Source organism: Ranitomeya variabilis, chromosome 7, assembly GCF_051348905.1.
Source record: "Ranitomeya variabilis isolate aRanVar5 chromosome 7, aRanVar5.hap1, whole genome shotgun sequence".
NCBI lineage: Eukaryota > Metazoa > Chordata > Amphibia > Anura > Dendrobatidae > Ranitomeya > Ranitomeya variabilis.
The window spans coordinates 173,586,192-173,698,640 of record NC_135238.1 but is presented as its reverse complement, the minus strand read 5'-3'; the positions used below and the strand labels follow the sequence as shown (position 1 = coordinate 173,698,640).

General features: G+C 44.8%; 1 protein-coding gene across 1 annotated transcript; it reads right to left on the bottom strand.

Moving 5' to 3' along the window:
* Positions 1-70,014: 70,014 nt before the first annotated feature.
* LOC143785773 (putative methyltransferase DDB_G0268948) lies at positions 70,015-110,733 on the bottom strand. The gene is made up of 6 exons (XM_077274895.1): positions 110,583-110,733; positions 82,622-82,785; positions 82,320-82,533; positions 79,793-79,893; positions 75,172-75,309; positions 70,015-72,618 (listed from the first exon to the last, which is right to left on the bottom strand). Exons 1-6 carry the CDS (start codon positions 110,691-110,693, stop codon positions 72,531-72,533), a joined length of 816 nt encoding a protein of 271 aa, XP_077131010.1. The 5' UTR covers positions 110,694-110,733; the 3' UTR covers positions 70,015-72,530.
* Positions 110,734-112,449: the final 1,716 nt, after the last annotated feature.

Here is a 112,449-nt window from a genome sequence, read left to right as displayed (position 1 = left end):
AGTAGAGTTGAGCGAATTTGTTCGGATTCGGTTCCGAATACGATCGGCATCGAATATTGTTTTTGCAATATTCGTCAAACACAGCCGAATGTCATTAGAGTAAATGGGAGTAGAAATTATCGAATATTTTCGGAACCGATCATCAAACATGCATTCGGCACGAATAGTGTTCGAATATGGCACAAATACGTCAAAATCAGATTCAGGGACAAAAACCGAACAACCTTTGCTTCAATAGGTCCCTGCCCTGTCTTTTGTACTAGCCCAGACCAGCCTCTGTACCATAAGTCGGTGCTGGAACCAACGGCCTGCCTCACTTGCGCCTCCAGTTCACTGCGGGCGTTCACCCTCGAGCGGTGTCTACTCTCAGATCTTCAGATCTTGACCGATGGATTAGGTCTCTTGTACCCTGTGAGATGAGGGCTAGGTCTCTGTTCTTGAAGAGTGTAATCTTGACTCCAGGTCTTGACTGATGCATGTTGGGTTTTTGGAACTTGACCGGCGTCATCTGCAGTCTGGAACTTGCTTGCGGTAGATCGGGAGTAGAAATTATCGAATATTTTCGGAACCGATCATCAAACATGCATTCGGCACGAATAGTGTTTGAATATGACACAAATACGTCAAAATCAGATTCAGGGACAAAAACCGAACAAAGTCGCTCCTCTCTATTCACAAGTATTCACAGTGCCTTTAACTATTTTACAACTTTCCACATATAGGTAGGTCATAGATCGTCTACTCCCCTTTGATACGAGCTCCGGCACTGAGCCCACACTTTTCCTGGCATTTGATCAACTGTCATGTGCCTCTAACATCCACGGGTTGAATCGGGCTACACTTGACAGCAGCATGTAACTCAAGCACGCTAGAAGGGCATTATTGTTGTGTGATCATGGGGCGCCGATGTGTTGGTATGACAGCAGCAGGTTCAGCAGGAGGTGATGATTTTTTAGCTACAGATATCTGGGCTTAAGCCCTGCTATGTGTAGTGTGTAGCACAAGCAATCGGAAGATAGCAGCTTCAGGTCTCCTAAGGGGACTACTGAAACAAGTAAAAAGTTAAAAGAAAGTTTCAAAAAATATTAAAAAACTAAAAAAATTTAAGAAGTTCAAATCACACCCTTTTTACCCCATTCAAAATAAAACAATAACTAAATAAAAATTACACGTTTGATATCACTATGTTCAGGAATGTTCGATCTATCAAAATATAAAGTAAATTCAACCGATAGGTAAACCGCGCAACAAGGAAAAAAAAATGAAACACCAGAATTACTTTTTTTGCTCACTGCAACATTGCAATAAAATGCAATGAATATTAAAAAAAGGGAAACCAGCTCACTCCTCAATATAGCTCAATCTGCAAAGAAGCCCGCGATCCACGCCACTGCACGGCGTTAGACACAGGGGAGGAAGAAGTTGATCCAGCTTCTGATCCACAGTTCAAAAGAGACGTGGTTTAAAATCATGAAGTCTTTATTTCCAGAAGAGTTACAAATCTATAGAGAAATTCAAAAATACAAAAATAGGAAACCAAATCCTATATGATGGAGGAGTAATAGGGGTGACGCAAAAAACTTGAGACTATCAGATGCGTTTCGAATTCAAGTGTGTTCTTAGACTTGGTTTAGGCCACTGCATTCTTGTATAGTGGGTTGGGAAAGTATTTGCCCCTTTTGCCTTTCTACCTATTTTGTTACATTACAACTTGTGTTTAAATATTTTTGTAATTCAATTTATGTGTGATGCATCCATTCTGCACTAAATAGTCTAAGTTTGTGAAGTGAGAGAAATATAGGCATGAATGAAATTTTTGGGATCAAATAACTAAAAATTGGCATGTATATATGTATTCATTCCTTTTGTGATGAAGATCCTAAAAATTTCTTGTGCAAGCAATTACCTTCATAAGTCACATGCTTAGTGAAAATAAGTTCACCTGAGTGCAATCTAAGTGTCATTCGTTATTTGCTTCACAATACAAAGAAAACAAAATGTTCACAGATGTATGCATCTTCTTTACATAAACTGATGCAAACCCTCAAAATAAACAATGAAATTCCAGGATATGAGGTAGCAAAACACAAAAAATGCCAAGGAGAGAAGGGTGAATACTTTCGCAAGCCAATGTATATGTAAGCATTTGACTGAATGCAATGCACAGGCAAACACAAAGCGGAAGTAACCAGTTAAACTATTTATTTCCCTGATATGGCAGAAATTATGGTAAATATTTCAACAGCATGTAATGCCAAACAGGATGATTACAGCATGAAATATGCAATAACAAATGTACAAAGAAACCTCAGGCTCACTGTAGCTGCAATGGCAGTCTCTGGTTATACGTACATTCTTATAACTTCTGACAAAGGGGATAATGCCGGTACTAGAGAAAGTCACTGTATTATCGCTTCTTCTAACACAGGCCGTAGCAGGGGATCTCCAGTTCTTTCCTGCTAGGCTGAAAGTCGTCCTGACAAAATCTAACAAAGCTCGCTGGGCTACCTTTGCTTCAATAGGTCCCTGCCCTGTCTTTTGTACTAGCCCAGATCAGCCTCTGTACCATAAGTCGGTGCTGGAACCAATGGCCTGCCTCACTTGCGCCTCCAGTTCACTGCGGGCGTTCACCCTCGAGCGGTGTCTACTCTCAGATCTTCAGATCTTGACCGATGGATTAGGTCTCTTGTACCCTATGAGATGAGGGCTAGGTCTCTGTTCTTGAAGGGTGTAATCTTGACTCCAGGTCTTGACTGATGCATGTTGGGTTTTTGGAACTTGACCGGCGTCATCTGCAGTCTGGAACTTGCTTGAGGTAGATCGGGCCTTGACCATTGTTGTGTGGATTCCGGAACTCACTTGGCACCACCCAGTGGTGCCTCAAGCATTCTAATGCAGTCTGTCACCTCAGCCTCAGCTTGTTCCTGGATACACGTTCTGCCCATTCCTTTACTTTGCGCCAAATCTTCTTCCGCTTTGGCACACTGGCATTTTATATCAGGGAACTGGCTGGGTGCTCCATTAAAACTCTTCCTCTCTGAAGTTCTACCTCTTCTGGTTGGTTCCAGAGTGTCCCGCACCTTCTTACATTCTTCCTCCATTTTGCTTGCCAATTCTCAGGTGGGTAGAATCCCGAAATGCCTTGAGTTTACCTAAGGATAGTCCAATTTCTGTCAAAAGTTGGGCATACTCCTGGGTCTTCTGCTTAATGCCAGGGGGAATGCCAGTTCTCTACGGTTCCTCTTGTAAGAGTGTCTCCTGAACCTTCGGAGTTTCAATCGCTTGGTTATACTGATCATCCTCTGACCCATCCTTCAGCCCTTCTAAAGGCGATGCCACCATCTCTTCTAGCCTCACAGGCACAGTAGCCTAGTCTTTCTTATCACTGATAGCTCTTCCCTGGGTAGTATCATGCGGTTTCTCTAGGTGCCTCATCCCGCTTCAATTTCAGAAGACCATGAATGGATCATATTATGATCCAGTACTCAAATTAGAGTCTCTTCATTTTCACCAGGCCAAACTTTGTAGACTGGGTTATTAGGATGGACTCTCCTTACTACTCGATAGGGTACTGCCTCCCAGTGGTAGTCTAATTTGTTCTTGGGCCATTTGGCCCATACCATCCCACAGTCTCCAAGCCTGAGTAGTTATACATGTGTTGGGGACCTTTCCGAATGCTCCTCTTTTTGGAACTTGTGCTCATCAGCCACCTTAACTATTTCCCAGATAATTGCCTTACGGAGCCAATTCCAACAGTGTAATCTCTTGACCACTCTGAATGAACAGCAACATATATGGTTTATATCCAGTAGTGTGGATATACACCATATATGTTGCTGTTCATTCAGAGTGGTCAAGAGATTACACTGTTGGAATTGGCTCCGTAAGGCAATTATCTGTTGGACTCGATTGTTATACACCCTCACCAGCTCAAAGACCAAGTCAGGCCACCTCATTCTCTTGTCTTTCTCCAACGTTCGTAACATTTGCAACAAGGTCCGGTTGAAGAGTTCACAAAAGGGATGAGCGGACATGCTTAGTGATACTCGGATATCACTGTCGTATCTGGGTGCTCAGATGTGCTTGGAACTTGACGAGCATTGGCTGGTTCTTGGATTTGAAGCTTGTTACACAGCCAATAAACATGTGGGGATTGCCTGCCTCTCACTGTAATGCCGTAGCCATCTTAGGCTAGTGTCACATTAGCATTCGGCAGGGCTGTGGATGGCAGCCTTCTCCCTCTGTTAAGCCCCGCCCACTGCTGCACCTCTTACATCAGCTCTCTCTACATCTGCATGCATCCTGCGTAGCCTATCTTTGATATCGAGGATGCAGGCAATGTGGATGTATGCGGATGCCTCCGCATGCATCGTTTTTATGCTGAACCGACCACAAAAAAATGCAACATGTTGCGTTTGATGCAGTTCAGCACAGCCTGCATGCCCAATGTTAAAGATAGGGTTCACAGGACACATGCAGACGTAGGCGAAGCTGAAGGAAGAGGTGCGGCAGTGGGTGGGGCTTAATGGAGGAAGAAGGCTGCCATCCGCAGCTCTGCCAAATGCTAGTGTGGAACTAGCCTTAGTTGTGTTATTACTGTGATTGCCTGGCCACATTACCTCATCAGAAGTTATAAAAGGACAGGTGCTGTCACGCTCAGCAAACTCACATCATTGCACAACTCAGGGACAGTGGTGATTAAAGAGAGAGTGAGCAGTTATCCAGGCCTGTGTGTGCACAGTTTAACTAATCAGTCCACCAGTGTTGATACTGTTGAAGATGTTGAACAATCATAAAAATAGTCCTAAGGGCTAATCTTGTGCTTTGCTGTTTGTATCAGATACATTCTGCATTTAGCCTAGTGTCAGTTGTAGGAGCAGGGAGAGTGGCAGAGTTCAGCCTCTAGGCAGGCTTTAGGGCTTTACAGTCTGTTGCTAAACACACTACTCAAAAAAGGGAACACTTAAGCAACACAATGTAGCTCCAAGTCAATCACACTTCAGTGAAATAAAGCTGTTCAGTTATGAAGGAACACAGATTATGAATCAATTTCTCCTGCTGTTGTGCAAACGGAATAGACAACAGTTAGAAATGACAGTCAATTAGCAAGACAACCCCTAAAAAGGAATGGTTCTGCAGGGGATGACCACAGACTATTTCTCTGTTATCAGCCTTATTGCCTGTTGTTTTGATAAATTTAGCATTTTATCATTGCTCTCACCCCTACAGGTACTGTACAGTAGCATGAGGTGGTGTTTACATCCCGCAGAAGGTGCTCAGGTAGTGCAGCTCAGCCAGGATGGCACATCAATGCGAGTTGTGGTAAGAAGTGAAGTGAAGCTTCCCGAAGGAGAGACTGCTATGATAGACGCTGTGTGTGAGGCAGCTGAAAAAAAGCAAGGAGACTGGACTCAGTAAAGACTGTTTGCTGCCAATGTGTGTGTGAGGGTGTTAACTCCTTCAGCTTGGGAACCTGTGGTTCTGCTGTGGAACAAGGACAGAGCATTCTTGAGGGCTGTGTGCCTGTGGAGCTCTATGGAGTCCCTTTTGTGGTGTGCTGAGAAGCAGTAGAAAACATCCTGTGCATATTCAGGCGGTTTCCTCTCAGGAGAATTCGTGAGTGACTGCTGGAGGAAAGCCGGTATCCAGTACCATCCATATTGACAGGGACCCAGACAAGCACAGATGAAGTGCTATCCTGTACCGTATCCTGAGGCTACAGAACCGTAAGTCCCCAGCTTGTGGGCTTGGCATCGGCCAACAAGACGGGGAGCTTTGTTTTTCTATAGCTGATTTGGAGCCGAAGATCTTGGTACTGTCTGCAGCTGATGCAAGTTATATGCCTGAGTAGAGTCTTCCCTCAGGTTAATGGTACCATAATAATAGATACCAGGGTATCCCCAGATTATGTGTTTTAGAGCTCCTGTTATATCTATAGGTATTGTATTGTGGTTTTGATCGATTTATACTCAGTGTGCCATCCCAGGTGGTCCCATAATACCACCTCAGCTGATTTACACCGGTTTTCTTAGGTCTGATTTGACCTTTTGAACAGGTACATTTATTCTATATCCCAGTGTAACACATTTAGAAAGGGAACCTTTGGATTGGCATATTGATTTCAGCTCCAGCTGAGTGAGTGTATTCAATAAGGGGATTTTAGTCTGTTTCTTTCAAATACTAAATCTCACTCCTAATGTTGTTTTAGTAAAGACAATATTGGGATTTCTGCCTCAGTCTCGGTTTGTGACCCACTGGATCTTATTAGGACCTCTGGCCATTACATTCTTCACGGATAGGAGCAGGTTCATACTGAGAACATTTGACAAACATGACAGAGTCTGGAGACACCATGGAGAATATTCTGCTAACTGCAACATCCTCTAGCATGATTGGTTTGGCAGTGGGTTAGTAATGGTATGGGGAGGCATTTCTTCTGAGGGCCACACAACCCTTCATGTGCTGACCAGAAGTACCCTGACTGCCATTAGGTACCAGGATGAGATCCTCAGACCCATTATGAGACCATATGCAGGTTCAGTGGGCCCTGGGTTCTTTCTTATGCATGACAATGCTAGGCCTCATGTGGCTGAAGTGTTTCAGCAGTTCCTGCATGATGACGGCATTGATGCTATGGACTAGCCTGCCCGGTCGCCAGACCTGAATCCAATAAAGCACTTCTGGGACATCATGTCTCGTTTCATCCACCAATGCCATGCTGTACCACACACTGTCCAGGAGTTGACTGATGCTTTAATCCAGGTCTGGAGGAGATCCCTAAGGAGAACATCCGCCGCCTCATCAGGAGCATGTCCAGGCATTGTAGGGAGGCCATACAGGCAAGCAGAGGACACACACAATACTGAGCATCATTACATTGTCTTGAAACATTTCTACTGAAGTTGAATCAGCATGTAATTTGAGTTTCCACTTTGATTTTGAGTACCATTTCAAGTACCGACTTCCATGGGATAATAATTTTGTTTTACATTGATTATTTTTATGCTTTATTGTTATCAACACATTCCACTATGTAATGAATGAAGATTTTCAACTGTATTATTTCTAGAATGTGGTATTTTAGTGTTCCCTTTATTTTTTTGAGCAGATAATATATAGCTGCTGCACATGACCACATTCTTTTTTTTGGGGGTAAAAAAATTGACTATATTGTGACCCATATAGCTTAAAGGGCCACTGTCACCCCCTCCAGCCGTTATAAACTAAAAGAGCCATCTTGTGCAGCATTAATGCTGCAGTCTAACAAGGTGACTCTTTTAGTTTTTGATTCAGTTATTCCCTCAATAAAGCGTTTTAAAATTTGTACAAAATAACCTGTCCTTAGACCTGGAGGCGGTCCGAAGCTTCCTCTGTGAATCTCCCAACGGCCGTCACTCTTCTCTTCTGGGGATGTGGTCGCCGCCCCCTGAGCGCTGTTTCTTTTTAAATCCGGCGCCTGCGCTGTGCGTGCCTGCCTGTGACAGGCGCAGTCTTCATTGTCCGTCATAGGTCAGATGCAGGGTGCCTGACTGCGCCTGTGCCAGCAGTGCGGCCACCCTGTTGCTGAATCCCCGCCCCGCACTGTGTTATTCATTATGCACAGTGCGGGGCTGGGGTTCCTGGGCATGCGCACTGCGCTGTTCAGACGCTCCCCCGGTCCCCCGCCTTCCAGCGTTGCCGTAATATACAGGTTTCCTTGCCAGCGTTTGGAATGAAGCAGCCGCAAATAACAATGCTGGAAGGCGGGGGAGCTGGGGGAGCGTCTGAACAGCGCAGTGCGCATGCCCAGGAACCCCAGCCCCGCACTGTGCATAATGAATAACACAGTGCGGGGCGGGGATTCAGCAACAGGGTGGCCGCACTGCCCGCACAGGCGCAGTCAGGCACCCTGGATCTGACCTATGACGGACAATGAAGACTGCGCCTGTCCCAGGCAGGCACGCACAGCGCAGGCACCGGATTTAAGAAGAAACAGCGCGCAGGGGGCGGCGACCACATCCCCAGAAGAGAAGAGTGATGGCCGTTGGGAGATTCACAGAGGAAGCTTCGGACCGCCTCCAGGTCTAAGGACAGGTTACTGTGTACAAATTTTAAAACGCTTTATTGAGGGAATAACTGAATCAAAAACTAAAAGAGCCACCTTGTTAGACTGCAGCATTACTGCTGCACAAGGTGGCTCTTTTAGTTTATAACGGCTGGAGGGGGTGACAGTGGCCCTTTAACTTGCTTAGTATTATATTACGGTGGTATATAACACTCCAGAAAAGCGTTCAAAATTTTTCTGGATTTAATTTGTTATCCATAGAGTATTATGTGCTTTGTTTTACATTTCGATGGTATATAACACTCCAAAAAAGTATTAAAAAATGGTAGGGAACAGCAAATTTTGTCCAAGGAGGTAAATGATGATGAGACGCAGTTGCTGGTAAGTCAGGTTGTTGTTAGTTCACCAAGTAAGGAGGATAAGGGTGCACCGCTGGAAGACGAGGTGGTTGATGAAGTCATTGACCCAGCCTGGAAAGCTGTTATGAAGAGTGAGGCCAGCAGTGCTGAGGGGAGAGATGGACATCACCGAAACAGGCTGGAAGAGGCAGAAATTGACCAGAGGGAGAAGGCGGGCAACTGCTCCACAAAGCAACAATACTCCTGAATTTCTCTGTCTTTTTAAAGAGAGGTTTTTGACAAAAAAAATGGTCATTTGAAAACTGTGCTGTTGTGAATTCTGTTCTTGGGCTCCCTCCGATGGTTGTTTGAGATAGTGCAGTTGTCTCTGGGTTGTAATCCAGGGCAGGTGTTTCTGCTGATTGCAGCTCTATTCGGTATTTAGGTGTGCTGGATTCTTTAGTCAGTGCCAGTTGTCCATTGTTCTTGGAGGGTTTACATCCCTGTCTGGTTCCTTCTGCTCTGCTGCCAATTTCAGCCAAGATAAGTGTCTGGTTTATTTTCCTGCAGCACACATTCAGTGTGCTTTTCATTTCAGAACAATTCATTGTTTTGTCTTGTCCAGCTTAGACTTGTTTGGATTTTTTCAGTCATGCTGGATTCTCTGGAGATGCAGATATACTTTCTATGTCTTTAGTTAGATGTGGAATTTTTGTATTTTCTGCTGTGGATATTTTCAGAGTTTTAATACTGACCGCTTAGTACTCTGTCCTATCCTTTACTATTTAGCTAGAAGTGCCTCTTTTGCTAAATCCTGATTTCAGCCTGTGTGTGTCTTTACTCTTATATTCACTGTCAATATTTGTGGGGGGCTGCCTATCCTTTGGGGTTTCTGCTCTGAGGCAAGATAGAATTTCCATTTCCATCTATAGGGTTATTTAGTCCTCCGGCTGTGTCGAGTGTTGTGAACTCTGTTTTCAGGCTCCCTCCTGTGGTCACAGGTGGTATTGTGTGACTTTTGTTTTGGGCTCCCCCTGGTGGCTTTGTTTGTTATCCTGCAGGTCTGTGGCTGATCAGCTGCCTCGTTATTCACTTGGGAGTTTCCTATTTAGCTCTGTTTCACTTCCACTTGTTGCCGGCTGTCAATGTATTCAGTGCTATTCTGATTTCTTCTGACTACCTTGCTACCAGTCTCTTCAAGAGAAGCTAAGTTTCAGTTTTGTTCATTTTTTGATCATCTGTGTTCTATATGTTTCTTGTCCAGCTTGCTAATATGTGATTTCTCAGCTTGCTGGTAGCTCGAGGGAGCTAAGCATCGTGTGGTGGTCTTGACTGATCACAAGAATCTGATTTATCTCGAGTCGGCCAAGCGGCTGAATCCTAGCCAGGCTCGTTGGTCGTTGTTTTTCTCTCGTTTTGATTTCGTGGTCTCGTACCTGCCTGGTTCGAAGAATGTAAAGGCTGATGCTCTTTCTAGGAGTTTTGTGCCTGACTCTCCTGGAGATTAAGAGCCGGCTGGTATTCTCAGAGAAGGGGTGATTTTGTCTGCCATCTCCCCAGATTTGCGATGAGTGCTGCAGGAGTTTCAGGCGGATAGACCTGACCGTTGTCCACCGGAGAGACTGTTTGTCCCGGATAGATGGACCAGCAGAGTTATTTCCGAGGTTCATTCTTCGGTGTTGGCGGGCCATCCTGGAATATTTGGTACCAGAGATTTGGTGGCCAGGTCCTTTTGGTGGCCTTCCTTGTCGCGGGATGTGCGTTCCTTTGTGCAGTCTTGTGGAATTTGTGCTCGGGCTAAGCCTTGCTGTTCTCGTGCCAGTGGTTTGCTGTTACCTTTGCCTGTCCCGAAGAGGCCCTGGATGCACATTTCCATGGATTTTATTTCGGATCTCCCTGTCTCTCAGAAAATGTCTGTCATCTGGGTGGTGTGTGATCATTTTTCTAAGATGGTCCATTTGGTGCCCTTGCCTAAGTTGCCTTCCTCCTCCGAGTTGGTTCCGCTGTTTTTTCAAAATGTGGTTCGTTTGCATGGGATCCCTGAAAATATTGTTTCCGACAGAGGATCCCAGTTTGTGTCTAGATTTTGGCGGACCTTTTGCGCTAAGATGGGCATTGATTTGTCTTTTTTGTCGGCCTTCCATCCTCAGACGAATGGCCAAACCGAACGAACTAATCAGACCTTGGAAACCTATTTGAGATGTTTTGTTTCTGCTGATCAGGACGACTGGGTGACTTTTTTGCCATTGGCCGAGTTTGCCCTTAATAATCGGGCTAGTTCTGCTACCTTGGTTTCGCCTTTTTTCTGCAATTCTGGTTTTCATCCTCGTTTTTCCTCAGGTCAGGTTGAGCCTTCTGACTGTCCTGGGGTGGATTCTGTGGTGGATAGGTTGCAACAGATTTGGAATCATGTTGTGGACAATTTGAAGCTGTCACAAGAGAAGGCTCAGCGCTTTGCCAACCGCCGTCACTGTGTGGGTCCCCGACTTCGCGTTGGGGACTTGGTGTGGTTGTCTTCTCGCTTTGTTCCTATGAAGGTCTCCTCTCCTAAATTCAAGCCTCGGTTTATCGGTCCTTATAAGATTTTGGAAGTCCTTAACCCTGTGTCATTTTGTTTGGACCTCCCAGCATCGTTTACTATTCATAATGTGTTTCATCGGTCATTGTTGCAGAGGTATGTGGTGCCTGTGGGTCCTCCGGTTGAGCCTCCTGCCCCTGTGCTGGTTGAGGGAGAATTGGAATACGTGGTGGAGAAGATCTTGGATTCTCGTATTTCTAGACGGAGGCTTCAGTATTTGGTTAAATGGAAGGGCTATGGTCAGGAGGATAATTTCTGGGTTGTCGCCTCTGATGTTCATGCGGCCGATTTGGTTCGTGCCTTCCATGTGGCTCACCCTGATCGCCCTGGGGGTTTTGATGAGGGTTCGGTGACCCCTCCTCAAGGGGGGGTACTGTTGTGAACTCTGTTTTCAGGCTCCCTCTTGTGGTCACAGGTGGTATTGTGTGACTTTTGTTTTGGGCTCCCCCTGGTGGCTTTGTTTGTTATCCTGCTGGTCTGTGGCTGATCAGCTGCCTTGTTATTCACTTGGGAGTTTCCTATTTAGCTCTGTTTCACTTCCACTTGTTGCCGGCTGTCAATGTATTCAGTGCTATTCTGATTTCTTCTGACTACCTTGCTACCAGTCTCTTCAAGAGAAGCTAAGTTTCCGTTTTGTTCATTTTTTGATCATCTGTGTTCTATATGTTTCTTGTCCAGCTTGCTAATATGTGATTTCTCAGCTTGCTGGTAGCTCTAGGGGGCTGAGTTTCTCCCCCCCACACCGTTAGTTGGTGTGTGGGTCTTGAATTCTCAGCGTGGATATTTTGGTAGGGTTTTTTGCTGACCGCACAGTTCTCTATCTGTTTTCTGCTATCTAGTATTAGCGGGCCTCATTTGCTGAATCTGTTTTCATTCCTACGTGTGTCTTTTCTCCTTACCTCACCGTTATTATTTGTTGGGGGCTTCCTATATCCTTGGGGTTATTTCTCTTGAGGCAAGTGAGGTCTTGCTTTCTCTTTAGGGGTAGTCAGTTTCTCAGGCTGCGTCGAGACGTCCAGGATTTTAGGCACGTTCACCGGCTACCTTTAGTGTGTTTGGATAGGATCAGATTTGCAGTCAGTCCAGTTACCACCTCCCTAGAGCTTGTTCTTTGCTTAGTAACTTAGCTGATATTTCCTGTGATCCCCAGCCACTGGGATCATAACAGTCGAGGTGTCAAGGATGTGTTAGGTACACCCCACGGCTACTTCTAGTTGCTGTGTCAGTTTTGGGTTGCGGTCTGTACAGGTACCACCTTCTCCAGAGAAGGTCTCATGCGGCTCCAAGGCCACCGGATCATAACAGTACAACTGGCCAACAATGAGTTAAATGCATCTCAGAAGAAGGGAAGAAGGGTGTTGAGCCATTTTTTTTCTGTAGTCTGCTTTGTCTCTCCTTCCCTCTTTTCCTCTGGGTGGCTGTGGAGTCTTGTACTAGTATGGATGTTCAGGGATTAGCTTCTCGTGTAGACCAGCTTGCTGCTCGAATACAGGGTATTGCAGATTATATTGTTCAGACTCCGGTTTTAGAGCCTAGGATTCCTACTCCTGATTTGTTTTTGGGGGACAGGTCCAAATTTTTGAGTTTTAAAAACAACTGCAAACTGTTTTTTGCTCTGAAACCTCATTCCTCTGGTGATCCCATTCAGCAGGTTAAAATTGTCATCTCCCTGCTGTGTGGCGATCCTCAGGATTGGGCATTTTCCCTGGAGTCTGGGAATTCGGCCTTCCTTAATGTAGACGCCTTTTTTCAGGCTCTAGGATTATTATATGATTAACTAAATTCTGCGGATCAAGCGGAGAAGACCTTATTGGCCCTGTCTCAAAGTCAAGAGGCGGCAGAATTGTATTGTCTAAAATTTAGAAAATGGTCTGCGCTGACTAAATGGAATGATGATGCTTTGGCGGCAATTTTCAGAAAGGGTCTTTCTGAATCCGTTAAAGATGTTATGGTGGGGTTTCCCACGCCTGTTGGTCTAAGTGATTCTATGTCTCTGGCCATTCAGATTGGTTGGCGCTTGCGTGAGTGCAGAGCTGTGCGCGCTGTGGCGTTGTCCTCAGAGCAGATGCCTGAGCCAATGCAGTGTGATAGGATTCTGTCTAGAACAGAAAAACAAGGATTCAGACATCAGAATAGGTTGTGTTTTTATTGTGGCGATGCTTCTCATGTTATTTCAGTCTGTCCTAAACGTACAAAGAGAATCGCCAGTTCTGCCTATCCTTTGGGGTTTCTGCTCTGAGGCAAGATAGAATTCCCATTTCCATCTATAGGGTTATTTAGGCCTCCGGCTGTGTCGAGGTGTCTAGGATGTGTTAGGTACACCCCACGGCTACTTCTAGTTGCTGTGTCAGTTTAGGGTTGCGGTCTGTACAGGTACCACCTTCTCCAGAGAAGGTCTCATGCGGCTCCAAGGCCACCGGATCATAACACTGTGCCATGGCAAAGTCAGCAGAGGCCTAACCACTGAGAGCCTAACCACCATCAGCATGATCAGGCACACGTCATTTAAGCACCAGAATCAGCATTGCCTCTTCCCCTGTGCTAAGTGCGTCCCAATCCCCTGTCCATGACACTTGCGTAGATGACTTCCACCCTACACCTTTTATAAACTGACCTGATTTGGATTAGTGGTATTGCAACCACTAAGGGCTGCACCAGCAGACTACGTAGTCAGGAATCAGCCAGGGGTTAGTACATGGAAGCAGCAGGATAGTTTGGTTGACAAGCAGGTTGCATAGTCAGGAGTTAGACAGAGGTTGATACACAGGAAAAACAATATAGTTTGGAGGATAAACAGCAGATGGAAAGAAAGCTTGACTATAGGCTGGGAGCTCAATAATCTTGCAAGGAAGGTAGTGCAATGCCAGGTTTTAGTGTGAATATAGAAATGGATATTTTGAGTCCATATTGAAATATATAGAATGCATTCAAACCATGACAGTGCAGCATTGTTTGTCATACATTTACAGATAGACAATGCTCCTAGTGACACAATCTTGAGAACTGTTTAATTATTGTATAAAAGCTTTTACCTCACAAGTAGTTCTATGTTTCTCTATGTTTGTAGTTTGTTGTTGTAAAACCTCTGTCTGTTGTAGAGTTATATAATCCTTGAGAGCTTTTGAATTGTGTGGGTTTATTGCTCATTGTCTGATGTTTGCTTGGTATCTCTGATTCATCTTATCCCAAAAGCTGGTCACTAGAAAGGCTGAACCGGAGTTACACAGTGTAAATCCCTATATAAGGCCAGATAAACATGACTTAGGTTAGTTTCACACTAGCATTTGTAGCAGCTGCGGAAGGCTGCGGACTTCCTCCGTGAAGCCCCGCCCTCGGCCGCACCTCCACCGCTAGCTCCGCCTATTTCTGCATGCGGCCGGCATGCGGCCTGTGTACCTATCTTTAACATTAGGTACGCAGGTCGTGCCGCAGTATGCGGATGCTTCCGCATGTGTCGTTTTGACGATGCGGCGACCAGCGTAGGACGCAGTTTGTAGCAATTTCTTTTTTTTCCCTCAACACTACCAGTGAGTTTTGTGTTTTGTCTGTTTATTTCCGTATGGGAGTTGAATAATAGTGTAATAAGAAGATAATTGTTATCTGTATTTTCTGTCAATATACTAACTGGTTGTGTACTGTGTAGTACAGAGCTGGGATAGACTCTGTGCAGTGTTGTTATTTTGGTCATTTTGGATTGGCAGTACATCATATAAAGCTGTATTTTGTATAGGGCCGTGGTTTCTGTTGTTTTGGCCTTAAGTGCTCTCAGAGTGTCAGTGGACACTGCTGTAGTTTTAGATAAGTTGTGTTAATTCCAAAGTGCAAAATAGGCAGGCAGTGTGAACCTTGTATGTATGTCTATGGCTACGTTCACATTTGCGGTGTGCGCCGCAGCGTCGCCGCCGCAACGCACAGCGCAAATGTGAACACATGCACAACGCAGCTTTTTGCGCCGCATGCGTCCTTTTTTTCATTGATTTTGGACGCAGCAAAAATGCAACTTGCTGCGTCCTCCGCGACCCGACGCGGGCGCCGCAGGGACGCATGCGGCGCAAAAAGCAAGTGCACCGCATGTCCATGCGCCCCCATGTTAAATATAGGGGCGCATGATGCATGCGGCGCCGCTGCGGCGCCCGCCGCTGCGGCGGGCGCCGCTAATGTGAACGTAGCCTATGAGAACCTTTGAATGAGATGAGAGGTGAGTAATTGAGATAAGGAATAAATAAATAAATCCCTGATTGATTAGGGGTTCCGTTAGGTGTGGTCCTCTGTATGTGACAGAAGACATTATTCAACTCAATTTGAGCTGAATTAGGTGGAGTGATTGAGATAAGGGATTTTCTTCTTGCCAAAATCAACTGAAAAGTGAAAGGAAAAAAAAAAAAAAAATCCCTGAATGAGCACGTATGAATGAATGATCACATAAGTATCATTACTTATCCAATTGTTGCTGAGGGTCCAGGACGGATGAGTTGTGGATATTTTTAATTAATATCTGAGATTCAGTGAAACCCGTGTTATATATGATTTGACATTGACAGGTTTTTATATTGTTTTGGTCAGACGCGGTCAGAATCATCTGATTCAAATTGTGCAGTGATCTGCCTGTATAGCGAAACTCTTTTTGATTCCCAGAGCATGAAGGGTTTGTAGAAATAAATTAAGTCTGAGAACTGCTGCATTCTATTTCTGTGTGAAATGCACTCAATTTCTAGAATTCTGATGGGAGGGGTAGATGTAGCAGCTGCGTGATTGCTTGTGATTTTCTCCTCTGTTCTTATCTCCGCTGAGTCTCTGATGGGAGGGGGGCATATAGCTGTGCAATTTGCTAAATTTGAGCTGAATTAGGTGGAGTGATTGAGATAAGTGATTTTGTTCTTGTAAAAATCAACTGAAAAGTGAAAGAGAAAAGGAAAAAAAAGGAAAAATCCCTGAATGAGCTCGTATGAATGAATCATCACATAAGTATCATTACTTATCCAACTGTTGCTGAGGGTCCAGGATGGATGAGTTGTGGATATTTTTAATTTACATTTAATTTACATCTGAGATTCAGTGAAACTCGTGTTATATATGGTTTGACATTGATATGATTTATATGTGTTTTGACTGGAGTGTGGTTAGTGGGTAGTGGGGACATTGACTTTTTGGGAGTAAGCTGACAGTAATCCTTTTGGGAAGGAAGCTGTAGAACAGCATGTCACCCCCAACCGATCATCCAGTCTCCTCCACCACTAGACCCACTACCAGAGAACCAACCACATCAGGACCAAGAAGGGTGAATAGGGTAAGACAGATACAGGAGCATTATCCCTGGAGGCCCTCTGACTAGCTAGCTAAGCTAAAACAGTGGCTGACCCTGAGAACCAACCTTTCCCATTTTACAGACAAATGAAGACAATACGACGGAAGTATAAGTGCACCTGGGCAGACCTAGAGAGCTTGGTGAGTACAAACTTGTCATGTATGCTGGAGCAAAAGGAAAACAGTAGAGACGTAGTGAGCGACCTAAGGACTTAGAGACAGTGAAGTGCTCGAATTGTGGAGAAAATGGACACTAAGCCAACCACTGCAAAAACCCTACAGAGTAGACTAAGCAGACCAATCTCCACCTCCTTCACCTTCAGACTAGGAAACTGGCACATAGCAACTACGGCGAAAAAGCCTAACATATGATCACCAGGTGATCCCTTCCACTATCAACATGGATCCAATAGAGAATAAGGAAGGTGCAAAATATGTGAAAATAGTATAAATTTATTAAGCACACATATATAAATACATATTGAACATTACGTAGCAAGGACAATACATAAATGTACCTACATATACATAACAATACCCTAAAAATAGGGGGAGAGTAAGACAGGCTGTATATCAACAGAAAACCAAAAAGGACCACAATACCCCAAGAGTATGCATCACATTGGCTAACATGTATTTGATAGCATCTGAACCTAATGCCCATACAGGGCTGTATCACATGTCCAGATATAGCAATGTCCAATTTAGAGACAGTTGCTATCTCAGATACTACAGTTGAAGATTAGATCTTAAGTATGCCATATACCATAGAATAATAATAGGGAAATGTTGGTAAGATTATTGGCCACATTAATGATCAACTAGTATAGCTATAGTGCCCATGATGTGATTATATAGTCAAATACCAGCGCACTTCATGCACCATACCATCGTACATATAATGGTGTTGGTAAAGTTATAGCTACAATGATAGCCAATAACAACAGGATCTATATGGTGCCCATAAAATAATCATGTACATATAATGGTGTTGGTAAAGTTATAGCTACAATGATAGCCAATAACAACAGGATCTATATGGTGCCCATAACATAATCATGTACACTAATAGTAACGCCTACCATATAGAGTTCTCATATTACCTGCAGCCATGATGCAACCCCAGGGAGTGGTCCTAATAGCACACCTCGACGCGCGTTTCACTGCCCCCGCAGTTTCGTCAGGAGGTATGGATGCCCTGATGGTTACCCTTTTTATACTACTCCCTTCCTAGTGTGTCTAAACAACCAGCTGATACCGGCGCACTTCCGCCATGTTGCGTCGCGGAGGGAGGGGCGGCGCTCAAGGAGCGCGTCACACGGTCACGTGACCCGGTCACATGACCGGGCTCGTAACCATGCCGACGCATCACCATGAAGAGCAGCCGCCCATCTCACCGAAAGGCAGCGCATGCGCGGTGCGCGCACCAGCCTACAACCCGACCATAGTGTGAATGGCTGTAAGTTGCTATAGGGGATAATAATAAACCAGCAATAAGCCAACAATATTTATATATATATATGAGTCCCCACACAGGCGGGTCCCAAAGTGCACTATGTTATGACCTAAACCCTAGATTATTATTTGATTAATTCTTGCAACTAAAGCCGCCCTATACAACAATAAGTGCAACACAATGTGTATATTGACAAAAAAACAACATATCTTGTTTATAAACATGTTATCTTATTTAACATAAAACATGTACATGATGGCAGACTGATAGCTTGTCTCTACTCGTACGGAACATCCCTTCACAATGATGAAGGTCCCGATCATTCAGAAAGGGGGGGATGCCATACGGGGATAATCTTCATATCCCATATTTCGATTACCACAGGACTTGTCATCAGATTTTCATAATAATAATCGGAAATGAAAATTCTATTGCGAAAAGAGATGAAAATAAATATAAATACCGATATCAAACACATAGTGCATTGCATTTCACCCCCACACTCATCAGGCAGAGGGTGGCTGCATGATTGAGACAGAAACATACATGGAAGAACAAATTAAAAACCACAAAGATACAGAACATTAAAATTCGCGCTCAAACTATAAAAAGGATTTGAAGCTCAACACATCATTGAGACCTTTGGGAGCAATCGTATTGAGGGAAACTATCCATTTGGTCTCTCTTTTTAGGAGTTCCCTCTTGTAATCCCCTCCTCGTATCCCTAACTGCACCCTATCAATTCCTCTAACTTTGAACCATTTTGGATTACTGCCATGATGGCTTCTAAAATGTTTTGGAATTGTTTTGAGCATTGAAGTAGGAAACTGGCAACCCGGTGACAAATGTGTGCCCTGTACTTGTCCACTCCGGACTTGGTCCTGCCTTGATGACCACCATAACAATGCCGGGAGGGGAAGAGACAGAATTTTTGATTGACACTGGGGCAGCCGGGACTGTGGTACACAAAGACTTGATAATGCCAGACATAATTACTAACGAGACTGTGGAATGTGTAGGGGTAAAGGGACAAGTGACTGGAGCCCCTATGACTAAACAAATAAGACTAAAATTACGAGACAGTCAAAAGGTGCTTACAAAACTTATTGTTAGTGACAATACCCCTATAAATTTGCTGGGAGCAGATGTGTGGAGTGCTATTTAGGCCCCCATAAAGTACTCTCTTGAGGGTATTACAGTCACAAGTCCACTTTCATATAAACACTTGTGTAAGATTGCAGAAATGATGTATATGACAAAAACAGTGAAAGTAACGCCTGACACCAAAATGTCTGAGGATGGCGAAATGAGACAGGTGCCAGACACAGTTTGGGCAAGGGGAAAAACTGATGTGGGTTGGCTGCCCATTCCCCCAGCCATGATAAATTAAATGAAGGAACCACTCCTCTGGTTAAAGCAATACCCCTTTGAGCCTAGCTAAATCAATGGCCCTGAGCAGGGATATTAAAACCTTCACCCCGAAGCCTGTTTTCAACTTCCTGACCAGGACATTTTTTTCAATTCTGACCACTGTCAATTTATGAGGTCATAACTCGGAAATGCTTCAACGGATCCTGGTGATTCTGAGAATGTTTTCCCGTGACATATTGTAATTTATGATAGCTGTAACATTTCTTCGATTTGACTTGCGTTTATTTGTGAAAAAATGGAAATTTGGCAAAAAATTTGAAAATTTTGCAATTTATAAATGTTTAGTTTATATGCCCTTACATTAGAGAGTCATATCATACAAAATAGTTAATAAATAATATTACCCACATGTCTGCTTTACATTAGCACAATTTTGGAAACATAATTTTTTTGTTAGGATGCTATAAGGGTTGAAAATTGACCAGCGATTTCTCATTTTTACAACAAAATTTGCAAAACCATATTTTTAAAAACCACCTCACACTTGAAGTGACTTTGAGGGGTCTATATGACAGAGAATGCCCAAAATTGACACCATTCTAAAAACTGCACCCCTCAAGGTACTCAAAACCACATTCAAAAAGTTTATTAACCCTTCAGGTGCTTCACAGGAATTTTTGGAATGTTTAAAAAAAATTGAACATTTAACTTTTTTAAACAAAATTTTTACTTCAGATCCAATTTGTTTTATTTTACCAAGGGTAACAGAAGAAATTGGACCACAAAAGTCGTACAATTTGTCCTGAGAACACCGATACCCCATATGTGGGGGTAAACCACTGTTTGGGCGCATGGCAGAGCTCGGAAGGTAAGGAGCGCCATTTGACTTTTCAATGTAAAATTTGCTGGAAATCAGATCAGACACCATGTCGCGTTTGGAGAGCCTCTGATGTGCCTAAACAGTGGAAACTCCCGACAAGTGACACCATTTTGGAAAGTAGACCCCCTAAGGAACTAATCTAGATGTGCGGTGACTCTGAGCACTTTGAACCTCCAAGTGCTTCACAGAAGTTTATAATGTAGAGCCGTGAAAAAAATCATATTTTTTTCACAAAAATTGATCTTTTCACCCCAAATTTTTTATTTTCCCAAGGGTAACAGGACAAATTGGACCACAAAAGTTGTTCAATTTGTCCTGAGTACGCCGATACCCTGTGTGTGGGGGTAAACCACTGTTTGAGCGCATGGCATTACTTAGAAGGGAAGGAGCGCCGTTTGACTTCTCAATGCAAAATTGGCTGGAATTGAGATCAGAACCCATGTCACGCTTGGAGAGCCCCTGATGTGCCTAAACAGTGGAAACCCCCCACAAGTGACCCCATTTTGGAAAGAAGACCCCCTAAGAAACTTATATAGATGTGTGGTGAGCACTTTTAACCCCCAATTGTTTCACTAAAGTTTAGAATGTAGAGCCGTGAAAATTAAAAAATCATTTTTTTTCCAAAAAATGAACTTTAAGCTCGCAAGTTTTTTTCCCCAAGGGTAACAGGAGAAATTGGACTGCAAAAGTTGTTGTTCAATTTGTCCTGAGTACGCCGATACCCCATATATGGGGGTAAACCACTGTTTGAGCGCATGGCAGAGCTCAGAAAAGAAGGAGCGCCGTTTGACTTTTCAATGCAAAATTGGCTGGAATTGAGATCGGAAACCATGTCGCGTTTGGAGAGCCCATGATGTGCCTAAACAGTGGAAACCCCACAAATGACCACATTTTGGAAAGAAGACCCCCTAAGGAACGTATCTACATGTGTGGTGAGCACTTTTAACCCCCAATTGTTTCACTAAAGTTTAGAATGTAGAGCCGTGAAAATTAAAAAATGATTTTTTTTTCCACAAAATGATCTTTTTGCCCCCCAATTTTTTCCCCAAGGGTAACAGAAGAAATTGGACTGCAAAAGTTGTTGTCCAATTTATTCTGAGTATGCTGATACCCCATGTGTGGGGGGAACCGCCGTTTGGGCGCACGTCAGAGCTTGGAAGGGAAGGAGCGCCGTTTGGAATGCAGACTTAGATGGATTGGTCTGCAAGTGTCATGTTGCATTTGCAGAGTCCCTGATGTACCTAAACAGTAGAAACCCCCCACAAGTAACCCCATATTGGAAACTGGACCCCAAAGGAACTTATCTAGATGTGTTGTGAGAACTTTGAACCCCCAAATGTTTTGCTAAAGTTTATAACGCAGAGCCGTGAAAATAAAAAATATTTTTTTCGACGAAAATGATATTTTAGCCCCCAAATTTTTATTTTCCCAAGGGTAACAGGACAAATTGGACCACAAAAGTTGTTGTCCAATTTGTCCTGAGTATGCTGATACCCCATATGTGGGGAGAAACCACTGTTTGGGCGCACGGCAGAGCTCGGAAGGGAAGGAGCACCATTTGGAATGCAGACTTAGATGGATTGGTCTGCAGGCGTCACGTTGCATTTGCAGAGCCCCTGATGGACCTAAGCAGTAGAAACCCTCCAGAAGTTACACCGTTTTGGAAACTAGACCCCCCATGGAACTTATCTAAATGTGTTGTGAGAACCTTGAACCCCCAAGTGTTTCACTACAGTTTATAACGCAGAGCCGTGAAAATAAAAAAAACTTTTTTTCCACAAAAATTATTTTTTAGCCCCTGGTTTTGCATTTTCCCAAGGGTAACAGGAGAAATTGGACCCCAAAATTTGTTGTCCAATTTGTCCTGGGTACGCTGATACTCCATATGTGGGGGTAAACCCCTGTTTAAGCGCACGGGAGAGCTCGGAAGGGAAGGAGCACTGTTTTAGTTTTTTAACGCAGAATTGGCTGGAATTGAGATCGGACACCATGTCACATTTGGAGAGCCCCTGAAGTGCCTAAACAGTGGAAACCCCCCAATTCTAACTGAAACCCTAACCAAAACACACCCCTAACTCTAATCCCACCATCACCCTAACCACACCCTTAACCCTAATCCCATCCCTAATCCCAACCGTAAATGTAATCCAAACCCTAACTGTAGCCCCAACCCTAACCCTAACCCTAAATTTAGCCCCAACCCTAACCCTAACCCTAATCCTAATCCCAAACCTAACCCCAACCCTAACCCTAACCCTAACTTTAGCCCGAACCTTAACCCTAACCCCAACCCTAACCCTAACCCCAACCCTAACCCTAACCCTAATGGGAAAATGGAAATAAATACATTTTTAAAAATTTTATTACTTTTCCCTAATTAAGGGGGGTAAATCAAACGATTTACTTTTATAGCGTTTTTTTGGCAGATTTGATGATTGGCAGCCATCACACACTAAAAGACGCTTTTTATTGCAAAAAATAGTTTTTGCATCACCACATTTTGAGAGCTATAATTTATCCATATTTTGGCCCACAGAGTCATGTGAGGTCTTGTTTTTTGCGAGACAAGTTTACATTTTTATTGGTACCATTTTCGGGCATGTGACATTTTTTGATCGTTTTTTATTCCGATTTTTGGGAAGCAGAATGAACAAAAACCAGCAATTCCTGAATTTTTTTTAGGGGGGGCGCTTATAACGTTCCACATGTGGTAAAATTGATAAAGCAGCTTTATTCTTCAGGTCATTTTGATTACAGAGATACATCATTTATATCATTTTGTTTATGTTTTGGCTCTTTTACACAATAAAAACTAATTTATATAAAAAATATTTGTTTTTGCATCACTTTATTCTGCGAGCTATAACTTTTTTATTTTTCTGCTGATGATGCTGTTTGGCAACTTTTTTTTGGTGGGACAAGATGACGTTTTCAGTGGTACCATGATTATTTATATCCTTCTTTTTGATAGCGTGTTATTCCACTTTTTGCTCGCCGGTATGATAGTAAAGCATTGTTTTTTTTTGCCTAGTTTTATTTTTTTTTTTGCGGTGTTCACTGAAGGTGTTAACTAGTGGGATAGTTTTATAGAGCGGGTCGTTACGGATGCGGCGATACCAAATATGTGCAGTTTTATTGTTTTTTTTATTATTTACATAAATAAATAGATTTGTTGGGATTTTTTTTTTCTTTATTTGGGGATTTTTTATTTTTTTTTACATTCTATTTTTTTTTACTTTCTAACATTCTCCCAGGGTGGGACATCACTATATTAGATCAGATCGCTGATCTGACACTTTGCATAGCACTGTGTCAGATCAGCGATCTGACAGGCAGTGCAGGAGGCTTTCCGGCGCCTGCTCTGAGCAGGCGCCGGCTAGCCACCTCACTTCAGGACCCAGAAGGATCCTCGTGACCATTTTGGATCCGGGGACTCCTTCCAGAACACCGGAACAATGCGATTGCATCGCGTTGTTCCGGTGGGAGAGCACAGGGAGCCCCCGTCCCTGCACGATGCCCCTCTATGTAGCTGTCACAACTGACAGTGGCATCAGAGGGGTTAAATGCCCACGATCGGCGCTAGCATTGCTGCGGGGTGTCAGCTGTCATATACAGCTGACACCTGCATGCGATCGCGGCGGCGCTCAGCGTGAGGCCGCGCGATCGTGCCGCCGTACTAGTACTGCGGTTTGCGGGAACTCAGTTCCCACAGAGCCTTACTAGTACGGCGCATGTCGGGAAGGGGTTAAAGAGTATGTTAAAGGGAACCTGTCACCCCGTTTTTTGAAGATGAGCTAAAAATAGCGTTAAATAGGGGCAGAGCTGGGCGTTACATTAGTGTCTTTTGTGTGCCTTTATTACCCACCTATGCTGCCGAAATACCTTTGCAAAGTCGCCGTTTTCTGCTGTCACTCACGCTGGTCTGGTCCTATGGGCGTGGTGACAGTGCTGTTTCTCCCCCAGATCAGGCTCATCATTCCGTTGGTGGCGTAGTGGTGTGCGCATGTCCAACAGGGAATATCCACTGCCCAGGAGATGAAAAAGAGCGCGATCTGCGCTATTCAGCCGTTTACCGGTGGGCGCGGCCATCTTTCCTGTGGCCGCGCGTGCGCAGATGGAGCGCTCTGCTGCCCGGGGCTTCAGGAAAATGGCCGTGGGATTCCGCACGTGCGCAGATGGAGACCGCGGCGGCCATTTTCCTGAAGCCCCGGGCAGCAGAGCGCTCCATCTGCGCACGCGCGGCCACAGAAAGATGGCCATGCCCAACGGTAAACGGCTGAATAGCGCAGATCGCGCTCTTTTTCATCTCCTGAGCAGTGGATATTCTCTGTTGGACATGCGCACACCACTACGCCACCAACGGAATGATGAGCCTGATCTGGGGGAGAAACAGCGCTGTCACCACGCCCATAGGACCAGACCAGCGTGAGTGACAGCAGAAAACGGCGACTTTGCAAAGGTATTTCGGCAGCATAGGTGGGTAATAAAGGCACACAAAAGACACTAATGTAAGGCCCAGCTCTGCCCCTATTTAACGCTTTTTTTTAGCTCATCTTCAAAAAACGGGGTGACAGGTTCCCTTTAAGGCAGGGGTTCTGGTGCAAAGATCTTCCCCCTGCAACACCCCTTTGTATCCCATTAAGAAAAAAGGACCCAAGTATTCCCCTGACACTTACAGAATGGGTCATGACTTAAGGGCTATTAATGATGTTACAATGTGTGTGACCTCAATTGTCCCTAATACACACACTGTACTGTCACAGATCCCAGTAACATCAAAATGTTTCACAATCACTGATTTGGCAAATGCATTCTTCACCTCATCCACAGATTGTACTATTACAGTACTTGGATGACCTCCTGCTCTGCTGGCCGGACCAGATGTCCTTGTTGTGGTTTTTGTCAGGAAAGGGTTGCAAAATCTCACGTGACAAACTACAGTATTGCAAAGAAAAGGTGACATTTTTAGGCCACAATATCAATAAAGGTATAAGACTCCTGATTAAAGAAAGAAAACAGGCAGTCCTGCATGACAACATGGAGGAAAACAGAGACCGATAGCTTACTATTTAGCACGGTTAGACCCAGTGATTAGAGGGTCTCCTACGTGTGTCTGTGCTGTAAGAGCTGCTGTATTACTGCTAGGCATGTGAGCTCACACTGACTTTTTCCTTTGACAATTTGTTCCCCATATGACATTAATGCCACACTCACACATGTTCAACCAAAACACCTGTCTATGGCCAGACAGCTCAGACTTGAATGTGCTCTAATACTAATTCCTGAATACGTCACCCTCAAAAGATATAATGTCCAGAATCCAGCCACTCATCTGCCTGTGGATTCAGAAAAGGGGTTAATTGGTGGTGGTGTTGGCAGGTGAAGAAGAGTACTTTGGTACTTTGACATGACGCATGAACATGACTGCATAGGAACTAATGAGTCAGGAGACAGTGGGTTTTACATATGTTCAAGGAAAAAAAAACCTGTTCCTAATGCATATTCTGAGGTTTTTATTTTTGCAGATGCTCCAGATACCACCAGGATGGGCGTTTCTACATTGGATATGCAGTACTATCCTCACATGAGGTTATCCGAGCTGAACCACTCCCTCCTCACATGTCGGTGCAGGAGGCAGAGTTGAAGGCACTCACTGAGACGTGTAGAGCTGCTGCAGGTAAAGTCGCTAATATTTACACAGATTCAAATTATTCATGGGGAATATTCCATGATTATTGCCCTATCTGGAGAAGCAGAGCGTTTCTTACATCAGCCGGTAAGTCCATTAAAAATGCAGAGCTGGTGAAACAATTAATGGGGGCATTGATGTTACCAGTTCAGGTTGCAATAATCAAGGTGAAAGCACACACAAACGGTGACTCCGTGGAGGTAGAGGGCAACAGAAGGATGGATGAGGCTGCTAAAGTAGCAGCAAGGCAGCCTAGGGAGCAGTGAACAGTGGTGGGGAGTCAGCGTATTCCAGCCACACTGAGCCTAGATCTCCTGAAATCCCTCCAGCTGCCCAAACAGAGAAGGAACACTGTGGAAGAATGAGAGCTGAGCTGAACCCAAAAGGAGTATGGGAGAATAAGGATAAATTGTATATACCAAGGTCCCTGTTCCTAATTATGGTGCAAGCAACACATGGCCCCACTGACACCTCAAAATTAGTGTTGAGCGATACCTTCCGATATTTGAAAGTATCGGTATCGGATTGGATCGGCCGATATCCAAAAAATATCGAATATCGCCGATACCGATACCCGATACCAATACAAGTCAATGGAACACAAATATCGGAAGTGATCCTGGATAGTTCCCAAGGTCTGAAGGAGGGGAAACTCTCCTTCAGGCCCTGGGATCCATATTCATGTAAAAAATAAAGAATAAAAATAAAAAATATGGATATACTCCCCCTCGGACGAGCCCTGGCTGTCACCGCTGCAAGCGTCTGCCTCTGTTCCTAAGAATGCAGAGTGAAGGACCTTCGATGACGTCACGGCTTGTGATTGGTCGCGTGACCGCTCATGTGACTGCTCACGCGACCAATCACAAGCCGCGACGTCATCGCAGGTCCTACACTCACTGCATTCTTAGGAACGGAGGCTGCCGGTTGCACCGCTGAGGTCCAGGCTCTGTCGGAGGGGTGAGTATATCCATATTTTTTATTATTATTCTTTATTTTTTACATGAATATGGTTCCCAGGGCCTGAAGGAGAGTCTCCTCTCCTCCAGACCCTGGGAACCATACGCACCGCACACGCCTGGGAACTTACAGGAACTTCCGATTCCGATTTCCGATATCACAAAAATATCAGAACTCGGTATCGGAATTCCGATACAGCGAATATCGGCCGATGCCCGATATTTGCAGTATCGGAATGCTCAACACTACTCAAAATGTCACATGTGTCCATGGTAAATGCCTTCTGGATTGCTCCTGGTTTCAGTTACACTGCCGTGAAACTCGTACAGTCATGTCTCATCTGTGAAAAGCACAACCCAGATAATACAATAAAAGTCCCTAAGAAAGCGACACCAAGGCCTCTCTACCCCCTTCAGAGACTGCAGACTGACTACATACAACTACCAAGGTAGGAGTGTATGAAAAATGTCCTAGCATGTGTAGATCTCTTCTCTGGTTGGCTGGAAGCCTATCCAGTAAAATGTGCAAATGCTAAAATGACTGCAGACAAACCGATGGAAGAACTGATCTGCAGGTATGGTGTCCCATACTGTTATGATCTGGTGGCCTAGGAGCAGCATGAGACGTACTCTGGAGAAGGTGGTACCTGTACTGACCGCAGACCCTGAACTTAACACCGCAACTAGTAGTAGCCGTGGGATGTACCTAACACTCCTTAGACACCTCGATACAGCCGGAGGACTAAATACCCCTAGAGATAGAAAAGGGAAAACTATCTTGCCTTAGAGAAAATCCCCAAAGGATAGACAGCCCCCCACAAATATTGACTGTGAGAGGAGAGGGAAATAACATACACAGACTGAAATCAGGATTTAGCAAAGGAGGCCGCTCTAGCTAAATAGAAAGGATAGGACAGAGTACTATGCGGTCAGTATTAAAACACTAGAAAATATCCACCACATAAAATACAAAATCTCCACAGCTAACTAAAGATATGGAGGGTATATCTGCATCTCCAGAGATACCAGCTTGGCTGAACAAATCCTTAAACAGACCAAGCTGGACAAGACAAAACATGGAAATGAACTGAACTATAAGGCCCACAGCATGTGGACTGCAAAAAACCAAGCCAGAACTTATCTTTGTTGAAATAAACAGCAAAGCAGGAGAGACCAGGCTGGGATGTGAATCCTCCAGGAACAATGGACAACTGGCACTGACTAAAGGGTCAAGCAAGACTAAATAGCCCAGTCAGAATTGCCATAAGTAACACACCTGATGAATGCTGCGATCCAAAGACAGCAGCGCTACCACTTATAACCACCGGAGAGAGCCCAAGAGCAGAATTCACAACACCATACACACTTCACGGGAGAAATAATGAGTGAAGTCATGCAGGCCCTGGGAGTACAGCAAGCATATTATGCACCATATAGACCACAAAGTAGTGGGAAAGTGGAAAGACTTAACGGGACACTTAAGCTGAAAATTCAAAGGCTATGGCAGACACAGGTAAGAGCTGGGTAGAGTGCTTGCCTCTTACACTCTTTTCAGTCAGACACACTCCAAATAGAAAGACAGGCTTATATCCTTTTGAAGCCCTGTTTGGTAGTGCCCCCAAAGACTGGTCTGTACTTCCCACAGGTGCTACAAATGCAACACCGTGCTATGACAGCCCATGTCCAGGCCTTGCAGGAAATACTAAATGTGGTGCATAAACATGTGTTTTCATCCATTCCAGATCGTAATGCCTGGGCAGACGTACATCTCCTGAATCCAGGTGATTGGGTGGTCATACAGAGACACGTGATAAGGAGCCTAGATCCACGGTTTGATAGCCCGGTTTAACCCCTTAAGCCCCAAGGGTGGTTTGCACGTTAATGACCGGGCCAATTTTTACAATTCTGACCACTGTCCCTTTATGAGGTTATAACTCTGGAACGCTTCAACAGATCCCAGTGATTCTGACACTGTTTTCTAGTGACATATTGTACTTCATGACAGTGGAAACATTTCTTCGATATAACTTGCGTTTATTTGTGAAAAAAATGGAAATTTGGCGAAAATTATGAAAATTTAGCAATTTTCCAAATTTGAATTTTTATGCCCTTAAATCACAGAGATATGTCACACAAAATAATTAATAAGTAACATTTTCCACATGTCTACTTTACATCAGCACAATTTTGGAACCAAAATTTTTTTTCGTTAGGGAGTTATAAGGGTTAAATTTGACCAGCAATTTCTCATTTTTACAACACCAATATTTTTTAGGGACCACATCACATTTGAAATCATTTTGAGGGGTCTATATGATAGAAAATAACCAAGTGTGACCCCATTCTAAAAACTAACACCCATCAAGGTGCTCAAAAGCACATTCAAGAAGTTTATTAACCCTTCAGGGGTGTTTTACAGGAATTTTTGGAATGTTTAAAAAAAATGTGTTTCAGCTCCAATTTGTTTTATTTTACCAAGGGTAACAGGAGAAAATGGACCACAAAAGTTGTTGTAAAATTTGTTCTGAGTATGCTAATACCCCATATGTGGGGGTAAACCACTGTTTGGGTGCATGGCAGAGCTTGGAAGGGAAGGAGCGCCTTTTGACTTTTCAATGCAAAATTGACTGGAATTGAGATGGGACGCCATGGTGCGTTTGGAGAGCCCCTGATGTGCCTAAACATTGAAACCCCACACAATGACACCATTTTGAAAAGTAGACCCCCCTATGGAACTTATCTAGATGTGTGGTGAGCACTTTGACCCACCAAGTGCTTCACAGAAGTTAATAATGCAGAGCCGTCAAAATAAAATCATATTTTTTCACAAATATGATCTTTTCGCCCCAAATTTTTTATTTTCCCAAGAATAAGAGAAGAAATTTGACCCCAAAAGTTGTGCCATTTGTTCTGAGTATTCCGATACCCCATATGTGGGGGTAAACCACTGTTTGGGTGCATGGCAGAGCTTGGAAGGGAAGGAGCGCCATTTGACTTTTCAATGCAAAATTGGCTGGAATTGAGATGGGACACCATGTCACGTTTGGAGAGCCCCTGATGTGCCTATACATTGAAACCCCCACAAGTGACACCATTTTGGAAAGTAGACCCACTAGGGAACTTATCTAAATGTGTTTTGACAGCTTTGAACCCCCAAGTGTTTCGCTACAGTTTATAACACAGAGCCCTGAAAATAAAAAATAAAAAATTTTCACAAAATTATATTTTAGCCCCCAGTTTTGTATTTTCCCAAAGGTAAAAGGAGAAATTCTACCCCACAAGTTGTTATTCAATTTGTCCTGAGTACGCTGTTACCCCATATGTGGGGGGAACCGCCGTTTGGGCGCACGTCAGAGCTTGGAAGGGAAGGAGCGCCGTTTGGAATGCAGACTTAGATGGATTGGTCTGCAAGTGTCATGTTGCATTTGCACAGCCCCTGGTGTACTTAAACAGTAGAAACCCCCCACAGGTAACCCCATATTGGAAACTAGACCCCAAAGGAACTTATCTAGATGTGTTGCGAGAACTTTGAACACCCAAATGTTTCGCTAAAGTTTATAACGCAGAGCCGTGAATATAAAAAATATTTTTTTTCCATGAAAATGATATTTTAGCACCCAAATTTTTATTTTCCCAAGGGTAACAGGACAAATTGGACCACAAAAGTTGTTGTCCAATTTGTCCTGAGTACGCTGATACCCCATATGTGGGGAGGAACCACTGTTTGGGCGCACGGTAGAGCTCGGAAGGGAAGGAGCACCATTTGGAATGCAGACTTAGATGGATTGGTCTGCAGGCGTCACGTTGCATTTGCAGAGCCCCTGATGGACCTAAACAGTAGAAATCCTCCAGACGTGACATCGTTTTGGAAACTAGACCCCCCATGGAACTTATCTAGATGTGTTGTGAGAACTTTGAACCCCAAAGTGTTTCACTACAGTTTATAATGCAGAGCCGTGAAAATAAAAAATCTTTTTTTTCCACAAAAATTATTTTTTAGCCCCTGGTTTTGCATTTTCCCAAGAGTAACAGGAGAAATTGGACCCCAAAATTTGTTGTTCAATTTGTCCTGAGTACGCTGATACTCCATATGTTGGGGTAAACCCCTGTTTAAGAGCACGGGAGAGCTCGGAAGGGAAGGAGCACTGTTTTAGTTTTTTAACGCAGAATTGGCTGGAATTGAGATTGGACACCATGTCACGTTTGGAGAGTCCCTGATGTGCCTAAACATCGGAAACCCCCCAATTCTAACTGAAACCCTAACCCAAACACACCCCTAACTCTAATCCCACCATCAACCTAACCACACCCCTAACCCTAATCCCATCCCTAATCCCAACCGTAAATGTAAGCCAAACCCTAACTTTAGCCCCAACCCTAACCCTAACCCTAAATTTAGCCCCAACCCTAACCCTAATCCCATCCCTAACCCCAACCCTAACCCCAACCCTAACCCTAACCCTAACTTTAGCCCGAACCTTAACCCTAACCCCAACCCTAACCTTAACCTCAACCCTAACCTTAACCCTAATGGGAAAATGGAAATAAATACATTTTTTAAAATTTTATTACTTTTCCCTAATTAAGGGGGTGATGAAGGGGGGTTTGATTTACTTTTATAGCGTTTTTTTGGCAGATTTTTATGATTGGCAGCCGTCACACACTAAAAGACGCTTTTTATTGCAAAAAATAGTTTTTGCATCACCACATTTTGAGAGCTATAATTTATCCATATTTTGGCCCACAGAGTCATGTGAGGTCTTGTTTTTTGCGAGACAAGTTTACATTTTTATTGGTACCATTTTCGGGCATGTGACATTTTTTGATCGTTTTTTATTCCGATTTTTGGGAAGCAGAATGAACAAAAACCAGCAATTCCTGAATTTTTTTTAGGGGGGGCCCTTATACCGTTCCACATGTGGTAAAATTGATAAAGCAGCTTTATTCTTCAGGTCATTTTGATTACAGAGGTACATCATTTATATCATTTTGTTTATGTTTTGGCGCTTTTACACAATAAAAACTATTTTATATAAAAAATAATTGTTTTTGCATCACTTTATTCTGACAGCTATAACTTTTTTATTTTTCTGCTGATGATGCTGTTTGGCAGCTTTTTTTTTGCGGGACAAGATGACGTTTCAGCGGTACCATGATTATTCATATCCTTCATTTTTGCATCACTTTATTCTGACAGCTATAACTTTTTTATTTTTCTGCTGATGATGCTGTTTGGCAGCTTTTTTTGCGGGACAAGATGACGTTTTCAGCGGTACCATGATTATTTATATCCTTCATTTGATGGCGTGTTATTCCACTTTTTGCTCGCCGGTATGATAGTAAAGTGCTGTTTTTTTTTTGCCTAGTTTCATTTTTTTGCGGTGTTCACTGAAGGGGTTAACTAGTGGAATAGTTTTATATAGCGGGTCGTTTCGGACGCGGTGATACCAAATATGTGCACTTTTATTGTTTTTTTATTATTTACATAAATAAATGGATTTGTTGGGATTTTTTTTTCTTTATTTGGGGATTTTTTATTTTTTTTTACATTCTATTTTTTTTTTTACTTTCTAACATTCTCCCAGGGTGGGACATCACTATGTTCGATCAGATCACTGATCTGACACTTTGCATAGCACTGTGTCAGATCAGCGATCTGACAGGCAGTGCAGGAGGCTTTCCGGCGCCTGCTCTGAGCAGGCGCCGGCTAGCCACCTCACTTCAGGACCCGGAAGGATCCCCGTGACCATTTTGGATCCGGGGACTCCTTCCAGAACACCGGAACAATTTGCATCGCGTTGTTCCGGTGGGAGAGCACAGGGAACCCCCGTCCCTGCGCGATGCCCCTCTATGTAGCTGTCACTACTGACAGCGGCATCAGAGGGGTTAAATGCCCACGATCGGCGCTAGCATTGCTGCGGGGTGTCAGCTGTCATATACAGCTGACACCTCCATGCGATCGCGGCGGCGTTCAGCGTGAGGCCACTCGATCGTGCCACCGTACTAGTACTGCAGTTTGCGGAAACTCAGTTCCCACAGAGCCTTACTAGTATGGCGCATATCGGGAAGGGGCTAAAGAGTATGTTAAGGCAGGGGTTCTGGTGCAAAGATCTTCCCCCTGCAACACCCCTTTGTATCCCAGTAAGAAAAAAGGACCCAAGTATTCCCCTGACACTTACAGAATGGGTCATGACTTAAGGGCTATTAATGATGTTACAGTGAGTGTGACCTCAATTGTCCCTAATACACTCACTGTACTGTCACAGATCCCAGCAACGTCAAAATGTTTCACAATCACTGATTTGGCAAATGCATTCTTCACCTCATCCACAGATTGTACTATTACAGTACTTGGATGACCTCCTGCTCTGCTGGCCGGACCAGATGTCCTTGCTGTGGTTTTTGGCAGGAAAGGGTTGCAAAATCTCACGTGACAAACTACAGTATTGCAAACAAAAGGTGACATTTTTAGGCCACAATATTGATAAAGGTATAAGACTCCTGATTAAAGAAAGAAAACAGGCAGTACTGACACGACAACATGGATGAAAACAGAGACCGATAGCTTACTATTTAGCACAGTTAGACCCAGTGATTAGAGGGTCTCCTACGTGTGTCTGTGCTGTAAGAGCTGCTGTATTACTGCTAGGCATGTGAGCTCACACTGACTTTTTCCTTTGACAATTTGTTCCCCATATGACATTAATGCCACACACACACATGTTCAACCAAAACACCTGTCTATGGCCAGACAGCTCAGACTTGAATGTGCTCTAATACTAATTCCTGAATACGTCACCCTCAAAAGATATAATGTCCAGAATCCAGCCACTCATCTGCCTGTGGATTCAGAAAAGGGGTTAATTGGTGGTGGTGTTGGCAGGTGAAGAAGAGTGCTTTGGTACTTTGACATGGCGCACGAACATGACTGCATAGGAACTAATGAGTCAGGAGACAGTGGGTTTTACATATGTTCAAGAAAAAAAAACCTGATCCTAATGCATATTCTGAGGTTTTTATTTTTGTAGATGGCTCCAGATACCACCAGGATGGGCGTTTCTACATTGGATATGCAGTAGTATCCTCACATGCAGGGGCGTAACTACCGCGGTCGCAGGGGTCGCAATTGCGACGGGGCCCGCAGTGCTTAGGGGCCCTCTCAGTCCAGCAGACTGGGCGGGCCCCTAAGAACTCTGAGCTACAAAATGGGCCGCTGCCCTTTAAATAAATCATCTTTACAGGCCCTGGTGCGCGTGCACTCTCTCAGTGCATGCGCGATCACGGGTGGGACTGCACTTGTCCCGCAGCAGAGCCCCTCCACCGCAGAGAGCCGCACACCACAACTATAGCTGCCGCTGCTCTGTGCGCACAGGACCTGTGATGAGGTCACAGGAGGGGAGGAGTCGGAGTCACATGATCAAGGGCTTCCGTGTAGTGCAGGACAGTAGTGCAGTGCTGGTTGTCATCGTGCTGGAGGAGGGTAAGCTTTTGTGTGAGGTCAGGAGGGGTTTGTGTGAATGTAGCAGAGCAGTGTGTGTATGAGGTGTACAGAGCGGAGCCGTGTGTGTATGAGGTGTACGGAGCGGAGCCGTGTGTGTATGAGGTGTGTCATGATTCTCAATGGCGAGAGAACATAGCCCAGCATACATGAGAACTAGCTCTTGGAAGATGGAAACTATACTGACCATGAACTAAACCTGCCGCACAACTAGAAGTGGCCGGGTAGCATGCCTACGTTTTTTTATCCCTAGATGCCCAGCGCCAGCCGGAGAACTACCTAATCCTAGCAGAGGAAAAGACAGTCCTGGCTCACCTCTAGAGAAATTTTCCCAAAAGGCAGACAGAGGCCCCCACATATATTGGCGGTGATTTTAGATGAAATGACAAACGTAGTATGAAAATAGGTTTAGCAAAATCGAGGTCCGCTTACTAGATAGCATGAAGACAGAAAGGGCACTTTCATGGTCAGCAGAAAACCCTATCAAAACACCATCCAGAAATTACTTTAAGACTCTAGCATTAACTCATAACACCAGAGTGGCAATTTCCACTCACAAGAGCTTTCCAGACACAGTAACGAAACAGCAGCTGTGAACAGGAACAAAATGCAAAAACACACAAGGACAAAAGTCCAACTTAGCTGGGAGTTGTCTAGTAGCAGGAACATGCACAGAAAGGCTACTGATTACATTGTTGACCGGCATGAAACTGACAGAGGAGCAAGGTTATATAGCGACTCCCACATCCTGATAGGAGCAGGTGAACAGAGGGGATGATGCACACAAGTTAAATTCCACAAGTGGCCACCGGGGGAGCCCAGAATCCAATTTCACAACAGAGGTGTACAGAGCGGAGCCGTGTGTGTACGAGGTGTACGGAGCGGAGCCGGGTGTGTATGAGGTGTACGGAGCGGAGCCGGGTGTGTATGAGGTGTACGGAGCGGAGCTAGGTGTGTATGAGGTGTACGGAGCGGAGCCGGGTGTGTATGAGGTATATGGAGCGGAGCCGGGTGTGTACGATGTGTACGGACCGGAGCCGCGTGTGTATGAGGTGTACAGAGCGGAGCCGTGTGTGCAAGGTGTACGGAGCGTAGCCGTGTGTGTACGAAGTGTACGGAGCGTAGCCGTGTGTGTACGAGGTGTACGGAGCGGAGCCATGTGTGTATGAGGTATACGGAGCGGAGCCGTGTGTGTATGAGGTGTACAAGGCGGAGATGGGTGTGTATGAGGTGTACGGAGCGGAGCCGGGTGTGTACGAGGTGTACGGAGTGGAGCCGTGTGTGTACGAGGTGTACGGAGCGGAGCCGGGGTGTGTATGAGGTGTACGGAGCGGAGCTGGGTGTGTATGAGGTGTACGGAGCAGAGCTAGGTGTGTATGAGGTGTACGGAGCGGAGCTGGGTGTGTATGCGGTGTATGGAGCGGAGCCGTGTGTGTATGCGGTGTATGGAGCGGAGCCGTGTGTGTATGAGGTGTATGGTGCGGAGCCGGGTGTGTACGAGGTGTACGGACCAGAGCCGCGATTGTATGAGGTGTACGGAGCGGAGCTGTGTGTGTACGAGGTGTACGGAGCGGAACATTGTGTGTGTACGAGGTATATGGAGCGGAGCCGTGTGTGTATGAGGTGTACGGAGCGGAGCCGGGTGTGTATGAGGTATATGGAGCAGAGCCGTGTGTGTACGAGGTGTACGGAGCGGAGCTGTGTGTGTACGAGGTGTACGGAGCGGAACATTGTGTGTGTACGAGGTATATGGAGCGGAGCCGTGTGTGTATGAGGTGTACGGAGCGAAGCCGGGTGTGTATGAGGTATATGGAGCAGAGCCGTGTGTGTATGAGGTGTACGGAGCGGAGCTAGGTGTGTATGAGGTGTACGGAGCGGAGCCGGGTGTGTATGAGGTGTACGGAGCGGAGCCGGGTGTGTATGAGGTGTACGGAGCGGAGCTAGGTGTGTATGAGGTGTACGGAGCGGAGCCGGGTGTGTATGAGGTATATGGAGTGGAGCCGGGTGTGTACGATGTGTACGGACCGGAGCCGCGTGTGTATGAGGTGTACAGAGCGGAGCCGTGTGTGCAAGGTGTACGGAGCGTAGCCGTGTGTGTACGAGGTGTACGGAGCGTAGCCGTGTGTGTACGAGGTGTACGGAGCGGAGCCGGGGTGTGTATGAGGTGTACGGAGCGGAGCTGGGTGTGTATGAGGTGTACGGAGCAGAGCTAGGTGTGTATGAGGTGTACGGAGCGGAGCTGGGTGTGTATGCGGTGTATGGAGCGGAGCCGTGTGTGTATGCGGTGTATGGAGCAGAGCCGTGTGTGTATGAGGTGTATGGTGCGGAGCCGGGTGTGTACGAGGTGTACGGACCAGAGCCGCGATTGTATGAGGTGTACGGAGCGGAGCTGTGTGTGTACGAGGTGTACGGAGCGGAACATTGTGTGTGTACGAGGTATATGGAGCGGAGCCGTGTGTGTATGAGGTGTACGGAGCGGAGCCGGGTGTGTATGAGGTATATGGAGCAGAGCCGTGTGTGTACGAGGTGTACGGAGCGGAGCTGTGTGTGTACGAGGTGTACGGAGCAGAACATTGTGTGTGTACGAGGTATATGGAGCGGAGCCGTGTGTGTATGAGGTGTACGGAGCAGAGCCGGGTGTGTATGAGGTATATGGAGCAGAGCCGTGTGTGTACGAGGTGTACGGAGCGGAGCCGGGTGTGTATGAGGTGTACGGAGCGGAGCTAGGTGTGTATGAGGTGTACGGAGCGGAGCCGGGTGTGTATGAGGTGTACGGAGCGGAGCCGGGTGTGTATGAGGTGTACGGAGCGGAGCTAGGTGTGTATGAGGTGTACGGAGCGGAGCCGGGTGTGTATGAGGTATATGGAGCGGAGCCGGGTGTGTACGATGTGTACGGACCGGAGCCGCGTGTGTATGAGGTGTACAGAGCGGAGCCGTGTGTGCAAGGTGCACGGAGCGTAGCCGCGTGTGTACGAGGTGTACGGAGCGTAGCCGTGTGTGTACGAGGTGTACGGAGCGGAGCCATGTGTGTACGAGGTATACGGAGCGGAGCCGTATGTGCAAGGTGTACAGAGCGGAGCCGGGTGTGTACGAGGTGTACGGAGGGGAGCCGCATGTGCAATGTGTACGGAGCTCAGCCGCGTGTGTAGGAGTAACTATGTGTGGCCATTATACTGTAGGCAATATCATGTGTGGCCATTGTACAGTATGGAGCATCATGTGTGGCCATTGTACAGTATAGAGCACTATGTGTGGCCATTGTACAGTATGGAGCACTATGTGTGGCCATTGTACAGTATGGACAGGGGCGTAACTACCGCGGTTGCAGCGGTCGCCATTGCGACCGGGCCCGGCAGGTCAGGGGCCCGGGGCCGGCAGGTCAGAGCAGGGCCGGACTGGCCATCGGGCACTTCTGGCAAATGCTAGTGCCAGTCATGGGCCGCTTGATCCGCCTCCCCCCGCCGCCTCACCCCCCCCTGCCGTCGCATTCAACTATACCGGCGGCTATGACGCTCCCTCTCCCATCATTCCCTGCTCTGCCTCTGACACTGCGGGTGCGCGATGACGTCACATCATCGCGCACCTGCTGTGTTCCGGGCAGACTGCAGCCGAGCCTGAGACCAGAGCAGGAAGCAACGCTGGCAAGAGGAAAGGTAAGGAGAGTGTTTTGTTTTTTTTACTGGACTGTGGGGGCATTCTCGGGGGGGCGAGAGATGCGGGCTGTGCTGGATATACCACTGTGCGGGCTGTGCGGGCTGTGCTGGATATACCACTGTGCGGGCTGTGCTGGATATACCACTGTGCGGGCTGTGCTGGATATACCACTGTGCGGGCTGTGCTGGATATACCACTGTGCGGGCTGTGCTGGATATACCACTGTGCGGGCTGTGCTGGATATACCACTGTGCGGGCTGTGCTGGATATACTACTGTGCGGGCTGTGCTGGATATACCACTGTGCGGGCTGTGCTGGATATACCACTGTGCGGGCTGTGCTGTATAGACCACTGTGCGGGCTGTGCTGGATAGACCACTGTGCGGGCTGTGCTGGATAGACCACTGTGCGGGCTGTGCTGGATAGACCACTGTGCGGGCTGTGCTGGATAGACCACTGTGCGGGCTGTGCTGGATAGACCACTGTGCGGGCTGTGCTGGCACCCAACACCATGTTGCAGTGCAGGAGATTCCTCCTGCACGGCAACAGTCCGAGGCGTATCTAGGGGAAGGGGGCAGCCGGGGCACGTGAGAGACAGGAAGCAGCTCCAGTCATCACGATGAGACAGCTTCTCAGTCTGTATTTTTCCCCCATCATACATCTCATCTACGTCTGAATGAGATCGTATTTAAGAGAAAGCCAAAATAACCCCGGGACAGAAGGCGAGAGCAGGGGGGAGTTGCGGGACAGAGCCGCTTTAGTCAGGAGAAGCTGAGGAGCTGCAGCCGGTTTACATCAGCCACCCCTGTACCAGAGAGGAGATTGTGAGTTGTGTATATGAGCTGGTATCTCTGGTGTGTGTGTGATATCTGTAGTATGTGTGTGTGTGTGTGTGTGATATCTGTAGTGTGTGTGTCATAACTGTAGTATGTGTGTGTGATATCTGTAGTATGATGTGTGTGTGTGTGATATCTGTAGTGTGTGTGTGATATCTGTAGTATGTCTGTGTGTGTGTGTGTGATATCTGTAGTGTGTGTGTGATAACTAGTATGTGTGTGATATCTGTAATATGATGTGTGTGTGTGATATCTGTAGTGTGTGTGTGTATCTGTAGTATGTGTGTGTGTGTGATATCTGTAGTGTGTGTGTGTGATAACTGATGTGTGTGTGATATCTGTAGTATGATGTGTGTGTGTGTGTGATATCTGTAGTGTGTGTGTGATATCTGTAGTATGTGTGTGTGTGAGGCAGCGGTGTAACTACCACGGTCGCAGCTGCAAGCGGCTCTGGCAGGTCAGGGGGCCGTGTGTCCCCTTGAGCCTGTCTCCCTTATGCTTTTGTCCCCATGTGCCAGTCTCCCTTGCCCATTAGTCCCTGTGTGTCCCCATGTGCCTGTCTCCTATGTCCCCTTGTGCTTGTGTCAGTCTCCTTTGCCCACTAGTCCCTGTGTGTCAGTCTCCCTTTCCCACTTGGCTTGTATCCCTTGTCCCCTTGTGTCAGTCTCTTGCCCACTAGTCCCTGTGTGTCCCCTTGTGCCTGTCTCCCTTGTCCCCTTGTGCTTGTCCCCGTGTGTCCCCTTGTGTCAGTCTCCATTGCCCACTAGTCCCCTTGTATCAGTCTCCCTTGCCCACTATTCCCCGTGTGTCAGTCTCCCTTGCCCACTAGTCCCTGTGTCCCCGTGTGCCAGTCTCCCTTGTCCACTAGTCCCCGTGTGCCCTTTGTGTCAGTCTCCCTTGCCCACTTGTCCCCGTGTGCCCCTTGTGTCAGTCTCCATTGTCCCCTTGTGTCAGTCTCCCTTGCCCAATAGTCCCCTTGTAACCTTCTCCCCTGCCTCCTAGCCCCCATGTGTCCCCTTGTGCCTGTCTTCCTTGCCCCCTTGTGCCCTCTCCCCTGCCCCCTCGTCACCATTTGCTCGTGTCTTTCTCACTGCCCCTGTATGGAGGGGCTGCATTATACTATGAGGGGGGCTGCATTGTATTCTATGGGGGTTACATTGAATTTTATGGCGGGGGGCCCCATTTGGAAGTTCGCACCGGGGCCCATAACTTTGTAGTTACGCCACTGCTCACATGAGGTTATCCGAGCTGAACCACTCCCTCCTCACATGTCGGTGCAGGAGGCAGAGTTGAAGGCACTCACTAAGGCGTGTAGAGCTGCTGCAGGTAATTTCGCTAATATTTACACAGATTCGAATTATTCATGGGGAATATTCCATGAATATGGCCCTATCTGGAGAAGCAGAGCATTTCTTACATCAGCCGGTAAGCCCACTAAAAATGCAGAGCTGGTGAAACAATTAATGGGGGCATTGATGTTACCAGTTCAGGTTGGCATAATCAAGGTGAAAGCACACACAAACGGTGACTCCGTGGAGGTAGAGGGCAACAGAAGGGCAGACGAAGCTGCTAAAGAAGCAGCAAGGCAGCCTAGGGAGCAGTGGACAGTGGCGGGGAGTCAGCGTATTCCAGCCACACTGAGCCTAGATCTCCTGAAATCCCTCCAGCTCCCTAAACAGAGAAGGAACACTGTGGAAGAATGAGAGCTGAGCTGAACCCAAAAGGAGTATGGGAGAATAAGGATAAATTGTATATACCAAGGTCCCTGTTCCTAATTATGGTGCAAGCAACACATGGTCCCACTCACACCTCAAAATGTCTCATGTGTCCATGGTAAATGCCTTCTGGATTGCTCCTGGTTTCAGTTACGCTGCCGTGGAACTCGTACAGTCATGTCTCATCTGTGAAAAGCACAACCCAGATAATACAATAAAAGTCCCTAAGAAAGCGACACCAAGGCCTCTCTACCCGCTTCAGAGACTGCAGACTGACTACATACAACTACCAAGGTAGGAGTGTATGAAAAATGTCCTAACATGTGTAGATCTCTTCTCTGGTTGGCTGGAAGCCTATCCAGTAAAATGTGCAAATGCTAAAACGACTGCAGACAAACCGATGGAAGAACTGATCTGCAGGTATGGTGTCCCATACACACTTCACGAGAGAAATAATGAGTGAAGTCATGCAGGCTAAATGTGGTGCATAAACATGTGTTTTCATCCATTCCAGATCCCAATGCCAGGGCAGACGTACATCTGCTGAATCCAGGTGATTGGGTGGTCATACAGAGACACGTGATAAGGAGCCTAGATCCACGGTTTGATGGCCCGGTTTAACCCCTTAAACCCCAAGGGTGGTTTGCACGTTAATGACCGGGCCAATTTTTATAACTCTGGAACACTTCAACAGATCCCAGTGATTCTGACACTGTTTTCTAGTGACATATTGTACTTCATGACAGTGGAAACATTTCTTCGATATAACTTGCGTTTATTCGTGAAAAAAATGGAAATTTGGCGAAAATTATGAAAATTTAGCAATTTTCCAAATTTGAATTTTTATGCCCTTAAATCACAGAGATATGTCACACAAAATAATTAATAAGTAACATTTTCCACATGTCTACTTTACATCAGCACAATTTTGGAACCAAAATGTTATTTTGTTAGGGAGTTATAAAGGTTAAATTTGACCAGCAATTTCTCATTTTTACAACACCAATATTTTTTAGGGACCACATCTCATTTGAAATCATTTTGAGGGGTCTATATGATAGAAAATAACCAAGTGTGACCCCATTCTAAAAACTTACACACCTCAAGGTGCTCAAAACCACATTCAAGAAGTTTATTAACCCTTCAGGTGTTTTACAGGAATTTTTGGAATGTTTAAAAAAAAATGAACGTTTAACTTTTTTTCACAAAAAATGTGTTTCAGCTCCAATTTGTTTTATTTTACCAAGGGTAACAGGAGAAAATGGACCCCAAAAGTTGTTGTAAAATTTGTTCTGAGTACGCTAATACCCCATATGTGGGGGTAAACCACTGTTTGAGTGCATGGCAGAGCTTGGAAGGGAAGGAGCGCCTTTTGACTTTTCAATGCAAAATTGACTGGAATTGAGATGGGATGCCATGTTGCGTTTGGAAAGCCCCTGATGTGCCTAAACATTGAAACCACCACAAATGACACCATTTTGTAAAGTAGACCCTCTAAGGAACTAGTCTAGATGTGTGGTGAGCACTTTGAACCTCCAAGTGCTTCACAGAAGTTTATAATGTAGAGCCGTAAAAAAAATCATATTTTTTCACAAAAAATGATATTTGTGCCCCCAATTTTTTATTTTCCCAAGGGTAACAGGACAAATTGGACCCAAAAAGTTGTTGTTCAATTTGTCATGAGTACACTGATACTCTGTGTGTGGGGGTAAACCACTGTTTGAGCGCATGGCATTGCTTGGAAGGGAAGGAGTGCCATTTGGCTTTTCAATGCAAAATTGGCTGGAATTGAGATCGGAACCCATGTCATGCTTGGAGAGCCCCTGATGTGCCTAAACAGTGGAAACCCCCACAATGACCCCATTTTGGAAAGAAGACCCCCTAAGAAACTTATCTAGATGTGTGGTGAGCACTTTTAACCCTCAATTGTTTCACTAAAGTTTAGAATGTAGAGCCGTGAAAATTAAAAAATCATTTTTTTTTCCACAAAATGACCTTTTAGCTTTAGGTAACAGGAGAAATTGGACTTCAAACGTTGTTGTTCAATTTGTCCTGAGTATGCTGATACCCCATATATGGAGGTAAACCACTGTTTGAGCGTATGGCAGAGCTCAGAAAAGGAGTGCTGTTTGACTTTTCATTGCAAAATTGGTTGTAATTGAGATCGGAACCCATGTCGCCTTTGGAGAGCCCCTGATGTGCCTAAACTGTGGAAACCCCCCACAAGTGACCCCATTTTGGAAATAAGACCCCCTACGTAACTGATCTAGATGTGTGGTGAGCACTTTAACCCACCAAGTGCTTCACAGAAGTTTATAATACAGAGCCATAAAAATAAAAAATGATATTTTTTCACAAATATGATCTTTTCGCCCCCAATTTTTTATTTTCCCAAGGGAAAGAGAAGAAATTGGACCCAAAAAGTTGTTGTGCCATTTGTTTTGAGTACGCGGATACCCAATATGTGGGGGTAAACCACTGTTTGGGCGCATGGCAGAGCTCGGAAGGGAAGGAGCGCCGTTTGACTTTTCAATGCAAAATTGACTGGAATTGAGATGGGACGCCATGTTGCGTTTGGAGAGCCCCTGATGTGCCTAAACATTGAAACCCCACACAAATGACACCATTTTGAAAAGTAGACCCCCCTAAGGAACTTATCTAGATGTGTGGTGAGCACTTTGACCCACCAAGTGCTTCGCAGAAGTTTATAATGCAGAGCCGTCAAAATAAAATCATATTTTTTCACAAGTATGATCTTTTCACCCCAAATTTTTTATTTTCCCAAGAATAAGAGAAGAAAATGGACCCCAAAAGTTGTGCCATTTGTTATGAGTATGCCGATGCCCCATATGTGGGGGTAAACCACTGTTTGTGTGCATGGCAGAGCTCGGAAGGGAAGGAGCGCCGTTTGACTTTTCAATGCAAAATTGACTGGAATTGAGATGGGATGCCATGTTGCGTTTGGAGAGCCCCTGATGTGCCTAAACATTGCAACCCCCCACAAGTGACACCATTTTGGAAAGTAGGCCCCCTAAGGAACTTATCTAGATGTGTGGTGAGCACTTTAACCCACCATGTGCTTCACAGAAGTTTATAATGCAGAGCCGTCAAAACAAAAAAATCATATTTTTTCACAAATATGATATTTTCACCCCCAATTTTTTATTTTCCCAAGGGGAAGAGAAGAAATTGGACCACAAACTTTGTTGTGTCATTTGTCCTGAGTATGCTGATACCCCATATGTGGGGGTAAACCACTGTTTGGGTGCATGGCAGAGCTTGGAAGGGAAGGAGCGCTGTTGTGAATTTGGATTCTGGGCTCCCCCGGTGGCTACTGGTGGAATTGAACTGGTGTCCTCATCTTCTCTGTTCACCTGTTCCCATCAAGATGTGGGAGTCGCTATATAACCTTGCTGCTCTGTTAGTTGCTTGCCGGTCAACAATGTTATCAGAAGCCTCTCTGTGCTTGTTCCTGCTCCTAGACAACTACTAGATAAGTTGGACTCTTGTCCATGTTTGTTTTTGCATTTTTGTTCCAGTTCACAGCTGTAGTTTCGTTACTGTGTCTGGAAAGCTCTTGCGAACAGGAATTGCCACTCTGGTGTTATGAGTTAATGCCAGAGTTTTAAAGTAATTTCTGGATGGTGTTTTGATAGGGTTTTCAGCTGACCATGAAAGTGTCCTTTCTGTCTTCTGCTATGTAGTAAGTGGACCTCAAATTTGCTAAACCTATTTTCATACTACATTTGTTGTTTCATCTTAACTCACCGCCAATACATGTGGGGGGCCTCTGTCTCCTTTCGGGGTATTTCTCTAGAGGTGAGCTAGGACTAATATTTTCCTCTGCTAGCTTTATTTAGTCCTCCGGCTGGTGCTGGGCATCTAGAATCAACGTAGGCATGCTACCCGGCCACTGCTAGTTGTGCGGTAGGTTTAGTTCATGGTCAGCTCAGTTCCCATCTTCCAAGAGCTAGTTCCTGTATATGCTGATGCTATGTTCTCTTGCCATTGAGATCATGACAGAGCGCCATTTGACTTTTCAATGCAAAATTGGCTGGAATTGAGATGGGACACCATGTCACGTTTGGAGAGCCCCTGATGTGCCTATACATTGAAACCCCCCACAAGTGACACCATTTTGGAAAGTAGACCCACTAAGGAACTTATCTAAATGTGTTTTGACAGCTTTGAACCCCCAAGTGTTTCGCTACAGTTTATAACGCAGAGCCCTGAAAATAAAAAATAAAAATTTTTTCACAAAAATTATATTTTAGCCCCCAGTTTTGTATTTTCCCAAAGGTAAAAGGAGAAATTCTACCACAAAAGTTGTTATCCAATTTGTCCTGAATACTCTGATACCCCATATGTGGGGGGGAACCACCGTTTGGGCACACGGCAGAGCTCGGAAGGGAAGGAGCGCCGTTTGGAATGCAGACTTAGAAAGATTGGTCTGCAGGCGTCACGTTGCATTTGCAGAGCCCCTGATGCACCTAAACAGTAGAAAACCCCCACTCGTGACACCATTTTGGAAACTAGACCCCCTAAGGAACTTATCTGGATGTGTTGTGAGAACTTTGAAAGCCCAAGTGTTTCACTACAGTTTATAACGCAGAGCCGTGAAAATAAAAAATCATTTTTTTTCCACAAAATTTATTTTTTAGCCTCCTGTTTTGCATTTTTATGAGAAATTGGACCCCAAAAGTTGTTGTCCAATTTGTCCTGAGTATGCTGATACCCCGTATGTGGGGGGAACCACCGTTTGGGCGCATGGCAGAGCTCGGAAGGGAAGGAGCGCCATTTGGAATGCAGACTTAGATGGATTGGTCTGCAGGCGTCATGTTGCATTTGCAGAGCCCCTGATGCACCTAAAATCCCCCACAAGTGACCCCATATTGGAAACTAGACCCCCCAAGGAACTTATCTAGATATGTTGTGAGAACTTTGAACCCCCAAATGTTTCACTACAGTTTGTAACGCAGAGTCGTGAAAATAATTTTTTTTTTTTTCCACAAAAATGTTTTTTTAGGTCCCAAATTTTTATTTTTCCAAGGGTAACAAGAGAAATTGGACCCCAATTGTTGTCCAATTTGTCCTGAGTATGCTGATACCCCATATGTTGGGGTAAACCCCTGTTTTGGCGCACGGGAGAGCTCGGAAGGGAAGGAGCACTGTTTTTTTTTCAACGCAGAATTGGCTGGAATTGAGATCGGACGCCATGTCGCGTTTCGAGAGCCCTGATGTGCCTAAACAGTGGAAACCCCCAATTCTAACTGAAACCCTATCCCAACCTAACCCTAATCCTAACCATAACCCTAATTACACCCCTAACCCTGACACACCCCTAACACTAATCCCAACCGTAAATGTAATCCAAACCCAAACCCTAACATTAGCCTTAACCCTAACTTTAGCTCCAACCCTAACTCTAACTTTAGCCCCAACCCTAACCATAAATTTAGCCCCAACCCTAACCCCAGCCCTAAACCTAGCCCTAACCCTAGCCCTAACCCTAACCCCAGCCCTAACCCTAGCCCTAACCCTAGCCCTAACCCTAACCCTAGCCCTAACCCTAACCCTAGCCCTAACCCTAACCCTAGCCCTAAAGCTAACCCTAACCCTAGCCCTAATGTGAAAATGGAAATAAATACATTTTTTAAAAAAAATGATGTTTCCCTAACTAAGGGGGTGATGATTTACTTTTATAGTGGTTTTTTTAGCGGATTTTTATGATTGGCAGCTGTCACACACTAAAAGACGCTTTTTATTGCAAAAAATATTTTTTGCATTACCACATTTTGAGACCTATAATTTTTCCATATTTTGGTCCACAGAGTTTTGTGAGGTCTCGTTATTTGTGGGACGAGTTGATGTTTTTATTGGTACCATTTTTGGGCATGTGACATTTTTTGATCGCTTTTTATTCCAATTTTTGTGAGGCAGAATGACCAAAAAACAACTATTCATAAATTTCTTTTTGGGGGGCGTTTATACTGTTCCACATTTGGTAAAATGGATAAAGCAGTTTTATTCTGCATGTCAGTATGATTACAGCGATACCTCATTTCCATAATTTTTTTATGTTTTGGCGCTTTTATACGATAAAAACTATTTTATAGAAAAAATAATTATTTTTGCATCGCTTTATTCTGAGGACTATAACTTTTTTATTTTTTTGCTGGTGATGCTGTATGGTGGCTCTTTTTTTGCGGGACAAGATTTCTTTTCCAGTGGTACCATGTATATTTATATCCGTCTTTTTGATCGCGTGTTATTCCACTTTTTGTTTGGTGGTATGATAATAAAGCGTTGTTTTTTGTCCCCTTTTTTCTTTTTTTACGGTGTTCACTGAAGGGGTTAACTAGTGGGACTGTTTTATCGGTCGGGTCGTTACGGACGCGGCGATACTAAATATGTGTACTTTATTATTTTTTTTAATTATTTAGATAAAGAAATGTATTTATGGGAACAATATATATATATTTTTTTCTTTATGTAGGTTTTTTTTTTTTTTTAAGCATTTAAAAAAAAATTTTTTTACTTTTTTACTTTGTCCCAGGGGGACGTCACTGTATAGTGACAGATCGCTGATCTGACACTTTGCAGAGCACTGAGTCAGATCAGCGATCTGACATGCAGCACTCCTGGCTTAAAAGTGCCTGCTCTGAGCAGGCACTTGGTAAGCCACCTCCCTGCAGGACCCGGAAGTAGCCCCATGGCCATTTTGGATCTGGGGCCTGCAGGGAGGAGACGCTCGGTACAAGGTGAGCACATCGCGTTGTACCGATCGTTTCAGGGAAGCACGCAGGGAGCCCTCTCCCTCCGCGATGCTTCCCTGTACCGCCGGAACACTGCAATTTATGTTTGATTGCAGTGTGCTGGGGGTTAATGTGCCGGGGTGGTCCATGACCGCTCCTGGCACATAGTGCCGGATGTCAGCTGTGATATTCAGCTGAAACCCAGCCGCGATCGGCCTTGCTCCCCCCGTGAGCGCGGCCAATCGCATATGACGTACTATCCCGTCACTGGGAATTAAGTCCCAGGTCACCTTGACAGGATAGTACGTCATATGGGATTAAGGGGTTAAAGTCCAGCTGACCACATTCACCTCAGTGAAACTTGAGGGAAAGCCCACCTGGATCCATGCCAGTCACTGCAAAAAGATCTTTTCACCAGCAGAATGACTGTTCTCATAATCACTAGTGTTGAGCGATACCTTCCGATATCCGGAAATATCGGGATCGGATTGGATCGGCCGATATCCAAAAAATATCGGATATCGCCAATACCGATACCGGAAACCAATGCAAGTCAATGGAACACAAATATCAGAATGAAAATAAGCCCTTTCTTTCCTTGTACATTCTTTTCCGGAGGGGGGAAAAAGAGTGTGGGTGGTGCGTGGGCGGAGACTGCGTGTCTGTGCTGGACAGTGGGTGGTCTGTCTGGGCCTGCCAGGGGTCTGTATGGTCCTCTCAGGGGTCTGTGTGGGCTGCCAGGGGTCTGTGTGGGCCTGCCGGAGGTCTCTGCAGCCTGCCAGGGGTCTGTACGGCCTCTCGGGGGTCTGTGCGGCCTGCCGGGGGTCTGTGCAGCCTGCCGGGGTTCTGTACGGGCCTCTTGGGGGTCTGTGTGGCCTGATGGGGGTCTGTGCGGCCTGCCGGGGGTCTGTACGGGCCTCTTGGGGGTCTGTGCAGCCTGCCAGGAGTCTGTGCGGGTCTCTTGGGGGTCTGTGCGGCCTGCCGGGGGTCTGTACGGGCCTCTCGGGGGTCTGTGTGGCCTGCCAAGGTCTATGCGGCCTGCCGGGGGTCTGTAAGAACCTCTTGGGGGTCTGTGCGGCCTCTCGGGGGTCTGTACAGGCCTCTCGGGGGTCTGTGCGGCCTGCCGGGGGTCTGTGCGGCCTGCCGTGGGTCTGTAGGGGCCTCTTGGGGGTCTGTGTGGCCTGCCAGGGGTCTGTACGGGCCTCTCGGGGGTCTGTGCGGCCTGCCGTGGGTCTGTATGGGCCTCTCGGGGGTCTGTGTGGCCTGCCGGAGGTCTGTGCGGCCTGCCGGGGGTCTGTACGGGCCTCTCGGGGGTCTGTGTGGCCTGCCACGGGTCTGTGCGGCCTGCCGGGGGTCTGTATGGGCCTCTTGGGGGTCTGTGTGGCCTGCCGGGGGTCTGTGTGGCCTGCTGGGTGTCTGTATGGGCCTCTCGGAGGTCTGTGTGGGCCTTTCGGGGGTCTTTGTGTGCAGGCATCGTCCGATGGGACTGCAAGTCCCATCGGGCTATGCCTGCTACAATGGCAGTGATTGACAAATTAGCCAATGATGGGACAGTAGTAGTCCCATCATCCGGCTAATGTGTTGAATGTAAAAAAAACCATTCATACTACATACAACATACAACATACTACATACATACTTACAACATACTACATGCATACTACATACATACTTACAACATACTACATACATAATACATACATACATACAACATACTGCATACATACATACAACATACATACAACATACATACAACATACTATATACTACATACTTACATACATACAGTACATACAACAAACATACATACAACATACTTCATACAAGATACATACATACTACATACATACAACATACATACAATATACTACATACATACATACATACATACAACATACATACGACATACGTACTACATACATACAACATACTACATACATACTACATACATACATACAACATACATACAAGATACATACATACTATATTCACACTACATACATACTACATACAAAACATTCATACATTACATACAATACATTCATATTGTGATAGAAATATATATATCATGTAGATCTCACTTGCATGTATACTCCTCTATAATCAAATATATACTTATATGCTCACAACTAATATATACATTATAATCAATGGTTTAAAATGGCTGACACAAACTGAACTGATATAAGCCTGATATAACCCAGACAGATCATATGGTGTTTTTCCATCTTAAAAACAGGAAATCGGGTCAGATGTCTGAGATAATGCCTAGAATCTAGCTGAATCTTGCTGAAACGGCAGACCAACAGTGTCAGGTGTCTCCACTTTGTCCTAGACAGAGAACTCGAGTTTAGTTGCTTGATCAGCATCAGCAGTCATATGAGCATTAATCACAATATTCCATATATGTTTAGATAACCAATGACAGAGGAGCTAGACAATATGGTAATTAACTAACCACCCCTGACAACCCCTAACCACTCCTTTCTATGTGAAAATATAAAACTATGTATGTACAATAAAGTATCAGTATTGATGGAATGTTGTTCTGTCACAGTTGTGTACAGTCCATTCTTGATGAGCGCTCAAAATACTCAGTCTAATTGGGAGCGGCCACAGCACACACAGGGATATATTTATCCAACCCTAATATTTCCATAACAATATAGACATACAGTACATATAACATAGAGTATATACCACCATGTTGTATGTATGTTTTATGTATGTATGTAGTATGTATGTAGTATGTATGTATGTTGTTTGTATGTATGTAGTATGTTTGTAGTATGTTGTATGTATGTTGTATGTATGTATGTAGTATGTATGTTGTATGTATGTATGTATGTATGTATGAAGTATGTATGTAGTATGTTGTATGTATGTAGTATGTATGTAGAATGTTGTATGTAGTATGTATGTAGTATGTTGTATGTATGTTTGTTGTATGTATGCAGTATATAGTATTGTGTATGTATGTATGTATTATGTATGTAGTATGTTGTATGTAGTATGTATGTAGTATGTATGTATGTTGTATGGATGTATGCAGTATGTTGTATGTATGTTGTATGTATGTATGTAGTATGTATGTTGTATGTATGTATGTAGTATGTATGTAGTATGTTGTATGTAGTATGTATGTAGTATGTTGTATGTATGTAGTATGTATGTAGTATATAGTATGTTGTATGTGTGTTGTATGTATGTATGTAGTATGTATGTAGTATGTGTATGTATGTAGTATGTATGTAGTGTAGTATGTTGTATGTATGTATGTAGTAAGTATGTAGTATGTTGTATGTTGTATGTAGTATGTATGGTTTTTTTTTACATTCAACACATTAGCCAGATGATGGGACAACTACTGTCCCATCATTGGCTAATGTGTCAATCACTGCCATTATAGCAGGCATAGCCCAATGGGACTTGTAGTCCCATCGGACAATGCCTGCACACAACGACCCCCAAGAGGCCCGCACAGACCCCTGAGAGGCCCGTACAGACCCCCGGCAAGCAGCACAGACCCCTGAGAGGCCCGTACAGACCCCTGGCAGGCCGCACAGACCCCCAGCAGGCTAGTACAGACCCCCGGCAGACCCGCACAGACCCCCCATGGTCACGCACAGACCCCGCCCACACACACAGACACGCAGTCTCCGCCCACGCACCACCCACACTCCATTATAGTGCATCATTGCACCATAGGAACTTCTAATTCCGGTATCCGATATCTTAAAAGTATCGAAACTCAGTATCGGAACTCCGATACAGCGAATATCGGCCGATACCTGATATTTGCAGTATCAGAATGCTCATCACTATTAATCACCTTGCTGGCTGTGGTAGGATTTTTGCACCCTACAGAGACACTGGATAAACTTTAAAAGTTGACAGGGACAACAAACTTATTCAGCATCATGCTTTTCTTATAAAATATGCGGAAGGACAAAAACTGCTAGACAGTTGGATCTGTTCACACAGCCCAGTATCTGCAAGGGCTGTGCTGTACTTAGCCTTACCCATGGAGCCAAGGAAGGTATTAACACCACACTGCATACACAATGAGACTTGGACTCAGATTTTCTCGGTTCCTTAAGGTTCTCAATGAGACTACTACAATATAGAGACTCAGTTTTAAATCCAGCCAATTGGCTTAGAGGCCTAGCCGGATGGATTTTTTTTTTGGTATTTTACAGACTTGCATGAAATTTTTCTTGTTTTGTTTATTACTTTATGTAAAAGTGCTAATATATGCATTACATAAGTTATTGAAGAGTGTATGTTTAAGGAATGAATCTAAGGCTGTTTCATCCATAGCGTATAATAGACCCCGGATAACCACTGCTGACTAGGGAAGTGAGTGTCCACACTGAGGGTGGATGGGCAAAGCAGGTAGAAAGCCCCCTTATGGGTACTAGACCCATGAGACAGTAGCTCCTTTGTGGACATAGGTGACCCTGTGGTATTATAATAATAATCATTATTATTTATTTATATAGCACCATTAGTTCCATGGTGCTGTACATGGGAAAGGGTTTACATACAGGGTTATAAATATCATTTACAGTAAACAAGTTTACAGTCACAGACTGGTACAGAGGGGAGAGGACTCTGTCCTTGCGGAGTTACATTCTTTGGGATAATGGGGAAGAGACAGAAGGTCGGAGGTGCAGCAGCTCTGGCGGTGGTGAGGCGGCGGCTCTGGCGATGTTGAGGTGGCCGAATGGTTATTGCAGGCTGTAGGCTTTCTTGAAGAGATGGGTTTTCAGGTTCCGTCTGAAGGATCCGAGGGTGGTGGATAGTCGGACGTGTTGAGTTGTGGAATTCCAGAGGATGGGGGATATTCAGGAGAAATCTTGGAGGCGGTTGTGTGAGGAACGAATAAGTGTAGAGGTGAGTAGGAGGTCTTGGGAGGATCGGAGATTACGTGAGGGAAGGTATTGGGAGATTAGTTCAGAGATATAGGGAGGGGACAGGTTGTGGATGGCTTTGTAGATCAGTGTTAGTAGTTTGGTAGTGGTAGAGGTTATACCATTTACAAAAGGGGGAAATTGATATAGAAGGGTTAATGTTTTGCCTTTAATTGCCTTTTATCTTTAATTGCTAGAATGTATTCTTATGACACTGTAGTCTGTAAGGGTACCGTCACACAGTGGCACTTTGATCGCTACGACGGTACGATCCGTGACGTTCCAGCGATATCCATACGATATCGCTGTGTCTGACACGCAGCAGCGATCAGGGACCCCGCTGAGAATCGTACGTCGTAGCAGATCGTTTGGAACTTTCTTTCGTCGCTGGATCTCCCGCTGTCATCGCTGGATCGTTGTGTGTGACAGCGATCCAGCGATGCGTTCGCTAGTAACCAGGGTAAACATCGGGTTACTAAGCGCAGGGCCGCGCTTAGTAACCCGATGTTTACCGTGGTTACCAGCATAAAAGTAAAAAAAAACAAACAGTACATACTCACATTCCGGTGTCTGTCCCCCGGCGTTCTGCTTCTTCTGCACTGTGAGCGCCGGCCGGCCGGAAAGCGAGCACAGCGGTGACGTCACCGCTGTGCTTTCCGGCTGGCACAGACACAGTGGAGAGAAGCAGAACACCGGGGGACAGACACCGGAATGTAAGTATGTACTGTTTGTTTGTTTTTTACTTTTACGCTGGTAACCAGGGTAAACATCGGGTTACTAAGCGCGGCCCTGCGCTTAGTAACCCGATGTTTACCCTGGTTACCCGGGGACTTCGGCATCGTTGGTCGCTGGAGAGCTGACTGTGTGACAGCTCCCCAGCGACCACACAACCACTTACCAACAATCACGGCCAGGTCGTATCGCTGGTCTTGATCGTTGGTAAATTGTTATGTGAGACGGTACCCTTAGTCTCCTCTTCAAGGATTGTATTCTTCTTATCTTATAAGTTTTCAATAGTCAGAAAACAGCATGTTCTGGGTACGTGAGAAATAAAGGTCAGCATAACCCGGGGTAACGGGGGGAGGGCTAGATGAATTACATTGAGAGTTACATTTGTTGTAAATGGTATAAAATACTGCCTCTTGCTGCATTACATCAGATAAAAGTGACTTTGCTCACAATCTGTGTGCATCTTCCTTTTTCTCCAAGCGTGCTTGTAAATGAAGAGTGTAATCTTCTGATTTGGCCTCACTGGTGATCTGACATGTCTGACATTGGATCAGAATTAGTTTTGAGCATTCTTATACTGCAAATATCGGGTATCGGCCGATATTTGCTGTATCGGAATTCCGATACCGAGTTACGATATTTTTGCGATATCGGATACCGGAATCGGAAGTTCCCACAGTGCAAAGATGCAGTATAATTGAGTGTGGGCGGTGCGTGGGCAGAGACTGCCTGTCTCTGTGCGGGCGGGGTCTGTGTGGGACCATGGAAGGCTCTGTGCGTGCCTGCCGATGGTCTCTACGGCCTGCCGGGGGGTCTGTGCGGCCTGTCGGGGGTCTTTGTGTCTGTGCAGGCATCGTCCGATGGGAATACAAGTCCCATCGGACGATGCCTGCTACAATGACAGTGATTGACACATTAGCCAATGATGGAACAGTAGTAGTCCCATCATCCGGCTAATGTGTTAAATGTAAAAAAAATATATACTACAAACATGCTACAAACATGCTACATACATACTACATACATGCTACATACATGCTACATACATACTACATACATGCTACATACATGCTGCATACATGCTACATACATGCTAAATAAATGCTACATACATACTACATACATGCTACATACTACATACATACTACATATATACTACATGCTACATACATACTACATACTACATACCTGCTACATACATACTACATACATGCTACCTACTACATACATACTACATGCTACATACATGCTACATACATACTACATACTACATGCATGCTACATACTACATACATACTACATGCTACATACATGCTACATGTATACTACATACATACTACATACATGCTACATACATGCTACATACATACTACATACATACATACTACATATATACTACATAGATGCTACATACATACATACTACATACAACATACATACATACTTACATACTACATACATACATACTACATACATACTACATACAATACATTCATGCATTACATACAATACATACATACAGACATACAGTACATTAAACATAGATTACATACTCACCATTACTTGTCACTTTGTTCCCCAAAGCCAGTGTCATCTGTAAAAAAGATTAAAATAACAACTAATATACTCCCTGTCCGCAGAAATTCACGAGTGTCCCACGACGATCTCCCGTGGAGAACGGCAGCATCAGCTGGTGCGACCGCTCTCCAGGGGCTCCAGGAACACAATGACAGGAGGAAGGTGTCCTTCCGCACTATATTCCTCCACCGCTTTAAAAAAAAATAGTCCCTAGTCTCACTTTATGCCATTGCTGTGTGAGAAATTTTCCCACGCAGCAATTGCCATAAAGTAAGACTTTGAACTCAGGTGCCGGACTGGATCGGCCGATATCCAAAAAATATCAGATATCGCCGATACCGATACCCGATACCAATGCAAGTCAATGGGACACATATATTTGAATGTAAATAAGCCCTTTCTGTGCTTCTACATCCTGTTCCGGAGGGGGAAGAGTGTGGGCGGTGCGTGGGCGGACACTGTGTGTGTCTGTGTGTGCGGGTGGGGTCTGTGCGGGCCTCCTGGGGTTCTGTTTGTGCTGCCAGTGGTCTGTGCGAGCCTCCCGGGGCTCTGTATGTGCTGCCAGTGGTCTGTGCGGGCCTCCCGTGGCTCTGTATGGGCTGCCGGTGGTCTGTGCAGGCCTCCCGGGGCTCTGTATGGGCTGCCGGTGGTCTGTCTGGGCCTCCCGGGGCTCTGAATGGGCTGCCGGTGGTCTGTGCAGGCGTGCCAGGGCTCTGTATGGGCTGCCAGTGGTCTGTGTGGGCGTGCCGGGGCTCTGTATGGGCTGCTGGGGCTCTGTGCGGTGTGCAGGCACCGTCCGATTGGACTACAAGTCCTATTGGACGATGCCTGCTACAGTGACAGTGATTGACATTTTAGCCAATGATGGGACAGTAGTAGCATTGAATGTAAAAAAAACTACATACATGCTACATACATACTACATACATGCTACATACATGCTACATATAACATACTACATACATGCTACACACATACTACATACATACTACATACTACATACATGCTACATACATACTACTTGCTACATACATGCTACATACAACATACTACATACATGCTACATACATGCTACACACATACTACATACTACATGCTACATACATGCTACATACAAGCTATATACTTACTACATACATACTACATACTACATACATGCTACATGCATACTACATACATTACATACATACTACATATATTAATTAATGTATATTAGTATATATATTAACCCCTTATTGCCCCATATCCCACCGCTACACGGGAGTGGGAAGAGAGGGGCTAAGTGCCGGAATTGGCGCATCTTACAGATGCGCCATTTCCGGGGCGGCTGCAGACTGGTGTTTGTAGCTGGGGGACCAATATCCATGGCCCCTCTCTAGGCTATGAATATCAGCCCGCAGCTGTCTGCATAGCCTTTCTGGCTATAAAATATAGGGGGACCCCACGCCATTTTTTTTGGGTCCCCCTATTTTAATAGCCAGTAAAGGCTACGCAGACAGCTGTGGGCTGATATTCATAGCAGGCTACAAATATGGGCCCACGGCTGACGGCTTTCCCCCTCTGGTGCAGAAAATTGTGCGGGAGCCCACACCGGTTTTTTCCGTTTTTTTTTTTAAATTAAACGTTCATTAAGGCCTCTTTCACCCTCGCCGACGTACTGACGCACGTTGTGAAATTTGTGCACGTTGTGGGCAGCGGATGCAGTGTTTAAACGCATCTGCTGCCCATTCTGAAGTCCGGGGAGGATGGGGCGGAGTTTCGGCCGCATATGCATGGTAGAAAATGGCAGACGCGACGAACAAAAAAACGTTCACTTGAACGTTTTTTCGTGCCGACGGTCCGACAAAACACGACGGATCCGTTGCACAACGGAAACGACGTGTGGCCATCCGTCGCGATCCATCGCTAATACAAGTCTATGGGTAAAAAACGCATCCTGCGAGCACATTTGCAGGATCCATTTTTTCCGCCGGATCTGTTTTTCCCACCAGATGCGTTTTTTCTCATAGAGTTGTAATAGCGCCGGATTGCGCCTGATGGCCACACGTTTCATTCGTTTTTTGCTGGATCCGTCAAAAAAGCTGTTTCCGCCAGACGGAAAGCACATACAGAGGATCGTTTTTTCCCTTGGCACATTATCCCCCGGTACACTGCGATCAAACCTGATTTCAGTGTTCCGGCGGTACAGGGAAGCATCACACAGGGAGGGGGTTCACTGCAGGCTTCCCTGAGACGATCGGTACAAGGTGATGTGCTCACCTTGTACCGAGCGTCTCCTCCCTACAGGCCCTGGATCCAAAATGGCCGTGGGGCTACTTCTGGGTCCTGCAGGGAGGTGGCTTACCAAGTGCCTGCTCAGAGCAGGCGCTGGTAAGCCAGGAGTAGGGCACATCAGATCGCTGATCTGACATAGTGCTCTGCAAAGTGTCAGATCAGCGATCTGTCACTATACAGTGATGTCCTCCTTGGGACAAAGTAAAAAAGTTAAAAAAACATTTTTTTAGAGGTGTAAAAAAAAAAAAATTCCTAAATAAAGGATAAAAAAAATATTGCTCCCATAAATACATTTCTTTATCTAAATAAAAAAAAACAATAAAAGTACACATATTTAGTATCGACGAGTCCGTAACGACCCGACCTATAAAACTTTTCCACTAGTTAACCCCTTCAGTGAACACCGTAAAAAAAAAGGGGCAAAAAACAACGCTTTATCATACCGCCGAACTAAAAGTGGAATAACACGCGATCAAAAAGATGGCTATAAATAATCCTGGTACCGCCGAAAACATCATCTTGTCCCACAAAAAACGAGCCACCATACGGGATCATCAGTGAAAAAATAAAAAAGTTACAGTCCGCAGAATAAAGCGATGCAAAAATAATTATTTTTTCTATAAAATAGTTTTATCGTATAAAAGCACTAATACATTAAAAAATGATGTAAATGGGGTATCGCTGTAATCATACTGACCCGAAGTGCTTTATCCATTTTACCAAACGCGGAACAGTATAAACGCCCCCCCCCAAAAGAATTTCATGAATAGCTGGTTTTTTGTCATTCTGCCTCACAAAAATCGGAATAAAAAGCAATCAAAAAATGTCACGTCCCCGAAAATGTTACCAATAAAAACGTCAACTCGTCCAGCAAAAAACAAGACCTCACATGACTCTATGGACCAAAATATGGAAAAATTATAGGTCTCAAAATGTGGTAATGCAAAAAATATTTTTTGCAATAAAAAGCATCTTTCAGTGTGTGACGGCTGCCAATCATAAAAATCTGCTAAAAAACCCGCTATAAAAGTAAATCAAACCCCCCTTCATCACCCTCTTAGTTAGGGAAACATAAAAAAAATTAAAAAAAATGTATTTATTTGCATTTTACCATTAAAGTTAGGGTTAGGGCTAGGGTTAGGGCTAGAGTTAGGGCTAGGGTTAGGGCTAGGTTTAGGGTTAGGGCTAGGGTTAGGGCTAGGGTTAGGGCTAGCATTAGGGTTAGGGCTAGGGTTAGGGTTGGGGCTAGGGTTAGGGTTGGGGCTAGGGTTAGGGTTGGGGCTAGGGTTAGGGCTACAGATAGGGCTGGGGCTAATGTTAGGGTTAGAGCTGGGGCTAAAGTTAAGGTTAGGGTTACAGTTACGGTTGGGGCTAAAGTTATGGTTAGGGTTGGGGCTAAAGTTAGGGTTGGGGCTAAAGTTAGAGTTAGGGTTGGTGCTAAAATTAGGGTTAGGGTTGGGGCTAAAGTTAGAGTTAGGGTTTGGATTACATTTACGGTTTTGGGATTAGGGTTAGGGGTGTGTCAGGGTTGAGGGTTTGTTTAGGGTTATGGTTGGGAGTAGGGTTAGGAGTGTGTTTGGATTAGGGTTTCAGTTAGAATTGGGGGTTTCCACTGTTTAGGCACATCAGGGGTCTCCAAACGCAACATGGCGTCCAATCTCAATTCCAGCCAATTCTGCATTGAAAAAGTAAAACAGCGCTCCATCCCTTCCGAGCTCTCCCGTGCGCCCAAACAGGGGTTTACCCCAACATATGGGGGATCAATATACTCAGGACAAATTGGACAACAACCATCGAGGTCCAATTTCTCTTTTTACCCTTGGGAAAATAAAAATTTGGGGGGCTAAAAAGCATATTTGTGGGAAAAAATTAATTTTTATTTTCACGAATCTGCGTTATAAACTGTAGTGAAACACTTGGGGGTTCAAAGCTGTCAAAACACATCTAGATAAGTTCCTTGTGGGGTCTAGTTTCCAAAATGGTGTCACTTGAGGGGGTTTCTACTGTTTAGGTGCATCAGGGGCTCTGCAAATGCACCGTGATGCCTGCAGACCAATCCATCTAAGTCTGCATTCCAAATGGTGCTCCTTCCTTTCTGAGCTTTGCCATGCGCACAAACGGTGGTTCCCCCCCACATATGGGGTATCACCATACTCAGGACAAATTGGACAACAACTTTGGGGTCCAATTTCTCCCGTTACCCTTGGAAAAATACAAAACTGGGGGCTAGAAAATAATTATTGTGAAAAAAAAAAGGATTTTTTATTTTCACGGCTCTGCGTTATAAACTGTAGTGAAACACTTGGGGGTTCAAAGTTCTCACAACACATCTAGATAATTTCCTTGGGGTGTCTAGTTTCCAAAATGGTGTCACTTCTGGGGGGTTTCTTCTGTTTAGGTGCATCAGGGGCTCTTTAAATGCAATGTGATGCCTGCAGACCAATCCATCTAAGTTTGCATTCCAAATGGCGCTCCTTCCCTTCCGAGCTCTGCCATGCGCCCAAACGGTGGTTCCTGTTATGATCCTGGTGGTTAGAACACATGAACTGACCTGATAAGTAAACCCAAAAATAAGGACAAGCTCTGGGAATGTGGGAACTTTACTGACCGCAATCCTGATCCTATCAACACACACTATAGGCAGCCGTGGAGCGTTCCTAACTCGGCCTAGATGCCTCGTTCACAGCCCGAGAAACTAGCTACCCCTAGAGAGAAATAAAGCCTCACTTGCCTCAGAGAAATTTTCCCCAAAGTGTAGGCAGCCCCCCACAAATAATAACGGTGAGTTAAGGGGAAAACACAAACATAGAAATGAAAATAGGTTTTAGCAAATGAGGCCTGCTAACAACTAAATAGTCAGAAGATAGCAAGGAATCTGTGTGGTCAGTATAAAATACTACAAAAGTTATCCACGCAGAGAATACAAAAAGACCCCCACACCGACTCACGATGTGAGGGGCGCAACTCCGCACCCCAGAGCTTCCAGCTAGCAATCAAATAGCATATAAGCAAGCTGGACAGAACTCATAACATACTGAGAAACATTTTCAAATAGCAATGAGCAAAATGGACTATCATGAACTTAGCTTCTCCACGAGGAGACAGGTCACAAGGGAAGTCCCAGAGAGATCTGAACCAGTACTAAATACAACGACAGCAGGCAACAAGTAAAGGTCCAGATGGAGTTAAATAGGCAGCAAGCCTAGCAGGAAACGAGGCAGCTGGAGTCCAGCTACAGACCAGCCATAACACTAAAAGCCACCAGAGGGAGCCCATGAACAGAACTCACAAAGTACCACTCATGACCACAGGAGGGAGCCTGAGAACGGAATTCACAACAGTACCCCCCCTTGAGGAGGGGTCAACGAACCCTCACCAGAGCCCCCAGGCCGATCAGGACGAGCCAAATGAAAGGCACGAACCAAATCTGCAGCATGGACATCAGAGGCAACAACCCAGGAATTATCCTCCTGACCATAGCCCTTCCATTTAACCAAGTACTGAAGCTTCCGTCTCGAAATACGAGAATCCAAGATCTTCTCCACCACATACTCCAATTCTCCCTCGACCAACACCGGAGCAGGAGGATCAACAGAAGGAACCACAGGCACCAGATACCTCCGCAACAATGACCTATGGAACACATTATGAATGGTAAAAGATGCTGGGAGGTCCAAACGAAATGACACAGGATTGAGGATTTCTGAAATCTTATAAGGACCGATGAAACGAGGTTTGAACTTAGGAGAGGAAACCTTCATAGGAACATAACGAGATGACAACCATACCAAATCCCCCACACGAAGTCGGGGACCCACACAGCGACGGCGATTAGTAAAGCGCTGAGCCTTCTCCTGTGACAACGTCAAATTGTCCACCACGTGGTTCCAAATCTGCTGCAACCTATCCACCACAGAATCCACCCCAGGACAGTCAGAAGGTTCAACCTGACCTGAGGAAAAACGAGGACGAAAACCAGAATTACAAAAAAAAGGCGAAACCAAAGTAGTGGAACTAGCCCGATTATTGAGGGCGAACTCAGCCAATGGCAAAAAAGTCACCCAATCATCCTGATCAGCAGAAACAAAACATCTCAGATAAGTTTCCAAGGTCTGATTAGTACGTTCGGTTTGGCCATTCGTCAGGGGATGGAAGGCCGAAGAAAAAGACAAATCAATGCCCATCTTAGCACAAAAGGACCGCCAAAATCTGGACACAAACTGGGACCCTCTGTCAGACACAATGTTCTCTGGAATACCATGTAAACGAACCACATTCTGAAAAAACAGCGGAACCAAATCAGAGGAGGAGGGTAACTTAGGCAAGGGCACCAAATGGACCATTTTAGAAAAACGATCACAAACCACCCAGATGACAGACATCCTCTGAGAGACTGGAAGATCCGAAATAAAATCCATGGAAATATGCGTCCAAGGCCTCTTCGGGACAGGCAAAGGCAAAAGCAATCCACTGGCACGAGAACAGCAAGGCTTGGCCCGAGCACAAATCCCACCGGACTGCACAAAGGAACGCACATCCCGCGACAAAGAAGGCCACCAAAAGGACCTAGCCACCAAATCCCTGGTACCAAAGATCCCAGGATGACCCGCTAACACCGAAGAATGAACCTCGGAAATAACTCTACTGGTCCATCTATCCGGGACAAACAGTCTCTCCGGTGGACAACGGTCAGGTCTATCGGCCTGAAATTCCTGCAGCACACGCCGCAAATCAAGGGAGATGGCAGACAAGATCACCCCATCTCTGAGGATACCAGCCGGTTCAGAAACTCCCGGAGAGTCAGGCACAAAACTCCTAGAAAAGGCATCAGCCTTCACATTCTTTGCGCCCGGAAGGTATGAAACCACGAAATCAAAACGGGAGAAAAACAGCGACCATCGAGCTTGTCTAGGATTTAACTGCTTGGCAGACTCGAGATAAATCAAATTTTTGTGATCCGTCAAGACCACTACGCGATGCTTGGCTCCCTCAAGCCAATGTCGCCACTCCTCGAATGCCCACTTCATTGCCAACAACTCCCGATTACCAACATAATAATTCCGCTCGGCAGGCGAAAACTTTCTAGAAAAGAAAGCACATGGTCTCATCACCGAGCCATCAGAGCTTCTCTGTGACAAGTCAGCCCCTGCTCCAATCTCAGAAGCATCAACCTCGACCTGAAAGGGAAGAGAGACATCAGGCTGACGCAAGACAGGAGCCGAAGAAAACCAACATTTCAGCTCCTGAAAGGCCTCAACGGCCGTAGAAGACCAATTAGTCACATCAGCACCCTTTCTAGTCAAATCCGTCAAAGGCTTAACCACACTAGAAAAATTAGTGATGAAGCGACGGTAAAAATTATTAAAGCCCAAGAACTTCTGAAGGCTCTTCACCGATGTAGGTTGAGTCCAGTCATAGATGGCCTGGACTTTAACTGGATCCATCTCGATAGTAGAAGGGGAAAAAATAAAGCCCAAAAAGGAAACCTTCTGGACTCCAAAGAGACATTTAGAGCCCTTCACAAACAAGGCATTGGCACGCAGGACCTGAAACACCATCCTGACCTGCTTCACATGAGACTCCCAATCATCAGAAAAGACCAAAATATCATCCAGGTACACAATCATGAATCTATCCAGATACTCTCGGAAGATGTCATGCATGAAGGACTGAAACACGGAAGGGGCATTAGAAAGCCCAAAAGGCATCACCAAGTACTCAAAATGACCTTCGGGCGTATTAAATGCTGTCTTCCATTCAACGCCCTGCTTTATACGCACAAGATTATAAGCTCCTCGAAGATTTATCTTGGTGAACCAACTAGCCCCCCTAATCCGAGCAAACAGATCGGACAGCAGAGGCAAAGGGTACTGAAATTTGACCGTGATTTTATTTAGAAGGTGATAATCTATACAGGGTCTCAGAGAACCATCCTTCTTGGCCACAAAAAAGAACCCTGCACCCAAAGGTGACGAGGACGGACGAATATGCCCTTTCTCCAAAGACTCCTTTATATAGCTCCGCATAGCGGTATGTTCTGGTACAGATAAATTAAAAAGTCGACCCTTAGGAAACTTACTACCAGGAATCAAATTTATGGCACAATCACAATCCCTATGAGGAGGTAGGGCACTGGATTTGGGCTCATCAAATACATCCTGGTAATCCGACAAAAATTCAGGGACTTCAGAAGGAGTAGAAGAAGCAATTGACACCAAAGGAACATCGCTATGTACCCCTTGACAACCCCAACTTGACACAGACATTGCTTTCCAATCCAGGACTGGATTATGAACCTGCAGCCATGGCAGACCCAACACGACAACATCATGCAAATTATGTAACACCAGAAAGTGAATAACCTCCTGATGTGCAGGAGTCATGCACATAGTCACTTGAGTCCAGTACTGAGGCTTATTCTTGGCCAATGGCGTAGCATCAATTCCCTTTAGTGGAATAGGGAATTGCAATGGCTCCAAGATAAAACCACAGCGCCTGGCAAATGACAAATCCATCAAATTCAGGGCAGCACCTGAATCCACAAAAGCCATAACAGAGTAGGATGACAGAGAGCAAATCAAAGTAACAGACAAAATGAATTTAGGCTGTACAGTACCAATGGTGACAGACTTAGCGAACCTCTTTGTGCGCTTAGAACAATCAGAGATAACATGAGTGGAGTCACCACAGTAAAAGCACAACCCATTCTGACGTCTGTGATTTTGCCGTTCAATTCTGGTCAGAATCCTGTCACATTGCATAGACTCAGGCTTCTGTTCAGAAAACACCGCCAGATGGTGCACAGGTTTGCGCTCCCGCAAACGCCGATCAATCTGAATGGCCAAAGACATTGACTCATTCAGACCCGCAGGCGTGGGGAACCCCACCATAACATCCTTAAGGGCTTCAGAAAGACTCTTTCTGAAAATCGCTGCCAGGGCACACTCATTCCATTGAGTGAGCACAGACCACTTCCTAAACTTCTGACAGTAAACCTCTGCTTCATCCTGACCCTGAGAGAGAGCCAGCAAAATCTTTTCTGCCTGGTCTACTAGATTAGGTTCCTCATAAAGCAATCCAAGCGCCAGAAAAAATGCATCCACATTTAGCAATGCAGGATCTCCTGGAGCCAGGGAGAATGCCCAATCTTGAGGGTCACCACGTAACAAATAAATAATAATTTTAACTTGCTGAGCAGGGTTACCAGAGGAATGAGGTCTCAGAGAAAGAAACAATTTGCAATTATTTTTGAAATTCAAAAACCTAGATCTATCTCCAGAGAACAGCTCAGGAATAGGTATTTTAGGTTCTGACATAGGACTGCGAACTACATAATCCTGAATGCTTTGTATCCTTGTAGAGAGCTGATCCACACAAGAGGACAGACCTTGAATGTCCATATCTGCAGCTGAGTCCTGAACCACCCAGAGATTAAGGGGAGGAGAGAGGCTAAACACACTGCATAGGAAAAAAAAAACCTCAGAGCTTCTCTTATCCCTCTTTTGCGATGCATTAACACTTTATGATCCTGGTGGTTAGAACACATGAACTGACCTGATAAGTAAACCCAAAAATAAGGACAAGCTCTGGGAATGTGGGAACTTTACTGACCGCAATCCTGATCCTATCAACACACACTATAGGCAGCCGTGGAGCGTTCCTAACTCGGCCTAGACGCCTCGTTCACAGCCTGAGAAACTAGCTACCCCTAGAGAGAAATAAAGCCTCACTTGCCTCAGAGAAATTTTCCCCAAAGTGTAGGCAGCCCCCCACAAATAATAACGGTGAGTTAAGGGGAAAACACAAACAAATAAATGAAAATAGGTTTTAGCAAATGAGGCCTGCTAACAACTAAATAGTCAGAAGATAACAAGGAATCTGTGCGGTCAGTATAAAATACTACAAAAGTTATCCACGCAGAGAATACAAAAAGACCCCCACACCGACTCACGATGTGAGGGGCTAGCAATCAAATAGCATATAAGCAAGCTGGACAGAACTCATAACATACTGAGAAACATTTTCAAATCGCAAGGAGCAAAATGGACTATCATGAACTTAGCTTCTCCACGAGGAGACAGGTCACAAGGGAAGTCCCAGAGAGATCTGAACCAGTACTAAATACAACGACAGCAAGCAACAAGTAAAGGTCCAGATGGAGTTAAATAGGCAGCAAGCCTAGCAGGAAATGAGGCAGCTGGAGTCCAGCTACAGACCAGCCGTAACACTAAAAGCCACCAGAGGGAGCCCATGAACAGAACTCACAAAGTACCACTCATGACCACAGGAGGGAGCCCGAGAACGGAATTCACAACAGGTTCCCCTCCACACATGGGGTATCAGTGTACTCAGGACAAATTGAACAACAGCTTTAGGGTCCAATTTCTCCTGTTACCCTTGGAAAAATACAAAACTGGGGACTAAAAATTAATTTTTGTGGAAAAAAAATGATTTTTTATTTTCACGGCTCTGCGTTATAAACTGTAGTGAAACACTTGGGGGTTCAAAGTTCTCACAACACACCTAGATAAGTTCCATGGGGGGTCTAGTTTCCAAAACGGTGTTACTTCTGGAGGGTTTCTACTGTTTAGGCCCATCAGGGGCTCTGCAAATGCAACGTGACGCCTGCAGACCAATCCATCTAAGTCTGCATTCCAAATGGCGCTCCTTCCCTTCCGAGCTCTGCCATGCACCCAAACAGTGATTTACCCCCACATATGGGGTATCAGCGTACTCAGGACAAATAGAATAACAACTTTTGGGGTCGAACTTCTCTAGTTACCCTTGGGAAAATACAAAACTGAAGGCTGAAAAATAAGTCAGGACTAGCGTGCCATGTGTGGCTGTAAGCAGGGAGCACCACCTATTTAGGTAATACGTACATTTTCAGTTTTTACAGTCGATGTTAGGGTTGAGCGACTTTTATTTTTATAGGATCGGGTCGGGTTTCACGAAACCCGACTTTCTCAAAAGTGGGGTCAAGTGAAATCGGCCGATCCTATAAAAAAGTCGGGGTCGGGGTCGGCCGAAACACGAAACCCAATGCAGTGCAATGGGATACTATGGTTTCCAGGGTCTGAAGGAGAGGAAACTCTCCTTAAGGCCCTGGGATCCATATTAATGTGTAAAATAAAGAATCAAAATAAAAAATATTGATATACTCACCCTCATACGCGCCCTGGTACTAACCGGCAGGCTTCCTTCCTAAGAATGAGCGCGTGAATGACCTGCGGTGACGTCGCAGCTTGTGATTGGTCGCGAGCGGTCACATGGACAAGCCGCGACGTCATCTAAGGTCCTTCACGTGCTCATTCTTAGGAAGGAAGGCTGCCAGAAAGAAGCAGGGCACGTACGAGGGTGAGTATATTCCTATTAGGTATATACTCACCCTCGGACACGCCCTGCTTCTTTCCGGCAGCCTTCCTTCCTAAGAATGAGCGCGTGAAGGACCTTAGATGACGTCGCGGCTTGTCCATGTGACCGCTCGTGACCAATCACAAGCCGCAACGTCACCGCAGGTCATTCACGCGCTCATTCTTAGGAAGGAAGCCTGCCGGTTAGTACCAGGGCGCGTCCGAGGGTGAGTATATCAATATTTTTTATTTTGATTCTTTAACACTTAAATATGGATTCCGATACCGATTCCCGATATCGCAAACATATCGGAACTCGGTATTGGAATTCCGATACCAGATTCAGAAGATCGCCGACCTCATGGCCGACTCCACACAGGGGTCGGGTCGGGTTTCATGAAACCCGACTTTGCCAAAAGTCGGCGACTTCTGAAAATGGCCGACCCGTTTCGCTCAACCCTAGTCGATGTATTTTGATATTAGTGGATCCAGGTTAGCAGTAGCTCTTGGAGCGCATTGATCTGGTTAAAGCTGGTATATAGGGCTCTTGGAATCCATGGTTTCTATCTGCACTAAATATAGGTTAAGTGCGGTCATAGTATTCACTCTGACTGGGCAATGAAATGGATATAATCCTTGCATGGCTGTGAGTAGCATTAAGTATAGCTGCGGCTTTATTGCTCATTTTTGATAGGGTAATTGAGTCGGCATAAATTCTTGTGGAGATCTTATTGTCCAGTTTTTGATAGGTCATTTGAGCCAGTATAATAGCTTTATTTATGTTTTGATTTATGGGGTCAGCACATTAAAATTTATGTAGCGCATATTATGAAATGAAGGTATTGATCTTTTGACTGAGCGCTTAACACTCTTTGCATTAATATACTGTGTTTTGATATGCAGCTTTCTGCACTCTTTATAAATTATGTCCATGGTATCAGCAAAGTTGCCCTCAGCACAATTGAGAATTTTCTCAGCATGCTCTTTTGACAACCGATAACTAGTGTTGAGTAGTGTTGAGCGATACCGTCCGATACTTGAAAGTATCGGTATCGGAAAGTATCGGCCGATACCGGCAAAATATCGGATCCAATCCGATACCGATACCCGATACCAATACAAGTCAATGGGACTCAAGTATCGGACGGTATCCCTGATGGTTCCCAGGGTCTGAAGGAGAGGAAACTCTCCTTCAGGCCCTGGGAACCATATAAATGTGTAAAAGAAAGAATTAAAATAAAAAATATTGCTATACTCACCTGTCCGACGCAGCCGGGACTTCAGCGAGGGAACCGGCAGCGTTGTTTGTTTAAAAATCGCGCTATTACTTGGTTACGTGAATTCCCGGCTTGTGATTGGTCAGGTCGGCCATGTTGCCGGGACGCGGACCAATCACAGCAAGCCGTGACGAAATTACGTCACGGCTTGCTGTGATTGGTCCGCGTCCCGGCAATATGGCCGCCCTGACCAATCACAAGCCGGGACGTCACGGGAGGCTGGACACGCGCTCATTTTAAAATGGGCGCGTGTCCAGCCTCCCGTGACGTCACGGCTTGTGATTGGTTGCGCCGCGATCAACCAATCACAAGCCGGGAGGCTGGACGCGCTCATTTTGAAATGGGCGCGTGTCCAGCCTCCCGTGACGTCACGGCTTGTGATTGGTTGCGCCGCGATCAACCAATCACAAGCCGGGAGGCTGGACGCGCTCATTTTGAAATGGGCGCGTGTCCAGCCTCCCGGCTTGTGATTGGTTGACCGCGACGCAACCAATCACAAGCCGTGACGTCACGGGAGGCTGGACACGCGCCCTTTTTAAAATGAGCGCGTTTCCAGCCTCCCGTGACGTCACGGCTTGTGATTGGTTAATGGCGGCCATGTTGCCGGGACGCGGACCAATCACAGCAAGCCGTGACGTATTTTCGTCACGGCTTGCTGTGATTGGTCCGCGGCCCGGCAACATGGCCGCCCTGACCAATCACAAGCCGGGACTTCGCGTAACCATGTAAAAGCGGGAATTTTAAACAAACAACGCTGCCGGTTCCTGCGCTGAGGTCCCGGCTGCGTCGGACAGGTGAGTATAGCGATATTTTTTATTTTAATTCTCTATTTTACACATTTTAACATTAATGTTGTTCCGATACCCGATACCCGATACCACAAGAGTATCGGAATCCCGGTATCGGAATTCCGATACAGCAAGTATCGGCCGATACCCGATACTTGCAGCATCGGAATGCTCAACACTAGTGTTGAGCGATACCGTCCGATACTTGAAAGTATCGGTATCGGAAAGTATCGGCCGATACCGGCAAAGTATCGGATCTAATCCGATACCGATACCCGATACCAATACAAGTCAATGGGACTCAAGTATCGGACGGTATCCTGATGGTTCCCAGGGTCTGAAGGAGAGGAAACTCTCCTTCAGGCCCTGGGAACCATATTAATGTGTAAAATAAAGAATTAAAATAAAAAATATTGCTATACTCACCTCACCGAGGGAACCGGCAGCGTTGTTTGCTTAAAATGCGCGCTTTTCCTTCCTTCCGTGACGTCACGGCTTCTGATTGGTCGCGTGCCGCCCATGTGGCCGCGACGCGACCAATCACAGCAAGCCGTGACGTAATTTCAGGTCCTTCTAGGCATTCAGTATTTTAAAATTACGTTCCGGCTTTGTGATTGGTCGCGTCGCGGTCACATGGGCGACGCGACCAATCACAAGCCGTGACGTCACGGGAGGCAGGAGACGCGCGCATTTTAAAATGCGCGCGTGTCCAGCCTCCCGTGACGTCACGGCTTGTGATTGGTCGCGTCGCCCATGTGGCCGCGACGCAACCACTCACAGCAAGCCGTGACGTAATTTCAGGTCCTTCAGGATTTTAAAATTACGTTCTGGCTTGTGATTGGTCGCGTCGCGGTCACATGGTGACCGCGACGCGACCAATCACAAAGCCGGGACGTAATTTTAAAATACTGAATGCCTAGAAGGACCTGAAATTACGTCACGGCTTGCTGTGATTGGTCGCGTCGCGGCCACATGGGCGGCACGCGACCAATCAGAAGCCGTGACGTCACGGAAGGAAGGAAAAGCGCGCATTTTAAGCAAACAACGCTGCCGGTTCCCTCGGTGAGGTCCAGGCTGCGTCGGAGAGGTGAGTATAGCAATATTTTTTATTTTAATTCTTTCTTTTACACATTAATGTTGTTTCGATACCGATACCCGATACCACAAAAGTATCGGATCTCGGTATCGGAATTCCGATACAGCAAATATCGGCCGATACCCGATACTTGCGGTATCGGAATGCTCAACACTACCAATAACAAAACACAATCGCTTTAAAAATGTTTGAGATATTTTCTTAGCATGCTTTTTACAAAAATGGTGCAATGTTTCCAGACAGGGAATCTTAATTGAGATATTTTCTTAGCATGCTTTAATTGAATTGAGATATTATCTCAGCATGCTCTATCATCAATACTAACAAATTAAGCTGTTTTGTAATGTTATTTAGTGTTTATCTCATTCAGTGCTTACCTTAATTAAGAGATTTTCTCAGCATGCTCTAATTTAATTGAGATATTTTCTCAGCATGCTTTAATTGAATTGAGATATTATGTTATTTAGTGCTTATCTTATTTAGTGCTTACCTTAATTGAGATATTTTCTCAGCATGCTCTAATTTAATTGAGATATCTCCTCAGCATGCTTTAATTGAATTGAGATATTATCTCAGCATGCTCTATCATCAATACGAACAAGTCGAGCTATTTTGTAATGTTATTTAGTGCTTACCTTATCTAATGATTACCTGAATTGAGATATTTTCTCAGCATGCTCTAATCTAATTGAGATATTTTCTTAGTATGCTTTAATTGAATTGAGATATTATCTCAGCATGCTCTATCATTAATACTAACAAATCAAGCTGTTTTGTAATGTTATTTCGTGCTTACCTGCTATTATTGTAAACTTTCTCTACGCTTACCTATTACAATTTTTCTACGGCTTAGAGGCATTATTTTAATTAAATGTGTGTGTTGTCTGTGTCAATAAAGTTATAACTTTTTATAAAAAAAAGGAACAACACTCTTTGATTCAACACGCAGTTTAATAAGTGCATAGTTGGCTAATATACATTATGTATAAATAATGACTGCATATAAATAATGATGAAAGCATTCTATTTTATGTTAATTTCTGGGTCATCCTCTCTGTTCTCACATTCATCACCCTGAGAGTCACCCTCCTCCTCTTCCTGCCCTGACACCACAGTGATGAAAGTCTAGGTTCTGCTCAGACCCTACTTCGTCCGGCCCTGGATCCAACATGAAAAAATGTTGGGCATCGGTGCAGATACTTTCCTCTTTTGGATTCTGTGAATCTTCAGAGCAGATCTCTGATGCCCATGGAATAGAATGTGTGAGCAGCTCTGCAGAATGGCCCATCTGATCTGTGGAGCTCCACAGTCAGTTGGGCGTTTGGAAATGTATGCCGTGGCGGGAAAATGGGTGATTGAGGTGCCACCTCTGAGGATTGTACTGTGTGTGATATTAAGGTGGAGGAAGAGGAAGAATAATAGAGGCCACTTGATGCAGTGCTTGTCATCCAATGAAGTACATGCTTTTTCTGGCCCTTATCTACAATGCGTACCACTGTGCAGCTATCAAAGATAGGGAATGGATTAATCCGTCCAGTAAAAGATCTTGTCAGTGGTCTTTGAATAGGATGAGACGGTGTTTGTTCAGTCGAGCTATCATTAACATTAGCAGCTAACCCATGTACATGTCAAACACCAAGTCTATTTCCCCTTCCACCACTACCTCGATTTTTCCCAATCATGTTGTATTTAGCTTTCAAAATATTTATAACTGCTGCTTCACAACCTTAGGCCCACAGCTATCAGTCATATGTCACTAAATGAACAATCACTATTTATTTTCTTAGATAGTGTGCCTGAACAACATTGTTGTACCTAACAATTTTTAAGTGGAAATCTGGCCTTCTGATTTCTCACTGAAGCATAGTTTTATTACAAAATATTTGGTTTAGCTAATTGGGCTTCCTGGCTGCACCCCAATATTAGGCCCAATGATTTTTAAGTGGAAATCTGGTCTTCTGGTTTGTCACTGAAAGACAGTTTTATCACAAACAATTTGGATTAGCCAATTGGGTCTTGTGGTTGCATCCCAATTTCCCAATATTAGGCCTAACTATTTTTAAGTGGAAATCTGGCCTTCTGATTTCTCACTGAAACACAGTTTTATCACAAACCATTTGGAGTAGCTAATTTGGCCTCCTGGCTTCACTATATAAACTGGGTTCTGGCTAGCACTAATTGTCAGAGTAGCTTTTGTTGCATGCCTGGAGGTTGTTGGTGGTTGTTATTAGAGAAGGCATTTGGTGGATTTATCTGTGACTGTTGCTAGGTTTTGAGTGTGTGATAATTCCCTTTCTCCTTCTTTTGTTTAATCCCATCCTCCACTCCCAGCTTTTTACGTGTTGTTTTTGTGAGTATATTTGTATGTTTGGTATTTTTCATTATCCCTGTTAGTATTACCTTGCTAGTATGGTCAGTGTATTGCAGGTACATTATTACTCCCTTCTACCCTGGGTGGGGGTAGGGTACAGACTGTGGGCAGATTTAGGAGCTTAGAGATCGTACGTAGCACCGATGTCTTGCCATCAGAAGTAACTCAGGAAACAGGGCAAGCAAGGGTGCCCCTAGCGATAAGGACATGGAAGGAGCCCTTCGTCCCTAGACACTGACAACGGAGTTGTGACAAACTGTTTCACTCAGCAGCAGTAGACAGGGTACTTGGAATACCACAAAATGTAGTATTGCCCTTGCCATCACACATATCCATTAAATTAAAATTCTACAGGTTTTGGAAAATAGCAACACAGTTAATGTTTTCTTCACAAATTTCACATTTTTTTCCGCCAATAAATTGTTAAAAAAAATTGGAAAACTTTGTTATGGGCATAATTGTACTGATGAGGAGAATCATATTGCCAGGTCATTTTTACTACACAGTGTCTACTAAAAATACAATTCCCCAAACAGTGTCGGAATTGCGGGTCTTTTTCATAATTTTGCTGCACTTGAATTTTTTTTCTTGTTTTCCGGTACACTATTATTATTATTACTATTTATTATTATAGCGCCATTTATTCCATTGCGCTTTACATGTGGGGAGGGGTATACATAATAAAAAACAAGTACAGTAATCTTAAACAATACAAGTCACGACTGGTACAGGAGGAGAGAGGACCCTGCCCACAAGGACTCACAATCTACAAGGAATGGGTGAGGATACAGTAGGTGAGGGTAGAACTGGTCGTGCAGTGGTTCGATCAATCGGTGGTTAATGCAGGTTGTAGGCTTGTAGAATAATGAATGGAGTAATTCAAAAGTTCAACCTGCACCACAAAAAAACAACCCCTCATATGTCTATGTGGACAGTAAAATTTAAAAAAGTTATGGCTTTTGGAAGAAGGGGGAGAGAAAAACAAAAATAAAAAATGGAAATTGACCATGTCCAGAAAGGTTTAGTATGATTACACAAAACGCTACTCTGAATATTTGGATTTAGCAGGTCTCCTCCTTAATGTTTGCAAGCAAGGACACAGTAGTACTTCATATACATGTTCAGACAGTCAGAATTGGCTTTTTCTCCAAGTATCTCTCGGAATCTGTAACAAAAAGATATATTCTGCATTATAGAAATGTGTAAATGTTTTAGAAGACTGTTATGTTTGCTTATTAAATTTTATATTGTGATATATTCTAAGTGTTCCATTCCAAAAATAATTATTTTTTATTATTATTTATTTGGAATGTAAAATACTCGTTGAGTACCACTGAAGTGCACCTTAATTGGGTGGCCCAAAGGCGAAAGTAAAATTTATCTAAATCCCTATCTAATTGATGCCATATGCTAAGCTTTTTTCTTTCACTACCATTCCCTAAAAACAACTTAACTGTTAATCTATTTTTTACTTCCTGTCTGATTATGATTCATTTGAGAGCCCCCAGTGTATCCTGGTATGCTCAAAATAAGTATCATCGGAGCAGGGGGCAGATGCTGCAGTCACTGTCACAACCTCTGCCTTCTCCCTGAAGCAAAGCGTAATAATTGTTGCTCGTTTTAGGGGCAGGGCTAGTCCCTACTCTGTTCCTGCGCTGTGTATTGTGTGATATGCAGAGTGACAGTGCCCGCTTTCTGGTTGGCTCAGATCTACAGTAATAAGCCGGCAATACAGCGGTAGAGAACATGGACATCAGCTGGCAATGTTGATCTCCTGCGTATTACAGCACTGCTGTGTTGCGGGCTCATTACTGCAAATCTGAGCTGACAAGAAAGCAGGCACAGTCACTGTGCACATTGCACAAAGCAGGCACAAAGCAGGGACAAGCCCCGCCTGTGAAATGAGCATCACTGACGATGCTTTGTTTCAGGAAGAGGGCAGAAGCCGTGACAGTGACCGCAGTCTCTGTCATTTGCTTTGATGACGGTTATTTTGAGTATCCAAGTATCCAAGGAGGGCTCTCAAACTAATCATCAACAGACAGGAAGTAAAAAAATAGACAGATAGTGTAGTTATGGAACGGTAAAGCAAGTATATTAGAAAACTAACTACTACTTTAGCACTTCATGGCACTGAAAGAAAGTACATGAATCTGTAAAAGTCTGTCACAGCAAAATACAAGTCTGCTAAGATTAAATTTGACCTTCTCTCAAAAGTACAACCTCTATTATCAAGTCAGTGTATGAACGTAGAAAAGTATATTCTTTTTTACTTATCTGTATTGTCCACGTGATATATTTAAAGGGATTGTTTACTACTTTTTAACAAGGGAACAATAAACCCATGGTGCTTAAAAGATAAAAAAAATAAATCAGACACATTTACCACACCAGTGCCACTCCTTTGTTTTGATCATGGCTTCTGCTTTCAGTGGCAGGGCGTGACATAATGGCCACAGACAATTATTGGCCACTGATTGGCTACAGTCTTGACATTTTGTACAACAGGATTTCTTCTATCTCGGACAGCTTGTATATTCTCCAGTTGAGAGGCTAATCATGGTTATTAGGCTCATTAGATGAGATGGGTCCTTAAAGACCAAGGCCTTGGTAGGCACACAGACCATGGGCATTGGGCAGCAGGCAGTTGAGACATGTAGGAAACAGGGAGCAGAGAAATGCAAGACTGCACGCTGACAGGAATCCCAAAACAGGAGGCAGAAGTCCTGGAGACCACAGACAGGTAGAAGAAGTCCTGGAAGACCAGGAGCAGGTAGCTGAGGTCTTGGAAGCTACAAATAGACAGAAGACGTTGTGGAAGCTGCAGGCAGAAACATAGCACAGGTCTTGGAAGACCAGCAACAGGTAGCAGAGATCCTGAAAGACTCCGATGGACAGGTGATATCCTAGAAGTTGAAAGCAAACACGTAGCAGAGGTCCTGTAAAACAAAAAACAGGTAGCAGGGGCCCTGGAATTTGCAGGCAAACAGAAGATGTCCTGGAAGTTGCAGGCAGACATCTAGCAGAGGTTTGGAAGGCCAGGAATGGGTAGCAGAGGTTCAGGAAGACACGGGCAGACAGACATCCTGGAAACTGCAGATGGACACGTACTGTAGCAGAGGTCCTGAAAGACTGAGAACAGGTAGCAGAGATTCTGGAAGACTGGGAACAGGTAGCAGAGGTCGAGGAAGACCGGGAACATGTAGCAGAGATCCTGGAATCTGTAAATGGACAGCAAGAATCCAGGAAGCCACAAGCAGTCATGTATCAGAGGTCGAGGAAGACGGGGAATAGATAGCAGAGGCCCTGGAAGTCTATGGTGGACAGGAGACAACCTGGAGGCTGCAGGCAGATACATAGCAGAGGTCTTGGAAGACCAGGAATGGGTGGCAGGGGAGCAAAGCCCGTACCCAGAACAGGTGCAAAACAATGGGGGTGCAGTGTTTGCCCAATAAGTGAGATTTTTTATGTTAAATTTATTGTTTAAGCACCAGGGTTACATTAAGCTCACTGACAAATAGTCTATAAACCCTTTAGTATTTATAGACCCAGAAAATGATTGTGTTATTATATTGAACATTTGTATGATTTTGCATGAGTTTCCTCTTCACGACAGTTAATAATTTATTTTACCCTATGGCAATCTTCCCAGATAAAAACTAGAAATCCACAAAATGGCATAAATAGTACAGATAACCATGAAAATGCCATGACACACCTTTTTTCAGTTTGTATTAGAATTTTTTCTGCTCTTCTCATATCTTTTTCTTTCAACTGCTCACACAAATAAATGGCCTGGATGAATCCAATTATTTCTGGAATAGACAGCTGAATTTTGGCAGGTATATCTGTAATACTAGAAGAGAAGACTATATGTTTGTGAGATACTTTATATAGCGTACTGCAACAAAAGTAATATTTTAATCAACATTATAAAATAATTACTATACTAAGAATAAAACTTGTTTTTGTAACAAACCACTCTATCCAGCGTTTAACACCAAGGGATGTCTTCAAATGTTCTCAGCTCCCTGCTTCAGGATACATTCACACATTCATGTGAGTGTTACCATCCAAGAGAAACTTTTTTTTCTCAGGTGTCATCCCAGTTGCATCCATTCTTTTATCTTTTCTCATCCTTTTTTTCACTGTGCAAGTAGACTAAATTTTTTTATGAATTGACTCTTGTCAATGTATCAATTAAAATGGATAAAACTAGGATGGACCTCTGAGGATATGTTCGCACGTTGCATTTTTGCTGCAAATTTAAAGCTGCTTTTTACAATACCAGCAAAAACTGAGATTTCAGAAATCTCATGCATGCACATTGGTTTTTTTCCTGACAATTGGAAAACTGCTGTGTTTTTTTAAACTGCAGCATGCCATTTCTTTCAGCGCTTTGCAGCATTTTTGCCTTGAATTTTCAAGCATAGAAGGCAATGAGTAAGCGCAACAAAGCAGCAAAAAAACTGAAAAAAAGTCACATTTTTAGTGGAAAAGGCAGGTACTGCAGGATATGAAACACATTTATTTTTGTGATTTTTCTCAAGTTTATACCAAAATGTCTGGGGCTCCTCACCTGACAATGGAAGATTATTATGGTTTCATTAAACTACTGATATGTGCAAGAGTAAACAATTGCCTGAGAAATTCAATGGCCGACCAATGAGTAAAAGTAATCAGTGCCTAACCAACTCTGACCTGACCTGAGTGAAATTGAACAATGCCTGACCAACACAATGGCCCTGATTATTGTGGAAAGTAAACAGTGTGGTGCTCTGTTTTCCCTGGTCATTGCACCTTGCTTTGTGAGCGCAACGTATCATAACCACTACTACAATGTATTCTATTCAATAGTTGAAAGTTGAATTAAGATTTTCATTTGCTAATTGAATAAACTATATGATTTGAGACAATTTTAAAATAAATCTAACACCTAAAAAAATATATAATTCTAAGGAGATCAACATTGTGGAAGATCTTTAACCCCTTCATGACCTTGGGATTTTCCGTTTTTCCGTGTTCGTTTTTCGCTCCCCTCCTTCCCAGAGCCATAACTTTTTTATTTTTCCATCAATTTGGCCATGTGAGGGCTTATTTTTTGCGGGACGAGTTGTACTTTTGAACAACATCATTGGTTTTACCATGTCGTGTACTAGAAAACAGGCAAAAAATTCCAAGTGCAGTGAAATTGCAAAAAAAGTGCAGTCCCACACTTGTTTTTTGTTTGGCTTTTTTGCTAGGTTCACTAAATGCTAAAACTGACCTGCCATTATGATTCTACAGGTCAGTACGAGTTCATAGACACCTAACATGACTAGGTTATTTTTTTATCTAAGTGGTGAAAAAAAATTCCAAACTTTGCTAAAAAAAAAATAAATAAAAATTGCGCCATTTTCCGATACTCGTAGCGTCTCCATTTTTCATGATCTGGGGTCACTTGAGGGCTTATTTTTTGTGTGCCAAGCTGGCATTTTTAATGATAGCATTTTGGTGCAAATACGTTCTTTTGATCGCCCATTATTGCATTTTAATGCAATGTAGTGGCGACCAAAAAACGTAATTCTGGCGTTTCGAATTTTTTTCTCACTACGTCGTTTAGCGATCAGGTTAATGCTTTTTTTTATTGATATATTGGGCGATTCTGAACGCGGCGATACCAAATATGTGTAGGTTTGATTTTTTTTTTTATTGATTTATTTTGATTGGGGCGAAAGGGGGGTGATTTGAACTTTTATATTTTTTTTATTTTTTTCACATTTTTTTTTACTTTTTTTTAAACTTTTGCCATGCTTCTATAGCCTCCATAGGAGGCTAGAAGCTGGCACCACTCGATCGGCTCTGCTACATAGCAGCGATCTGATGTTCGCTGCTATGTAGCAGAAATGCAGGTGTGCTGTGAGCGCCGACCACAGGGTGGCGCTCACAGCAAGCCTGCATCAGTAACCATAGAGGTTTCAAGGACCTCTATGGTTACCATACTGAAGCATCGCCGACCTCGGATCATGTGACTGGGGTCGGCGATGCGATCATTTCCGGCCGCCCGGCCGGAAGCGGTAGTTAAATGCCGCTGTCTGCGTTTGACAGCGGCATTTACCGTATATACTCGAGTATAAGCCGACCCGAGTATAAGCCGACCCCCCTAATTTTGCCACAAAAAACTGGGAAAACTTATTGACTCGAGTATAAGCCTAGGGTGGAAAATGCAACAGCTACCGGTGAATTTCAAAAATAAAAATAGATGCTCCATACTGTTCATTATGGCCCCATAGCTGTGCCATATAGTGCTCTGCACCATTATTGCCCCATAGCTGTGCCATATAGTGCTCTGCACCATTATTGCCCCATAGCTGTGCCATACAGTGCTCTGCACCATTACTGCCCCATAGCTGTGCCATATAGTGCTCTGCACCATTATTGCCCCATAGCTGTGCCATACAGTGCTCTGCACCATTACTGCCCCATAGCTGTGCCATATAGTGCTCTGCACCATTATTGCCCCATAGCTGTGCCATACAGTGCTCTGCACCATTACTGCCCCATAGCTGTGCCATATAGTGCTCTGCACCATTACTGCCCCATAGCTGTGCCATATAGTGCTCTGCACCATTATTGCCCCATAGCTGTGCCATACAGTGCTCTGCACCATTACTGCCCCATAGCTGTGCCATATAGTGCTCTGCACCATTATTGCCCCATAGCTGTGCCATACAGTGCTCTGCACCATTACTGCCCCATAGCTGTGCCATATAGTGCTCTGCACCATTACTGCCCCATAGCTGTGCCATACAGTGCTCTGCACCATTACTGCCCCATAGCTGTGCCATACAGTGCTCTGCACCATTACTGCCCCATAGCTGTGCCATATAGTGCTCTGCACCATTACTGCCCCATAGCTGTGCCATATAGTGCTCTGCACCATTACTGCCCCATAGCTGTGCCATATAGTGCTCTGCACCATTACTGCCCCATAGCTGTGCCATATAGTGCTCTGCACCATTACTGCCCCATAGCTGTGCCATATAGTGCTCTGCACCATTATTGCCCCATAGCTGTGCCATACAGTGCTCTGCACCATTACTGCCCCATAGCTGTGCCATATAGTGCTCTGCACCATTATTGCCCCATAGCTGTGCCATACAGTGCTCTGCACCATTACTGCCCCATAGCTGTGCCATATAGTGCTCTGCACCATTACTGCCCCATAGCTGTGCCATACAGTGCTCTGCACCATTACTGCCCCATAGCTGTGCCATACAGTGCTCTGCACCATTACTGCCCCATAGCTGTGCCATATAGTGCTCTGCACCATTACTGCCCCATAGCTGTGCCATACAGTGCTCTGCACCATTACTGCCCCATAGCTGTGCCATATAGTGCTCTGCACCATTACTGCCCCATAGCTGTGCCATACAGTGCTCTGCACCATTGCCCCATAGCTCTGCCATATAGTGCTCTGCACCGTCCATTATTGCCCCATAGCTGTGCTGCTGCTGCTGCAATAAAAATAATAAAACACATACTCACCTGTCTTGCTTGCAGCTTCTCGGCGCCATCTTCCCGGCGTCTCCCTGCACTGACTGATCAGGCAGAGGGCGGCGCGCACACTATATGCGTCATCGCGCCCTCTGCCTGCAGTCAGTGAGGAGAGACGCCGGGAAGATGGAGACAGCGCCCAGCGTGTGGAACGAGGACAGGTGAATATGACATACTTACCTGCTCCCGGCGTCCCGCTCCTTCCCCCTGCCTGTGTTCGGTGCCGCAGCCTCTTCCTCTGTCAGCGGTCACCGGCACCGCTTCATTAGAGAAATGAATAGGCGGCTCCGCCCCTATGGGAGGTGGAGCAGCCTATTCATTTCTCTAATGAGCGGTCCCACGTGACCGCTCAGGGGAAGAGGCTGCTGCACCCGGAGACCGTGGGACGGGCAGGGGGAGTGACAGGATCGCCGGGACTAGGTAAGTATGCCTCAGCGCCCTCTCCCCCTCACCCGCCGACCCTGCCACAGACCGTGACTCGAGTATAAGCCGAGGGGGCACTTTCAGCCCAAAAATTTGGGCTGAAAATCTCGGCTTATACTCGAGTATATACGGTAACTAGTTAATAGGCGCGGGCAGATCGTGATTCTGCCCGCGCCTATTACAGGCACATGTCAGCTGTTCAAAACAGCTGACATGTCCCGGCTTTGATGCGGGCTCACCGCCGGAGCCCGCATCAAAGCGGGGCTTCTGACCTCGGACGTACTATCCCGTCCGAGGTCAGAAAGGGGTTAAAAAAAGTGGTCTTTCACAAACCTTTGTCCATGAATAGAAAAGTGGACAACCAACAAGTAAAAACTTACTGTTCCTTGTCGTTTAGTGGAATAGCCTCATACAAATGTTGGTACCGACAAAACATGTCCTTTGTCGATTTATCAACATACTGGAACAATGTATCCCACACCTGCAAAAAAAAATCAAAAACTATTAATAGAAAAAAATAGTGGAGATTTTCAATATGATTGTACTGGCCACAATCTTTAAATCTGCCTCAGTTTTGATAAAATAATCAACCCCAAATATTGCAGAATGCAGATCCTTAAATATACAATACAAAACAATGGATGGATGGATAAAATCACATTCCATTTGAATTTATTTCTTATTAGATAATTCTCAAATGACCTATTAGATCTTACTGATAAAAGGTTTAGCCTATGTTATGGTAGTAAAAAATGTAATTTACATTGTAAGCTCATGTGTTCTATGTAGATAGAATGGATCCCAGCACAATTTCTTCAGGTTGGTCCAAGAAACTCCAAGTTAACATTGATGAATTCAAATATGAGCAAACTATTGTCCAATTAGCTGCTAGAAGAAAGACCTATCTCAACATCACAGATGGTTAAAGAAGCACTCCACCTATCAAAGTTGTTATCCTCTTTATATATTGCATTCATCATATTATATAGCAATGTGTAGTTACAACTGCTCATTTTTGTCTTTCTTCCCAGTAAATTCCTCTCTTTTCTCTGCTTTATGTAAAAAAAGGAAGTCTCTTGTCCTTGCATTTATCATTCCCCTCTTTAACTCCTGACCAAGCTCCTCCCTCCTGTCAGAGACTTTTGCAGTGATGACTTATGCAGGCAAAATTGACCTCCTGTTTCTACATAGAGCTTAGTAGGATTGTCACGGGGAGACTAGGTGAGCGAGAGCTAATAACCCAGGCCCCTGCAATTTCCCTCAGACTAGGGAAATCCTGACTGACCCTCTACCTGGAGTTTACACTGATGGTGTGCATGTCCAGGCCTCGAACCTCACCCTGTCTCCTGTTTCAACCCTAGGCTGAAACCTCTGCCCACCACCCAGTGAAGAGGTAATACACCAATACCCACAGTTAGCACGGACAAGGATAAAAGAAAATATACACCACGCGGCAGTCACTCAGGAATACACTATAAATTTGCAGGGCAAAATAAATGCAAATATAGGAAGGAGTAAATAAGACTAAGGAAAATACACCACCAGCAACGAATCTCCAACAACCAGCTCTCCACTCCAGACCGAGATAACAACGCACAAGACAGAAGCTATAATTGGCGACGCCCAATGATCAGGAGAACTATTTAAAGGCAATGGGCATGTCCCAGCTTCCAATCCGAGGATCAGGTAAATTAACCCCGGAACAGCTAGATAAAATCTAGCCGACGCCAATGAGCAAATAGTGGTCAAAAGCGGAATTAGCGCTGTCTGTCGAACGACCTGGTCTGAACAGCGTCCGACATGACAAGGATTGAGCTAGTCTGCTTATAATCACGTGTTGTCATAGACCTAATAGAACACAGAAGGATTAGCTGGGTAGAAAGGCAAAATGGGAATTGTAAGTACACAGTGCTATATAATATGATGGCTACAATATATTAAGAGGATAGCAATTCTGATAAGAGTGCTTCTTTAAGCAGTATTTTATATAGATAATTGTGGGAAGTACTGGTTCTCTGGAGTATGGAGTCTTAAACTAAAAGCTCTATGGGGAAACCGTTGCAAAGAAGCTCTCGTGCAGAATCAAAGAGACTATTGGATATTGAAAGTACCACCTAAGAGAGGTGACTACCCAATAAGTGACTGTCTGACCCTTAAACCAATTTTAGCAACATGACTTGGGATAAATGCCCAGCCAGAAATTGATCTACAGGCAGTCTGTTTCGAGGTGCTTGCTCTTCATCAGTGTAGAGCACGTTGGTTGGCTAAGTGCTATGTGATTGAGACAATGTGTGGAAAATACTGATTACCTTTAATGTAAGCCTGACAGCTGATCCACAGGTAGCATGTATCAGTCCCTGGCTGTATGAGCTTAGCCAGGTATGTTTGAGTTTGAAATGATGTGATGTTTCAGAGAAAAACATAGTTTAAAAGCTGTTAAAGGCTAGTCGTACTGAAGGATCTGTGGCGGCTTCTCCCCTCCCTCTACCCTGGATTGACAGGTCTCTGCCAATTCACACAGATAGCCAGTGACCTGCCAGAGTAGCCAATTGGGACCTGTTGGCCTCTATAGTATATTATTCTCAGAAACCCTACAGCTTTCAGAATCAAACATACCTGATTATGTTCATTCAACCAGTGCTGTACATACACATGCTGCCCCTAGATCGAGCAGAGTGTATCATCTGCCAGAATCCCTTTATAGAAATTAGCTGAGTATGTAGGCTTACAGGCAATGCAGTATGGGAGAAAATTAGGTCTGTTGAAAACAAAAGAGACTATTGGATACCAGTAATAAATCATAACAAACAGCAGTGAATGATACACAGCAGTAGTATACTCTAATGTACAAAATGGAAGGAGCATGGATTCTACATACATTATGTCCAATTTAAATCAATAAGTTACCTCTGCCATCACTGCATTCACGTCGTGTGACAAATTGTTATATTCAAACTCAGGGACTGGTTCATAAGAATGGGCAGCCAAGCATCCTCCCGGCTTCAATACTCGCATGGTCTCATCGAGAAACTTGTCTATTGTGAACCAATGAGCAGCTACACCAGCATGTACCAGGTCCACCGAAGCATCTTTCACAGGTAACTTCTCAGCCGGAGCCACCCTACAGACAGAACAGACGATTACCAATGTCTCTTATAAATCTAATGATCCCATATCAACAAAATTAGGAAATCCCGTTTAGTACTCACATGTACGACACATTTTTTGCCAAGGTCATTTCTTTTGCAACATTTAGTTGGGATTCACTGATGTCTAGTCCTAGGACCTTCCTGAAGTGAGGAGCTAGAGATAAAGTGTAACGTCCAGTCCCACAGCCAACATCCAGCGCCATTTCAAGGGGCCGCCCATTTGTCTTTATAAAGGATAAAGTACATTTAGTAAAGTTAAAATTAATTCCATATACTGTACATTATGTGTACTAAACAAAATGACGTACAGTGGGGAAAAAAGTGGTCTACCTATGATGTCAATTTCAGGCCTCTCATCTTTTTAAGTGGGAGAACTTGCACAATTGGTGGCTGACTAAATACTTTTTTCCCCACTGTACATGCTAGTCATCTATAAGGCTTCTTTCACACTAGCGTCGGGCTCGGCCCGTCGCAGTACGTCGGGCCGAGGTCCCCGACGCTAGTGCTGTCTCCGCCGCACAAAGGGGGCAGAGGATGCATTTTTCCAGCGCATCCGCTGCCCCATTGTGAGGTGTGGGGAAGTGCGGGGAGGTGGGGGCGGAGTTCCGGCCGCGCATGCGCGGTCGGAAAAAGCGGACCGTCGGGAGCAAAAAACGTTACATGTAACGTTTTTTGGTCCCGACGGTCCGCCACAACACGGCACAACCGTCGCACGACGGTTCCGTCGTGTGGCAATGCGTCGCAAATGTGTCGCTAATGTTAGTCAATGCTCATAAAACGCATCCTGCAAGAACTTTTGCAGGATGCGTTTTTTCGGCAAAACGACGCATTTGCGACGTATTGCAGTTAACGCTAGTGTGAAAGTAGCCTAACAGTCTTGTGGTGATTGTAACAATTTACATGAACTTTACATTCACTTAAGTATACTAAAGAACATTACTACAGATTTTTTTGTTTACACGTATTATTAACCTCTTAAGGATGGGGCAATTTTTTGTTTTTGCTCTTTCATTTTTTCCTCTCCTTCTTTCAAGACTCATAACTTTTTAATTTTTTTGTTCACATAAACAAGTGAGGGCTTGTTTTTTGTAGAATGAGCTCTTCTTTTGAATGACACCATCCATTTTATCATGGGTTTTCCTGGAAAGTGGGGAAAGAAATCCAATGTGGTAAAAAAAAAGTGAAATATGGAATTGTTTTTTGTTTATAGTGTTTATTTTACGCAAAAAATGACATGGCAATTTGATTCTCCAGGTCAGCACAATTATAGAGATACCAAACATACATAGCTTTTCAGTGGTGAAAAAAAATCCAAAACTTTTAAAAATAGAGAATTTTGCTTATGACGTCATTTACCGTGAACTTTTTCAATTTTTGGTACATGGAGCTGTGTGAGAGCTTGTTTTTTTGCACCCTGAGCTAATGTTTTATTGATATAATTTTATTGATATATTTGGGGGTAAATACAATGTTTTCAATGCCTCTTATAACATTTTTTGTGTTGTTGCAGTGGCCGAAAAACTTCAATTCTGAGGTTTCACAATTACACAATCTACTGATCAGATTAATTTACTTTACATTTTGATAGACTGGGCTTTCATGAACATAGCAATATCAAATATGCATTTTTTTTACAAAAAAATCTTTGTTCATTTTTAATGGGGAAAATAAAGGTGATTAAACTTTTATATTTTTGTGATTTTTTTTTTTCATATTTATATCCACCTGATGAGGTTTTTATTGTCTTTTATAAAATGCTGTATTTGCTATATGTAGCAAATAAAATATCATCTGATTAAACATCAGAGATACTTTTTTCTTTAGCTGTTTAACCATCTTATTCCAAATTGGGTTAAGGATCCTCTTAAGGAAGCGCCCTGAAACATGCTTATTCACAATATCCACGTGGAGGAATTTTTTATCTGGGAGAGGAAAATCATCTCCATGTTATTACAGGCATGCAGCATACCAGTGGAAGGATCACCCTTGTTTGCAACCTTTTCCCAGTGTTGTGCCTCCTTGCACAACCATACAAGGTGAGCAAGATTCAAGATGTACTTTTCTCACCAAGTAAGATTCGATCATCTACTATGCTTAGATATCGCTCTCCCTCTCTTTCCCCTCATCTTATCTTTCCCAGGACCTCGTTCGCATATCATGTGTACATCAGTACATAAAGAGAACATCAGAGCCATTGAGAGTACATAAATACAGCATCAGAACTACAGGTGCTTCTCAAAAAGTTAGAATATCATCAAAAGGTAATCTATTTCAGTTCTTCAATACAAAAAGTGAAACTCATATATTATATAGTCATTACAAACCGAGTGATCTATTTCAAGTATTTACATCTGTTTATGTTGATCATTATAGCTTATAGCCGATGAAAACCCAAAAGTCATTATCTTAGTAAATTACTAATAATAGAATAATTAACAAAAAACATTTGCAAAGGCTTCCCAAGCATTTAAAAAGGTCCCTTAGTTTGTTTCAGTAGGCTCTACAACCATGTGGAAGACTGCTGACTTGACAGATGTCTAGAAGGCAGTCATTGACACACTCCACAAGGACGGTAAGCCACAAAAGGTCATTGATAAAGAAGCTGGCTGTTTACAGAGTGCTGTATCAAAGCATATTAATATAAAGTTGAGTGGAAGGAAAAAGTGTGGTAGAAAAAGGTGCACAAGCAACTGGGATAACCGCAGCCTTGAAAGGATTGTTAAGAAAAGGCCATTCAAAAATTTGGGGGGATTCACAAGGAGTGGACTACTGGTGGAGTCAATGCAGGACATAGGTTACAAATGTCACATTCCTTGTGTCAAGTGTTATGAACTGGTGGTTTAGAAGCAACATGGGATGTGCTCTGGAGGAGGTGGTACCTGTACTGACCGCAGTTCCTGAGCTTAACACAACACTAGAAGTAGCCGTGGGATGTTCCTGTCACTCCCTAGACACCTCGTCACAGCCGGAGAACTAACTACCCCTAAAGATAGAAACAAGAAAGCTATCTTGCCTCAGAGAAAATTCCCAAAGGACAGACAGCCCCCCACAAATATTGACTGTGAGTGGAGAGGGAAATTACATGCACAGAATGAAACTAGGATGTAGCAAAGGAGGCCAATCTAGCTAGACAGATAGAACAGGACAGAATACTGTGCGATCAGTATTAAAAACTAGAAAAATCCACCACAGAGTTTACAAAAATCTCCACACCTGACTAAAGGTGCGGAGGGTAAATCTGCTTCCCAGAGCTTCCAGCTTAACTGAATAAATCCATACTGACAAGCTGGACTAGAAAAAACATAGAATGTGCTGAAAGATTAAGTCCACAAAAAGTGGAAAGCAAAAGAACAAAGCAAGGACTTATCTTTGCTGAACTGGTCAGAATATCAGGGAAATCCAAGAGAGATGTGAATCCAAGCCGGAACCATTGACAACTGGCACTGGCTGAAGGATAGAGCCAGGATAAATAGCCGAGCCAGAATAGACGATCAGTGGAAGCAGCTGCTGACTGCTAAATCCAAGGAGCAGCAGTTCCACTTAAATCCACCGGAGGGAGCCCAAGAGCACAACCCACAAAAGTGCCACTTACAACCACCGGAGGGAGCCCAAGAGTGGAATTCACAACAGTACCCCCCCCTTGAGGAGGGGTCACCGAACCCTCACCAGAGCCCCCAGGCCGATCAGGACAAGCCAAGTGAAAGGCATGAACCAAATCGGCGGCATGGACATCGGAGACAACAACCCAAGAATTATCCTCCTGGCCATAACCAATCCACTTGACAAGATACTGAAGCCTCCGCCTCGAAAAACGAGAATCCAAAATTTTCTCCACCACATATTCCAACTCCCCTTCAACCAACACCGGGGCAGGAGGATCAACAGAGGGAACAACGGGCACCACATATCTCCACAACAAAGATCTATGGAAAACATTATGGATGGCAAAAGAGGCTGGAAGGGCCAAACGAAAAGATACCGGATTGATAATCTCAGAAATCTTATAAGGACCAATAAACCGAGGTTTGAACTTAGGGGAAGAAACCTTCATAGGAACATGACGAGAAGATAACCAGACTAAATACCCCACCCGAAGCCGAGGACCAACACACCGAAGGCGGTTAGCAAAACGTTGAGCCTTTTCCTGAGACAATGTCAAATTGTCTACCACATGAGTCCAAATCTGCTGTAACCTGTCCACCACAGAATCCACACCAGGACAATCAGAATGCTCAACCTGCCCCGAAGAAAAACGAGGATGAAAACCAAAATTACAAAAGAAAGGCGAAACCAAAGTAGCCGAACTAGCCCGATTATTAAGGGCAAACTCGGCCAATGGCAAGAAAGCCACCCAATCATCCTGATCAGCAGACACAAAGCATCTCAAATAGGTTTCCAAGGTCTGATTAGTTCGCCATTTGAGGATGGAACGCCAAAGAAAAAGACAAATCAAAGCCCATCCTAGCACAAACGGCCCGCCAAAACCTAGAAACAAACTGGGAACCTCTGTCAGACAAAATATTCTCCGGAATGCCATGCAAACGAACCACATGCTGAAAAAACAATGGAACCAAATCAGAGGAGGAAGGCAATTTAGGCAAAGGTACCAAATGGACCATTTTAGAGAACCGGTCACAAACCACCCAGATAACAGACATCTTCTGGGAAACAGGAAGATCCGAAATAAAATCCATGGAAATATGCGTCCAGGGCCTCTCAGGGACCGGCAAAGGCAAAAGCAACCCACTAGCGCGGGAACAGCAAGGCTTGGCCCAGGCACAAGTCCCACAGGACTGCACAAAAGAACGCACATCCCGCGACAAGGAAGGCCACCAAAAGGACCTAGCAACCAAATCTCTGGTACCGAAAATCCCAGGATGACCAGCCAACACTGAACAAGGAACCTCAGAAATTACCCTACTAGTCCATCTATCAGGAACAAACAGCTTCCCCACTGGACAGCGGTCAGGTTTATCAGCCTGAAATTCCTGAAGCACCCGCCGCAAATCAGGGGAGATGGCAGAAAGAATCACCCCTTCTTTAAGAATGCCAACCGGCTCAAGGACTCCAGGAGAATCAGGCAAAAAACTCCTAGAGAGGGCATCAGCCTTAACATTCTTAGATCCCGGAAGATACGAGACCACAAAATCAAAACGGGAGAAAAACAGGGACCATCGAGCCTGTCTAGGGTTCAGCCGCTTGGCCGACTCGAGGTAAATCAGATTCTTATGATCGGTCAAGACCACAACGCGGTGCTTGGCTCCCTCAAGCCAATGTTGCCACTCCTCAAATGCCCACTTCATAGCCAACAACTCCCGATTGCCAACGTCATAATTGCGCTCCGCAGGCGAAAACTTTCTGGAAAAAAAAGCACACGGTTTCATCAAAGAACCATCAGAATTCCTCTGAGACAAAACGGCCCCTGCCCCAATCTCAGAAGCGTCAACCTCAACCTGAAAAGGAAGAGAAACATCCGGCTGACGCAACACAGGGGCAGAAGTAAATCGGCGTTTAAGCTCCTGAAAGGCCTCAACAGCCGCAGAGGACCAATTCATCACATCAGCGCCTTTCTTCGTCAAATCGGTGAGGGGCTTAACCACACTGGAAAAGTTGGCAATGAAACGGCGATAAAAATTAGCAAAGCCCAAAAATTTCTGAAGGCTCTTCACCGATGTGGGTTGAATCCAGTCATGAATGGCTTGGACCTTAACAGGATCCATTTCTATAGACGAGGGAGAAAAAATAAAACCCAAAAAAGAGACCTTCTGAACTCCAAATAGGCACTTAGACCCCTTCACAAATAAAGCATTATCACGAAGGATCTGGAATACCATCCTGACCTGCTTCACATGAGACTCCCAATCATCGGAAAAAATCAAAATATCATCCAAATACACAATCATGAATTTATCAAGATAATTGCGGAAAATATCATGCATGAAGCACTGAAATACAGAAGGAGAATTAGAAAGCCCGAAAGGCATCACAAGGTATTCAAAATGGCCTTCGGGCGTATTAAATGCAGTTTTCTATTCGTCACCCTGTTTAATACGAACAAGATTATATGCCCCTCGAAGGTCAATCTTAGTAAACCAACTAGCCCCCTTAATCCGAGCAAACAAATCAGAAAGCAAAGGAAAAGGGTATTGGAATTTGACCGTGATCTTAGTAAGAAGGCGATAATCAATACAGGGTCTCAAGGAGCCATCCTTCTTGGCAACAAAAAAGAATCCCGCTCCCAATGGTGACGAAGAGGGCCGAATATGCCCCTTCTCCAAAGACTCCTTGACATAACTTCGCATGGTGGCATGCTCTGGCACAGACAGACTGAAAGGTCGGCCCTTAGGGAACTTACAGCCAGGAATCAAGTTAATAGCACAATCACAGTCCCTATGTGGAGTAAGGGAACTGGACTTGGGCTCATCAAATACATCCTGGAAATCCGACAAAAACTCAGGGACTTCAGAAGAGGGGGAAGAGGAAATTGACATCAAAGGAACGTCACAATGTACCCTGTTATGAACTATACTTTTGGGCTCCCTCTTGTGGTCACTCACGGTATGGCTCTTGGATACTCTTTCCCCAGGTTGGTAGTCACCTGGTTCGTTAAGACTCTGGGTGTTTCTATTTAAACTTCCTGGAGTCTTAGTCCATTGCCTGGCATCCATGTAATCAGTCCTTGTCTGGTTGCTCTTGTCTACTGGTCCTGATTTTTGCAACATAAGCTAAGTCCTGCTTTCTTGTTTTTTGTTTATTTGTATTATTCTGTTTTTTGTCCAGCTTGTTCATAATGTGATTCCTGATTTTGCTGGAAGCCCTTAGGGGGCTGATATTCTCCCCCCATACCGTTAGTCGGTACGGGGGTTCTTGGATATTCAGTGTGGATATTTTTGTAGGGTTTTTCGCTGACCACATAAGTCCGCTTTCTATATTTCTGCTATTATTTAGTGGGCCTCTCTTTGCTGAATCTAGTTCATACTTACGTTTGTCCTTTCCTCTTACCTCACCGTTATTATTTGTTGGGGGCCTGTATCTACTTTGGGGTACCTTTCTCTGGAGGCAAGTGAGGTCTGTATTTTCTCTGAAAGGGTTAGTTAGATCTCCGGCTGGCGCGAGACGTCTAGAACCAACGTAGGTACGTTCCCCGGCTGCTATTAGTTGTGGGCTAGGATCAGGTATGTGGTCAGCTCAGTTACCACCTCCCTAAGAGCTAGTTTTTATGTTTGCAGACTTTGCTGAAGACCCTGAGATCCTCTGCCATTAGGATCACAACAGTATGCCAGGTGTTGTGAAATTGGATTCTGGGCTCCCCCGGTGGCCACTTGTGGAATTTAACTTGTGTGCATCATCCCCTCTGTTCACCTGCTCCTATCAGGATGTGGGAGTCGCTATATAACCTTGCTCCTCTGTCAGTTTCATGCCGGTCAACAATGTAATCAGTAGCCTTTCTGTGCATGTTCCTGCTACTAGACAACTCCCAGCTAAGTTGGACTTTTGTCCTTGTGTGTTTTTGCATTTTGTTCCTGTTCACAGCTGCTGTTTCGTTACTGTGTCTGTAAAGCTCTTGTGAGCGGAAATTGCCACTCTGGTGTTATGAGTTAATGCTAGAGTCTTAAAGTAATTTCTGGATGGTGTTTTGATAGGGTTTTCTGCTGACCATGAAAGTGCCCTTTCTGTCTTCATGCTATCTAGTAAGCTGACCTCGATTTTGCTAAACCTATTTTCATACTACGTTTGTCATTTCATCTTAAATCACCGCCAATATATGTGGGGGCCTCTGTCTGCCTTTTGGGAAAATTTCTCTAGAGGTGAGCCAGGACTGTCTTTTCCTCTGCTAGGATTAGGTAGTTCTCCGGCTGGCGCTGGGCATCTATGGATAAAAAAACGTAGGCATGCTACCCGGCCACTTCTAGTTGTGCGGCAGGTTTAGTTCATGGTCAGTATAGTTTCCATCTTCCAAGAGCTAGTTCTCATATATGCTGGGCTATGTTCTCTCGCCATTGAGAATCATGACAGTTTGACCGGCCCAAAAAAAGGGTTAAATTACTGGCTGAGAAAGGAGAGAAAAAAGAAGTCTGCTACAATTTTTTTTTTTTTTTTTTTTTTTTTTTCCCTCTAGTTCTGAGTGTGCTCTTAATTGAATCACTTGCTAGTCTGCCTATACTGCAGCCTTCCTCTCTTCCTCTCCTTCTAATCCTTGAATGGCTCTGTGTTCACCTGTTTCAAATGGATCTTCAGAGTGTAGCTACAGGTTTGAATAATCTCGCCACAAAGGTACAAAATTTGCAAGATTTTGTTGTTCATGCACCTATGTCTGAGCCTAGAATTCCTTTGCCTGAATTCTTCCCGGGGAATAGATCTCACTTTCAAAATTTTAAAAATAATTGCAAATTGTTTTTGTCCCTGAAGTCTCGCTCTGCCGGAGACCCTGCACAGCAGGTCAGGATTGTAATTTCCTTGCTCCGGGGCGACCCTCAAGACTGGGCTTTTGCATTGGCACCAGGGGATCCTGCGTTGCTCAATGTGGATGCGTTTTTTCTGGCCTTGGGGTTGCTTTATGAGGAACCTCATTTAGAGCTTCAGGCGGAAAAGGCCTTGATGTCCTTGTCTCAGGGGCAAGATGAAGCTGAAATATACTGCCAAAAATTCCGCAAATGGTCTGTGCTTACTCAGTGGAATGAGTGCGCCCTGGCGGCGATTTTCAGAGAAGGTCTCTCTGATGCCATTAAGGATGTTATGGTGGGGTTCCCTGTGCCTGCGAGTCTGAATGAGTCCATGACGATGGCTATTCAGATCGATAGGCGTCTGCGGGAGCGCAAACCTGTGCACCATTTGGCGGTGTCTACTGAGAAAACGCCAGAAAATATGCAATGTGATAGAATTCTGTCCAGAAGCGAGCGGCAGAATTTTAGACGAAAAAATGGGTTGTGCTTCTATTGTGGTGATTCAACTCATGTTATATCAGCATGCTTTAAGCGTACTAAGAAGCCTGACAAGTCTGTTTCAATTAGCACTTTACAGTCTAAGTTTATTCTATCTGTGACCCTGATTTGTTCTTTGTCATCTATTACCGTGGACGCCTATGTCGACTCTGGCGCTGCTTTGAGTCTTATGGATTGGTCCTTTGCCAAACGCTGTGGGTATGATTTGGAGCCATTGGAGGCTCCGATACCTCTGAAAGGGATTGACTCCACCCCATTGGCTAGTAATAAACCACAATACTGGACACAAGTGACTATGCGTGTTAATCCGGATCACCAGGAGGTTATTCGCTTTCTGGTGCTGTATAATCTACATGATGTTTTGGTGCTGGGATTGCCATGGCTGCAATCTCATAACCCAGTCCTCGACTGGAGAGCTATGTCTGTGTTAAGCTGGGGATGTAAAGGAACTCATGGGGACGTACCTTTGGTTTCCATTTCATTATCTATTCCCTCTGAGATTCCTGAATTCTTGTCTGACTTTCGTGACGTTTTTGAAGAACCCAAGGTTGGTTCACTACCTCCGCACCGGGAGTGCGATTGTGCCATAGACTTGATCCCGGGTAGTAAATACCCTAAGGGTCGTTTATTTAATCTGTCTGTGCCTGAACACGCTGCTATGCGAGAATATATAAAGGAGTCCTTGGAAAAGGGACATATTCGTCCTTCGTCATCTCCCTTAGGAGCCGGTTTTTTCTTTGTGTCTAAGAAAGACGGCTCTTTGAGGCCGTGTATTGATTATCGACTTTTGAATAAAATCACGGTTAAATATCAATATCCGTTACCACTGCTTACTGATTTGTTTGCTCGTATAAAGGGGGCCAAGTGGTTCTCTAAGATTGATCTCCGTGGGGCGTATAATTTGGTGCGAATCAAGCAGGGGGATGAGTGGAAAACCGCATTTAATACGCCCGAGGGCCATTTTGAGTATTTGGTGATGCCTTTTGGTCTTTCAAATGCCCCTTCAGTCTTCCAGTCCTTTATGCATGACATTTTCCGCGATTATTTGGATAAATTTATGATTGTGTATCTGGATGATATTCTGATTTTTTCGGATGACTGGGACTCTCATGTCCAGCAGGTCAGGAGGGTTTTTCAGGTTTTGCGGTCTAATTCCTTGTGTGTGAAGGGTTCTAAGTGTGTTTTTGGGGTTCAGAAGATTTCCTTCTTGGGATACATTTTTTCCCCCTCTTCCATCGAGATGGATCCTGTCAAGGTTCAGGCTATTGGTGATTGGACGCAACCCTCTTCTCTTAAGAGTCTTCAGAAATTTTTGGGCTTTGCTAACTTTTATCGTCGATTTATTGCTGGTTTTTCTGATGTTGTAAAACCATTGACTGATTTGACAAAGAAGGGTGCTGATGTTGCTGATTGGTCCCCTGATGCTGTGGAGGCCTTTCGGGAGCTCAAGCGCCGCTTTTCTTCCGCCCCAGTGTTGCGTCAGCCTGATGTTGCTCTTCCTTTTCAGGTTGAGGTCGACGCTTCTGAAATCGGAGCTGGGGCGGTGTTGTCGCAGAGAAGTTCCGACTGCTCCGTGATGAGACCTTGTGCTTTCTTTTCCCGTAAATTTTCGCCCGCCGAGCGGAATTATGATATTGGGAATCGGGAGCTTTTGGCCATGAAGTGGGCTTTTGAGGAGTGGCGTCACTGGCTTGAGGGGGCCAGACATCAGGTGGTGGTATTGACTGACCACAAAAATTTAATTTACCTTGAGTCTGCCAGGCGCCTGAATCCTAGACAAGCGCGCTGGTCGTTGTTTTTCTCTCGGTTTAATTTTGTGGTGTCTTACCTACCGGGTTCTAAGAATGTTAAGGCGGATGCCCTTTCTAGGAGTTTTGAGCCTGACTCCCCTGGTAATTCTGAGCCCACAGGTATCCTTAAAGATGGAGTGATATTGTCTGCCGTTTCTCCAGACCTGCGGCGGGCCTTGCAGGAGTTTCAGGCGGATAGACCTGATCGTTGCCCACCTGGTAGACTGTTTGTTCCTGATGATTGGACCAGTAGAGTCATCTCTGAGGTTCATTCTTCTGCGTTGGCAGGTCATCCTGGAATCTTTGGTACCAGGGATTTGGTGGCAAGGTCCTTCTGGTGGCCTTCCCTGTCACGAGATGTGCGAGGCTTTGTGCAGTCTTGTGACGTTTGTGCTCGGGCCAAGCCTTGTTGTTCTCGGGCTAGTGGATTGTTGTTACCCTTGCCTATCCCGAAGAGGCCTTGGACGCACATTTCGATGGATTTTATTTCGGATCTGCCTGTTTCTCAGAAGATGTCTGTCATCTGGGTGGTGTGTGACCGTTTCTCTAAGATGGTCCATCTGGTTCCCTTGCCTAAGTTGCCTTCTTCTTCCGAGTTGGTTCCTCTGTTTTTTCAAAATGTTGTTCGTTTGCATGGTATTCCGGAGAATATCGTTTCTGACAGAGGGACCCTATTCGTGTCTAGATTTTGGCGGGCATTCTGTGCTAGGATGGGCATAGATTTGTCTTTTTCGTCTGCTTTCCATCCTCAGACTAATGGCCAGACCGAGCGGACTAATCAGACCTTGGAGACATATTTGAGGTGTTTTGTGTCTGCGGATCAGGATGATTGGGTTGCTTTTTTGCCTTTGGCGGAGTTCGCCCTCAATAATCGGGCCAGCTCTGCCACCTTGGTGTCCCCGTTTTTCTGTAATTCGGGGATTCATCCTCGATTTTCCTCCGGTCAAGTGGAATCTTCGGATTGTCCTGGAGTGGATGCTGTGGTGGAGAGGTTGCATCAGATTTGGGGGCAGGTAGTGGACAATTTGAAGTTGTCCCAGGAGAAGACTCAGCTTTTTGCCAACCGCCGTCGTCGTGTTGGTCCTCGGCTTTGTGTTGGGGACTTGGTGTGGTTGTCTTCTCGTTTTGTCCCTATGAGGGTTTCTTCTCCTAAGTTTAAGCCTCGGTTCATCGGCCCGTACAAGATATTGGAGATTCTTAACCCTGTGTCCTTCCGTTTGGACCTCCCTGCATCCTTTTCGATTCATAATGTTTTTCATCGGTCATTGTTGCGCAGGTATGAGGTACCAGCTGTGCCTTCCGTTGAGCCTCCTGCTCCGGTGTTGGTTGAGGGTGAGTTGGAGTACGTTGTGGAAAAGATCTTGGACTCTCGTGTTTCCAGACGGAAACTCCAGTATCTGGTCAAATGGAAGGGATACGGTCAGGAGGATAATTCTTGGGTCACTGCCTCTGATGTTCATGCCTCCGATCTTGTCCGTGCCTTTCATAGGGCTCATCCTGATCGCCCTGGTGGTTCTGGTGAGGGTTCGGTGCCCCCTCCTTGAGGGGGGGGTACTGTTGTGAAATTGGATTCTGGGCTCCCCCGGTGGCCACTTGTGGAATTTAACTTGTGTGCATCATCCCCTCTGTTCACCTGCTCCTATCAGGATGTGGGAGTCGCTATATAACCTTGCTCCTCTGTCAGTTTCATGCCGGTCAACAATGTAATCAGTAGCCTTTCTGTGCATGTTCCTGCTACTAGACAACTCCCAGCTAAGTTGGACTTTTGTCCTTGTGTGTTTTTGCATTTTGTTCCTGTTCACAGCTGCTGTTTCGTTACTGTGTCTGGAAAGCTCTTGTGAGCGGAAATTGCCACTCTGGTGTTATGAGTTAATGCTAGAGTCTTAAAGTAATTTCTGGATGGTGTTTTGATAGGGTTTTCTGCTGACCATGAAAGTGCCCTTTCTGTTTTCATGCTATCTAGTAAGCGGACCTCGATTTTGCTAAACCTATTTTCATACTACGTTTGTCATTTCATCTTAAATCACCGCCAATATATGTGGGGGCCTCTGTCTGCCTTTTGGGAAAATTTCTCTAGAGGTGAGCCAGGACTGTCTTTTCCTCTGCTAGGATTAGGTAGTTCTCCGGCTGGCGCTGGGTATCTAGGGATAAAAAACCGTAGGCATGCTACCCGGCCACTTCTAGTTGTGCGGCAGGTTTAGTTCATGGTCAGTATAGTTTCCATCTTCCAAGAGCTAGTTCTCATATATGCTGGGCTATGTTCTCTCGCCATTGAGAATCATGACAGCCAGGCCACTGAATAGTTAATGCATTGCAGAAGTGGGATTAAAAGAAAAAGAAGTTCTGAGTTTTTGTTTTTTTTTTGTCTTCCTTCCCCTTAATCTCTGAATGGCTTGAAACTCTGCTGCAGACATGAATGTGCAAACTCTGATTACTAGTGTGGATCAGCTTGCTGCTCGTGTGCAGGGCATTCAGGATTTTGTTACTAGCAGTCCTATGTCAGAGCCTAAGATACCTATTCCTGAGCTGTTCTCTGGAGATCGATTTAAATTTGGGAATTTTAGGAATAATTGTAAATTGTTTCTATCTTTGAGACCTCGTTCGTCTGGAGACTCAGCTCAGCAAGTTAAAATTGTTATCTCCTTCTTGCGGGGCGACCCTCAGGATTGGGCTTTCTCATTGGCGCCAGGAGATCCGACATTGGCGAATATTGATGCGTTTTTTCTGGCACTCGGATTGCTTTATGAGGAGCCCAATCTTGAAATTCAGGCAGAGAAGGCTTTGCTGGCTATTTCTCAGGGCCAGGATGAAGCCGAAGTGTATTGCCAAAAATTTCGGAAATGGTCTGTGCTTACTCAGTGGAATGAGTGTGCTCTGGCCGCAAATTTCAGAAATGGCCTTTCTGAAACCATTAAGAATGTGATGGTGGGCTTTCCCATTCCTACAAGTCTGAATGATTCTATGACGCTGGCCATTCAGATTGATCGGCGTTTGCGGGAGCGCAAATCCGCTAATCCTTTGGCGGTGTTGTCTGAACAGACGCCTGATTTAATGCAATGTGATAGAATTCAGACTAGAACTGAACGGCAAAATCATAGACATCAGAATGGGTTGTGTTTTTACTGTGGTGATTCTACACATGTTATATCAGCATGCTCTAAACGCCTAACAAAGTTTGTTAGTCCTGTCGCCGTTGGTAACTTGCAGCCTAAATTTATTTTGTCTGTGACTTTAATTTGCTCATTGTCTTCCTACCCTGTTATGGCGTTTGTGGATTCAGGCGCTGCCCTGAGTCTTATGGACTTGCCGTTTGCCAGGCGCTGTGGTTTTGTCCTGGAGCCTTTAGAAAATCCTATTCCTCTTAGAGGAATTGATGCTACGCCATTGGCGGAGAATAAACCGCAGTATTGGACACAAGTGACCATGTGCATGACTCCTGAACACCGGGAGGTGATTCATTTTCTTGTTCTGCTTAAGATGCATGATTTGGTCGTTTTGGGTCTGCCATGGTTACAGGCTCATAATCCTGTTCTGGATTGGAGGGCTATGTCTGTGTCAAGTTGGGGTTGTCAGGGAATTCATTGCGATTCCCCGTTGGTGTCTATTGCTTCCTCCACTCCTTCAGAAGTTCCTGAGTATTTGCTTGACTATCAGGATGTGTTCAGTGAGTCCAGGTCCAGTGCTCTTCCTCCTCATAGGGACTGTGACTGCGCTATAGATTTGATTCCTGGTAGTAAGTTTCCTAAGGGACGATTATTTAATATGTCGGTACCTGAGCATGCCGCGATGCATTCTTATATAAAGGAGTCTTTGGAGAAAGGACATATTCGTCCATCCTCTTCCCCTCTTGGTGCGGGATTCTTTTTTGTGGCCAAGAAAGACGGATCTTTGAGACCTTGTATAGACTATCGGCTTCTGAATAAAATCACGGTTAAATTTCAATACCCTCTGCCACTATTGTTGGACTTGTTTGCTCGGATTAAGGGTGCCTGTTGGTTCACCAAGATAGATCTTCGTGGTGCGTACAACCTTGTGCGCATTAGGCAGGGAGATGAATGGAAAACTGCATTTAATACGCCCGAAGGTCATTTTGAGTACTTGGCGATGCCTTTTGGGCTCTCTAATGCTCCTTCAGTGTTTCAATCCTTTATGCATGACATCTTCCGGAAGTATCTAGATAAATTTGTGATTGTTTATCTGGATGACATTTTAGTTTTTTCTGATGATTGGGATTCTCATGTAAAGCAGGTCAGGATGGTGTTTCAGGTTTTGCGTGATAATGCTTTGTTTGTGAAGGGCTCAAAGTGTCTCTTTGGAGTGCAGAAGGTTTCCTTTTTGGGTTTTATTTTTTCCCCTTCTGCTGTGGAGATGGACCCAGTCAAGGTCCGAGCTATTCATGATTGGACTCAACCCACGTCTGTTAAGAGTCTTCAGAAGTTTTTGGGTTTTGCTAATTTCTACCGTCGTTTTATTGCTAACTTTTCTAGCGTTGTTAAACCTCTGACGGATATGACCAAGAAAGGTTCTGATGTCGCTAATTGGGCTCCTGCGGCCGTTGAGGCCTTCCGGGAGCTGAAGCGTCGGTTTACTTCGGCGCCTGTTTTGTGCCAGCCTGATGTTTCACTTCCCTTTCAGTTTGAAGTGGATGCTTCTGAGATTGGTGCAGGAGCTGTTTTGTCGCAGAGAGGCTCTGGTTGCTCTATGATGAAACCATGTGCTTTCTTTTCCAGGAAGTTTTCACCGGCTGAGCGGAACTATGATGTTGGTAATCGGGAGTTGTTGGCCATGAAGTGGGCATTTGAGGAGTGGCGTCATTGGCTCGAGGGTGCTAAGCATCGTGTGGTGGTCTTGACTGATCACAAAAATCTGATGTATCTCGAGTCTGCTAAACGCCTGAATCCTAGACAGGCTCGTTGGTCATTGTTTTTCTCCCGTTTTGACTTTGTGGTCTCATACCTGCCTAGTTCGAAAAATGTGAAGGCTGATGCTCTCTCTAGGAGCTTTGTGCCTGACTCTCCTGGAGTCTCAGAGCCGGCTGGTATTCTTAAAGAGGGAGTGATTTTGTTAGCCATTTCTCCTGATTTGCGACGTGTGTTGCAGAGATTTCAGGCTGGTAGACCTGACTCTTGTCCACCTGATAGACTGTTTGTTCCTGATAAATGGACCAGCAGAGTTATTTCCGAGGTTCATTCCTCGGTGTTGGCAGGGCATCCTGGGATTTTTGGTACCAGAGATTTGGTGGCTAGGTCCTTTTGGTGGCCTTCCTTGTTACGGGATGTGCGTGCTTTTGTGCAGTCCTGTGGGACTTGTGCTCGGGCTAAGCCTTGCTGTTCTCGTGCCAGCGGGTTGCTTTTGCCCTTGCCCATCCCGAAGAGGCCTTGGACACACATTTCCATGGATTTCATTTCAGATCTTCCGGTGTCTCAGGGAATGTTTGTCATCTGGGTGGTGTGTGATCGTTTTTCCAAGATGGTCCATTTGGTGCCCTTGCCTAAGTTGCCTTCCTCTTCCGATCTGGTTCCTTTGTTTTTTCAGAATGTGGTTCGTTTGCACGGCATTCCTGAGAAAATCGTGTCTGACAGAGGATCCCAGTTTGTGTCCAGATTCTGGCGATCTTTTTGTGCTAGGATGGGCATTGATCTGTCGTTCTCGTCTGCCTTTCATCCTCAGACTAATGGCCAAACGGAGCAAACTAATCAGACGCTGGAGGCTTATTTGAGATGTTTTTTTTCTGCGGATCAGGATGATTGGGTGACCTTCTTGCCATTGGCTGAGTTTGCCCTCAATAATCGGGCTAGTTCCGCTACTTTGGTTTCGCCATTTTTCTGCAACTCTGGTTTTCATCCTCGTTTCTCCTCGGGTCATGTTGAGCCTTCTGACTGTCCTGGGGTGGATTCTGTGATTGATAGGTTGCAGCGGACTTGGAATCATGTGGTGGACAACTTGAAGTTGTCATAGGAGAAGGCTCAGCGTTTTGCCAACCGCCGCCGCGGTGTGGGTCCCCGACTTCGTGTTGGGGATTTGGTTTGGTTGTCTTCTCGGTTTGTCCCTCTGAAGGTTTCCTCTCCTAAGTTTAAGCCTCGCTTTATTGGTCCTTATAGAATTTTGGAGGTCCTTAATCCGGTGTCTTTTCGTTTGGATCTTCCTGTGTCGTTTGCCATTCACAATGTGTTCCATAGGTCTTTGTTGCGGCGGTACATTGTGCCTGTGGTTCCTGCTGTTGACCCTCCTGCTCCGGTCTTGGTTGAGGGCGAGTTGGAGTATGTGGTGGAGAAGATCTTAGATTCTCGTCTCTCTAGACGGAGGCTTCAGTATCTGGTCAAATGGAAGGGCTATGGTCAGGAGGATAATTCCTGGGTGGTCGCCTCTGATGTTCATGCGGCCGATTTGGTTCGTGCCTTTCACGCTGCCCATCCTGATCGCCCTGGTGGTCGTAGTGAGGGTTCGGTGACCCCTCCTTAAAGGGGGGGTACTGTTATGAACTATACTTTTGGGCTCCCTCTTGTGGTCACTCGCGGTATGGCTCTTGGATACTCTTTCCCCAGGTTGGTAGTCACCTGGTTCGTTAAGACTCTGGGTGTTTCTATTTAAACTTCCTGGAGTCTTAGTCCATTGCCTGGCATCCATGTAATCAGTCCTTGTCTGGTTACTCTTGTCTACTGGTCCTGATTTTTGCAACATAAGCTAAGTCCTGCTTTCTTGTTTTTTGTTTATTTGTATTATTCTGTTTTTTGTCCAGCTTGTTCATAATGTGATTCCTGATTTTGCTGGAAGCCCTTAGGGGGCTGATATTCTCCCCCCATACCGTTAGTCGGTACGGGGGTTCTTGGATATTCAGCGTGGATATTTTTGTAGGGTTTTTCGCTGACCACATAAGTCCGCTTTCTATATTTCTGCTATTATTTAGTGGGCCTCTCTTTGCTGAATCTAGTTCATACTTACGTTTGTCCTTTCCTCTTACCTCACCGTTATTATTTGTTGGGGGCCTGTATCTACTTTGGGGTACCTTTCTCTGGAGGCAAGTGAGGTCTGTATTTTCTCTGAAAGGGTTAGTTAGATCTCCGGCTGGCGCGAGACGTCTAGAACCAACGTAGGTACGTTCCCCGGCTGCTATTAGTTGTGGGCTAGGATCAGGTATGTGGTCAGCTCAGTTACCACCTCCCTAAGAGCTAGTTTTTATGTTTGCAGACTTTGCTGAAGACCCTGAGATCTTCTGCCATTAGGATCACAACAGTACCCCTTGACAACCCCAACTAGTCACAGACATAGATTTCCAATCTAGCACCGGATTATGTTCCTGTAACCATGGAAAACCCAGTACAACAACATCATGCAAGTTATGCAACACCAGAAAATGGCAATCTTCCTGATGTGCTGGAGCCATGCACATGGTCAGCTGAGTCCAATACTGAGGTTTATTCTTGGCCAACGGTGTAGCATCAATCCCCCTCAAAGGAATAGAGCTCTGCAAAGGCTGCAAGGAAAAACCACAGATCCTGGCGAATTCCATGTCTATTAAGTTCAGGGCAGCGCCTGAATCCACAAATGCCATGACAGAAAAGGACGATAATGAGCAAATCAGGGTCACAGATAAGAGAAATTTAGGCTGTACAGTACTGATGGTAACAGACCTAGCGACCCTCTTAGTACGCTTAGGGCAATCAGAAATAACATGAGCACAATCACCACAGTAAAAACACAGCCCATTCTGACATCTGAATCCCTGCTGTTCTGCTCTAGTCAAAATCCTATCACATTGCATAGGCTCAGGACTCCGCTCAGAGGACACTGCCATATGGTGCACAACTTTGCGCTCGCGCAGGCGCCGATCAATCTGAATGGCTAGAGAAATAGATTCGCTCAAACCAGCAGGTGTGGGGAACCCCACCATAACATCTTTAAAGGCTTCAGAAAGACCCTTTCTGAAAATTGCTGCCAGAGCATTCTCATTCCATTTAGTGAGCACAGACCATTTTCTAAATTTCTGGCAGTATAATTCTGCCGCTTCCTGACCCTGACATAGGGCCAACAAGGTTTTTTCTGCATGATCCACAGAATTAGGTTTGTCATACAATAATCCGAGTGCTTGAAAAAATGCGTCTACATTAAGCAATGCCGGATCCCCTGATTCAAGGGAGAATGCCCAGTCCTGAGGGTCACCACGCAGCATGACGATTTTAACCTGCTGAATGGGATCACCAGAGGAACGGGGTTTCAAAGCAAAAAACAATTTGCAGTTATTTTTAAAGTTCAAAAACTTGGATCTGTCCCCAAAAAACAAATCAGGAGTAGGAATTTTAGGCTCTAAAGCCGGAGTCTGGACAACATAATTTTGGATACTCTGTACTCTTGCAGCAAGTTGATCCACACGAGAAAACAAACCCTGAACATCCATGCCAGCGCCAAAATCCTGAACCACCCAGAGATTAAGAGGAAAAAAAAAGACAAAACAGCCTGCAGAAAAAAAAATGGCTCGGAATTTTTCTTTTTTCCTTCTTTTGAGATGCATTTGATTCATTTTTGGCCAGTTGTACTGTTATGAACTGGTGGTTTAGAAGCAACATGGGACGTGCTCTGGAGGAGGTGGTACCTGTACTGACCGCAGTTCCTGAGCTTAACACAACACTAGAAGTAGCCGTGGGATGTTCCTGTCACTCCCTAGACACCTCGTCACAGCCGGAGAACTAACTACCCCAAAGATAGAAACAGGAAAGCTATCTTGCCTCAGAGAAAATTCCCAAAGGACAGACAGCCCCCCACAAATATTGACTGAGTGGAGAGGGAAATGACATACACAGAATGAAACTAGGATGTAGCAAAGGAGGCCAATCTAGCTAGACAGATAGAACAGGACAGAATACTGTGCGATCAGTATTAAAAACTAGAAAAATCCACCACAGAGTTTACAAAAATCTCCACACCTGACTAAAGGTGCGGAGGGTAAATCTGCTTCCCAGAGCTTCCAGCTTAACTGAATAAATCCATACTGACAAGCTGGACTAGAAAAAACATAGAATGTGCTGAACGATTAAGTCCACAAAAAGTGGAAAGCAAAAGAACAAAGCAAGGACTTATCTTTGCTGAACTGGTCAGAATATCAGGGAAATCCAAGAGAGATGTGAATCCAAGCCGGAACCATTGACAACTGGCACTGGCTGAAGGATAGAGCCAGGATAAATAGCCGAGCCAGAATAGACGATCAGTGGAAGCAGCTGTTGACTGCTAAATCCAAGGAGCAGCAGTTCCACTTAAATCCACCGGAGGGAGCCCAAGAGCAGAACTCCCAAAAGTGCCACTTACAACCACCGGAGGGAGCCCAAGAGTGGAATTCACAATAGTCAAGCCACTCATGACCAATAGACAACGTCAAAAGCATCTTACCTGGACCAAGGAGAAAAAGATCTAGACTGTTGCTCAGTGGTCCAAGATGTTGGTTTCAGATGAAAGTAAATTTTGCATTTCATTTGGAAATCAAGGTCCCAGAGTAAGGAAGAAGAGTGGAGAGTCCACAATCCAAGCTGCTTGACATATAGTGTGACGTTTCCACAATCAATGATGGTTTCGGGAGCCATGTCATCTGCTGGTGTAGGTCCACTGTGTTTTATCAAGACCAAAGTCAGCGCAGCCATCTACCAGGAAATTTTAGAGCACTTCATGCTTCCCTCTGCCGACAAGCTTTTTGGAGATGGAAATGTCATTCTCCAGCAGAACTAGGCACCTGTCCACACTGCCAAAAGTACCAATACCTGGTTTAAAAACAACAGTATCACTGTGCTTAATTGGCCAGCAAACTCCCCTGACCATAACCCCAGAGATAATCTATGGGGTATTGTCAAGAGGAAGATGAGAGACACCAGAATCAACTATGCAGACCAGCTGAAGGCTGCTATCAAAGCACCCTGGGCTTCCAAAACACCTCAGCAGTGACACAGGCTAATCGCCTCCATGCCACGCCGCATTGATGCAGTAATTGATGCAAAAGGAGCCCAGAACAAGTATTGAGTGCATTTTCTGAACATACATTTTAGTAGGCCAACATTTTGGATTTTAAAATCATTTTTCAAGCTGATGCTACAAAGTATTCTAATTTACAGAGATAATGACTTTGGGGTTCTCATTGGCTGTTAGGGTGGTTTCACACTTGCGTTTTTGTCTGCAGCGTTTTTTGCACCAAAAACGCATGCGTTTTTTTTCCTATATTTAACATTGAAAACGCATGCATTTTTGTGTGTGCGCGTTTGCATGCGTTTCTGAACGCATGCGTTTTTTACTGCATGAGTTCATTTTCAAAAATGCAACTTGTAGTAGCTTTTAGAGGGGCGTTTTTTTTGGACCAAAAAAAACGCATGCGTTTTCATGCGTTTTTTTGGGGACCAAAAATGCATTGTCGTCAATGGGGACGCATGAGTTTTTTTTGTACATGCGTTTGCATGCGTTTTTTGACGCATGCGTTTTTGTAACAAAGGTTGAATAGACTGTAGATAAGGTTGTCTAGACACTGATAAGCCTCCCCCATAGCAGCAGGGTTATAAAAGGAAGGTTGGGGGAAGTTTCTGGTCACTTCTCATCAGACTCCATAGAAGACAAGACCCTGCCCAGACGCATTGGTGGACATGACCCAGAGCAATGTGAGTATATCCTAGCCAATGCATTTATTTCAAATTTTTTGGATCTACATGTCCTAATTTCTTCTTTTTTTTTCTTTCAACATGCATCAGAATGTCTTCTACGGAGTGTTCATCTGATGAGGAGTTCCAGCCACGTCAGTCAGAATTGGATCATGTCAGTGAGGTTAGTTTTTTGTCCTTCAGCTTGGTAAGTATTGACTGTCACATCGACACATGAGACAATTTGATTTTTTTTTTATAGAGCACTTCAACTGAGGGACAGAGAGGGACGGAGCAGCGGAGTCGAGGTCCGGTGAGAAGACGGCAGCGGGTATGTATAGAAGGCAGACTGTCCTCATTGTAATATTCTTGAATCTTCCTTTCTGTACCCTTGATTTTCTTTTAATTTTTCTTGTATGATCCTTTTCTGAAAGTTGACTTTCATATTCCTGCCCTTTCTCATCTTCTGTTATGTTTTTTTTTCCCAATGTGATTGAGCAAACTTAAATGATTTCCTTTTACTTTTAGGTTTCACAACGGGATGACGACCGGATCGATAATGACCTCCTGATCACCCTGGTCCAGGAGCGAGTCCCGTTGTGGGACAGCCGGGATCCACAGCACGCAGTCAATAGTACGCTACGTTGGTTGTGGAGTGAGGTGGCCCAAGCGTTGTGGGATGGCTGGGAGAATGCCCCGCCACGGGTCCGTAATGCATTTGGTAAGTATTGCACTGCAGTGTGAAGCAGCAGAGACCTTGGCCGGGCTCTCTTGACTGTGTGTGATGAAAGAAACTTTTCGGAGTTTCTGTCATCACACACAGTCAAGAGAGCACGGTAAAAAGTACTTTTTCTGACCATTATATGTTTTTGTTATTTCACAGTGGACAAAATAAGAACACGTTGGCGTTCCATTAAGGACCGCTTCAATAAGGACCTTCATGAAGAGAATCGTGCAGCAAGTGGTTCCGGAGCAAGGCACCGACTGTACAAATATCACCGTGTGCTGGCCTTTCTAAGACCGGTCCTACTCATGAGAACGTATTTCTCACATGCTTCCGGTTGTATTGCATTGACATAATCTGTAATTTTAAATTCCACAGGATGTACCGTCTTGTTATATTTTGGTATTAATTTTCTGTTTTCTTTTTTCACAGCACACACTGCACGACTGTCGCAACAGGTTCTGGAGCGGTCCTTCAGCCGGCAGCCACGGACCCGTCCCAGCCATCCAGCAGCGCAGCACCAGGTGGGTCTTCCACACTCACTGGAGACCAGGGGGCTGGCCCATCAGGTCTTCCCCTTTCGCAGTCCTCTTTCACTGCACCCATTTTTGCGGGCTCATCCCGGCAGCGACAGAGGGCTTCGGATAGGTCCCTCATGCCCGAGTTTTTGCACTTGAGCTCGGTTTTACACGAAGCAATCAAGGCTTTAGGTGACAGAATGGATGTGTCCCATAACCTCTTAGATTGCCGCATCCAGGATGTCGCCAAAAGCGTTGATCAAGTGAAAGCCGACCTCCAGAAGCCAGCTCATCATTTTTTTAATCAAATACAACAGGGCATGTCGGAACACCTTAGCCCTGATCTCCAGCTGAGTGTGATGCAGGCCTGCAATGTTGCTTTTGTGCAGGCTATGCAGCAGAGTCAGAGTCGCAATTTACAGCAGACAGTGGCGGCCTATCCAACTGTGCCGTCACTGTCACGATTAACCACTATTCCTACCTCTGCTGCATACCACTGCACGGCCACCTCTATTCCATCCACAGGTGTACTCCACTACAGCGCCAACACGATGACGAGTGCTGTTGGACATCCCACCGCCACCACCGTGACAACCGCTGCTCCGGCTTGGACCTCCTCCGCTGACACCACGATGACGCAGGACCCTGGCGTGGCTTATCGGCCCGGCCCCCTACCGATGCAGCAGGACCCAGGCATGGCATATCGGACCGACCCCCCCCCCGATGCAGCAGGACCCAGGCATGGCATATCGGACCGGCCCCCCCCGATGCAGCAGGACCGAGGCATTGCTTTCCGGGCAGGACACCCCCCGATGCAGCAGGACCCAGGCATTGCTTTCCGGGCAGGACACCCCCTGATGCAGCAGGACCCCGGCATTGCTTTCCGGGCAGGACACCCCCCGATGCAGCAGGACCCAGGCCAGGCGTATAGGACGGCCCCCCCCATGCAGCAGGACCCAGCCATAACTTTCCGGGCAGGACCCACCCCGATGCAGCAGGACCCTGCCACGGCTTTATGTTCCCCCCCACCAGCAATGCAGCAGGACCCTGGGAGGGGTTTAGGTCCCCCCCAACTATGCACCAGGACCCTGGTATGGGCTTATGTTCCCCCCCCAACGATGCACCAGGACCCTGGGAGGGTTTTATGTTCCCCCCCAACGATGCACCAGGACCCTGGGAGGGTTTTATGTTCCCCCCCAACGATGCACCAGGACCCTGGGAGGGTTTTATGTTCCCCCACCCCAACGATGCACCAGGACCCAGGCAGGGCTTTATCTTCCCCCCCACTACGATGCTGTTGGACTCTGATGTTGCCGAGCGCTCCACAATGGAGACGGACTGTGTTATTGTGGAGCCGGATCCTGACGTGTCTCCCGCAAACACTCAACATCCTATTAGCCCAAGAAGACATCCCCCTACCAGGAAAACCCAAAGGAAAACCACCAAAACACATAAAAAACAAAAAACTCTGAGTATTCCTCCCCCATCACCTACCGATGTGTCTCTATTGTCTGTTGTGTCTCACCCTTCCAGTGTGTCTCAAGACCCTCATGTTTTAAGCCCCATCCCCGAACTTCCAGACCCTTCCAGTTTTATTGCCCCTTCTCCTGCTACCTCTGCCTCCTCCACGGTGAGCCAGGCTTCAGTTCTTAACACCCCCCAGTTACGTCACTCTACCCCAAGCCGGCGCGGTACAACCCGTCGCGGTACAAAAAAATAAATTTGTTTGTTTTTACTCAATAAAAAAAAAAAGTTTATTTGCAACAATTATGCTTGGTTTATTGTGTCTTTCACCGCTCTCAACACACACCAATAAACTTCGCCACACACTTATTCTTTTGGCCAAAACATATCTCCAGTAGTATAAAATACAAGACTACATCTACATGTGTTTCTTTAGTATACTGATATGAGTTGGCCAAAAAAATAGTAGTTATTTCCATACTGTTATTTTTGTACCTAGTGTAGTGTCACTGTACAAAGAGAAAATGGTGGAAATCAAGTTCAGAACTCAACTGAACCGGTCAGATGTCAAAATAGACACCTGACCTATTTAGTTGATTACTGCCTTGTATATTCACCATATTCTATATAGCACATTATGTGACAATGGTTGTCAAACTGATGGGACAATGATTGTCACACGCTACATATCTATGCTCACCTGGCCAGGTGTAAGAAATTGTGAATTCATGATCATGTATATGTTTATCATGAATTCATTATTTCTTACACTTGACTTGATGGGTATAGAGAGCGTGACAGTCTTGACGCAATGACGTAAAGAAGATTACCAATAAATAAATCAAAATTTTGTTCCATTATTATAAGTATGCGGCCTGTGTTTTATATCATTCTTTGTAAACCAAAATAGGGAGTGCAACAATATAAGAGGTCAATTATGATGAAAAAAAAAAATTATTACCTCATCATCTATCACCCACTCCTGGTTTTGGATTACAAAATATGATATACATATCTACTGCCCATCTTTGGTCAACCTTTGTTTAGAGAGGAAAAAGATAGGAGACATGGTCAACACAACCAACACTAAAGTTTATTAATTTGAAAAATTTGTATCAGTATTTAATAATTGGTAACGATAAACATACAACAGGACATTTACACAACATTGTCCTGCCATGACACCCGTCCAATATCGGAAACAAAATAGGCCGCAAATTGGTCCCGCATAAGACCAACGGCTGCAGTTGACCGCATCGGGTGATGCTGAAAATCAGGCAATGGGTGTGAAACTGGTTCATCAAGTTCAATGTGGGGTCGCTCCTTAGCAATGAGGTAATTGTGTAGAACCACACAGGCTTTGACCACCTCGTCCACTGTTTCAACTTTTAGATTGATGGCGGTTGCAAGAATGCGCCATTTAGCAACCAGAATGCCAAAGCTGCACTCTACGGTTCTTCTGGCCCTGGTCAGTCTGTAGTTGAATATTCTTCTAGTGTGGTCCAAGTCCCTACTAGAATAGGGCTTCAGGAGATTTTCACACATCTGGAAGGCCTCATCCCCAACCATAACAAATGGCAGCGGTGGGCCTTGAGTGTTGGGGAGAGGCTGTGGAGGGGGAAAATTAAAATTGTTGCCATACACCTGACAGCCCATATCCGAGCTCTTGAAGGTCTGGGAATCATTGCCATGGCCAAAAGCTCCAATATCCACGGCGATGAAGCGACACTCCGCATCCGCTATTGCCATGAGCACTACCGAAAAATATTTTTTATAATTATAAAACTCAGATCGAGTTCTGGCAGGTTTGACAATGCGGATGTGCTTTCCATCCACCGCCCCTAAACAGTTGGGGAAATCACCCACGTTCAAAAATGTATTTGAAATTTCCCGCCACATGTCCACGGTGGGTACGGGTATAAACTCCTCACGGAGTACATTCCATAACGCACGACAGGTGTCCACAACAATTCCGGACAGGGTTGATATTCCAAGGCGGTATTGGAAGTGCAGGGAAGATAAACTCTCTCCTGTGGCAAGAAATCTAGAAGAAAAAGAAACAAAAAAAAACATTTAAAATCGGCTCTTTTAATGGTGTGTTTAAAAATAAGAAAAAGAAAAAAACAACATAAAATACATGTAATAAAAAAAAATTGGGCCTGTCATTGGTTTAGTTTTGGAACGTACCGTAATGTCACTAACAGACGTTCCTCGGGTGGAATTGTTCTACGGAGCCATGTGTCCTGTCGCAATATGGATCCTTCGACACGAGACAGTAAATCCCGGAAAGATTCTTGAGACATTCTCGTGTAATCCTGGAATTTCTCCGGGTTGGCATTCAGCTCTGCATAGAGCGTGTGATATGCTCCACGGGTCTCACGCACTTCAATGATGGGGTGCCTCCAAAAACGCAGACGCTGTCTCCTTCTCCATCTTTGGCGGTTTCGGTCTTGCTCCCAAGCAAAAACACAGGCAAGGAAAATCTTGAAGCTGAACTCCAGTTTGAAATAAAAGCTCTCCATTGAAAGATCCATCATGACACCGGAAACAGTAGCTAGCTGTGAAAATTTCTGTACCCCTAGGGTCTATATATTGAGAGACAATCATGTACGCCCTCTCTATTCCCATTGGTTGTGTCTGGTGACCTATTTTTTCTTTTTTTTTTTTTTTTGGGAAATGCTTAAAAAAACGCAAACGCATGCAAAAACGCATGTAAATGCGTGTAAACGCTGCGTTTTTTTGACGCACGCGTTTAACGCATGCGTCAAAAAAACGCAGCGTTTACATGCATTTTTGCACCATGCATTTTTTTTAAAAAACGCATGCGTTCAAAAACGCAAGTGTGAAACCAGCCTAAGCAATAATCATCAACATTAACAGAAATAAACACTTGAAATAGATCGCTCTGTTTGTAATTACTCTATATAATATATGAGTTTCACTTTTTGCATTGAAGAACTGAAATTAACTTTTTGATGATATTCTATTTTAGTGAGAAGCACTTGTAGTGGTATTATATTCCGCCGCATTTTATAGACAGTATCATTGCTGTCCGTATTGTAGCTCACAATCTAAATTTCCATTCAGTTTGTCTTTTGTAGTGGGGGAGGAAACCAGAGAACCTTGATGAAACCCACACCAGCACAGGCAGAATATACAAACTTCTTGCAGATGTTGTCTTTGATAGGATTTGAACCCAGGATCCCAGTGCTGCAAAGAAAGAGTTCTCTCCTGGGGTGCTTAACTGTATAATTTGGCGATTATTTTTTCATTTTTTTTATTTGGCCATATAACAAAATATATTAATAGGCAAAATTTTATATGTCTCACAGACATTGTATGACTAAAGACAATATGCCTTTATTTTGATCTATTTCTATTAGGACTATCAATATGCTTTGAAGCTATTATGGTTTTGGATATACAAGTATTGTCTAATGCATTGATATCGTAGATGACAAGAACAAGGTATAGTACGGCCAGTTCACATTGATCGGAGAGGCACAATTGCTCATCTCAACTTCATCGAATCTGTGTGAAATTACATAAAGAGCCAGAGAGATTTCCAAAAACCTACATCCATAGAAGATCTGTGGTTAGATCTCCAAGATGTTTAGAACAACTTCCCTGCTGAGTTCCTTCAAAATCTGTGTGCAAGTGTAGCCACCATAGAAGAATTGATGCTGTTTTGATAGAAAAAAGCAGTCACATATTACGGTAATTTGATTTAAATTTCTCTTTTGTTCATTCACTTTTCATTTTGTTAATTTATTAAATGAACTACTTTCTCTTCTATTTGTTAAAGCATTCTTACTTAGCAGCATTTTCCCCACACCTTGCTAAAATTTTTGCACAGTAGTGTTATTATTTTATGGGGAATGCAAGTATTTAATAAAATTGACATGCCAGATTAACTAAAAGATTTTGATAGGATTGCAGTACTTCACTCAATGGCTTACCTTCTTATTATACTTACTTTTCCTTTCACATAAGATAAAGCCATATTGGTTATTTCATCGGAGACTGGAATCATATACTTTTGATAAATTAATGAAAATGCTGACTTCTTGAACAAGTGGACTGCCATGGTGATCTGTGTTTGCTTTGTTTGCTGCTAGTTTTCAAGTAAAAATCTGTTCCATGTGTAGAAAAACTATTATTACAGGGTAGGAGTTGATCCATTTCCTCTATTTCAAAATGTTTGTTTTTTTTCCAGCAAGAATAGGGCACAAAAAGTACAAAGAGTACAGAGATGTAATAGATAACAGAGGGCAAGTTCAGCAGTTTCAACTCATTAGGGAGTAAGAGCTGCTACATTGACTTTCTTTAAAAGTTTTAATTAAAATTTTGACAAAAAATACACAACAAACTATACTTTAACAAACCAATTAACTGATGATTGATATACTTTCATATCTTCAATTTGCAGAAACCTTATCACATTGGTATTTTACACAATCAATACAAACATTAAAACATCAAAGAGACCAGTAACAGAACAATATATAGGTATATAATAAACACATTAGGTTCCATACATGTAAAGAATTTTGTGAATCGAGATGCCCATGTTAAGTAGTGATGATTGAGCACTAAAATGCCTGAATGCTTGATGCTCCAGTATAGCAGGTTGGACGTTTGGACAGGCTCATCTCAACTACAAAGTATAATAGAACTTGATGGGAAATTTGAGCATTTTTTCCAAAATACCCTCACAAGTCGCTGCTGAGAACAATGTTATCAGAATATTACTGCACTTTTACGGACTGACAATAAAACATACAAAAAAAGGAGAATACAATGGATTTTGAAGGAACAAATCTTAGGAAACATAATGTCAGGTGTCGAGTTCCTGCCTTTGCACAGGGGGATCTCGAACCATCTCCGCTGCGGTCATCCCATTCTCCTGCCGCAAGGGAGTCTGCTCCGCGGAGACGTCGGTCCCAGCGTCTAACTCAGGCTGACGCTGAATGACTAGTTACTACTGCCCTTCCAGGCTCTGTCCTTGTAGCCAGCAATGTTCAGCAGTGAGCAGGTCTTTCTGGGACTAAGTCCTGCTTTTCACATACTGAGCATGCCCAGGGTAAGATCTCTCGTTGGAGATCAAGGGTCACATGCTTAGATACTGCAGCAAATCCCATTGGTGCTCTAGGAAGGTCCTGAAGGTGCTCAACTTCTGTGGCAGCCTCCCATTGGTCCTTCTGGGAAGGTCCTGTACTTGCTGCAGCTATCAAAGGTTTGCATGACCGCACGGCCATGCGCTAGTGTATACTTGAAATCGTGTGTGTGTTGATGTGTGAAAGTCGCTCATTAATCATCCCCTCCCTTGTGTATGACTGCTCGTGTAAGGTGGATGTTTGCTATCTGGCGCCCGACAGAGCCATCAGTACTAAACACAATACAGCGTCAATTGCTGTGACCGCCAGTGCGGCTCCGTGCGCTATTAGAGCGCTTTCCTATCCCAAGTCTGGGTGGTTATGGCATCCGCCAAAGCAGCACAGCATGCACTCTTGTGCATTTAAATTATATTTTCAGTTACTCTGACACCCCAGTTGCGGTGTTGAGCGCAAATAGTCTGAACGTACTCTAATCCTGTGTCTTGGGTTAGAGTCCTGAGACTCCTTGCTTGCGCTCTTGGTGTGGTACCGTGGCCCTGTGATGCAACAGGGTTTGCTTAACCCGTTAACACGTTAACCCGTGTGTATCCACATTCTACCGCCATATAGTCCGTAATTACTCAGCAGCAGGTTCCATCTCTGCACGGTGGACCCTGGGCTGCGAACGCACCTTATACCATCTCTCTTATAATTTGGTGCATTCCGCTAGCCCTAACACATTATTTC

Excerpts from the sequence above, each read along its gene's own strand:
- LOC143785773 (XM_077274895.1), bottom strand. The coding sequence starts at position 110,693 with ATGGCAGTCCACTTGTTCAAGAAGTCAGCATTTTCATTAATTTATCAA. Across the intron at positions 79,894-82,319 it reads TGAATGCAGTGATGGCAGAG|GTGTGGGATACATTGTTCCA; the intron begins GTAACTTATTGA and ends TTTTTTTTGCAG. Across the intron at positions 72,619-75,171 it reads CTAATACAAACTGAAAAAAG|ATTCCGAGAGATACTTGGAG; the intron begins GTGTGTCATGGC and ends TTTTTGTTACAG.